The sequence below is a fragment of the Cervus elaphus genome, chromosome 1 (assembly GCF_910594005.1).
Source record: "Cervus elaphus chromosome 1, mCerEla1.1, whole genome shotgun sequence".
Lineage (NCBI taxonomy): Eukaryota > Metazoa > Chordata > Mammalia > Artiodactyla > Cervidae > Cervus > Cervus elaphus.
This window is the reverse complement of record NC_057815.1, coordinates 78,850,882-78,972,777: the sequence shown is the minus strand read 5'-3', so window position 1 is coordinate 78,972,777 and position 121,896 is coordinate 78,850,882. Positions and strand designations below refer to the sequence as shown.

Sequence of the window (121,896 nt, the reverse complement as noted above, 5' to 3'; positions counted from 1 at the left end):
TGCTAAAGACTTGCCAAGCGGAGATAAAGCCATTATTCTCTTATTTGGCCATATAACTGCTTATCTGGTGATAAGTCTAAGGTGGGAAGCCCTATACCTTTAGAGGGATTCTCCAGCCACTTAAGGTAACCCTGAGTAGTAACTGCTTTGGATGGAGACCACTGGCTTGAAAAAATATAGACAAATACAGTCATAAAAATCCTCCGACAGGATCCACCTTCCCTACTTATGCCTGTCTGTTGGCTACTGTCTGTGCTCCTTCATGTCTATTGGCTTCTCCTTTTATGACAGAAGGTCGGAAGGCACTTCCGTATTGTTTTTGGACAACACCATCAGGGTCTAGGACATGGAACATCACAAAGGGTCGGTCATGCACATGTAACGTGACTTTTCACCATCTTTCAGGGGAAAGAATAGGCAGCCATCAACACATAAAAGCAGCTGAAGCTCCTCCTCTCACAATTTTGGTTGTAGGACAGGCTAGAATGCCTTTGGAACCTCAGAAATAAAACAATACTGTCTCCCCTGGTCCTCTATGAGATTCGGGTGAGTGAGCCTGAGTGGGGGCTTTGTGGCTCTGAGATGAAGACTTGCAAGGAGGACCTCCTCACCTCTTCCTGATGAGCTGTTGGGACCCAGACTTTGCTGGTTAGGAAACTGAAAGATCACAGCACAAAGGGTTAAGGTGGAAGAAGTACAGGTGTTTATTATGAACCAGTATAAACCCTTTTATGCCTCTGACCAGGTAGGTAACCAAAAAAAAAAAAAAAAAACAAAAACATTGATCAAAGGACCTCCAAGGTTTTTTCATATTTCAAAAACACAGATAAATAGCTTACTATAGATAAATAGCTTCACTGTTTGGGTATTTCCCAGAAGCATTTGAAAATTTTCCAAGGAGTCTGTAGAAGGGGATGTGTAACCAGTACACCCCCATCCCCAACCCCACTAGAAAGAAATGCCCAGGGATTGGGCTGCTGAAAGGGCAGTATGGACCCATTCAAATTTCCTCCCAGGGGCCAATCCCTCTTAGCCCTGCAGGATGTCCTTAGCAGGTGGCTGTTCCCTGGCAAGTGGGGTGAAGGGGAAGGTTGAGGATCAGGAAGATGGACGTGTGGCTTTTGTTAGAAGCTGCCCATCACACACCTCAGGGAGGTGAGACGCTTCTCGGTGGGGACTAGAACAGTCCAATTCTTGCCGATTACTAACTGGGCCCCTATTTCAGAAAGCAATGCTGTTTTTATCAACTGGATCTGACTTTAAAAAATAAAACACAAAAAACTCCCAAAAAAGGAATAGAAAATTTTATGCTAAAAAAAAAGATCCCCAATGAAACAATCAGTAGCACACTGCATCTGTGAAGTGTCCCAGCTCCCTGTAATGGTTGTGTCTCCAATGGTGGTTTATTTCCAAGGTCATGAAGTAGGTGTTACACCCCAATCTTCATATCCACATTCTGCAGGTTCCGTGTCTCGTCTGCCGTCATGAACTGGTCTGGGGTCTCTGACGACCCCTTGTTCACCAAATGCACCATCTCCTGAGACTTGCTAGCTTCTCCATTGAGTCCGCTGGGCTTTCTTTCCTCCATGGTTCCATTCCCGTTGTTGATCACCAGCTTTTTCTTCTGCCCACATCTAAGAATTGAAAAAAAATTGTAAGAGAAATGGGTACAATGATTCTGTCATCACTGTCACAGTTAATGCCACCATCACTATGGTTTATGATAATCTGAGTATATTTCATCCTACTGACTTTTAACAATTGGCACTTTTCAAGGCGAAGTCCTTGAACCAGTAGCCAAAGCATCACTTGTAAACTTGTTAGAAATGCAAATTCTCAGGCCCACCTCAGACATCCTGAATCAGAAAACTTGAGGGGCGGAGACCAAGGTCTGGGATTTATCAAACCCTCACGGGCTACCTGAAGTGAGTCTGAGAATCAGTGGTCACAGCTATGGGAAGTCAGGGCTCATTGTATCCCCCATCACAGCTAAAGAAATCTTGCGCTTGGAAAATTCCATCACTTGTCCCAGGTTATTCAACGAGTACTAAGAGAATTGGGATTCAAACCCCGGTGTGTCTGACTCCCAAGTTCTAACTCTCCTTCCAGCATATCATGTAAGGGAAATGTTTGCCTCTGTTAAACTCTGGCTGTTTCTGCAGGCTTAGATAAACCATCAACGGGATGACTGTAAATCATTCTGATTTGTGTATTCAAGAAAGTCCCATTACTTCCTCTCCCAGTCATCACTATGTTGGCGTTGTCAGGGTTATTATTGCAAATACCAAGAAGAATGAGGCAGCGCTTTTCTAGAAGTATAGTGTTAAGGTTAGTTACTCAATCGTGTCCGACTCTGTACGACTCCATGAACTCTAACCCGACAGGCTCCTCTGTCCATGGGATTCTCCAGGCAAGAATGCTGGAGTGGGTTGCCATTCCCTTCTCCAGGGGATCTTCCCAACCCAGGGATCAAACTCAGCACTGCAGTCAGATTCTTTACTATCTGAGCCACCAGGGAAGATATAAGGCCACACTGATTTTTCCCTTATCCTTGGTTAATTGCCATGTAACCTTAGATATGGGAAGTTTAACTACATAAGGCAAGTCGTTCACTATTTAAGATTTCTCAATAACATTACTCAAATGCAGGTCCTCTATAGAAGAACATGACCTTGATCCTGTTGCTGGATCAGGACATTGCCTTACCCCCACCCCAGCCTGAAGCAACGCTTCCTCTTTCCTGTAACATGATCACTGCCACACATCAAGAAGTCAGATGCTGCTTAAACAGAAGCAAAAGTGCAAACCAAGAAGTCAGATGTTGCTTAAACAAAAGCAAAGGTGCAAATCCTCACAACTACAAGTGGAGTGGGAGTGAGGGGAAATGTGCATTTATTGGACACTTCGTGAATGTCAGGCACTTTTACATGTAATTTCATGTAATCTTTACAATAATCTCACAAAGCAGTTGTTATTCCCATTATACAGCAATGGAAACAGGCTCAGGGAGGTTTAGTAACTAGCTTGAGGTCACACAGCCAGTAAGAGGGACAGAGTCAATATTCAAATGTAGGCTTTTATGACCAAAGTCCAGGGTCTGCTGCCCTTGCTTTATTCATGCTGCTAACCATCTGGAGATCTGGAACAAGTACGAAGTTGGAAGTGTTCACTTTGCCGCTGGATATTTGCAGTTGTAGAGACAAAGCTTCTATTATTCATGATCATGGGCCATTCCCTCTGGAACTGCCAAGGCCATAAACTTTAATCAGTTGTTTGGGGAAGTAGAAATTATACCTCCTGAATAGGAGGTTGATCCTGTATCCTCTGACATGACTCTTGATGAGGGTAGGAGGAAGGACACTTGACCTCTGCTGGTCCGTAGGGCTGGGCATATGGACGCAATCCAGAGACAAGAGCAGGTGCTTGGAAGGCCTGGCTTGAGGGCCTTACCACTGTGTGACCTCGGGCAACTCACTTAACTTCTCTGAGCCTCAGCTTTCTTATCTGTAACACCAGGCTGTTAAGAGTACCAGTGTCACAGGACTGTGGAAATCCCTTGAAACAGAGGTTGGCACTGGATACATGAGTTTACCGTCATTTTATCTGTTGCTCTTCTGAACAATGTAGATTAAGGAAATCGAGGCTAAGTGCTTGGATAAGCACTTAGAACAGTATCTGAAACACAGTGAACGTTCAAGAAGCACTTGCTGTACTTGTTAGTATAACCAGAGCCATGAACAATGTTTGGTCTGTTTCTTCTGGCTACCTCCACTCCCCTTGTTATATTTACGATGAAGATGTTGTAAAAGGCCAAAGGTGGGTGCTGCTTGTGTTTTTTTCAAATTACCAAGGGTTATCTCACTTGTCTTTGCTTTTGCAGTTTTTTGTTTAAATGTAATTTTGCTGTAGTACAGTTGATTTACAACATTTTGTTCATTTCTGCTGTATAGCAAAGTGATTCAGTTTTACATGTTCATACATACTAAGTCACTTCAGTCCTGTCTGACTCTTCAACCCCATGGACTGTAGCTCCTCGGTCTATGGGATTTTCCAGGCAAGAATACTGGAGTGGGTTGCCACGCCCTCCTCCAGGAGATCGTCCCAACCCAGAGAATGAACTTGCATCTCTTACGTCTACCTGCATTGGCAGGTGGATTCTTTACCACTAGCCCCACCTGGAAAACCCTCAGTTATACTCATACACCACCCTTACAGCAGAAAGTGAAGAAGAACTAAAGAGCCTCTTGATGAAAGTGAAAAAGGAGAGTGAAAAAGTTGGCTTAAAGCTTAACATTCAAAAAAAAAAAAAAAAAGCTTAACATTCAGAAAACAAAGATCATGGCATCCGATCTATCGCTTCATGGTAAATAGATGCAGAACAGTGGCAGACTTTATTTTTTTGGGCTCCAAAATTACTGCAGATGGTGACTGCAGCCAAGAAATTAAAAGATGCTTACTCCTTGGAAGAAAAGTTATGACCAACCTTGTGAAGTTGCTCAGTCAGTCGTGCCCAACTTTTTGTGACCCCGAGGACTGTAGGCTATCATGCTCCTCCATCCATGGGGTTTTCCAGGCAAGAGTACTGGAGTGGGTTGCCATTTCCTTCTCCAGAGGATCTTCCCAACCCAGGGAAGATGACCAACCTAGACAGCACATTAAAAAGCAGAGACATTACTTTGCCAACAAAGGTCCATCTAGTTAAGGCTATGGTTTTTCCAGTAGTTACGTATGGATGTGAGCGTTGGACTGTAATCAAAGCTGAGGGCCGAAGAATTGATGCTTTTGAACTGTGGTGTTGGAGAAGACTCTTGAGAGTCCCTTGGGCTGCAAGGAGATCCAACCAGTCCATCCTAAAGCAGATCAGTCCTGGGTGTTCATTGGAAGGACTGATGCTGAAGCTGAAACTCCAATACTTTGGCTACCTGATGCAAAGAACTGACTCATTTGAAAAGACCCTGATGCTGGGAAAGATTGAAGGCGGGAGAAGGGGATGACAGAGGTTGAGATGGTTGGATGGCATCACCAACTCAATGGACATGAGTTTGAATAAACCCTGGGAGTTGGTCATGAACAGGGAGGCCTGGGGTGCTACAGTCCGTGGCGTTGCAGCGTCGGACACGACTGAATGACTGAACTGAACTGAACAGATATACACACATACATATATTCCTTTTCATGTTCTTTTCCATTATGGTTTATCACAGGATATTAAATATAGTTGCCTATGCTATAGAGTAGGATCTTGTTGTTTATCCATTTTATATATAATACGGGGTTGGCAAAAAAGTTTGTTTTTTCCCCGTAACATCTTGCAGAAAAACCTGAATGACCTTTTTGGTCAACCCAATAGTTTGCATCAGATGGTCTTTGGAGAAAAGGTATCTTATTAAAGTAATTTCCATTCATCCACCAGACGGGTAGATGAAACAGTGCAGGAAAGTGATTTATAATCATAAAATAAATGTTTGTGCAAGGGGGCGAGGTGGGGATTAACATTATTACCCTAAATGAAGCTGATTTTGAAAGTGGGTAACATTAGACCTGCAGGGCGGAGGAATGTTGTGCTTGGGTTTGGTCCTGCCCCCGTTTCCCTCTGGATTTATGTGTCTCTGTTTTCTGTCTGAGTTTTTTCAGGAGGGCAGGTTGATGCTCATAAATAACTCAGCCCAATATTTGGTGCTCCGGGCAATTCATAAGTACTTTTAAAAACCAAGCTCTAATTTTTTTATTTCTTATTAGTTACAGGAATTTAAAAAGAAACATTAGAGCTGAAGGGACTTCAGAGGTGATCCAGCCTATCTCTTTTCTGAGTCCAAGAAGTCAAGCATATCACCCAAAGCTACCCCGCTAGTTATAACAGGAACTACCATAGTATTTACAACTTAGACTTTCTGACTCTAAAGGTCAGAGATCTTTACTGAACCACATCTTGCCTGTATCTCCTTTCCCCTTCAACCTCAGGCATCAGCTGAGGACGCAAGTAACCTCACGATGAGGAAGCTGCCAGGCTGAAGCCTGGCCAGGAGTGGGTGGGCAGGCTGTGTGGGGTTTAGAAGCCAGGGAACATATTCTTTAGGGCTTGGAGGAGTTTATCTTAAAAGTTAAGCAGTAAGGTAACTTAACAGCTGGCCTTGGGACTTCCCTGGTAGTCCACTGGTTAGGACTCTGAGCTTCCAAAGCAGGGGTTGCAGGTTCAATCCTTGGTTGGGGAACTAAGATCCTATATGTTGTTGTTTAGTCGCTCAGTTGTGTCCAACTCTTTGCGACCCTGTGGACTGTAGCCCCCCAGGCTCCTCTGTTCATGGGATTTCCCAAGCAATAATACTGGAGTCAGTTGCCATTTCCAACTCCAGGGGATCTTCCCAACCCAGGAATCAAGCCTGTGTTTTCAGCTTGGCAGGCAGATTCTTTACCACTGAGCCAACTGGGAAGCAAGATCCCACATGCCGTGGCCAAAAAATAAAAATAAATAAATAATTTTATATGTAAACATCTGTATTAAGTTCATACTGGTGTTGTCAGTTCTAATCCATTACCACAGGGATCATTCTGGCCTCCTCCCCTTCCTTAAAAACAACATCAATAGCAAAAAAAAAAAAAAAAGACCAGAAAACAAGACTGGTCTTGTGTCTCATCTATCTGAGAGTCCTGAAAGACATTTAGAGATCTATTTTGCAGTATGTTGGAGCTTTGCCATTCCATCCAGTAGACACCAGCCATAGGATATAAACTAATTAAAATGAAATAAAATCAAAAATATACTTCTTAAGTTGAACTAGCCACATTATGAGTGCTCAGCAGCCACAACTGGTTAATGGTTGCATATGACCACAAACGTGGAACACTTCTGTCAGCACAGAAAGTTCTCCCGGACAGCTCTGTTGAAGAGGGCAGAAGGAGTTTGGGTGAGCTGAGATTAGAGTGAACGAGGCTGCAGCTTAAAAGAAGGAAGACATTTCTAAGTCATGGAGATTAACGGAGGGGACACCCCAGGCAGAGGGTGCATGACTGCCCTCTGGGGTGGAGAGGCAGGATGATTATTCCCATGACAGTGCAAGCGGGCAAAGGCCTCTTCTGCACAATCGATGCAGAAACATTCCTTAATCATTGCTCTTCTGTGCAGGTTTCTCTCTCCTCTTCACACAAACCCGATAAATTCTTTAAGAGAAAGGCATCTAACTTCTTCTCTTCAGTCTCATCCAATATCTACCAATCCAACTGACTCCTAAAAGAGCTGTTGGCTCTTGCAGAGAGTGAATAAAGTTCTGATTTCCACTGGAAAGGTGCAATTCAAGGACTCTGGTTATAAAGAGAACAGCAGGAAAGGTAATGATGTGGGCTATGACAGGGATGGGGAAGGCGAGAGAAATTACAGGACCCCTAAATCGGCATCTTTAAGATGATGGAACTCACAGATCACTTCATGGAAGCCCATGTTTAATTCTCCAACCTCAACTTCAGTAGTTAATGATTTTCCACTTCTATCTTTTAATTGTAATTCACGTAACAAGGCCTGGCCCAGAGTATGTTGGCAATAAACAATAGCTGACTCAAAGTGAACAGGCCAATACTGCCACAAAACCTCAAGATTCTTGCAGAGAAGGCATGGTACCCTTTTTGTTCATCTCTTCCTCCTCTGTAGTGCTGACAGTCACAGCTGCCCCTCAAAAGACATTTGCTGAATAAGTGAATACCTGGAATAGGCCTCTTAAAACAAACTTTCTTTGATGAAAATAGGATTCTGTATCCCTCTAGAATGCCACGCTCCAAGTAGAAAGGCCTCTGCCTTTTGAGAGGATTAGAAATGGGCTGGTGGCTTTAGAATCATAGTGTACATCCCAGGGCCTCTGCAGCCGTTAATCAGTCTTTAGCTCTGTGGCAAATCTGTTTTCGATTATCAAATCAGGACATGGTTATTCAGAGCATCCGAGCAGCTACTTTCCCGGTGAGACGCTCACTCTACGGGATCCTGTGTGTCCCTGTTTGCCAGTTGCCAGGGTGACCAGCGGTATTGGGAGGAAGGGGTGGGAAACAAGGGGGCCTGCTTATGCTGCTGACATGATGGGAAGTGAAACTACTCGGGGGACAGCTGAGATGCTTCTCCGAGTTCTCCCCCACGTTGAGAGCATCTGAGGCCAATGTTTCTATGGTGACATGCACAGAGCTTATGGGCTGTATATGTGAGCAGAAGTGGTACATTTTAGGGCCTGGAATAAAAGGACTGATTTCCAACAATAGGAAATTCATATTTAATTGAGCAAAAGTCATCTACGAAAAAAACACAGAGGCCGAAGGAAAGTATAAAGGCTCTTTGTAAGGGCTCCCTAAGTCATATTATTTAAATTCAACTAAAAAAAATGTCTTTCCATTTAGTCATGGGAGATTTTTAGGAGGTCTTTCAGATTTCTTTTCCTGGTTTTTGTTCCTTATGAAATTGGCTAAATTTTTTTGTTTGTTTTACAGATAGCAGCACGTCTATTTGACTTTAAAAGCACTTTTATTAACTTGTATGAATGTAAAATGACGTTATTTGATTTCCTCCAAAAAGGAAAGATACTGCATGAGCCATACATGGCAATGGAATTAGCTGTTCCTTGGCTTTCCAAAAGACAACAAGAAAGATTCTAGAATTTTTCCCAGGTCTTTTCCCAAATGTAGGGGCATTTTCTGACCTGTTTGATGATCTAATGATACAATAAGTGTGGCCCCACTTGGAAATAAGATTATTTTGATTTATAAGAAGAAACCTCAAGGGACATTTACAAAAAGTTTGATGTTCCTCTGCATTTTCTTGGAAAAAAATTGTGCATCTTTAGAGTATCTTAAAATTTAGAGCTATATTTCTGGAGTACTCCTGTGAAAGTTCATTTCCTCTGATGCTAGAATTACTGTTTTCCTCTGCTTCATATTAAAGGTAGCATTATTTCTAGAGGCTGGTCACAGCTGAATCAGGTATATGCAGATATATCATTACAAAACAATAGGCCTTGGTTGAGGGAGGGAGAGAAAAGATGTCTGATGATATGTAAACAACCCACATGCCAGTTCTAGAGAGGTGACTGTCTTTTTTCAGACTTTCCATGGAAAATTCTTCATTGTCTCCTATACCTTGGTCTCAGGGAACTCTTCCTAGGCCATAACCTGAATCCTTTTGATGACAGCTTTCAGAAAGCAGAAAATAGTGTCATTACAAAAAAATAAAATAAAATCACAAACCCAATGCCTGCTTTAGGTAAGGGTTCTAGGTTTCTAAGGACCTCAGACAGGCTAAAGGGCCAGTCCTTGAATCTCTATACAGTATTATTGTGCACTGAGAAGACATTTGATAAATATTTGTTCAGTGAATCAAAGTGAAAGTGTTAGTCACTGAGTCCTGTCTGACTCTTTGTGACCAGATGGATTGTAACCCACCAGACTCCTCTATCCACGGGATTTTCCCAGCAAGAATACTGGACTGAGTTGCCATGCCCTCCTCCAGGGGATCTTCCTGACCCAGGGATTGAACCTGGGTCTCTGGCATTACAGGCAGACTCTTCACCATCTCAGCCACCAGGGAAGCTCAATGAATCAATGAATGAGTATACTATTTCATGTCTTCCTGGTGAGATATTGCACAACTTTCATCACATACCCCAAAACTAAGACCCACCAAAGACACATTTAAAAGTAGATGTCCAAAGAATCACAGTCTCCCTTCTCTAAAGAATATCCAGGGCAGAGCTTCTTAAACTGTACTGTACACGAGAGTCCCTGGGGTCTTATCAAAACACAGACTCTGATACGGGGGGGTGGGGTAGGGCTTGAGATGTAGCATTTCTGACAAGCTTTCAGGGTGCAGAGACTGCTGGTTGCAGGGGCTACACTCTGAGTAGCAAGGACATATTGCCTATGGCTTTTTTTTTTTAATTGAAGTATAGTTGACTCACAATATTCTATTAGTCTCACATATACAACATAGTAATTCAACATTTCCACAGATTACACTCCATATAAAGTTAATACAAAATATTGGCTATATTCCTTGTGTTGTGCAACATATCCTTGTAGCTTGTATTTTATACTTAGTAGTTTTACAGCCTAAGTTTAAATGATGCCCTTTCAAAGTTAAGGCCCTGAGGAGCTTCGCCTTACCTTCTCCTACTGTTGACAGCGATGCAAACTGCGAGAATCAAAGCCAAGGCCAGGAGAGATGCCAAGATGATCAGCCATTCTGGTGGGAAGCCAAAGACACGCATGAGCTTGGGGAATGCACTTTATAAATTGACCTGGTCCAAACAGGAGCTACAGTCAGCTCTACACATGAGGCCAACCAAAGGTCTAGCCAACAGCCAGCTAATAGTGGAAGAACCATTTTGCTATAGGTCTTTGTCTAACAGGCCTGTTTATCAACCTTATGACCAGTCAAGATTTCCAAGTTCCCCCAGGAGAAACACATTTCCAAAAAGCATAGAATGAACTGTAAAACCTGTAGATGCCTTTGGTGTGATATCATTAAATAAATAAAAAGAATGTTCCTTACAAGTATCATTCCTTTTCTATATGAGAGCATTTGCATTACATTTTATTAAGGAACAAAAATGGAGATCATATACTAGTGGGTGGCAGAAATGACATCCCTGTGGAGAGGTCAGGGCGGTCATTTGGCAAAATTTGTCAAAATCCTTCAAACTGTGCAGCCTCTGATCCATTTGTTATACTTCTAGGAATATAGGGCCTCAGACTTGGCTATAAAGATATTTCTTACTGTGCTATTTATAATAGTAGAAGTTGGAAACCATCTACTATCCAACAATAAGGGATTGGTTAAATGAATTAGGGTCCATCATTGTATTGGGTACTAAGATACAGGGCAAGAGTATGTAATGACATTGGAAAGCTGTGACCAGCCAGTCGGGAATGAGTTTACTAAACAATGTGTCAAATTACATGTTTGTATAGAAATCAGACAGAAAAATAACAGAAAGGATACACATGAAAATGGTTACCATGGTATTCTGGATGGTGAGGTAGATAACAAAGGAATTATATTTTTATCCTTTTGTTCAGCAGTATTTTTTAAAATGCCTCCAATAATTAGTGTATCACTTGTAAAGCAATAAAATGTTACACACACGTTTTTAAAACCAAGCTGTAGCATTAAAATATAACTTGACAATCTGAATAAATTCAATAGCAAAGTAGATTGTATATCAATGCAATGAACTGAAGCTGAAGGAACCAGATAGATGGGAAGTCATTCACTGGCTATTCTTCTTTGAGAATCTTCATTTTCCTCTGATATCCTGCTCGGTATTGCCTCAGCCTGACCCTTCCCTGGTTAGATGAGTTTGGGGAGGGAGGTTGAGTCAGAAGATGTGGAGGCTGACAGGAAGGTATCATTTCTGTTCTTTCCCCATGGGTCTAGCCCTAAGATGCTCCACACTCACTCTCACTAGAGCTGGGAAAAATCCTGCTGCCTGATTATAGCAACTGCATCCCATCCACCGACTCCACATGCTCTGCTCAGGTAAGCCGAGGCAAGGGGACATGGGCCACACCACGCTCTTCCCTAGGGAAACCTTCCTTCACTGTAGTCCCACTTTACAAATGTCCAGTTTGGAGCCTAAGTCAAAGAAAGAATTTGCCTCAAATGCCTTAAATCTTGATGCTCAAGGGAGCCAGGTGGTCCAGCCCTCTCACCATATTCTGAAACTTTCTTCTCTCTAAATCAGTAAAGATTGTCCCTAGAGAAAAAGAAGTTTGGGGACAAGAAGAAAATTTTCACTCCACCCAACACACATGACTCTTGTATTTCCCCATCGTCTGCAACATGAGGAGAAAGTTACACATCCACCCTCAAACCCGGAAATATAGAGGGAACTGGCCTGAAGTTCCTATCCCCTGGGATAAGAAGATCACTCACTTGGGGAGGGAGCTTTAGTAACTAACAAGGCACTTCTTTGGGACAGACCAGGGACAGGTCCAAACATAAGCTCAACCAATCTATGGGGCCAAAGAAGAAGGAAACGTTTCATTCTTTCTCCAGAGGCTGTGGTACTGTCATTCACCCTTTAGCTCACAAAGAGGAGCCTCACAGAGGGTAGACATGTAGGAGAATGTGCTTTCCAACTGGTCTCTTCTTCCCTCTGTGACATTCAGAGAGACCTGCTTTTAGCCTTTTTTTCCTTCACAGCTCAAAACTCACCTGGAATTTGAGGTTTCCGCACAGGACCTGAGGTTGTGTTTGCCCCATGTTCTTCACTCCCACTTGAGTGTCCTAAGGAGAAAAAACAACATCTCTCAACAAAGTCTGGAACGTGTAACCAGGAGTTTCTCATAGAGCAACACAGAAGGCCAAACTCTACATGCTACATCACTGCAAAGCTATAGATCCAAGCCACAGACATCCATTATGTGTTGTATGAAAGACACATCTCTCCAGAAAAGCTCAGTTTGATGAAAGGTAAGGTTTAGAAATGTCATTTTTCATCAAGAGTATGAGAATTCTCAGCAGTAGTACTATGCGGTGTTCAGGATAGCCCTGGATTCAAGTCCTACCCCTGTCTCTCACCAGTAATATCTGCTGGGACAAGTCATCCCTCGCCAGGTCTGCTTTCTCACTCATAAGATGGGGGTAATAATAGAATCTGCTTCATCATCATTTTACAGAGGTTTAAAGACGTGAACAAGAATGGTAATTGTGTGCAGTTAACTGTAATAGTGAAGAACCTTTGTTTCTATTACCAGCTAATCATTAAAGAAATCCTATCTATAAGCTTAAATTATGCATAGTGGCCCATCTCTGGGAACCTTGCCTTCCAGGGAATGAGCATTAAGTTAAAATATCTTGGTCTAGTTCATAGGAAGCATCCTGACAAGCCTCACCTGTGAATGACTGTAAGAAGGAAGAAATTAACAAGCCTGATGGAAACCAGGAAAAGTTTAATTTCACTTCTGTTCCTGTTAGTATAAAAGAAGCCTGAATTCTAACTCAAGCAAGATGGTTCTTTGGGACACCAGTCCACCATCTTTTCTGCTGGCTTTCAGAATAAAGTCACTAATCCTTGCTCCAACAACTCATCTCTTGATTTACTGGCCTGTTGTAGAGCAAGCAGTACAATCTTGCACTCGGTAACATTACAATTCTCTATTTTTAACTTAAGACCTTGCTACCCTAGACCAGCAACATCACTGTGGGAGCTTGCTGGTAATACACAGCCTCAGGTTTCATCCCAAACCTCAGAATCTTCATTTTAACAAGATCCCCAGGGGATTCAAATGCTTTGGGTAGTTTAAAGCAAATCTAAAAATTATGTCCAACATCTTCAATAGTCATAAACATTAAGAAAAAAAAAGGATTCAAGGTAGGGTGGGGTGGGCAATGTCCCTTTCTCTTTGTGAAAAATCACCCTAAGGAGAGCGCCTGCTAATATGTCTATATTCCTAAAACACACACTTCTGAGAAGACAACATTCTCTGCTGCTACAAAACCAAATAAGGAGACAAAGAATCCAAACTGGAAAGAAGCAGGAAGAATCACAAGAGAAAGAATTCAGAAGTCAGAACGGGAGATTCATCACAATGAGGGAGGAATCATGTTTTAAATGAAACTTCGAAGGCATTTTGTGAAGAGACTCACCCAAATGAAAGCTTTGAGGGGTGCGTGTGTGTGTGTGTGTGTGTGTGTGCACGTGTGCGTGTGTGTGTGTTGTGCTTCCTCCACTGTTTCAAAACAAAATGTGAAAAATTCCCCCTTAAATGAACTCTTTTCCCCTACCCAATGGGAATCCACTGCAGAATCCTGCAGTGGGTTCCCAGGGAAGAAAAAAACCCAGGAAGTCTGTTTGGCTAATCAATGAATGAAGATGTTGTCATTGTCCATCAGTTGCTCAATGGTGTACGACTCTTTGTGACCCCATGAAGATGGGCAGAACTTAAATAGCCTTTTCTCAGAGTCAAATTTCTGACTCTGCATGGTGAACTCTGAAATTTTGATGGCTGTGGTTATTTTGAGTAGAATGGCTCCTATTTATGCAATTCAATGTACTAGTTAAACTCAAAACGGAGCAAAACAAATTCTACTGGACATCTGGCTGTTTCAGCAGGCCATTTTGACAGTGTCTTCTATCAATCAGAAGGAATCCAAGGGGCTTCCTCTAGCTGCCTCCCAGAGGCCTTGGTCATTATTGGCAGGTGTTAGCCTGAACAGGTCATGGGATACTAGCTGTCTAAACTAGAGATCTTTGCCTGGAAAACCACCTAAGAGGTACAGCCACTCTCGTTGGTCTGTCTCTGACTCATAGAAGCCTTTGATATTTGAACGGGAGGCCATCAATGGGTCATCATCTCTTTATTTTGATTTTCATAAAAAGTGCTCCCGGCAAGGAAAGATCTGGGTGTGTGCACAACCAGATGAAACCTTCCATTTGAACAATACACACCTGTTCAGGAAGCAAACATAAGAGACTAGCCCCCGCCCACCTGATTCTCACTTCAAGAAAGAGCTGGAGAAGACGAATGAGACCCAGCAGGCCTGGTCTTGCACCCTAGAGCTCTGGGAATCCAGCCGGGGTAGGGCTGGTTGGGGAAGTAAGTTCTGCAAAGAAGGATGCTTGACAATGCATTTGGGGGGTGAGATCCAATCTGAGACACATGGACAGCTGGCTCGCACTGTGAGGAAAAAGTCTGAACAGTGCTTCTCAAACTTTAAAGTACATACAAACTGCATAGTGGGGGCAGGGCAGGGGAGGCCTGGATAAAATGCAGTTCTTGATTCAGTGGTCTGGGGAGTCTGCATTTCCAGCCAGCTCTTAGGTGATATCCCTGCCACTGGTCCAGGGACCATGCTTGGAGTGGCTGAAATCACTTGATTTTAAAGAGCACCTCCACCCCAAAATGAAATGAAAAACTAAAGAGCATCTCCTTACAGTAACAGCTCCATATAATTTTCAAAACACTTTCATATTTTTAATGCAGCATGCTCTTCACAAGAGCTCTAGGAGGTAAGAGAGGCCTGTGTCTTGATCTCCTTTTTCACTAATAAATTGAAACTGGAAAAGGTTAAATGTTCTACCCAAGGCCGCCAGAGAGCCTGGGACTTCTGTCTTTATTTTAGAAGCATTTCTACTGGGCTCCTACATCCCTGTGCTCTGTTTACAGGGTAAGTTACTACTGAAGCCACCATGTAAATATCCATTTCCATATTTGCTTTAAGTGTGTGAACCTTCAAGCTTGGAGGCAACCCAACTCCCAGCTGGGAAGGAAGGGAAGGACAATAGTTCATATGGGCTACCTGGCTGGCATGGGGTCACCTGGGCTGGCAATAATCAGGGAGACCACAGTGAGACAGCCCTGGCAGAACCTTTCAGGAGCCCCAGCATTAGTGATCACAAGTCAACCTGCCTCATGGCAGACTTTTGCTGGCTGGAGTGATATTTCTAGAGGCATGATCGTTACAGTAATTATGGCAATAATGACGGTCATTACAGGGAATCTCTCCAGATCATGCTTCTGAGAGGCAACACAAGATCCCTGGGCTTGAAACCTGGCTCCACCATTCAACTCTACCAAGTCAACTCAGCCATGGTGCTTAGCCTCTCTGGGTCTTAGTTTCCTCATTTGTAATACTGAGATAATACAATTACTGACATAATTAAATGAGAACATAAAAGATGAAATATAGGGAATCACCAATAACTGACTGTTGATATACAGAAATGGCAGTTTCAGACAGTCCAACCTAACACGTGTAAAGTATTCAGAACGATGCCACCAGCACACAGTAAATTCTCAGTAAAGGCTAGTTATTATGCCATGTGTGGTGAGCAGGGGAATTATGCTAAAGACTTTACAGGTATACATCATTTAGTCTTTAAAACATGCACATGTGTGTGCATGCTCAGTCACTTCTGACTCTTTGTGACCCCATGGACTGTATCCATGGGATTTTCTTGGCAAAAATACTGGAGTGGATTGCCATTTTCTCCTCCAGGGGATCTTCCTGACACATGGATTGAACCTTAGTATCCTGTGTCTCCTGCATTGCAGGCAGATTTTTTTTACCCACTGAACCACTGGGAATGCCCCTTTAAAACAATGCCCTGTGACAATTTATTATCATCCCAATTTTTTTTGGTTAGGAAATCAAACCTCAGATCCTTTAAACAAGGTCCCTTGTTGGCATGTGAAGGAGCTGGAATCAAACCCAGGCCATTCTTTCTTTAAAATCTATGTTCTTAATCACTCTGGTAAAATGCAGTGTTAAACTGAGCGACTGCTTGAATTCTTCCTGACTTTTTCAGATGGAAGAATTTTCTCAAAAGCAGTCATCCTCAAAGTGGAGTCTGTGTCTGAGCAGAATCAGCATCACCAGAGAAATTACTAGAAATACAAATGCTCAGGCTTCATTCCACTCCTACTGAAGCAGAAACATTTGAGGATGGGGCCCAGCACTGTAGTTTAATAAGTTCACCCCGTGATTGTGACACATGCAAACAATGTATGAGAACAACTTTCGGGGACACATGACTCATACATCATTAATAATTAGCAGGTTCCATGATGGTAACAGTAAGTGACTAAAAGCAGCTCAAACTCACCAGCTGATTCAGATGCGTGAGTTGTATAGGACCTTCCACTGGGGTCGCGGGATGAGCCGTAGTCTCCTGTAAGGAGCAACAGAGAAAGGTTCAAAACCATGTGTTCACTTCCATTACCATCTGGGCTTCCTCACCTGTGCATTTTCATACAGCCCCTCGCAAAGTCTTTTGAAGGTAACCAAAAATAATGACAAAGGAGGTCTGAATGGGTCCATGATATGAATTATTGTTCATTGCTTCATCCACTGATGAGTGGGTTAGAGCTTCAAGCAAAATTTTAAAAACCGGGACAGCACAGATCAGTAAGGATGACCATAAGAAGTGTGGCTTCAGGAGAAACCCCCAAATTGTAACTCTACCAAAAATACTATGATGTCTTGGCAAGTCTGAGGTTGGGATTTGATACTGTGTCTTTGACATAATGATTATGTGCTTTGAATTATGATAGATGTGATCATTGGGAATGCATGTACTCTGTGGCTTAGGGCATGGGACATTTAAAGAGATTTCTCTCCACCTGATCCCTCTGGGTCAATGTATGGCAAAAACCACTATAATATTGTAAAGTAATTAGCCTCCAACTAATAAAAATAAATGGAAAAAAAAAGAGATTTCTCTGAGGTAGGAAATTGAGAAATGTTTTGTCTGTTCATTAAGTATCTTGGGGTTGAATCAGTAAGGATTCAAAGAGAAAAGTCAATTCAATTTAGAGAAAATTAAGTCTGAAAATAAGTGAAAAAGAAATGGGAAGTTAACTAATATGTGGCTAAGGTATACCTGGTTATTAGAATATATTTCAAATCATATTTTCCAAAAACTTAAATCTGTATTTTCAACACCAAGAGTTAATATAACCCCATCTTTTCAAACATCCATCACCAGAAGGCTTTACATCGAAACAAGTTCATGAATTGCTAAAATTTGGATCCACAGGTCAAATCTCAGGTTCAGCATATGGAAACTCTGGTTCCTCCCCCTCCTCCCCACACACTTCCTAAAGTTATAATGGAATCTTGAAGCAAAACAAAACAGGTTCATAAAATGGCTATGGTCACCCATTATGAAAGATTCCTCTAAGGAATACACAGTAACCTGATCTTCACTATGTCCTTATTTAGAGAAAGTGGAGATAGGCGACCTGTAATCGCTTACACAATTGTATGGAGGAGATAGATCGCTTTGTTCCTTGGCTGATGGTTAGAAAAGCTGAAAACAGCATCTGCTGAAATGCTGAGACCAAAGCACTCAACATCACCACCACCATCACCACCCAAGACCACAACCACTACAACTGATGTTTTCATTCTTAACATTGAGCAAAAAGGCAGAGAAAAAAATATATGGGAAGAAGTTAGCCTTAACTGAGTGTTCTGGAAGAAAATCAAGGATGATAGATCATTTAATCCATGGAGAACTATGGAAAATCCATCTGTACCACTGCAGAATGCAGAAGGGATCAGGGTATGTAATTTATCGATTTTGTAGAAAGCATTTTATTTACTAACAAACAGGCTATGTAATCCTTTGAGGCCACTGTGACTATTAAAACTGCCATTTAAATTCACTCGGTTGCATAAAGGGCCTTATTTTGCCAAAAGAAACCAGGCAGTGCTCTAAAATTCATTTCTCCAGAAGAATACTGACACGGCTACTTGGAATTTTTAATAACTGAGGGCAGAACCATGCCGAATAAAGAACCAGCAGGTGTAAAGGGGCTTTGTTGTGCCAAAACTGTTGAGGTCAGGATTTTTTAAAACTGTTTCCCTTGAAGCCCTGAGATGGGCAGCCCAAGCATGTGGGCTCTAGGATAGAGGCCAAGCACATGGCATTCTGTCCCAGTCACAGCATCACACCTGTCATCTGTTTTAAATACTGAGTTCTCATGAGACTTACTCTTCATCTGAGGGGGCATGGGGTAGGAAAAGACATGTGCTACTACATATATATATATGTTTAAAATAATGGATCTTTAATACTCCTTAATGGTTGAATAGTAAGAACACTTAAATATCTGGCACCAGGAAGAGAGAGTTCAATTTTAGTTTCTTAGCCAGGGTAAGTATTTTGCAGTTCCCTTTTCTTCAATATTAGTTTCTTAATGCAAACAGAGAAACAAAAGTAGAAGTGGGAAGGATGGCTAGGTTCATGTGTAACTTAATTGAATAAGTCATCTTCAATCAACTCTTTGCTCTCACAAGAGAAAGGGTCAGTTCAGTTTGGTTCAGTTCAGTCGCTCAGTCGTGTCTGACTCTTTGCGACCCCATGAACTGCAGCACGCCAGGCCTCCCTGTCTGAGAAAGAGTAGCTAGTCATAATGTAGATTAAATCATAAAGGTTTAAGTGTATACCATAATTAGAAGAGGTATCCATAAGCCCTTCACCAAAAATAAAATTCACCAGTCTATCACCAATAAAAGAATAATTTCAGAGCAAAGACATTAGTATAGGGAAATTATTCACAAGTTGGGTAAAACCTTACATAAGCAACATATATTAGCTGAATCAAATGAAACTGATACTTGACTACTTTTACTTACAAAAATGTCGATTTCATATGGTTCAACTAAATATATCACAAGGTCAGGAATAAGACAAAGAAAGAAATTCTACCATAACAACCAAGTCACAAAAAATAAATGGAAATTACACAGGTAAATCAAAGTATTATTCATTTAAAGTAAATCTACTGCATTAGAATGATGACCTGTGATGAAAGCCATTCCCATGACACGAATCAATCTAATTACAGTCTACACAGAGAAGACGTTCTTTACTATATGAAAGTATGTGTTGTTTCTTCCTATAGAGAAAGCAAACCAGATATCAAATGCCCAAATTACCTGGTAAAGTAAGATCAGCCTTAGAGGTGGAATCTCCAACAATAGTAACTTCAGTAACTCCAGGGGACCCAGTCCTAGTAGGGGTCACTGGGGTGAGGGTTGTATATTCATTTGTGTCTGGAAAATGAGTGTAACCTTCCACTGAAGTAGTTGCATCTTCAGGAAGATTTCCACCTCTTCTGCCATCGTTCCTATCTGTGTGGAGGTGGAATCAACGGTAAACCCACATTTGTAAGACCACCACCCAAAACATGCTTGTCTTCAGCATGTGTAATTGCTGCAAAAACTTTCCACTTGTTATTTGTGAGCATGGGGCAAAAGATGGTGCAGTTTGTCACCCTATTGAACAGAATCAATATTTTGCAGTCAATACCATCTGGACATCATTCAGTGGAAGAGAGTGGCGATCCTAATATCTAGAAGAGACATTCATTGCAATATCTGCCTGGGTTATTCAAATACGGTTTATGCCTCTAGAATTGTTACCTTGAAACTCAGGGACTACATAATCTTGAGTTCTTAGTCAATTGAACCCACCACTGATGAAGAGGAAAAAACGTGTTACTGAATTGAAAGGTAAAATTAGGCTGTGCAGTTGGAATAGCAAACACAAAGTTTCAAAGATGTGAGGTTTTGATTATTCCTTCCTTTCCTTGCACTGCTTCTTGCTCACCTGCACCATGGATTTGTGGTCCAGAGGATAAATGGAAAAAAAATATTATTGCAAGGAAAATAGAGAGTGCTATAATTCAGATTTTTCCACCCAATCACACACCAGCAATTTGCTACTCTTAAACAAACTCATTAACTCTAGGATTTAAGAAACCCAAACTTGAAGATTAAGAAAAGAAAGTTTGCATTTAATATACAATGGCTTCTAAGAGATCTACAAAGCAGAAAAGACAGAGAACCGTCACCAGCCACACCTTCTGATCAGGAGTAACAGCATGACAACAGCCAACTGATGCACCTCCACCAAAGACATTGTAAAAGCACCCATGCCTTATTGATCTTTTTTCAATAGCTGAAGCCACGTGGGCTTTCCAGTCCTTACTGATAGATGTTGGAGTAGCAGTCGTTGAGTGGTCTTTGTCTTCTTCTAAGCCGCCATGTGATGGAGAGAGGTTGTGAGTATCACTCTGTTCTGTTTCAATGAGGGATGAGCCCAGTATTAATTTGGGGCCATGAGACAAATCCTCTGTTATCTGCTGACAGGGAGGATCTGATACAGTCAGGTGGGTAGGTACATAAGAATACCAAGGTGTTTGCATGCCATTCTCCTCTGATTGAAAGAAATGCACAACAGAATTCTGCTTTGCCCCTTAGCTGGCTTTGTTTTTCTGTATAATAATCAAGGTGAAGTGCCAAGATGAAATCTAAGCCAACACTTTGTCCACCCTGGATCATCCTGGCCCAATTATAGCATTGCTTCCTGTCATTCAGGAAAAACCAGAAAACAGAGACAAAGAGAAAGGAATGCTTGAGTCCCCGTGCTCCTATCACCCACCAAGAGCAACCTTACTGTGTGTCAAAGAAGTGTGACTGTAGGGAAAATATACACCAGCAGAGCAGGCAGTATACCTGTAACCACAAAAGATGAAGAAGTTCATCTAGAATAACCTGCTCAAGTAACTCAGATCAAAATTACACAAGGAAACACTTAAGTCACTATTGTACTCCATGATGAGCTTTTTGATCTCATTTGTGGATGAGGATTCTCATCAATGCACTGGAAGGTCAGGAAACGCTTGTCTGGGCAAATACAGGGCCCTCACTGATACATATCAATTTCTGGTTGAACCACTGCCCATGTCTGAAACGGTTTTCATTGTTTTGAGTTAATTTATTTTGTGTTCTTCTAAGAAAGGAACTGACCTCTGAGTTACAGGAGCAAGCACACCATAAAGCGTACCACTAAACCATGTCCAGTAAATATAACCAGGAGAAAGACAGTCAACAAATCCCAAACCCAACAACAGAACAAAAGTCAACAGGGACATAAAGTAGGACTATAAGACCCTTCATTGGCAGGGACCACTTTTAGGCTTATCTGCATCTCCTTTGATGCCTGGCAGCTGGGTTATTTACATTCTTGACAATGAACACGTGCTTGCTGATTTTTCCTTTTGCCCGAGAGGGCTCACGTGAAAAGACTCTGCTCAGTATGTCTAGCAAGCAGTGCAATGAGGCCCTCGTAATTCTGGATTTCTGTCAAGAAATTATGAATGACTTTATGTTGATCTCTGGGCTAGCCCTGCACCTATGGTGGATGTTAAGGCAACTAGAAGTTTAGCATTGTTTCTGCCAGATGTTTAGTGATAGGAAGAGATATGAGCAAATGTTCTTCTTTTGTTCCCAAGGCCCTACCACCAATGTCAATTGTCAAAAAATTGTCTTGATCCACCTCTACGGGCTAATGTGATTCCCCTACTCTTTGTGATTATCTAGCCCCAAAACATCTTTTTACAACCACTGAAAAATGCTACCCCTCTTCTGCCTTGATTGAAAGATGGGACTCAAAAGGAACTGGTCAGTTAAAACAGAGAGATACCACTACCCTAGCTGTGGTCTTCAATTTCACTAACATAACTATGCAGAGCAGGAAAATCAAGTGGAATGGAGTCCCACATCCTTTTCCTTTTTAACATAAAGTTATTGACCTTGGAAAGCACCACAAGTGAAGGTATAATCAGATTTAAAGAACCACCCAGAAAATAAAGACAAGGAGGACAGATTTTATATTCTGAGTTGAGCTGAACCACACAGCACTGGATGAGCTACACCACCACCAAGCCCTGCATCAGGGCCAAGGAGAGCAAGAGCTGAAGCAAGAATACAGGTCAAGAGGCTGAGTGTCTTTATCCTTACGAGTTGTCATTGAGAGAAGTCCTGTCCTGTCCAAGTGTCCCACCGAACTTGTGTTTGGATCTGCAGAAGGCTGATGCGTTGTACTAGGGCTGGTGTCTGTATCTGAAGGAATTAAATCAGTGTTATTGCTTGATTTTCCACCTGCTATCTGAAGGTAATTTCTGGTCTAGAGATAGATAATTCTTATATTCAAACCTGCATGAGAGGAAAGAAAGCACATACTGATTCATGTTTCCAGAATTGAAATAAAGGATCATTTCTCCAAAAGGGCCTCCCAAGAAGTAACTGGCTTTCATTTAAAGGCTGAGTTGTATGAAAGCTACAATCTTTGTTGTTTTTTGCTGAGTCTGGAAGGATGCTAATGAGTAGATGATGGGCCTCCTAAGCCTTGCAGAGAGACAGATATAACCCACGTGTGACCTGTCCTGTTCCACACAAACGATCCATGCATGTGTGCATGCTCAGTTGCTTCAGCCTTGTGCAGCCCCATGGACTGTAGCCCACCAGGCTCCTCTGTCCATGGAATTCTCCAGGCAGGAATACTGGAGTGGGTTGCCATGCCCTCCTCCAGGGGATCTTCCCGACTCAGGGATCAAACCCGCCTCTCTTGTGTCTACTGAATTGGCAGGTGCATTGTTTACTGCTGAGACATGGGGTAAGCCAGTGATCTGACATGTGGGTAAAAGACAAAGTGCACTGGTTCAGGCACCATTTTGTCACATTCTCTTGACTTGGCAAAAAAAAAAAAAATGTTGCTACAGTCCTCTTCCGCTTCATGAACTGAAAGCACAAATAAAATCATCATCCCATACTATCTAGATGGAGTTCATGGGGATTTCTAGAGCAAAGAATAAGAAGCATTGGATATCAACGAATCCTTCTTCCCATACACACATGTAGGAGATGTCCTTGGAATATAACGTGTATAATGTTGAACTACACAAAAATTTCACTGAAATATTTATAGAAGCTGTTTCCAATAACTATCACAAATCAATTCTACTGAAATAACAAGTCCTGAGTGAAATAGAGGCCACACAAGCCATAAACACCATCACTATTGCTGATTCTTGGAGTCAAAGTCCACCCACACTACTGCCTCTGGAGAGATTTAAGCTGTTCCAAATGACTCCAGAGGGGAACACTGGAATATTAGGGACCCACATCTACACTGTAGCCTTTCCATTGCACGTCAGGGTCTTTACAGAACAAAATGTGGCTGACTCTATTGTTTTAAAATGATAGTAGTAGTAAAAAAAATAATAATAAAAAATAAAATAATAGTAGGAGTAGTAATCGATAAAAAAGAGGAGAGTCTGGCTAATCCAAATCAAAACCCCAAATGGATATTCTCCCAGAAAAAGTCCAGCCTGCTGATGGTTCTAGACACTCTTGTTCATCTTTCCTTTCATAAGTAGAATCCTTTAAGAGGTGTGACACCATTCTATGGTTGAAGCCAATTGTAATGGTCTTGACATCATCAATCTGATGAAAACCCTTTCTGTCCATCAATATGAAGACAGTATTGATTCTGAAGCTCTTTTACTGGCTTGGTTTTCCACAATGGGTACCATCAGAGCCTCCAGCCACCTCGAGCCATGTGCATAAAATGCGTGCTTGGGTCTACAAGCAGCACTTCAGCCACACAACATAATGGCCCCAATCTCACCATTCACACTCATCTTACTTTGTGATATATGGATCCACTCACTCTGCCAAATTCATTCCTTGGCTTTGTTTCCTTTAAATCTCTCCTTATATGTGTTTCTTTCCTTAAAAAAAAAAAAAAAAAAATTCCCCTACTTCCTTTCTCTGACTAACCAGATTTTTTTTTTTTCCATTTTTCAAAAACCAGATCCAACCTATCTTTTTCTGAGGTTCTCCTAGGGATCCTCAGAATTTCTTTTGTGTTTATTGTTAGCAATGTTCATTTGACATCTGTTACTTACTCTCTCATACTACTAGATCTATTTTGAAGCTGTTTTCCTAGCTAACTTTTAAGTTCCTTAAGAGTATGCATGTGATTGCTAAGTTGCTTCAGTCATATCTGATTCTTTGCGACCCTGTGGGTTGTAGCCTACCAGACTCTTCTGTCCATGGGATTCTCCAGGCAAGAATACAAAGTGGGTTGCCATTTCCTCCTCCAGAGGATCTTTCTGACACAGGGATCAAACTCGCGTCTCTTACATCTCTTGCATTGGCAAGTGGGTTCTTAACCACTAGCGCCACCTCGGAAGCTCTACCTTAAGAGTATGGACCATGAATTACCTGCAGATGGTGTGTCTCCATAATGCACTGAACATAGAGTACAATTACATTAGCAGATATTTAATATAGTTATACTTTAAGGGATATATGATCACTAATATCTGGGTACAACATAGTTAGGATGTTCTGGAGAAATGAGACCACAGAAACTATTGGATTCATTTTGGAGCTAACTTTGCTTAACTCAACACTGAGAGACACTATATGGCATTCTGAGAACTCACTTTAGTAAGTCTTGTGCAGTGCATACCCTTGGGAGTTTGGACCCAAAAGAGATATTTGAAACTATGACTGAAAATCCATATCACCATATTTGTTCTCTTGGTTGATCTCCCTTTGTGGAATGTTACATGTCTGTGATCAAGACATCTTGTTAAATTCTTAAAAATTAATAAAATTGCATAATTCTATTCACGGATTTAATACGGAACATGGATTCTTCCCCTTAGTAAACACTGGGAAAACCAGGGCACCACTTGCTATCAATTCTTACAGATTCCCTCAGGAAAGTTGTCATCTGGTTGTGCTAAAGGAAACATTTCTTTTAAATTTAAAATTGTATCAAATACAATAATAATCTTCCACTGTTGCAGACCTCCAGCTAGCCTTTACTCACTCTCTCTTGTTTAATTCTGTTTTTGAATTGCATATCGGCAAATTGCTGTTTACTCACTAAGTCGCATCCGACTCACCACGACCCCCATGGACTGTAGCCCACCAGGTTCCTCTGCCCAAGGGATTTTCCAGGCAAGAGTACTGGAGTGGGTTGCCATTTCCTTCTCCATTAGGTAAATAGGAATGCTAATTAAGAAAACAATGATTCCATCTTGTATAAAAGCTGTCCATGCTTTAAATTCACAAACGTTTTTGGAGGGCCAAGGGTGGTGCAAATCCTAAGTCACTGAATAGTGTATTTTATTTCTAAATTTCCAGGAGTAATTCACACAATTTTCTGGAGTCTTTTAGTTACTTGTTTGGAATTTTTGACCTCTAACATTTCTCTACCAAAGACAAGTTTTATTGTGGGACTCTACTGGAAATAGTCACTGGATCTATCACTTCATTCTTTTCAAAACCGTGCACTTGGAAGTAAATGGAAAAGAAATCTTGAGACTGCTCCTCTTCAGAGAAAACGACTTCCATTCCCATCATTTTAGGACTAATCCTTCTTTACTCTCCTGCCAAATTCTCCACTCTTGCCCAGGACTTCAGATTCAGATGTATATGCATATCAGTCTTACTAAGAAAACTAATTTTGGAAGAAACAAAGTTCTTCAGGAAAGCAGACTGGTCTAAAGCCAAAGGAATACTTCTAGGAAAATAGCCATTTGGTGGCTTTCTAAAACATAATATATAAAAGAGCTCAGAGATTATTACCCATCCTTCCTTGTGTTTGATGACCTCGCCCCATTGGATGCGAGACTGGGTCGAAGAAGTAAGTCCAGGAACTGTCCTCTTGGCTCTGCGTCGTCACTCTTTGATGTGGATGGCTGACATGCGTTGAGGCTGTTGTGACTATGCAGTTTAAGCAATTATCAAAGTGTTAGTTGACATCTGGCCAGGGATACACTGATTTTTTTTTTTAAAGACTATATTCTGTACTCAAGACAATGAAACCGTCTTCTGGGTCTAGAGGGCTGGGAAGTTGCGTAAATGCAGAATGTTTTAGCAGGTACAGTTTCATTCATGCTCATTTTCCCTAGCAATCAGCATGTGAAGTAGAGGATGCAAAGGCATTAATTAATAACTTCTCTAGTGGGTAGATGATAAGTTATAGATAAAGTAAAGATGGAGGAGAAATAGTTCTTCACCTACACCATGTTGCCACCATCCCTGGAAGGAGGAAGTGCAGGAGTCCAAACACATGAGATCATTCCTAGACAACCACATCCCGGTGAAATGCACGTGAGGCCAGTAGTGATGTAGAGAAGGAGTCAGGTAACAGCTTCCCCACCCCGCAGAGAGACAGGAAAGTCAATGCCATTCATCTCAAAAGCATGAATGGACTCCATGAGAAGCATTACCACCAACAATGAGATTTATGGCACAAGTGACGTAAGAATGCAGCACATGCTTTGGTTCATTCTGAGCCAATGAAGACGCAGAGGTAGAAAAAGATGACAATAGTGGCCCGTTGGCAACAACCACACCATATAGCCAGTCACTGAATCCACCACTCTGCCAGCTATGAATTCAGAAGCTGCCACACACCAGAAGAAAGAAAATCATGCGTTATATCCTATATTGCAAATGAAAACACAGGAATATTTCTCACTGCTATCAAGTGAGGATATGGAATTCACATTCTTTTATAAGATAGGATGCATTTCAAGGCTTCTGTCACACATGCGTAGGAGCTGGCAGAGTGAAGTTATCAGGCAACGCTTAGAAATGACAAGAGATAACAAGATTTGACTCCAATCTCCCCAATTCCACAGTTCAAGTATAGAGGTGGTTTTTTTCTTTTTAATTTAAGAAGAAACAATTGTATATTCAAGGAGAAATCTCCAAATAAACATGACAAAGAGCCAAATGACACCAGACAGGTGTTTGTCTCAAAATGTCTGGCTCCATTTCTTCAACTACTGAGGTTTTTCTGACCAAAAGCCTTCTAACAAGTCCAGTATTCTATAGAACTGTGTTATAAAGCCTGGACCCACATCATAGAGAAGATTCCCTTACAAAAGAAAAGGTAGTATTTTACACGATCAGAGTCTCTTCTACAGTCTCCCCAGGGGATGCCCACATTAGATCCGAAAGTGACACATGCAAGGACATATTCTCTGTGTCTCTTTCTGTGCCTGTATCCATTTCTGTTCAGGGGATTTATTATGAGCACTTAAGGGTTGGCTCCATGTTGACTGCATGGTCATTAATCAAGGGACTGTAACATCTTGTGACAATTCTTTCCAATTCTTCTTGTTTACTGTCCTCAATGCCTGGAATTTAACACCCAAGTCTGCCTGTGAAACCGTGCATTACCAGTTGTCCCTGCTGTTGAGTGAGAGTCTTCTTTTGGCATTTGGGGATATTCCCCAGGCCTTCCATTCTCAAACCACTGCTCTTTCTGGGTAGCTGTTTCTTCTGTTGTACTAGGAGTGGGTGCCTGGGCTGTGAGAAGAATGTCAATGGTGAGCTGTGATTGTTCAATTACCTTCCTTACCGACACATAGCTTTCTACCTTAAACACATATACAGGTGGGACAGGAGGCAGAAAGGGACAGCAAGAAAGAGAGAGACCACTGGTAACTCTGAAAGGGATATTAGAAATCAGATGGCCTTTAGTCTTTAGTCTAAATCCTTTATTCTATCACGTGAGAAAACTGGGGCCCAAAGTTGTGATTTGCTCAAAATCCCATAGCCAGATCGGCACAAAGTTATAACTAGATCACAGTCTATGAATTCCTAGTACCAATCTTATTTTACTAGGGTTTATGGCCTCACATACTCTGTCTGAAAGAACTGTTCATTCAAAAAATTAACCTCTTGTCTTCAGTGATTTGAGGGGGAGGAGTATATTATATAATCATCTATGATGAGATCAACCTAGTAGGAAGCCTTCTCAAATAGTGGTCACATGACTCAACATCTCACACACTGGAAATGTACCAGCAGTGCATTTGCCCAGCATGAAAGATGCTGGGAATGGTTGAGATGCTATTCCACTGACATACTACGAGGTTACGTCTATGGAGCATCTAAAATTGCCAAAATCATGTTTTAACAAATTTAATTCAGTGGAAGAAAACTCTTCTAGCCAATGTTTGATATTATCTAAAACCTTTCTAACCAGTGTTGGGCATTATAAGAGTGTGTAACAGGCTTAAAATTTCAAGCACTCAATGTTGTAACTGTCTAGTTTTAAAAAGGACAAAATGAATGAAATAAAATTGTATCAGGGTGCCTTTGGGAAGAATCAGAAAGTCATTGACATTTTCATCCACTGTGACCAACACTGAAGTTCTGTTCATCAAGAAAATCAGAGTTAAATACTGTACATCAACTATACCTCAATAAGAAAAAGAAAAAGAGACTGTATAAACTTGCCAAGCTGAAGTACAGTTTGCAACTTGTAAAACTAGTTTATTTCATTATTTTAGAAAATAACATGTGTGACTTGACAACACCAAAGACATTAAAAAAAAAAAAAAAAACTTACTGCCCTCATTTTACCCTTGCATTGGCCAAAACATTCCTGAAGTTAACTGGTTATCCAGAGGGAGGGGAAAAAAATAAAAATCTTAAGTTTTACCTCCCCCTGATTAAATCACTACCTCCTGACAAAAAATGAAGTTAGAAACAACACTGGATGTAATTACCAAAAAAACAAAACAAAAAAAGAAAATTTAACCCAAATATAAACTGCTTAAAGTCAAAAAGAAAAAGAAAAAAATGCACACACTATTCTATACTCTTTTTCCACTATCTTTATAAACACAATGATCCTTTAAATAGCCAGTAACCCTCTGTTGTCTTCAATATATGGGTTAGCAGACTATAGGATTTCCATTGCAAATACAAAAAAAAAAAAATTGACTCTCTTCTAGAAGCTGCAGATGTTTTTTTTGATAAAGCCTAGAAATTGCCAGCCAGAATCACTTGATGTTTTGCAAGGCCCCATAAAAGAATCGCTGAAGCAGCTGCCACTTTCTGTTAGGTTTTGTTAATGTCCTGTTTTTCAGCTACCTTCCAGTAATCATGCCCCTCCCCCACTACTTTTTGACAATAGGCTCATTAATTCCCAGCCTCTTATATAGTTTTCTGCTTTTTAGGTACAAACTGTCTTAATAATTTCTAAAATAAACTATTAGGACCCAAAGGGACTGGTACAGAATCCCGTTCTGAAGAAATTTCTGTTTCTTATTTCTGTTTTATGTCTCTTAGTTCTGTTTCTTATTTCTGTTTTATGTCTCTCATTTCTGTTTCTTATTTCATTAGACTCTTTGTTAACTCAGCCCATAATCCTCATGCGTATATCAAATCTACTGTGGTCAATACTGAGATGCAGGCCTGTTGGGCGTATTCAGTACAATGCTCTGTGCCGTGTTTAGTAGCTTCCAATTCTTGGCGACCCCATGGACTGCAGCCCGCCAGGCTCCTCTGTCCATGGGGATTCTCCAGGCAAGAATATTGGAGTACTGGAGTGGGTTGCCATTTCCTTCTTCAGGGAATCTTTCCAACTCAGGAATCGAACCCAGGTCTCCCACATTGTAGGTAGATTCTTTATTGTCTGAGCTACTGGGGAAGGTAACAATGCTCAGGATGTAGTGATCTATTCAGTCCTAGCTGATGCGTGAAAGTTTCTTTTGTTGTCTGAAGACATTTTCAAACCATGGATTCCCAAACTCCTTTGGCTTTTAGTGATTGTTTCTTATATTTTTTGCTTTTGGAGTGTTCAGGGCTATAGGAACCATGGTTGAACCATAATTTCTATAATGCTACGAGCTGTTATCCTAAATTAAAGCTTCTTTTATACCAAATATCATAGACATCTCTGAGAGAGAGACAAAAAAAGAAGAGAATACACTTACTTCTTTTTTTGTCCTATTCTCACAGGCCCATAGAAAGACTTGAAATTGCTTTAGGAAACCTGAGATGTTTGCACATAAGTAAAAATAACAGCATCAAAGCCTTCCCCCCCAAATTACCCTGAGCTTAAAAACAGAAAAAGAACAGTCAAGGAATTCAAATATAGTCCATCTAAGTGACTGTCTTTCCTCCTAAGAGTACAAGGGAGGTATTTCTACAATGGGGTGAGAAACAGAATGTGAAAAAGAAGCTGGATTTACCAAAGATCTTTACAGAAAACAGAGTTCCAAAGATCCTTGCATTTGTCACATTTTCTTTCCGCATGCCACGACTAAGCACCAAAAGAATACACTCTCCTTCAGACATTTCCGTAAAAACACACAAACTACCCAGATGGAACCTCTGGGAATCTTTAACACAAAAAACCGTATCTTAGATATTTTTAAACATTTTGGCCTTTTGGGCAACTTGACAAATTAGTATCTTTAATTCCAATTTCTAAGAAACCATGTGCAGATTTGGCAGCTTTTTATGTTCTGGGAATAAAAGAAATTACTGTGTGGAGACAGAAGACGTAGCCAATGTCTTTTCCCTACCCTCTGGAGTGACTTCGCTACTCAACTAAACCAGAATTGCTGACTGCCATCCTTCTTACTTGTGCTTGTGGAATGCGGGGTCTCCTCTTCATCATGATACCCTTGGTGACTGAGAGAAGAGTGTGGTTCCTGGGTCCAGCTTTCTCCATAAGCACTGGTGCTACTTCTGTCCACATCTGTCATGATGATGGTTACATACATTGTGACTTTTTATCAACCGGTTTTTGATGGTTCTGTTTTTTCTTTTCATTAAAGTACATGTCATCTAATGGTTCAATGCCTAAGTAGTACCTCTGAGCATCAACTCTTAATACTTTTGCGTGACTTCACTAATCTCTCCCAAGAGAAAACCAATGTGCATAGAATTTCTTCATGATTACCTGTTATGCCACTATGACCACTTTGTCATAGGGCAGCACCACAAGCCATTTTAACATGTTCAATTTTATAATGAAGCAACGTAAAATATCTTATGCCCAGATGATATAATTGACAAACAACTCAAGCTGAATGGAGTATCCTCATGAAAGTTCACTAAGAGTTTGTGGTGAGATATTAACTAAATTTTCCCACTGTGTCCTGATGATTGACATTTGCAGCACCAAAGACTTTGAGGGGAAAAAGAAATCTTTAAGTTATGTGTAACCCATTACCAGTCATCCTTGTGGTTGTCTGAAGTGATGCTTCTGGATTCGAATGGTCTGGGTTCCTTTGGATCCAATTCTGGTTCTGTTGTGGGTGGGTAAAAACCCATGGTGTGGTTGAAACTGTGACAATGATGATTCAAGTAATTAGAAGAACGTTATTTCTTGAGCCTTCACCATTTGCTTTGTACATTTCCCCTTCCGTAGTCTATAGAGTCCTTCATCTATACCAGGCTGTATAGATGGTTGAGTAGAAATGAAGGGACAGCAGAGAATGACTTCAGCTTGACTCAGCCATACTGTGAAGTATCTCAGTGTCCTTCGCATTCTGTTAGAGAACACGTGGAGGTCAGAACATGAGATCTTCTGGAGAAAGCAGCCAAAGAAGCTGCAGCAGGAGGAAGGACAGCTTTGAAAACACCAGCCCTCCACCGAGGAGAACCAAAAACGTCAATGCTTTGCGCATCCATGCCGTCTGTAACAACCCTCTGCACTTGAAAGGAATCTCTAACACTGACAGGTGTGCTTACATGTAGATGCTTGAAGGTTATGCCACGATGACCACTTTACTTCGTTAGTAGCATTATGGGGAAAGAAACACCCTGAGCAGCCAGAGCTTTCCTACTGATGATTCAAAGGAAGAATATCTACATAGAACAGCCACGTGATGAGCTATGTATTTCTGAATATTTATCAAACACCTCAGAAATTCTCATCAAATACAGAGCATTTCATGAGCAAGCCATTCATAGCCAATGAAAAGAAAACCAAGATGCGTACATTCAGTAGGAAAAACCATAGGTAACCAACCACCATTGCAAGAGCTCCCCTAAAATTAAAAGAAGCAGACATCCACCACCGCCCTGATATTGTTACCCCCAAACATGACAGGGCTGGAAGAAGAGATGCACATGACCGAAGAATTATGACAAAATCAGAATCAACGTCTTTTGGAAAGGTTATTTGCAAATCCATCCTAACTCTTTCGAACTTTATTTTGATACCCAAATAATACAAAACTCTTTTCAGAATGATAATACTATTGGATTCTATTTCACAAGTTAATAAAATCAGGTAAACTCATTAACTATACCTCATTTAGTATGAAAAACTGGCAGTTACCATACCCCAATAGAAGGAAGTGGGCATCCTGCTCAAATAAGTGCATGGGTGCCAAGAAGAAAAGTGAGCTGAAATGGAAAAATATGCCGCAGAGATGAAACGATATGAAGGGACGTTTCCCCCTGGAGCCTGAGCATACAATTTATTTTCAGGTCGATCTGTTTGGCTTGCCATTCAAGAGGGTTTAGTTTCTCAAGTATCAAGACCACATCTTTCTCGATGCCCAATCTAGAAAATATGGTTATATCCTGAACCCAACAGACAGTATAATAGTAAAGCTCCAGTGTTTTGAGGGTATTTGGTTTTCTTTCTGAAGTTACTAAAGAGAGCTCCCTTGTTAGTTTCTAAGCTCTGCAGGGGTGTCCAGCTAAGGAATACAGCTTCGACATAAAGCATATAGTTCACCTCAAGTATCTGTTGTACTGATGTCATATACTCAAATGCCTTCAGGTCTAAGCTATGCTTTTGGACCCCTTCCTCCTGGGATGCTATACTTTTGGGGATGAAGCTCTCAGGTTCAAATAGGACAGACTGGACTTTGGTGACCTGAGAGAGCTCATTTAGCACCCCAAAGGCACATCTTCCCTTAGAAAAAAAAGGCAGAGCTGTGATGGAGTCAGTTTCAGGAATCTCATCTCATTCAGCAGTATCTTAGCTCATGAACAGGTAAGTATAGGAAACTCAGTTATCTGGCAGAGTATTAGACCAATTTTTGATTTTTTAAAGGAACTTTCAGCTCAATTTCCATCTCTATTCTCAAAAAAGTTTTATAACTGTCACAAACTTGGATACTATGATGCAATGGCTTCACTATTTGTCTTTAATAATTGGCACTGTTATGTTATAGCTCAGCTTTAACACATAAATACACAAAACAGAAGGATTTACATGAAGAATTAAGAATTTTATAAAAGATTTTCCCCATGTCTCCTCCAAGGATATTTTGGCTTTCGTTTAAAAAAAATCAGTTTCTTCCTTCATAATCTCATCAAGGCATAATTAACTAATCTGTGATCACAGGCTTATGCTCATTTCTCACATTAACTATTTCCCAAGAAAGATACTATTGGGCATCACTCAGATTAAGCGATAAGCCTGGCACAGATGGTTTTATAGGAACTGATTATTCTTACTGGTGCTGGAGATAAAATCTTCATCATCATCAATGCCTGATCCAGAATAACTGGGGTGTCTGTCTCTTTCATCTTCATTTTCTTCAGTTGGCTCCCAGCCTGCTGAGATGATACTTGAATCCGTACCTGTTGTGGTGACTTGCGTTAGTAGCTGAGCTGAATGCCAAGTGACCCATTTCACAAAGGGAGAAAAACAGGCACAGAATGTATATTGAATTCCCAAGATTATAAGAAAGAAGTGAGAGATTTGACTTCTATACTCCAAATTGTTATATTCTGGTCTCAAGCTAATGTATAGATCTAAAGACAACTGGGTATGATCTTTACAACGGAATACTCTTTTCAAGGAAGTTAAAAGAATAAATATAGACATAATCTCACCAAAGAAGTAAAACAGAAAAAGGCCAATAAACTCCCCCATGTTTTCAGATGCATTTATTATTAAGCATACACCATGGAAGCTAGGCTGTTAAGAATACAATAAAAGTTTCACACGTGCCTATTTGTTTTGTTAAGCCACCTTCAGTAATACTTTGGAATCTAAACCCAAGTCAATCATTTCTAAAAATCCCTCAGTTGTATTCACAATTTGCTATTCATCCAGCTATTAGGTTTGATCTTCTCTAGCATTTGATTACTGTAACTCTGAACGCAAATGAAAGCTACACATTATTTTAGCTTACAACCAGAAAACTGATGAGAAGCCCTCACTCCGCAACCAAAAGTAGCCCCCGCTTGCTGCAACTAGAGGAAGCCTGTGTGAAACAAGGAAGGCTCAGTGCAGCTAAATAGATAAATACATAAATAAAAATAAAAAGGTGATAATCGGAACTATCCACCAATGAGCTTTTACAGAAAGTATTCTATCCCTCACCATCAGAAAGATCATTTTTCAGAGAAATTGTGTATAAGATTAGACGATTAGAAATGTTGACTGAACAAGACATTGATCCTTTCCACATATGACGCTGATGCTGGCAAAGACTGGGGGCAGAAGGAGAGGAGGGCGTCAGAGGATGAGATGGCTGGATGGCAGCACCAGTGCGATGGACATGAACTGGGGCAAGCTCTGGGAGATGGTGAGGGACAGGGGGACCTGGTGTGCTGCCGTCCATTGGCTCGAAAAGAGTCAGACACGACTGGGCAACTGAACAACAACCACATGTAACAGTCCATGATTCTGAAATCCAGCTCTTCAGAGTTCCAGTCCTTCACCTTCTACCCTCTATCTTGGTCAACCAATATCATCCTCTAAGAATTCAGGGTGTGATACGTCTGCCCACAGTCTCAGAGACATGGCCCCAACAATATCAGACACATGGCGGAAGGACAGCTGAGGCGAAAGCCTGAAAGAGATGCCATTCCACTTTTCTCCAGTCAGAGTCCAAATTCCCAAATGGTGTTGCCTGTGGTTGCTTGTACATCAATGCCAGATTTTGCAAAGCAGAACTGAACATTTTGAGACAAAATTCTGCAGTCCATCTCTCCCCCACCCTTCCAACATTATCTAATCACTATTATATGCAATCATAACATAATATCAGTACTATTTTCCTTATAGGAATATTTGTCAAAATAAAAAATACAGTTTATTTTGTCTTATAAGCTAAGCAAATATAAAGGATCTTTTTTTATAACTCTTCTGAATTAAAAAAGTTCTAATTATTTTGAAATATGGTCATATCCTCCACCAATGAAAGTTAGTAAATAAAGATATGCTAACAATATCCCATTGTTACAGACTTGGAATCTTTTCCCACAAAAACTCTTATGTCAAAACACTTTATAGCTACTTGGAATGAATAGTCAAACATCCAGGGAGCTTGTCAGAAGCCTAGATTTTGACATCAAGCACAGGTTACTTCCTACATTTTACAGTTAAGGTAGCACATGCCCAAACAATTGTCCAGGGCTTACACTTTCCATCTGTAAATCAGTATTTTCCTCTGTTATTATTATTGGCTGTGTTAATTAGATCAGCGGAAACTAGGAGTATGCGTTTTCTAATAGACTTCTTTAAGAGGACGTGTTCTGAATGAATCTCTTAATTAAAGATCTGAAGGAAAAATAATTCTGATTCTAGGTGCATATTGCCAGAAGGAAAACAAGCAAAATGTTGAGTAAAATCTAGTCATGTCCCCAGATTCACTGGCCTCTCTATTAAGTGAAATGGTGCCAGATTCTGTTCTCCCTAAGGATGGTGACACAGCATCAATAGGAAATTTTGACATGATAATGGGGTCCTTTCCCTTAATACTGAAAGGCTTGGCATTCAAGACAACAGAGAAGCAAGAGACGTAACAGTTTACCTGTCAGTGCTGTTGTCTGATCCTGAGTCTTAGGCTGTGAATTACCAAACCAAGACCACATCCAATTACATTGCTCCTGAGCTGCTGCATGGCGGTGTGAGTACAAAGTTGAAGAAACCGGATCAATTATGAAAACATCACTTATTCGGGGTCTTTCCAGAAAAACTTTACTCCCAGTCCTATCTATATAAAATGTATGCATATATTATAGAATGAAGATTAGAGAAGATTGAGGCCTGATTTTATCTTTCCAGGATCCCCAAATCTCTTAGAATCTTAGGACAACATCAGGAATGCAAATTCAGTATGCTTATCCATACAGTGTTACTCATTTTTCAAACTAAGCCCCCTGAATACAGGCTCAGAACAAAATCAAGTAGCAACTTAATAACCCGTGATGGAAAAGAGATTTTATACCTACTTGATTAGGTGACCCAGCCATGAACTAGAAGCCTTCTATGTAGCATTTCATAAAGTTGCTTTCATTCATTTATTTTTGGAGTATCTTTAGAGGTGCTTGCTTGTATCTTTTGGATCTTTCTGTCATTTTACCTGAGGAAACTTGTAGTGACATCTAGCATTTCCAAGTTCCGCCCACATTCATTAATCTCAAGTTTTATACTTGAGCAGGAACTTTGCAAAAGGTGTGTATTCCAAGTGTTGAAATCAGATAAAGATTTCTCAAGAATACATCTATCACTTTCTTGTCACTTTTAATTCTCATACAGAATGTGTTTTCAGAAAGGAAACAAAAACTTCCCAAGTTAGAGAAATTCTGGATTCTATTCAAATTAGAGGAAGGATAATTGCCATTTTGCAATTTTGAAATCTCCCACTTGATTCTCAAGTTGGACTTGAGTCCAGACTGTTGCCCTGAAGAATGGCAAAAATCATCAGGATAAACCTCTAAGCCAGTTGAGATTTTTAAAAACCATTTTGAGTCATATGCCTCTTTGAAAATCTAATATGTTACGGCTGCTCTCCTCAAAAAAGGGAGACTATACATACATGTTTCCAAAGTTTTGCATAATATTTTCTGGTGGCTCTTGAATACCTTACGGCTTATCATTGAGCCTACTGGAAGCCCATGAACTCTAGGTTAAAAGCTTTAACTCTATACACATTCAATGTCAACTCCTTACACAATATGTTCTGTGCTACAAAGGACACATATGCATAAAAGGGACTAGACAGATAGGAGCCAATTTCATGCCAGATGCCCCAGCTAAACCTGGGCATCCTCCTGGAAAACCTGCAGATAACCCATTCTTACCTCAGAAACTTTATTAAAGATATAGAACTCTGGCCACCCTCTCCCTCTAGTACATCCAGTAGAAACCAACAGGAAGTAAACATACAAGAGCAGGACAGAAATAGGCATTATTTCTGTCTTCCGAAAAGGAGGTGTATGAGAGTTGGAGAAACTGTAAACAGCTCTCGCCTAGCCAGCAGAGTTTTCAATCTTACCCACACAAGTAGACCATGCTAGACCAAAAATAAATATATTATTATACATATAATAAATACACATGTATATGTAATTATACCCAGAAGACAAGGAGATAAGAGTGCTCCAAGGCAAGAGTCTGCTTCTTGAATTAGTTTAAGTTTCTGGATTCCAAACAATTTCAGATCACCAATAGCAAAAAGGCTGACGACATACCTCCAGGAAGGCGCTTCCAAAAACAACATTTATAATAAAAGGCTTGCTGGAAGTCAAACACTTCCCAGATGGTCGTTCTCACTGGCTCTCCCTATTGCCACCCACCAAGGACCCTTAAGGATGGAATCAACCACACAAGCCAAAGATGGACTTCTCGGTGCTCAGCCAGCCCTCCTCTTGACCTCTGCCCTCCTGCATCCATTAGGGAGGTTTTGTTATCACTCCCTCTTGCTAAGTCCCAACTCTTGGTCCAATAGCTATGAGGCTTTGGGTTTCTCCTCACTCAGCTTGGAAAATATGGTCTGTTCAGGAACTTATCAGTGCTAATGTTCTCAAGTCTGCCACTTGAACTGGCCATGTTCAAGTTTCCACCTGCTGGTTTTCTTTGACACCTTTCTTCGTGTGAGCTGATTTACGCCACTGCCAATATGCCATTGCGATATTGGATCCTACAACACTCTCGTGACTCTCAGGCTGGCTCTGGCCTTGCTCCGCTAGACATGTAAGTGTCCTCCTACACTACTGAAACTTAGCTAAGTGTTCTGGAGAGAGAAAAGCACAATTCTTTTCTCAACCTAAATGCTAAACTATGTTTTAGTTAAGTAAACAATACTTAACCAAATCATTCCCTTGATTTCTGTATAGGATACAGGCTCCATGAAGGTAGGTCCACCTCTGAGTCCCCAGTAACAAGAGCAATGTCTGGCTCAGAGAAGACCTCAAATACTGGTTGAATGAAAGACGAGGTTACTAATCCTTACTTTTCCTCAATATTACCTTCTAATGGTGTTTACCACTGGGTCCCAAGCATTAGAATAGCTTGATACATAGTAGGTCTTCAAAAATACGCTTGCTGACTAAGGCAGGAAAGCTATGGTCCTTAAAGGATGTGCCATGAATGTTTATAAAATGTCCTCATTGCCTTTCCTGAAGCACATGTGAAATACTATTTTCTATAGGCTGTTGGCAGCTTACATGTTAGTTTCGTCTGGTTCCCACAAGATACATTTTGTCTTGATTTTCTTCTTTGGAGGGAAATGGTACTTTAAGACTGCCTTGATCTGCTTCCTGCTGAGACCACTAATTGTTGCTTTTGCTAAAACTGCATTCCCTGAACACCTTCTAAGTGGTTACTTTAGAAAAGGCAGGGAACTGGGGAAGGAGCAAGTAACTAGCAGCCCCAGCTGCTTGGTTTGCAGAAGCTTCTCTCCAGAAGGGTTGTTCAAACCTGGAGGGATAGGGTGGGGATGGACGTAGGAGGCGGATTCAGGATGGAGGGGACATGTGTTATACTTACGGCCGATTCATGTTGATGTATGACAAAAGACATCACAATACTGTAAGGTAATTATCCTCCAATTAAAACAAATAAATTTTTTAAAAAGGATTGTTCATAGGATTACAGACAATACTGCAACGCAGTCTCCAGAGATCCAAAAACCTAGGAAATCATGGGAAATTTGAAAATATCTGCCGTTTGAAATGCTTCAAAGAATCTGTTGAGAATGACTGGATCCCAGCTTTATCTGTGCCCCTCCCTCGGCAAGCTGCTAACAGAAATTTAAAACACCATCAAGAAAGTGACCTTACATTAAATCACGGTGCTCTGACAAACCGCCCTGGCTTCTGAAGAATAGAAAAGGGCCCCGTCTTGAGCACTGGCAAACCAGGACATTTCTGCCACACTCTCTGAAGACCAGAATTCCACCGCCCAAGAGGCACACCCAGGAGAAGAGAAGATCCACACCATACTAGGAAAACTGCTCAAGAGGCAGAAGGCCTGTTTGAGTTTGAATAATCCACAGAAGGAACGCAGCCAATCTGGAAACCTGTTTTAAAACAAACCGTAGGGGGAAAAGCAAAGAAGGAAGCAGAGAAGACCAGAGGAAGGTGTAAACACTTTCCAATGAAAGTGGAATGCCGGGGCCAAACCCCAAAGAAACTGAATGCAGAGCTTACATAGCAGCACTCCAGCAGTTTCCAACGAAGTGAGTTACCCACATAGCCAAGCAAGTATGAAGAGCCTTCCCCAACCGGCTGGGATATAAAACTCATAAGTAGATTTAACTTGATCAGATAACTCCTTCAGATACACTCCCTTAGGCCAAAAACAAAGGAATTGTCTAGTAAATCATGAGTGAAGAGTATGACTAATTATTACCCAATTAACAATATGAATATAAATCAAGTTAAAACCTAAACGTATAAAATGAACCTGAAAAAAAAGTAGCAGATGAAATGGTATGCATATTTTATGATCCCGACTTTATGGAAACAATTTTATCCATAAATGGGTAAGAACAAGAAGGGAATGTGCCAAAATGAAACTAGCTTGTGTTATCAGGTCTCAACTGTCACCATTTCTCTGGGACAAGAGAACAAGGGGCATTCTTCTGAAAAATTTCCAGTACGGTACTTCTTAGAGATGGAAAAAAAAACAATTTTTTTTTTTTTGTAAGCAGTAGCAGTCAATGATATAGCACAGTGATAACTGCAGGAGGCCACTTCCCCAAATCAGGTCACCACCTTCCAGAGACAGACGCCATCAACACAAGTTCATGTCCCTCAGATAGACCAGAGACATCCCTGTGAACGAATCGCTATTGGAAAGCACAGTGACTCATTTTCCTTACTGGTATCCGATGTATTCTCCGGCTTGCTGGAGACCCAGGGGCTGTCTTGGTCTGGGGGCGGGTACATGGTCGGGAGGTGCGTGTGGAAGATGCTGTAGTCTCCTGAAGTGCTTCTCTCACTGGGGGAGCCACTGCTCATCTCATCATCTGGAGGGCTGCTGGGGCTTACGACGCTGGGGTTGATGTCTTCGGGGTTAGTTCTGTATTCGCCTTTCTTGGTGTAACGGGTGCCATCACGGTTTACAATAGCTGGAAGACAGAGGAGCCACTTTCAGAACCTGACAGCTGATATATTCTGACTATAGGAAAGACAGTGGCTTATCTTATAAGATAGTGACTTAAAGCTATTTTTCTTTTTTTTATTAAGCAAAACAGCAGCTAACTACATCTCTAGTGGGGAAGACAGAGTGACTGATGCACTAAGACAGTGAATCCTCCCTGCCCACTCACATACCCTAGACGTGGGAAGGTGGGGGACAGGGTGTATTTGGATGTCCCCAGGTTTGAATCCCAGCTTTGTGTGGCTCTAGACAAGGTAGGCAACCCTCTGAGCTTCAGTTTCACCATCTGTAAAATGGGAATGAGACTACCTTCTGTTATGAGCGCTATATGATACATTGTATGGAAAGTACTTAGCCTAGTATTCAAAATAGAGCTGGTGCTCAATAAACAATAATTCTCCTGCCTGATCCCTACCTTTCCTTCTCAAATACATGTAATATTTGTTGCTATTAATTCCATCTATTTTGAGAAAGGATTTGAAATAGGAGACAAAGAGGCAATCAGTCTCATCAGGGAATACAAGACATAACTCCTTTATTAGTACTTCAGTTTATCGAGCTTCACAGATACTGTGTTTTCCACATGGAAGTTTTGTGGAAACTCTTCGTTGTCAGATAATGGTGAGCATTTTTTAGCAATAAAATATTAATTAAGGCATGTACGTTTGTTTAAAAAAAAACAAAACAATGCTATTGCATACTTGGACTATAGTATATTATAAATATAACTTCTATATGTGCTCGGAAACTCCCCCAAATTTATCAAAATGTTAACTTCATTGCAGTGGTCTGGAACCATACCTCTGCGGTATGCAAATCCATGAAGAATTAGATTTTCTTTCTAAGCGGAAAATGTTTCCAGTTTCAATGAACCCCTAGTCCTGGCTAACAAAGCAGCATGCTGAAATATTGACAGAGGCTCTGCCATCTGTGAAATTCAACTTGAAATGAGGACACAGGAGTGAATATAAAGATCAAAATCTTTGGTTTAAATAAGAAAATGACTAGAATGACATGAGGAGAAAGAGCAAGGGCTTCATTCATAGTTCTCTTCTAAATGTGTTGTCTTCAAGTGTGAGTCACTCACTGCACAAGTGTGCATTTCGCTGAAATGATTTTCTACTATGTGGCATGGGCAGGACTAAAGATTCCTTCTGTTTGTCTATCTATCTTGTCCAAGTGGAACTATTAATCAACTGTAAATTTTAAAAAATTCAAAGTCTCAATCACCCTAATAATCCTACAGACAGAGATCTGATAAAGAAATAGGACCACACTTGAACAGGTCTGGACGTGGGGAGAGAGATCTGTTGGGACCAAGGAAATGGGGCATTTATTGAGCATCTACTATGGGCCAGGCATGGATCACATTATCTTTTTTAAGTTTCATGACAAATCTTATATGTTGATTCATTACTCAAATGAGAAAACTGAGGCTCAGATCAACCAGATTGTAAAGAACTTGCATTTCAAACCAGGCCTGTCACAGACAGAGCACTTCACAGTTGCCGGCCCCCTCTTCTATCTGTCAGGTACAGGCCGGGGGCAATTTTCTGTCCGTGGGAGCTGGAACTGTGTGGTCCAGGAATGATTTTTGTTCCCCTGCCACCATGATTACTCCTGTCACCTTGCACATTGAGGGGTCTGGCTTTTAGGAGGTAGAAATCCAACTTCCTCATCACTGTCATACTTCTCAAAACATGAGGCTCAGAGGCAATGGGATCAAGGTTAACAAGTTGACCTATTTGAAAGCTCTGGCTGAAATACTGTGTTTTCTGCAGTGTCAGCTTCTCAGGATAATCAGGAAGATTTTAGATCAACATAGTGTAAATAATGTTGAAACACATATCAGGAAGTTTGCACCCTTATTATCATTTTTAAATACTCCAATTGAATCAAACAGAAAATGTGGAAGGACAGAATGTCCCTACATCTAACACTTATTAATCCCTGCCTCTGAGAAAGGGAACATGGCTCAGACTCGAAGTCTTCAACAGCTAGAATTTAAGAACATTATTTAATTTTTCTTACATTTATATTTATTTCTAAGGTTACCTTTTACTTATGACCAGAGGTGTTGGCTTTCCATTTGGAGTTATATTAATGCTTTTTAAGTAGAAAATAATGGGTCAAATAAATGAAAAATATCAAGTAAATGACAGTGCTGTGTCCACAGAGATGCCAAAAAATGTGAAAAAAGTTCTCAGGTGACTGAGGAACAATGAATGGACTGGGGTAAATCATATAGCAATAAAGGAACAGTAAATTATAGCCCTGTCTTTAGCCTTAGGGAAATGAGTGCTACTCCATTCAAATATGAAACATAAGAAATGCACCTGATCTTTTCCCCAAGAATGGGAAAACTCAGTCAAGGTTAGAAGAGATACTTACTTATGGTAATGGGTCCTTCAAAGGCATTGGGCAGGTCCGTGACTGATGTACAGTCTTCTCCAGGTGGAGCTATGAAGTGGAAAAGAAAAAAAGACATGAGAACTCTAAAAAACAGAAGCAGAATTGATGTCCATTTCTCTTTGTTAGGATGACTTTTCCTACAACTTAACCCAGATCATTTTCTTAAACTTGGCCAAGTCACCTAGGAACTTCTCTGACCTCAGTGATACATTTTTCACTTTTATTTTACTTCATACATCTTTGGAAGCTTCCCATGCCAACAAATCCATTCATTAACAAACGTATATGTTCTATACCAAGCATTATAGAAGGCTGGTTGATAACAATGGTAGTAAGATAGACACGGTCTTTCTTTATTGAGGCATACATTAGAAGCTATTTTTAAAATTTGTTATTATAAAATTAACACAGGAAACACTGCAAAAAATGTTAAAGAAAGAATGAACTATAATGCACAAATCAATCGCTTCTCGGCCTTTTGGCTAAGATCAAGTGTAGTATAATGCAGAAATCACATGTAACCCCAATGATCTGCAGAAACAATGGGAACACATGGCTGACAAATGCAATCAAATACTTATCAACATGAACAGCATCAGACTCTAAAGACTGTAATAATCCACGTAGAACTTACTTGGTAGGAATGTTTTTTAAAAAACCAATCTTTTGTCTTTTTATTAAGGTATTAGTTAATGCTTTTAACTAATCCCCTAAGTGCCTACTCTGAATAAAACACTTCTCACTGTACAGCTTCTGAGGTTGTCCACCTCTGGTACAGGTGCCCAGAATATTTTCTGAGGCTTCTGTTTTGGCTTATATCACCACAGACACTTCTGACTTCCTTTTCTTCTTCCTTCCATTTATCTTCTACTTCCTCCCTTCTTTGGGAATAACGATTTCTGACTGTACGTTGGGCCTGCCTGATCACCCACAGATGTTATGAGAGCAAATTAACGCCCTTTGAAAAGCAAACTCTGAAAGTTTCCCCCTGCCAGCCATCCCTTGAGTACTCTAGGAAGCCTGTAGAATGCTTTAACCAATGGTTCCATTCCTGCCCAAATGCTCTATTCCGTAACTGGACCTTGGTTAAGTTCTAAAAACGCAGAGCTTTAGGCTAGCTTTGCTGTTCCAGGAAGGCTGGATTCAGTTGTGTATTCCAGTTTTTATACTCGTGTGTGTGTGTGTGTGTGTGTGTGTGTGTGTGCATGCGCGTGCACGCGCGCTTTAACTGATGAAATGGAAAACTGACTTCTTAGGTTAGCTTCTTCTAGAATTGCTTCTTGGCAAAGAGGACAGAACAAAGAAATGGGTGGATGGTTGGTAGATGGATAGATGGATGGATGAATAAATGGATGGATGGATGGATGGGTGAATGGATGGATGGAAGGAAGGATGGATGGACAGAGGGAGGCAGGCAGGCAAACTGCTATTACAAGGAAGCCTACTAACACAAGTATTTTAAATGTCCTGCCATAAATCACTGGGTATTTTTTAACTTGGACAAATACACAAGTCTAACAAAGCAGGGTTTGCTTGCTCCCCAGTTCCTAGGAGCATCTTTTCCCACATACAAAGGGCAAGATGCCCTTTACTTGGCTATCCTTTGCCATCATAATGGAAACACCTGGCAGCTTTATACACTCAACCAGAGAATAGCAGGTTTTAAAAATAACCATTCTTGCAAGGGCTGATTAAAAGATTTCAGAAGAGAGATTCTTCAAAGAGAAAGTCAACTCCTTGGTAAGGTCATTCCTTACAATCCAATCCAAGCTAGCCCCTCACCGCCCCCCCAACACCCATCACCACTGCATAGTTGTTCTCTCTCATGTCTTCTTCTGGCTCATCACTAGCTGAAATTGTCTTGTTCATTTTACTTGCTGGCTATTCACAGCACATCTTCCATCCCCGACCCCCCTGCCACCCAGCCATCTCCACAGAAATACAGAAACTCCACAAGACGAGCAGTAACTTTATCTTTCTTGGCCGGAACATTTATGTGTGATGGGGCTAGAGAGTTACTCAAATATTTGTTGAATGAATGGAAAAAAAAAAAACAATATAATTTTCTTACGGTCCATTTTTCCAGCAAACATATCTAAGATATTAACCCCCCCACAAATGGTCTGCAAATACAAACAAGTCAGGAAACATTCTTATCAACCCTGAATGACAATGCCCAAGAATTAATGAAAGGAAGTTTCAGGCCTATCAGTTCTTTTATTCATTTTAAACATTTACTCAGCACATATGACAGATCACAGTATAAACAAAGAGCAAAAGATAAACATTTCTGTCTGTTTTTGAGGAATCTGCAGGTCATGGGAGACAATAATAGTATTTCTTTAGATTTCTACTGTTTTCAAAGAATTCCCAGTGATTCTCTCATTTGAAAATCAGGAAAAACAGCCAACCTGGGAGATCCTGCAAACTATCTATAGGATCTATTCTAGGGACACCACCAGAAACTGACCTGACCCATGAGACCTTTCTGACTTAACTGTTACGTTGCACAGACCCAGAAGCAGGCCTTGAATTATGACTTCTTAATATCAAGGATGGAATAACCTCCCCCAAATTCAAAGACAATTGCAGGTAACAGTAGTGCACTGGAAATTTCCAGGAATAAAGTTGCAAGAGAATGAAGCATGATGTCAAAACCAATAAGGCACTTTTGCAAATGATTAGTGCATTTGTTGGAATGGAGTCCCTTCATGCTCCAATTCACCCTAACTTTCATAAAGAATATCAAATCTGGCAGGCATACTACGACGGATGCTGACCCAAATGTGCAATACACTCATGTTCCCATGTCAGATACAGGGCCTCACTGGACAGCCTTTCATTCTGTTTAATGAGCATCACACTGCTGAGAGAATCAAGCCTGTGGAGTTTCCCTGAACTGAAGGATTTGTTAGAAAGACTCTGAGGTGAGCCTCCTGATACATAGCGTCTCATAAACCTTGCCTCCACTACACCAAAATAGCCAAGAGAAATGTTAATTATTCAGTCTAGCCAATCACTCAGGACAGATGGACAGACAGCTTCCTCAGTGCCCAGTACATACTTGTTGAATAAATGAGTGAATGAATAAGCAAATGAATGTAGAATCTTCCCCTAAATTTCTCCTTCTCAAAGAGAAACAGGCATTTTACTGAAAGCAAACATCAAAAATGAACTAATTCCGGTCAGTTTTCTGTATTAACACAGAAGTCACCTGTGCTGGGCCTGACCACTGAGAAAGGAGGCAATAAACACCGTGAAGCCTTTCCAGGGTCTGCCGTATTTTCATTGGTCAACCACAGGCCATGTTTTACAAAAAATACTGCTGACATTTTAAGCTTATAGAAGGTATCTTTTAAGGTGGAGCTGGCTTTGGTCCCTGAGGCCAGTTTGCAAGGAGGATCACATCCCTGGGCCCTGACCACCTGCTGGGCAGTCTCAGGCTAAGATGGATTCAAGGATCTTTCCAATGTGATCCCTGGCACAGAGCAGAAGGTTATCAAGATCTGTCACCCACTTAACACCCCCATCATCATCCAACTCTAATCTAGGACATTTAGAATGTATTTCTCCTTAGATAAACATTCTTCCCTAGCTCCTTTATTTTTCATCTCAGGACTTCGACAAGATTAACTCTGGAGACAAGAAAGATAGCCTCTGATTCCTTGTCACTCTACTCTCCCCAGCACAACACTGAATGTGTATCATTGATCACTAAATACTCTTTTTTAAAACATATTGAAAATTGATAAAAAGCACTCTAACATATTGAGTAAATTTGGATACGAGAAAATGAAACCCATCACTTTGAACTTTACTGCTTTACTGCAGCTACTTGGGCAGGCAATACTCCCCAGGACTTCTCAAACTTTTTCAATGGAACTAACCTCCCCAGAGCAGAGGAAGGTTCATCAGTACTGTTCACTCCCTTCTCTGAATATAAGCCCAACCGTATGGGCAAAAAGAAAGGCAGGGAGAAAACTCTCAGTGGTATCTGGCCTGTGTGTGCCTCCTAAGTCGCTTTAGTCGCGTCCCACTCTTTGTGACCCTGTAGACTGCAGCCTGCCAGGCTCCTCTGTCCACGGGATTCTCCAGGCAAGAACACTGGAGTGGGTTGCCGTGTCCTCCTCCAGGGGATCTTCCCCACCCAGGGATTGAACCTGCATCTCTTATGTCTCCTTGCCGTTGTCAGCACATGCCCCGATGCTCCCACGGACCCGGCTGTGCGCTGCTGTCCACCACGCCGTGGCTTCCTTCCCTTGCTTCCATCAGGGCTCTACACACCCACCTCTTCACGGGCACGTTCTCTGATTATCTTCTCAGAAGAAAAGCACCCCTAGCATTCTGCAGTCACTTGCTCTGCTTTCTTTTTTACAACACTTGTCACTCTCTGACTGCACGTAAGTGATTTCGTATGTATTTGCTTACTGTGGGCCTCTCCAACCTAGTAGGGAAGCACCCTGGAGACAGGACTCTCTCTTACTACTGATGAAATACGCAGCAAGCATCTGTTATGTGAACGGAGGCTGCATGAATCCCCACTGAAGCCGAGACGGTCAGCCATGCTGCCGAAGGCTGGCCGGCCAAAAGTCACCTAGGACTTAAAGCCAAACCCGCCTGGGACCAACCTGAGGCATTGAAGCAGTACGTGTCATATTGGGAGGTGTTGGACGTGAGGATGTACACCCCCGTGTTGTTCGCAGCACAGATGGAATTGGGGTGGATCCGTGGAATCACCACATGCCCGTCTATGAACCCGTACCTGCAAAAGAAAACCAGAGGTCATCCACCTGCAACAATGTAGTTAGGGACTTCATAAAATCCCATCCAACTACGTTTCACGCAGTGCAATACTTCCTTCAGCTCACCCCTAGGCATGTCAGAGTTTTTAACAACTGAGTTACACAAAAGCCAAAAACAACAGCCGAGGGACAGTGAAAGGGACCAATAAGGCTGATGGAGACAAAGTGATTTTCTTGGAGCTCTATAAAATTTTTTAAAACCATCGATCCATTGCCAATGAAATCTGTGATCAGCAATCAGTTTGAACGAGCAGAGGGAAGCCAAAACCATGGATAAAATGATCCCTTTATCATGTGAGATCCACTCTGGCCCGCCATTACCATCCTATTTGCCAGAAAATACAGAAAACGACTGGCTCCCATCAGATGGGAACTAATGTCACATTGCAATGTCACATTCATCTCAGTCCATAAATCGCAAACCTGCCTTATATCCCATACCCGCCTCTTCTTTCCTGGTCTCACCTTTTTCTGCAATTCCCTCATTCCAGACTTCACTGCTCTAAACACGTGAAAGTCGCTCAGTCGTGTCTGATTCTTTGCGACCCCATGGACTGTAGCCCACCAGGCTCCTCTGTCCATGGAATTCTCTAAGTAAGAATACTGGAGTGGGTTGCCATTTTCTTCTCCAGGGGATTTTCCTAACCCAGGGATTGAACCTGGGTCTCCTGCATTGCAGGCAGATTCTTTACCAACTGAGCCACCTTATTTTTTTTTTTTTAATGATTTTTGATGTTTATTGAAAATCTCCATATATGAAAAGACATCAACTCTTTGTCACAATGTGTATTTTTAATTGCAGTGAAGTTTTAGAAAACAGGGGATAGACCAACTCTCTTGAGAGGGACACCAAAATAAGATTTTTAAATAACAAACCTTATTAATTAATATATGCCAGATACAATGCCTCTTGTCCCATGAACATTTCAGGCATGATTCCACTGCTAGTGGAAGTAAATTGACAGTCATTAAAATGCGAGTACTAATGATTAATGGGCTTCCCTCTTAGCTCAGTTGGTAAAGAATCCACCTGCAATGTAGGAGACCCTGGTTCAGTTCCTGGGTTGGGAAGATCCACTGGAGAAGGGATAGGCTATCCACTCCAGTATTCTTGGGCTTCCCCGGTGGCTCAGCTGGTCAAGAATTCACTTGCAATGCGGGAGATCTGGGTTCGATCCCTGGGTTGGGAAGATCCCCTGAGGAGGGAAAGGCTACCCACTCCAGTATTCTGGCCTGGAGAATTGCAAAGAGTCAGACATGACTGAGCAACTTTTACCACTAATGATTAAGTAGATAGCAATGCCTCATTAGCTCAGGAATTTTCCAGAAGCAACAGTCAGAGAAGTGCTTAAACTCCTCCATCCCATCATGGTGTTTCTGGGAGCGTGCTGGAGAAACACGTGTATCATTTTCAGATGCAACATACAGTACCCAGCCTCTGACTAGCATCCTGGTGGTTGAATACTTACCACACGATTTCTCTCAAATCTAAAATGCTTCAAAAAATGAGGTGTGGGCTGAGAAAATACCATTTGCAAGGGAAAAGGTGGTGGCAAGGGAAAAGCAGAGCACTAAATCCAACAGGTTTTTGAAAATGCAATGCTGGCTAAAATGCACAATCCAAATCCCTTCTATCTTTCTCGCCAGGGGTGACAGTATGTACTGCACTGCCCTGCAAGACCCACAGAAACGGCTGTGAGTCTGAAATTTCTAAGCACCTTGAACTCATTATGTCTAAATTGCAAAAGCTGACATGACTAATTCCTCATCTGCATGGCCAGACTGGTTTCTCCAAAGACTCCTGAGCTTGGTGGGGGGAGGGGCACAATTAAACATTAATGCGTTTCCCTGTATCTGAGGATCCCAACTAATCAGGGTGGGGCAGACTTTAGAGAGTAGCTGCTAAGGTTTTCCCATCATCTCTGAGACTCTCCCATCTGTCCTATGGCAGGTATCTGATTCACAGCTACCTGAGTGAAATTATGGAAATATATTTTGCAACATTTAGAACCAGCTATGGGTGAAATGATAGATTTCTTTGGCACAGTTTTTCTTTCCCTTTTTTAAATAATAAAACTCCTGGTGAACCCACACCCCATTTTATTCCCATCACATTCTGCTAGCCCGTATAACACTGACATTCTAGAATTTACAATACCCTCTGTAAATTATTCCTAAGTGTTTACTACATTGTGTTGACTGTAGGTTTTACATGTCACCCTGTCCATAAGTTAGGGATATTAAAATTTTTATGTTTGTATACTACATAAGTTGACTTAGCACACATGCACACATACTACATGAGTAGGTTGTTGTTCCCAGGAAGAAAAGAAATACTCTGCAAATCCATCCATGCAGCAGACTTTCATCTTTCTTTTGCTCTCGGTTCTTCGGGAGGGCTGGGTCATTAAATCTTGCCCTGGGCTCAGAAGCTGGCCTGGAGTCTAGACTCCTACCCATGCAAGTGATGTGGCCCAGGACAGGCTGTAGAACTAAGCCTCGGTTGCTTACTCTGCAAAGTGGAGTCATACAACCAACCCCTGGTGCAGTTTGAGGATTAAGACAGAGATACGCATAGATGAGCTGGGGTCTGTGCTGTGCTCACTGAGTCATGTTTGATTCTTTGCGACCCCGTGGACTGCAGCCTGCAGGCTCCTCTGTCCACAGGATTCTCCAGGCAAGAACACTGGAGTGGGTTGCCATTTCTTCCTCTAGAGGATCTTCCCAACCCAGGGATCAAACTCAAGTCTCCTGCATTATCAGGTGTAGTCTTTACCACTGAACCACCTGGGAAGCCCTTTGTCCAGCATCTAAGGGCTGGATAATTGGCCAATGGGCACAGTAAGAACTTCCCTTGTTCTCAGCATATAAGAACATTTCCGTATTTCATGTTTTCCTTGCCTGCATTTCACAATCAAAATTCAGCTTACGAAATCCACTTTCTTAGGCCACTGGCCTAGTCAGGGCCATATTTAAATAATTAGCCTTAGGGATAGAATAAATGGACCTGCTAATTAACTTTCCTGCATTGTGCCTTCACCTCAAGTTCAGAAGCTACCCGAGCTATCTGCTCCTTTTATATTCTCCCAGACCCTGCTGGAACACACGCAGATGTCTGCACACATCTGCTCTTCACTTCAGAGCAAAGCTGCTCAATAGAACTTTCTGTGAAACAGAAACATTCTAGAATCTCAGTTATCTGATAAAAGTAGCTGCCAGGCATTTGTGGCTAATTAGGCACTTGAAACATCATTAGTGCCACCAAGAGCCAAGGTTTTTATTTTATTTAATTTTAATTAGATGTCAATAGCCAAGCGTGGCTAGGGGTCACCGTATTAGAAAAACTGAAAAGATGCTTCATTTTCCTAAGTCTCAGTTCCCACCCAGACTACAGGTGCCTTACCCAAGGACAGGGGATAGATGCACTTAACTTACATTGAATGGTTTCCAAAAAGAGTTCTGCAGCTAGACTTTTTAAAAAGCAGCCTGTGTTTGTATGTGAGCGTGTTAATGAGAAAAGAGAACCATGTTACCTAATGTCACATTGCAAAAGTGCAGAGGGGCAGCTGCAGGACGGGGCGGAAACTTCGGACCGCAGTTGTCCAGATTCCCTAGGGTTCTTCTCATGAAAACAAACCAAACCCAAACACCTCACCACGGTGGTCACCACTGCTCGCTCTTAATGTGCACCACTTACCACAGGGCTGTAAAAAAAATTCAGAAAATAAGGGCCATGCCTGCTGTGAGGGCTGCCCAAGTGGCTCAGCGGTAAAGAGTCCACCTGCCAATGCAGGAGATGCAAGAGATGCAGGTTCAATCCCTGTGTGGGAAAAATCCCCTGGGGTAGGAAATGGCTACCCACTCTAGTGTTCTTGCCTGGAAAATTCCATGGACAGAGGAGCCTGGCAGCCTACAGTCCATGGGGTCGCAAAGAGTCAGACACGACTAAGCAGCTGAGTGTGTACACACGAGCGAGCCTGCTGTGAACATCCTGGACAGAAGGACCCGAGGACGGCTCCCTGAGCGCTGTGAGATCCGGTAGGAGGCGCTCAGGAGGCCTCCCTCAGCCCCTCTCACCGCTTTGCAATCCCTTGTAATAATATACATCTTAATAATTCTCGTGCCCTTTTCTCTCAAATCAGAGCAACACAGAAGAGAAACAAAATCAAACGAGAGAGTTTGAAAAGCCTGCTTCAGCCAAGTCTGCAGGGTCAAGCTCCACCAGGCACGTATTTATCTTAAACACTGTTACTTGGTTTTTCGATTTCTTGTGGTTCTGACAATGATACTGCTGGCTTCTTCAAAGCGCGCTGTCGACAGGAGCTTCAGGCAACCTGAAGATACCAACCTAAGACCTTGAAAGCCTCCCCTGGGAAACCCTGCTGTGATTCACAAAGGTGTCTTTGGCTGGCCTTAAATTTTAGTAGTCATACTGGTTCCAGATTGACTTGCCCAAATTCATGGGTGGGGCCGACTCTTCAAGCAACTTAGCTGTCAGAGAGGACGCTTCCGGGCCTAAGTCCCGCCCCCTGGACCCAGGCAGCTAGCCTTCCGCAGTGGGCTTGGGGTGTAGGCAGGTGCCGGTCCCTTACCTGCAGGTCTCAAACCCTATGCTCCGGGCCACCTCCATCTGGGCCATGGTGGGAAGCGTGCTATTGAAGGCCTTGCAGAGGTCGGCAGCCTCAGTCTTGGAGATGCTGTAGCGACCATTCTTCTCCACGTGGAATACGCCTGCATATCGGCAGGTTATATTCAGATCTGTGGGATGAAAAGGAAAGGTTAGATTATTCTGCATCCATAATTTGGAAAGGGTGAGAAGTTTGTTTTAGAGCAGCCTCATTGCAAAGCCAAATAATCTTCCCTACTGGCCAGAGCCTTCCACCTTCACTGCAGCATGTCAAAGCGTCACTGCCTCATGCTTAAATCTGAGATAAGAGGCAGGAAAGTAGCATCACTTGTACATTCTGTCCAGGTGGCGCTGGTGATAAAGAACCTACCTGCCAACGCAGGAGACATAAGAGACCTGAGTTTGATCACTAGGTTGGGAAGATCTCCTGGAGGAGGAAACAGCAACCCACTCCAGTATTCTTGCCTGGAGAATTCCATGGACAGAGAAGCCTGGCTGGCTACAGTCCATGGGACCACAGAGAGACACAACTGAGCGACTGAGCACATCATTGAGAAAACTGAGGCTCAGAAAAGTGAGCTGCCCAAGGAAGTGAGGGTTGCTGTCCAGAGCCTGTAGCTGCCTTCCTGAATCCCAGCTGTTCTGTTTTAGCAATATATTCCCGAGCTGATAGCCAGGGTGGGAATGTCTGTGACTGCCGTGTCCCTGGGTACCCAGCTTCTTTGGGGTTCTGTGTGGCATCATCTTTCAAGAACCCTGAGAGGTGACTTATAGGTGAATTATATACATATTATTCATAGGTGAAGAAACTGGAGCTGAGAAAAATGAAATGACTTCCCGAAGTCACCCAGCAATTAAGTGGCAGAGCTGGAATTCCATCTCAGGTCTGTTTAACACCAAAACCCACGCTCTGATCCACTTATTCCCGTGTGCCCAGGAATTCTTTCATATCATTAGAGCAAGTCTTCACTCTGGAGGGATACACCTAAACAACTGTGACCTAATGACAAAGATAGGGTCAGTGTTAATGGAACTGTAAGGACAACAACTGCTCTCTCCTTTCTGAGCAGGAAGTAGCTTCCAACCACGAGAAAACAGTGTCTGACAAAGTGCAAACCGAGATGATAAGAGAACTGTGAAACCTCTCCACAATCTTTCTCGATTCTGAACACGGTAAAAGAAGAAATGGCGCTTTGAAAAGACATAAGGCAGTATCAAGTGATTTTCTTTTCTTTGTTTCACCAGCACACAGTTGCTTTTAAAGAAGTGTCAGAACTAGGTGAAACGGAGCAAATGTGTTCGGGGGATTTCCTTTCTGGTCTAATGGTGTCCTTCGGAAGCCACTCACACAACGCTTGGCTGATGAGGCTAGAAGAGCACAGAGGAGGGAAACGGACAAGGTGCTTTTGAAATACTGTTTGTTTTTACTGACATTTTCAGCTTTGGCTTCGGTTGACCAATCTTTGCCAAGAGAAACTGTTGCGCTGAGTGACTGTCCTTCCGGAGGCACTCTCAGTCTTGCTTACAAAAGAGAAACAAAGCCTCCCAATCAGCTTCTTGGAGGTGAGACTGTTAGGAGAGATCTCAGCGGATGCCAGGAGAGGCAGTGCGTGGCCGTCAGCACGCGGCCGGGTGGCTGCTGTCACTCCCAGGTTTAATATAAAGTCTGGGACATGGACAGTGGCTTGGAGCTAAATGGCAGTTTCTGTGTTATTAACATGAATTTGAGTTTGCCACCTGGCATGTAGAATATGCAAATGCGAAAGGAACCATTCAGATTGAGACTTGTGAATAAAATCTCTTGAGTTCCACGAGGAGTAACCAACATCCCTTGACAGACAACACACACATGCATGTGTGAAGGTGTCTCTCCATGTGCATGAGACTAGTGAGTGTGTGTCGTGTGTGCTTGTGGTCAGCCAAGACAGGAAAGCACGGATAAAATCTAGCTTCAGCCTTCCTAGAAATGCAAAAATTAAACGGGGCGTGCAGTAGATCTCAGAAAAGGGGCTGCTGGGTGAATGAAGAAATTCTATACAATGTGAGGATTCCACAGCTTATATTCATCTTAGTCTCACACATAAAAATGGTCCCATCCTAGCCCTGATGGTATTCAGCCATCTGGCAATTCCGAAGACGGTTCCAACACCTTCAATTCAGGTCAAGAGTATTCACAGTTCCTCCCCTCTGGGTCCCTCGTGCCTTAAAAAGGACCAAGCCTTTCAGGGTTGTGTATCCGTTAAGTCTTCATACTGTATGAAAATTTTCCAACACTTTCTTAACACTTACACAAGCGGAAATTACTACCCCCAAAGGGTATTAGTAATACTAACAGCAATAATAGCTGTTAACACATATTGTGCACTTATGATGTATAGGCCAGACACTCTTCTATGCATTTGACAAGTATTAACTCATTTTATCCATAAAACCCCGCTATATGGTAGGTAACATTATTGTCCCCACTTTCCAGACACAGAAACTGAGGCACAGAGAGGGGAAGAAATGTGCCCAAGTTCACAGAACTCGTAACGATGGAGCCAGGATTCAAACCCAGCCAGTCTGGGCATCAAGAGACCACAGGCTTAACCACCAGGCCACTACTCCTAAACCCAATTTACAGAACATTTTATGCACTCTCAACCTCCCCCATTTAGAGCCCGAAATATCCCCGAGATTTAAGTTAGAGCAAGGCTGAGGCATGAGTAGCCATGGACCACCAATCACAGGACAGCCACCCATGTCCATGGCAATGGCCACACTGCCAACACCTGTAGAAAGGCAGGACTCCCCAGACATCTGGGCATCGCTCTGGATAAACAGAGATCTCTGTGATCCAGGAGCTGCCATGACTCAAGGGCCTAATAGTAAATGGCCAAATGAATCTCTCCAACAAGCCTGTCCAGCTGGACATGAATCAAGAATGCTTTCCACTGGGCCCTCTGGTCTCCAATAAATCATGAAATAAAGGAGTGATCCCATGTTCCTCCCTCTGAGAGATCTGATGGGCAACAGTAATGGTTGGAGGCCACTTTCAGATTCGGGGTGGTGTCTTTCTGGAGGGAGAGTGTTTGTTATGATGGGGTTGCCAGGAGGACAGAGGAGTCACCCAGAGATCTCACTGCCCATGTGGGAAGAGCTCTACCAGTGGCCTGTTGGGAAGACCACAAAAAACGTGCTCACCAAGAGACCTGTGTAATCCACTCTCTGGCACCAACTCACAATGAAGCCTTGTAGTTCAACTTAGAGGAGATATACCCAAGGTATACCCTGGCTTCAAGTCCTGACATTGCTACTAGCTCTGGGTTACACAGATAGATAGTTCCTTAATCTCTCTGACACTCTGCCTTCTCCTTGATGGGATGACAACGCCATCAGGTTTTGTGGGACTGTGAAATGAGACAAAGCATGTCAAACACTCCATGTGATGTTTGGCACTTAATTAGAGCCAATGGGTGTTTTATACTCATTAGGTGCGTGATCTACTTCAGCTAAATTAATTCTCACAAAAATGCTATGGAATAGGCACTACCGCCAAGCCCATTTTAGAGAGAAAGAAACTGAGGCACAAACAGATTAAATAGTGTGTCCAAAGTCACCCAAGTGGGCAGTCAGGGTTCCACCTCCTGTGCTATGCCGCCAATTCCATGGGGTTCTAGGTAAATTTGTTTTACTAAACCAAAGCTGACCCATAACACCATGAATCTTGCCTATATTTTTCACTAAGACTCACGTCAAGAAAAATAGATCTTTTTAGTAAAATCACCCTAGCACATTTCAAAATCTTGCCGAGGGCCTGAGATGAGTAGCTTCTTGGTTTACTCCAGTCGCTTCACAAGTGGGAGAAAATCACAGCCTCTTCTGAGAGTACCACCCTGTGTAATCTTTACCCAACGCGCCATTGTCTGAGGGTCCCCAGAGTTTAGAAGGTGAGTAGCGCTGGGGAGGGGATGTCATACAGCTGACCAGTAGGGCTGAGGGACAAAAGTTTTCATGAGCGGGTCTTCAGGGGTCTATAAACCTGTGAAATTACTTATATGCAAGATTCTGTGTGTATGTACGTATCTATGTATCTGTAGGCATGTGCAGGCAAGTGTGTACACGTGCGTAGGTGTTTTGCTGGGGACGGCATCCCTGGGTTTGTATTAGCTTCTCAAAGATGTCCATGACAGAAACAGGTAATGAATTATAAGAAATTATTGTCTTTAAAGTCAAAGTGTTAGTCACTCAGTCATGTCCGACTCTTTGCGACTCCATGGACTATAGCCCACCAAGCTTCTCTTTCCATGGGATTCTCCAGGCAAGAATACTGGAGTGGGTTGCCATGCCCTCTTCCAGGGGATCTTCCTTTAAGGTTTCTTCGTTAATTAGAAATTCCAGGATTCTAGAATTTTGGAACTTCTCTGTGGGCTTCCTGAGAGCAGTGACTGCGTCTCTCCCCAGGACCTTGTACAGTACCACAGAGGTAGGCGCACATGGAACAAATGAATGAAGCAAGGAAATGCTCCCCACTCCCCCCAGGACAAACAGACTGTGTGAGATACAAACAAGACAAGTCGTGTCTAAAAGAATCAGCAGCTGGCCTTTTTGAGAATTCCCCAGTAGATACTTCAAACGTCTTGAAGCATTTGCTTCTGAAAACTTTTGCCATTTTCCCTGAAAGCAAATGTGGCAGAGACCAACTTTCAGCTCTGTAACCAGTATTGTCTGTCTGGACTTCACAGTCGTCCTCTCCAAGGTGAGCACAGCCTTTTTGCATCCTATCATAGGCCCCCTTCTGAGGCCGGATCTCCTGAGACAGAACACACACAGGGTACCCCACATGCAGACCCCAGGAGGCCATCTGCAGTCATGCTGTGCCCAGAGACAGTTCTCTGAGCCAGGCTTCTCCAGATGGCCCCAAATGAATTAGTGTGTTTTCCAACAGGCGCCACCTAGATGGGCCTGGCCCCTTCCATCATCTCCTCAGAAAGGGTGAGGCAGCATTAAGGCAGAATGAGATTTTTTTTTTCTGATTTGGTCTCACCAGAGTAGGCTGTGTGTCTGGGGAAGTTGGTCTTCTTGAAGACCGGGAGAAGGCCAGTTCCTGCAACTGAGTAACTCGTGTATTTTCCACGGCCATGATAATAACTGCAAACATTCATCCAGCACCTAATTGAACCCATATGAGGTTTTTAATATTTTACACCTAAAAATTCATTTAATGCTCACAGTAGTGGTGGCTATGTGGCAGGCACTTTTATTATCCCCATTTGACACAGAAGGTAACTGAGTCTTTGAGAAGATAGGAATGACCTGAGCCAGGGGCCAGCAGACCAGATTTCCGACTGGGCAGTCTGGCTGATCACAGTGCAGTGTTAGGTGGCACCTCATACGTGGGACAGATGCTAAGCTACAGGAAATCCTCTTCTTCTCCACGTGGTTTGTAAGGTGCAGAGAGGTGAGAATTTAAAAAGGGCTCTGCAGAGAGAAATTTGAGCTTATTAAATATTAACAAGCTTAAGTATTATTTTAAGATCACAGGTCTCTTGATTCTGGACCAAAGGCTTAAAAAGGTAGGGCCCTTCTCCTAAGAGTTTGGGAAGATGTCTGTGGGAAAATCTGCACTAATGGAACTTACACCCTTCTCCCCGAGGCAAAGATGCCAAGGAGGTCCCTGTGTTTGCTGACTTTCCCCAACAGAAGGCTGGCTTCCTCTTTCTCATCCTACCTGTCCTCTTCCCGTCATCCCCTTGAAGATCAAAGACTCCAACCCCAGCTGCAGCTTCAGGCCTCCTCTGCCCTTTACAGTCTGAAGACTCTGGCAGAGATCAGGCAGGGCAGAATGAAGACAGGTTGACCTAGGACTGGGATACCAGACCACAGTCTGTCCCTGTGACATTTTGAGATATCTGATGACCAGCCTACAAATTTCAACAGACCAGGCCATCCCAGCTGGGGCATGACACTCCATCCACTCCATCAAACTCCTGGAGTCAATCACATGCAAGCCAAAAGCACTTGTGGGTTCTCCACATTTTTCACCTTTATACTGTTTATCACAAGTTAGCCAGGATCCTTTTTCTGTCTTCTGATTTGCTGAGCTCATGTCTGGAAAAGGTTATGCAACTCACAAATCTAATGGAACTGATTCTGATCAGAATTAAGGAGAGAAAAGGTCAATTTTTTTTTTAAAAGCACTATTGCTAATTGGATCACCTGTGTTTAAAGCCAGGCGGGATAACAGGGAGCAGCTAACCAAATTCTCATGAGACACAAAACATGAGGAAAGAAAAACCCACAATGACTAAGCATGCCCCCCAGCCATTGTGAGAGAAGCAGGACCTCCAGGGTCCATAATTGCTAGATTCCTGACCCCTGTCCAGTGCTCTGATTACTGAACTTGCTTTTATAAGAGGCCTGAGCAAGCCGTTCCAATAAAGGCCACAGTCCACAGTGTTAATGGGACACGAAGAAACCATTCTGTTCTTCATTGCGATTGTTTAATGCCTTCAAAGCCCAGAAGTTTCCATCTAGGAGTCTTCCTGGCAATTACAGCTCCTGCTGCCACCCAGGTCTGCCAGTCCAGAAGGCTGGCAGCGTTCCTGCTGCCCCACATCTCTCACCCCCATCCCCTGATGCCCATGTGATGGGCGCCTGATGAAAGGGTCTATTGTTCAGCACCCCCTTCTGATCCAGGCCAAAATCACGCTCAGTGGCCGAATCGCCTTTGGCTGCCCCAGGCAGACCATGAGTCTTGAGTGACTCAGTCTCTCCCGGAATTGCCCTGGAGGCGGGTGAGGGTTTAATGAGCAGAGAAAATACTCATACACCATCATCCCCAGAGAATTTCCTCCAGAATGTGTTCTGGGTGGCTTTCAACTGAGCTATTCATCTCCTGGCACTCAGAAGGGAAATGCACCCCAATTTTTTGGCGCCCGACTCTATCCCCTGGCCTCTCAGCCTTCTGTCCAAGGAGCCTGTCATGGCAGCCAACACTGAACCCACAAGGACCTATCACATCTGCTCTGTCAGAGGCGAGTCCAAGGGCTCTCAGCCACTACCCTGACCCTTCAGTCTAGGCCTCCAAAGGACCAACCCCATGAAGCTCTTAGCTTGTTTGTACAGAGTCTAAAGAAAGAGCCCCCACCCCTGCCTCCTGGTGGAAGGATGGGAACTGGGGGAGAGGAGAGGGTGGGAAGGTCTGCTTAGGCCCCCACTCCTGATCCTGGATCCAACAGTCTTTCTAGCCAAAGAAAGTGTGTCCCAGAACTGTCACCTCAGTACCCAGTTCTGTGAGGCTAAGTGGTTTTTGATGAGTGAGTCTCCGGGAAGACAGCTGAGGGAGAGAAACCACAGCGTGTACCCCTACATGTTGCCATGGTGACCAGAAAATGCTCTGGGCCTAAGCCCTTTGTTTTCTTCTGTTTTCTTCTTTTTTGGATCATATCTGTTTAACAGACTGACTAACACAAACCCAGGATGTGGTTAAAAACAAATGAAAAAGTATCTCAGGAGCCCACATGGGGTTTTTTTTTCCTGTTGCAAGTAGAAAAAAAAAAAGAGAGGTCCTACTTTGTTTCATAACTATATATACTTGGGGGGGGGGTGGCTAGTTACAGTTATATCACCTATCTAGTTCAGGTACAGCTCTGGCTCAGGTCTGGAACCGGATCTTTGAGGAACTGGCTGGTTTTATTTTGAGGGGAGTACTTCACGAGGGGCTTCCCTAGTAGCTCAGCTGGTGAAGAATCCGCCTACAATGCAGGAAACCCCGGCTGGATTCCTGGGTCGGGAAGATCCCCTGGAGAAGGGCTAGGCTCCCCACTCCAGCATTCTTGGGCTTCTCTGACGGCTCACACAGTGAAGAATCGCCTGCAGTACGGGGGACCTGGGTTCAATCCCTTGGGTTGGGAAGACCCCCTGGAGGAGGGCGTGTCAACCCGTGCCAGTATTCTTGCCTGGAGGACGCCATGGACAGATGTGCCTGGCGGGGTTCAGTCCATGGGGTTACAAAGAGTCAGACACGACTGAGCGACTAAACACAGCATAGCACACTTGATGAGAGCTGAGGTGGGCTGAGACTGTCACTCACAGAGAACAGCTGTTTTTCGGGAGGGTTAGTGAGTCACTGACACGCAGATGACCTGTAGGGCCCCATCTGGGAGAAGGGCGAAGGGGTTCTAGCCTAAATCCTGTTCATCGTGAGCTGCGTGGCCTTGAATAAATCACTCTCCATCTCTGGTTCATGCCTAAACTTCCTGCCTCCCAGGATGAATGGAGGAGTTAGGAAATGCTTGAGCTAGCAGAATAAAGCAGGGAGGCGCCAGATGCACACCTGGGGTGGTATGAACATCTCAGAACACTTTTCAAAAATCTTAATATTAAGACGCATACAGGCTCCAACCCCAGCAGAACAGGTGGATCAAAGCACAGGTGTCAGTAATATCACTCTGGTGGGGTCTTTCCAGCTCCAATTATGAAGCATTTCCACATCCAAAAGCAGTCTTGTGAGGCCCATCAGGTAGGTACTATGGCCCCATTTCACAGATGAAGAAACTAAGGAGCAAGAGATTCAGAGACTCCTAAGTCTTACAGAATTTGAATAAAACCCAGACCTCAACTCAGATTTTCGAGGTATTCTGATTTTCCCCATTATCTGTGGTTCTGACCTTTCCATCTTGGGTGTCAGCCAGCAAAGGCGAAGACAGCATTCAGACAGAAGGGTGATGGTTTTCATACTTTACCTTCCCTTCTCCTCCCAATGATGTCTTAGGCAGAACCACAATATTTAAGAATGGAGGGAAGCAGAGGTGCTTCCGTGGGAGCTGGAGTGAGGATGAAGAGGTCAAGACCCTAGATCCAACAGTGGCTCATTCTTGCCCAGCCCCTACCCCACCCCACCAAGGGTCCTGATACCCTCCACAACGCTTTAGGAAGCTGCATGGAACACTCAGGAAACCACTGCACTAGGGGCCCATAATAGCGATGATAACCACTGCTGGGCAAGACATCCTCTGTGCCAGGGGCTCCAAAGCACCCTAAGAGGGTGAGTCACCCCCAAGACAGCTGTGAAAGCAGAGGGTCACAGCGCTAAGTCATTAGTACAAGGCTCTGCAGCTCGAAGGCTGCAGCCCAAATGAAATGCATTGTATAAAATGCTTTATAAATGATCCAAGCTTAGTAATTTTAAAAAAAATGCTCTCATCAGTCTCAAGAATAAAAATATCTTGCAATGTAAAGCTCTCCTTAAAGGTTGGTCCTGGTTCACCCTGTGGAGAGAAGATAGCTAAGTCTGCCTTTCCAAATCTAATCTACAGTGATGGGAGCTGATCAGCAATGGACTCGAGAGGATTGACAGATCCAGAAACTGAGGTGAAGCTGCTGTCCTCCAAGGTAGAGCCATCCAGGGTGAGCGGAACAGAAGGCCAGCACCAGTTCCCGCAGAGCCCAGCAGGACTGCCCAGGCTGGGGTATCTCCAACTTGGATTTGAATTCCTTGACCCTATCTCTTCCAGCATCCTTTCAAGGGATGAAGAAAAGATTCTGGAATCTATGGAGCTGCTTTTTGGTGTCGGACATTAATCTAGGTGTGGTAACAGTGTCCTACCATGGGAACCCCAGAACGGCTTTGAGAGGTCAAATCATCAACTCCATTTTGCAGATGAAACAAGTGAGGTTCAGAGCACAACTGACTCAACATTCGACTGTGAAACTGGCATGGTCACAAGCCAAACGCTGGAATTACACCTGGCCTCTGACATGAGTTACTTTAGATGTTTACCAAAGCCACGCCCCTCTGCTTGGGGCACAGAAACTCTCACACTAGGGGCTGGAAATGCAAGGACCCTGTTGGGTGTGGTTGGGACAGGTCCTACTGCTAGACCTCTGGCTGGGCTCCTCTGTGACATTACCACTAATGGAGTACCTACTGTGTGCTAAGTGCTTCACACTGATTGTCTCATTTAATTCCCACAACAAGTGTATAATATAAGGACTATTACCTATATCAGACCTTATTACAGATAAGAAAACTACAGTTTTGAGAGGTTAAAAAACTTGTTCTTTTCCTATTCATTTATTTATATAATTAAACGTAAGTTGCCTCTATAAGTTAATTATGTCAAATTAAACATTTAATTAATTGACATTTTAATATTTAATTGTTGACATTTTACCCGTTTTTCTTATTTCTGAATTTTGGTACTTGGAATACAGACTCTTATGATGTCCAAAAAGAAGAAAATAATTTGTCCAAGTTTGCACTATTAAGGGGTCAGGCAGCCTGGCACCTTTACGTGGACTGAGATAGAACAAGAACCAGGCCTTTAGGTTGCCCCTTTCCTCTTCAAATACAACAGCAGTGAACTGATGCAGCTACAAAAGCATGTATTGATAACAACAAGTATTAAAGTGACCAAGGAGAATTCTAGATTTCCACTGATTTTGAATTAGGAGGGCTTGGAAATCATCAGGTCGTGTTTTTGTGACTCAGTCATTCTCTCTTCTCATAGATTATGTTTCTCTCTCTCAGATGCTAAAGTGAAGAGCGGTGTGTGTGCACCCATGTGAATCAGTCTCCTTTGCAGTTCAAGAACCTGACCATTATTCATTCTCCAGACGCTTTTGGAATATTACTCAGCCATAAAAAGGAACAAAATTGAGTCTTTTGTAGAGATGTGGATGGACCTAGACTCTGTCACACAGAGCGAAGTAAGTCAGAAAGATAAAAACAAATATCATACATTAATACATAATGTGGAATCTAAAAAAATGGTCCAAATGAACTTATCTGCAGGGCAGGAATAGAGACACAGGCATAGAGAACGGACATGTGGACACAGAGGAGAAGGGGAGGGTAGGATGGATTGAGAGATTAGAATTGACGTATATACACTGCAATGTGTAAAGTAGATAGCTATTGAGAAGCTGCCATATAACACAAGGAGCTCAGCTCTGTGCTCTGTGATGACCTAGATGGTTGGGATTGGGAGGCAGGGGGGATGGAGGGAGGTCCAAGAGGGAGGGAATATATGTATACATGTAACTGATTCATTTAGTTATACAATAGAAACTAACACAACATTGTAAAGAAATTACACTCCAATAAAAAAAAAAAAGATTTATACAAACATTTCAAAACAGAAATCCTACAAAGGGAGACGCTGGATCATGGGGATATTTTTAAAAATCTGGGCCAGAAGATTTCTAGGATCAGTACGGTTCCAATTGCCCTGTGAGCTAAGAGCTTGTAATTCATACCTCTTCCTGAGCTTTCAATCTCTGAAATCTCATCTGTAACCACAGATGCCAGATGCAAATGCCAGGCTCCAGAGAGCTCATTCCTGACAAGCTTTTAAATCCGACTCAAGCCACAGAGTTTGGACCAAAATCTTTACCATTTCATGTGTAGCCGGTGTGGGCCAAACATAACTTCCCGCTCTTAAGGAACATGGCTCACACAAAAAAGCCAGGAGGCTTGGAAACAGAGAAGGTTACAAATGACCCTTCTGCCAAGCTGTCAAAGAAAATAATTAGATCTGGATTTTCCTTCAAATAAATGGTCGTTGGACACGGAAAGAGACCCCACTAGGTGAAGGCCTAAACGCCTTTCACCACGGACATTTGAGGGGCATTCTAGAAGCACTAGGATGAGCATGACAAGAACTCTTCTTACGAAATCTGTGCCTCTCAGGTCACTGTTGGTCTCCCTAGGGCACGGTGCAAGGCATACATTCAAAGCGCCTTCTAGAAGATACGATCCTGGGAGCTGAGGATACACAAAGTCCCTGCCCTGAAACAGCTTATGCTCTAGTGTGGGGAAACAAGACAGTCACGCAGGGAAATGCTTAGAATATAAATAAGGCAATGGGGTAGTGACAGCACTACACAAAAATAAAAGATAAACAGGCTGCCTCTTCCGGCAGTCTGTGTGGTCTGAGGCTCTCTTTTCTGAAGCTGTTGGGTATATTTTCCTTATTTATTGTGGGCCTCTTGGTGAGATCAGATACCTGACGAAAGAAAACACCTATACACAGAGAGAGATTAAATCATGTTTGGAACTCATCTTTGCCTTCCAGGGTCCATGACAAGATATCCCTAGAATGCAGACTTAGGATAAACACAGGAAACTTGGCAGGCAAAGGCCAAGGAAGCTGAATGAGCCAGCTTCAGTGTCCACTTGAGCCATAAGCTGGGTACAGAGTTGATGGAAGTGGGCTACAGACACCCATTCTGGGTCTTTGTCTGAACTTGAAGGAGGCAAATCAGTGTGACAGAGCAGCCCATCAGACTGCAACTGTGATAAGTCCACACACCAGCCCTGAAGACTTACAAGAATCTCCCTGCATCTTCAGCCTCTCGGAGTTTACAGTTACTAAGGTGATGGAGAAATCACTCCCATGGTACTGTAAGATGCTACAGCAACCAAGCTCATAAGTCTTTCACATTAGAGAGACTTAGGTCCAAAGCCCAGCTTGGGGTCCTATAGAATATTAGGCACACCATGATTTCTTAACCTTTCAGCCTCATTTCTTCCTTAGTAAAGAAAAGATGGTAACTCCCTCATGGGGTGCTTTTAAGTGTAAATGAAGACATGCACTTGAAACAGGTAGCAAAGTACCTGACTCTTAGTCAAGTGACTGGGATTTGATTAATATTAGACAATCACCTTATAGATTAGAGTGTATTTAAGGCTAATTCTGCTCTGACAATTCTTGATAAACTGGCCAGCCATTCACTGTATCACTGATAACAGCCACTCAAGACCCCAGTTAGGAGCCAGGAGCCTAATTATTCAGATACACAAGCCCCCACTCTATACAATATGTACAATTGACAGATAGGAAGGAAAGAAAGAAGGAAGAGGGAAAGACAGAAAAGAAGGAAGGAAGAAATCATCAGATAGATGAATGGATAGATGGATAGACAGACACTATTTATAGAACACTATTCTTGGAAGAAGTCTGCCTCAAGTGATAGTAACCCATAGAATCAAAATGGGTTCCACTGGGACCATTCCTTGTTCATCTTTATATCCGTGATGTCTGATTCACAGTATGGTGCCCAATAGATGTTTCTTTGGTTTGTGGAAATGCATTAGAGTCCAGTGACCTGGGATCTGGAGTTTGACTTCTTACTAATAAGCCATCAGTTCTCATCAGTAAGGCTTCAGTTTCTTTATCAGACCCAGGAAGAAGTTGGCTTTGGTAGTCTCTAGGTCCCTTGGCCAACCTAAGGCTCTGCCTTTAGAAGGACAAGTCTATGTTTCTTTCAAACTTGTTCTCTAAACCCAAGTGGCTCCCTCTTGCCTGCAGGGTTGTGGTATTTCCCTCCGGAATCAAGGCAGCGGTGGTGTGATGGCTGCGTCAAGCAGGCTGGAGCGGCCAACAAAAAGAAATAATAGACAAAACAAGAGTGTTACCAGCATCCTGCTCTCCGATTACACCAACTAAACGCCTTCCAGCCCACAGAGACTAGAACCTGCCCCATCGAAGTCGGAGGGAGAGAATGGTTTCAATTAAGAGAAGCACAGCAGGATCGCGGATTCCCTTAGAGAGACTACTCCTAAATTATTACAAACAGCCCCAGTGCTCCCTGTAGCAAATTTCAGCATCGCGTGCCAACTCAGACCATTCTTTAGCTGTGAGACAATCCTCCAGTGTGGTGCTTTCGAGCAGATCCCACCTGCACCCCTGGAAGTCGAGACGCCCACTCTCAATTGACTCCCTGATCTCTGGTGGTCTCGAAGGTCCCCCTGCCAGGGCAGAGAGCAAAGAGGGAGGTTCCCGCCACCTGCTTTCCCAAGGATGACTCTCAGTAGTACTAAATCGTTTCAAGACCGTTCATTTTCAAGGAGCCAGAAAAACCCAGATTCTCAGGAAAAGGAGACGCCTTGAAGCTTTAAGACCTCCAGTTCTGGAGATTGGGAGGATAGGATGGGCCCCATAAGACTGAGTGGGAACGCTGGTGTGGTATTAGAGGGAGTGGATTGAATTCCAGCCCCACCACATGACAGCAGAGCCTTCTTGGGCAAGTTACTTCATCTTTATGAGTCTCAGTTTCTCAGCCTATAAAATGGCTCTGAGGAAATGCAGTCATTCATTTACTGAACGGATATTTGCTGCACACCTCAAAGAGAGGTTTATGTGAGTTAGATAATAAACTCACGGGAAAGCATCAGCGTTGAGTTTGGTTCATAACAAGTGTTCAGTAAATGTTAATTTTTTTCCTTCTCCCACAGGAAGATTAAAAAAAAAAACAAAACACCCTGGATGACCAGTACCAGTTCTCCCATATACCAAGGGGACCCCTGGGTTCTGATTTATAATGTATTTACACTATGAACAATTGTTTGTGTTTTGATAGTCTTGTTTCAGCACAAACAGCAGTCTGCAACCACACTCTTAAGAAACTAAAAGCAAAATGAGAAGCTGACACAAAGGCGAACACTCCTATTAAAAGATGCAGAAGTTTTAGTCACTTCTGAGGTGCGGCTAGGAGGGGCCGGATCTTCCTTTCTTTATAGAGGCGAACAGAACTAAGCAGTTAAAGGTAATTAAAGGTATTTGGGGGAGATAAGAGGATTGAACATCCCAATATGACTGAGGGGTGGGCACTTCATGTATTCAAAAGCTGGTCCCCCAGCCCCAATCCCTCCACAACCAGGAAATTCCAAGCCTGGGCTTCTGGGGGAAGCAGTGGAGCCTGAGGAACTTCAAAATTTCCAGAATGAGATGGAAGCTACTGCATTAAATTGCCCCTAAGGGTCTTTCTACACTCTGAGACCAGGAAATAGCACTGAAAAGGAGTGCTTCTCCCCAAGAGGGAGGGAAATACCATCTCCTCCTCCAGCCTCATGCCAACTGTCAGCACCAAAGGCAGGAAGAGGCAGATCCTGCTGAGACAAGCAGCCTTGGAGACTGCCTGTCAGCAAGCAAGTAAAGACAGGCCTGGAGCGCGTCGGCCGACTCGTTTTCACCAGCTTCTGCAGCAGCCAAGCTTCCCGGAACATCCCCGGCTGCCGTGTATGCCTGGCAACAGTTGGTCCAGCAAGCAGGTGGGTGTCAGCACTTTGGTGTCCCCTCCCCACCAAATTAAATGCGATCTTATTGGCTAATATTTTGCCCAGAAATGGAATGAGCATCTTCCAAAGGCAGCTGGAAGCATTTCTCAAGCACAGCTGGAACAAAGTTTGGGCTGAATGAGGACAGGAGAGGTCCAGGGTCTAATACTGCTCCCTGTCAGTTATTCCACACTTGATCTGGTAATACTTACACAACCCTGCACCTAGGTATTATTACTCTGCCTTAAAGATAAGAAACCTGAGGTTCAGAGTGTTGTCAATTGCCACATAATTGATGAGGGGCAGGACTCGAACCCAGGCTTCTGGGTGGCTCAGTGGTCAAGATTCCGCCTGCAATGCAGGAGCCACAGGAGATGCAGGTTCGATCCCTGGGTTGGGAAGATCCCTTGGAAGAGGGCATGGCAACCCACTCCAGTATTCTCACCTGGAGAATCCCATGGACAGAGGAGTCTAGTGGGCTACAGTCCAAAGGGTTGCAAAGAGTCAGACACGACTAAAGCCACTCGGCATGCATGCAGGACTCAAACCCAGATTTAACTCCAGGACCCACAGTGCTTTCTAAGAGCCTGGGATACCAGACTCAGACCCCACTCATGAACCCCTGAACTCAGTGCTTAGCCCAGAGGCTGAACTGACAGTCAGTCCTCCTAACTACAAGGATGATGAGTAAACATTCTCTAATGTAGCCTTTAGAAGAAGACAGAGAACCTGACTTTGAGAAACTATTTCTTGATGGCCTATTTGAAAAGATGCCTGTTTCTAAATGTCTTCCAGAGGGTCTGGGAAGCTCATCTGGAGAAGAAACCGGATGAGTTTCCCAAAGATTTTAACAATGCAAACAATACAGAATACAGAAGTAGCTGTTGACTTTAGCCTTCCTGGCAATACAAATAACAGGAAGCTCAAACAGATAATAGGGTACCTTTCCTCTACCCTGAGAAACAGTTCTTAAGGAAGGCTGGAGATTATCTGATGATGTTTTTCTGTAAGGAAACTGAGCTGCCCCAAACAAGTTTCAAAAGAGAGCCATGGGGAGCCCCACCCTCTGTCCCCAGTAAGAAGAATCTAGAATATCTAAGGCTTGCCTCCCCAAACCTTGCTCCATCTCTTCTCCCCCTCAGCAGAACATGTTTCCCCCTTGTCTTTCACAACCATCCTGAACACTGCACATATTCAGCCTCTGTTTGGAGCCTTTGCAGGAAACCATGGAAGAGACTATATCTAAGTGATGATAGCCAAGAGGAATGGAAATTGGGGTGGTGCCCAGTCACAAAGGAAGGAGAAAAGATGTGGCCTCTTTGCTGACCCTCATTTGCTTTCTAAGCAAATTTGTCTCTTACTCCAATAAATAAATAGACAGATGATACATACATGGATGGATAGGTACATAGACCAACAGATAGATATAGATGATAGATATATATGATAGATACATGGATGGATGAACAGACAGATACATAATAGACACATGGATACATATATACATAAAATTGTTTTTTTAACTGAATTTGGTCATCACAGACTGAATCCAACAGGGTAAGCCACAATCTCACAAATCCAACCAAATAGTAAAGTGGATACAGGCCTTCAGAAAAGAGAAGACCAATTCCAAGTCTATTCATTCAACAAGGTTTTATCCAGTGCCCCCATGGGCACTGTGCTAGGCACTGATACCAGGGCACTGAAAAAGGTCAGAAAGGTCATTGCCCCAAAGCAGACGATGGTCCAGGGAAGAAGACAAACACTCAACAAGGCAACAACACGGCACAACAAATGCTGTAACAGAAGTGAAACGTGCTGGACGCTTGGTTTAAAGGGAAGCCTTTCGTCCCCAAGGCCTCTGCTGTCCCCAAGAGATGCCTCCCCGAGGCACTGTCGTTTCAGCTGAGAACTGAAGGACAGACAGGGAACTAGCGGCCAGGCTCAGCAGGCCTCGCAGTCAGGAAATTCACCCTCAGAATAAAGTGTAAATCATTTCAGTTTGATAGAATCCATTTCCTCTCGCTCTTTCATCATTAGATTTTGAGAAGCAAGGCCCCCTTCCTGAGTCAGAAACCATCACATTCTTGAGGTCCACATTAAACATCCCCTGGGTTTCTCTCCCCTGGATTCAGTCCTCATAAATCCTTTAATGATACTTAAGTGATAAAAAGGAATGGAAAACAAATTTAAAAATTCTGAGTTTCCCTCCAAGCTGTTAGATTCATGAGCACACTGCATGGAGGCAGGACACTGGCCCAGAAAACCCACCTGTCTATCTTTGGAGTAATCAAAATGTTAAGATGTTAGACCTTTGAGCTTTGGACTCAGAAACTATTAATATTTGGAAGGAGTTTTTCTTCTTATGAAAGAGCAATTATCCATACAAAATTCAGTAGTTAATTTAGATTCCCTGAAGCAAGTCTGATCCATGGGGAGTCAACACAGTGTGGTTGCAGGAACACCAACTCTGACAGTGGAGAACTTAGGATTCAAATCCTGAATCTGCATCAATTCTGTGATCCTGGGAAAATCATTAAACGTCTCTCCTCTACAGGAGTGTAATAATGCTAAGTGGGAAGTTGATGTCAGTGCTGGATTAGATAATGGAGCTGAACACACTTCACACACATTAAAACACTCCAGGAGTGTAGTTTTTGAAAAGGGAAGCCTGCTTTCTCCCTTGGGGGTCATCATCTCATAATTTACAGGAAGAGATGCTCTTCCAAGGTCGCAGTAATTCTTTTTAAATGCATCACTACAGACTCATGGTCTTCAGCAAAGTGCAGCTCCAGCAGCGCTGAGATGAGCTGGAATGATGAGTTTCTAATAATAAAGTTCTCAAGTGTGCAAAAGATGGGCTATTTCTTGTAAATTATAACAGATTTAAGGTTATTCCCTGATATGCTTTTATTGGAGAGAGAAAAAGATAAAGTTATAGCTATCGTGATTGAGTATAAACCCAGACCATCCAAGCCTCCAACTGCAGTGTGTCCCCCATGTGAACTCTTTGTCAGTGAGGTGTGTCTTCGAGAGAAGCGTGAGGGTGTGACTTAGAAAACACAAGAACTTGCCTTTTTTCTTTTGCCTACATAGAATTGTAGATCAAACTCTACCAGCTGTGTCGACTCCCTTAGTGCCTTATTGATTATAAGAGACATTGCTACCAATGCAATAAAATTCTTCTAATTGAAAGTGCTTCAGGGAAGACGAGGCCACCAACTCCTAACTCGTTTGGGTGGATCATGACTGGTCTAAGTTGAGCACTGTGGTCAGAGTTCTCCTTGCCAGTGATCCGGTTAGTGTGGGTCTCCTGGGGAATAGCACCCCATTCTTTCAATGAGAAGTAAAGTGAAGTCGCTCAGTCAAGTCTGACTCTTTGCAACTCCATGGAATGTAGCCCACCAGGCTCCTCCATCCATGGGATTTTCTAGGCAAGAGTACTGGAGTGGGCTGCCATTTCCTTCTCCAAGGGAAGTCAATTACGGACTTCTGGAAAAGCCATCCTTCCACTTTTTTAGAAGAGATATTTATGAATAAGTATCCCTTCTTCTGGTGGTAGACACTGCTTTTTGTTTTGTTTTTCCGTAGGATGCCTGGAACTGTGAGAGTCAATTTGGGACCATGAAGGAGGCTAAACTATAGGAAGACACTATGAGGGGCAGAGTGGAAAGCTGGAAGAAAACTGGATCTTTGATAACATCATTGAGCTTCTGGAATCATCCTGTTTCCATACTTCTTGCTGTGCTAGATAACAATTTATGAGGGTTGATAATCTGTTACTTACAGTGATAGCAGCTGACATGCACTGATGTGGGTATACCAAGAAATATGACAGATAGCAATTCCATGGGACTCACACATCATGGTTTGATGCATAGATGGGCTGTAGCTTTTGTTCAACCATGATAGCTATAACTCCATCCTTATCTCTCCAACCCAAGAAAGCACATCTGAACAAAAGGAAAAGGATGCCATCATCATCACTGGGAGGGGGAATAATCTGAATTTGTTCTTGTTTAGAAGACACAGTTGTTTCTAACTGATCATCTGGATGGCTGGTGCCTATACTCTGCTAATTGATAAATACTATTAGCATTGTGCATGTGTGTGTATGCACACGTCTGACTCTTTGTGACCCCATGGACTGTAGCCCTCCAGACTCCGCTGTCCATGGAATTTTCCAGGCAAGAATACTGGAATGGGTTGCAATTTCCTACTCCAGGGGATCTTCCTGACCTACGGATCAAACCTGTGTCTCCTGCATTGTCAAGCGGATTCTTTACCACTGTGCCATCTGGGAAGCCCAGCCTGTGCTTTTACCTGAAAGCATTCTAAGTGATGCTTTGTGGCGGGGGGCGGGGGGGGGGGGTTGTTTTTGTTTTTTCCTTACCACATCTATCTCACCTTCCTGATAGAGTCCACTCTGGTCATCTCCAAGTATTTACCTCCAACAAAGAGATTTTTAAAAAGTGAGGCTTTTGTAGTCAAATAGTTGGACATCTGAATTCTAGGGCTCTTGCCTGCTCCTCCTGCCTGGACCCAGTCAATGCACCTGCATAGCTGCTGGAAGTCATCCTACAAACCACCCCCTAGGGACACATCAATCAGACCCTGGCCTCAAACTCTTGCCACCAAAGTGTTCAAAACAAGACCAAGAAACTTCCAATAAAATGGACCAAATTTGACCCTAACCCAAGGCTTAATGCTCAAGATACCTACATAAATTATGAATTTTTCTCCCATGGAAAAATGATACTTTTTGTTTCCCAGAGTTTGGGTTCCTTCATTTCCCCAACATATACTTCTAAAAGTCTGAGTCAACTTGGAGGTTCTCATGGTTCTCTTCCCAGCACTGTCTATTGCAGGGCAGGTAGGACAAACCTATTGCTTTCAGAATTTTGAGGAATAAAACCTTCTTTTTTGGCCCTCTTGTTCAGAGGACCCTGTGTGAGGCAGCCAGAACAGGAGCTGCTGTGGCTACAGTTGTGATGAGGAGCTCTGACCCCACTTACCAAACTGTCCCCTGGACTTGAAAGCTGGTGGGAATGAGGAGTCCAACAGGTAGCCCCAACCCCGCCCCCTCCCCCGACATGGAGCTGCAGAAATCCTGCAAACACACTCATGCTATTCATTGAGAAGTCTTCTCTGATGCTCCAAATCAGGCACAGTCTCCCTGTTACATGCTCTCACAAGCTCCTGTACTTCTCCTTCTGAGCTCTGACCACAAGTGTAATTAAACAAGGGTGTAATGAGTTGTTTACGGCGTCTTCCCAGCTAGAGCGTAAGTCCCATCACAGCAGCAACTGTGTGTCTCTTGTTTAAGGTTGTATTCCTAGTGCCTGGCAGAGTGCCTGGCATATATTGGTATTCAGTCAATGCATGTTGAGTAAACAAATGCACCATTTGAAAACCACTGACTGCTCAGAGAGGATAGGTAAGAGCTAGGCCAGGTGATGCTGGGCCTTTTGGTTTCCAAAGGTTCATTGAGTCATAAAGGATCAAAACAAACACCAAGTATGCATGCACAAGGAACTACACAGGAAACCAGATCCGAGAACAGTGACGGCCCCAGCAGAGTATAAACATCTGCACCATTTCCCACTGTGTCACACATGCACACACAAAGCCTAAAACCCAGGACTATTTTCTCTTCCTCTTTGTCCCTTCACATCTCCTGGCCCTGGTCAGCCATGTGTCCTCCTGTCTAGTGCCCTTTCCTATCATCAAGGGATGAAATGGAAAGGGGACTGGATGGAGCGTCAGAAACCAGAGTTTTGACTCTAACCAGTTGTGTGACCTTGGGCAAGTCATGTGCAGTCTTCAAGATGGCCTTCCCATAGTCATCCAAAAGAAAGAGGTGGACTCTGTAATCTTCAGCACCTTTCCCCATGCTGCCACGCCATCATCATTGGCTCTGTGTCACCAGATCCTGAAAACTTCTCACTCAGGGCCCTTTCTCCTCTTCTCCCTCTTTGGATCCATAATTCAGTGCTGCTATAGGATGCAGCTCAGCCTTGCACCTTCTAAGCCCTGGCAAAGCATCTGAAAACCCTCCCTCATTTGCCTCCAGCACTTTGATTGAGTCACTGCATAGGGGTATTGTGACAGAACTTGGCAGGGCACCGCAATCCCCTGCAGGCTGGCTGTGTCTGCCCACCTCCGGAAACAGCAGGATCAAGAACTTGAGCACGTACCAAGGGCCCTAGATAAGCGCTACCCTGGAGAGGAGGGCAGCACATAGGAGACGGGTGAGCATTCCGAAGACTACAATTTCAATGACTGGGGTCAACCAGCAACAGGAGACAGAGATAAAGGTGAAAGTGACTTCAGGTAATAATAGAACCTTGTAGTTTCAACATCACATGTTTCTGCCTACCAGCACAAAACACTTTTCTACCAGCAGGTAGAGGTGGAGAGGCAGAGGGATTATTACCACCATGCCATTTCACATAGTATACTGAAACATTAGACAGATAAAGCCAGCAGCCCAGGGTCACACAATTAGGCTTTGACACGCTGGGAATTAGAGCAGTGTCCTAATCTCACCCAGGGGCTATTTCCAGTAGACTCCTGATGGAGCCTTTGTTTATCCTTTGGTTCTACCTTATCTTACCTGCCCAGGCAGTGAGCTTGCTTTTTTCCCTTGGGTATGAACAGGGGGAAACTGGAGCGGCTCAGAGTGGGCTGACCAGTCTGAGTTCAGAACCCAGCCTTCTTGACTTGGATGCTCCAGTGGGGCCAGCCTGTGGAATGTTACTACTGTTTGTTATCTAGGAGGCAAGGGAGAGCCCCCCTGTAGCAGCTGAGAATGCAGAGGCTCCAGGGCTGATAAAAGCTGTAATTAACATGCACATACAACCCTTTCATCTTCAAAGGCTTTAACTAACATGAGTTAGCTATCATCCCCATGGCTGAGGAATCATTTTCGTCTTCTCAGTTTACAGATGAAGAAGTTGACGCGAGAAGCTACCCTTGGCCATGAGGTCTGGCCCTTGTTCAAACAGAGGAGATTCCTGGCTCCAAGCACCTTACTTCACTAGAGTTGATAGGAAAACAGAATGTGAATGAATCAGAAGAGAGGGCTCAGGGGACCAAACTGCTCTGGGAAAGAGGCTGCATTTATGCCATTCTGGAAGGACACTGAGTCTATGGTATGGCTATTTAACCAGATTAAGTGGGCTAAACTCTCAGCGTTACACACACTATCAGAAAGTTACACTAGAAAAGCCTGCCGCTCTATTGCGGTGATGTCTGTGTGATACAGGAGGTCAAATCCTCCATACTGTGCCCATAACAGACATCATTAATTGACCTCAGCACTCTCTGTGGGCTTCCCAGGTGGCACTAGTGGTAAAGAACCCACCTGTCAATGCAGGAGACATAAGAGACATGGGTTCGATCTCTGTGCCGCGAAGGTAAAGAGTCTGCCTACAATGCAGGAGACCCAGGTTCGATCCCTGGGTCGGGAAGATCCCCTGGAGAAGGAAATGGCAACTCACTCCAGGATTCTTGCTGAGGAAATCTCATGGACGGAGGAGCCTGGCGGGCTACAGTCCATGGGGTCGCAAGAGTCGGGCACGACTTAGCGACTAAACCACCACCACCAATATTCTTGCCTGGAAAATTCCATGGAGAGAGAAGCCTGGAGGACTGCAGTCCATAGAGTTGCAAAGAGAGTCGGACATGACTGAAGCAACTTAGCACGCATGCATGCAATCTTTGCAGCTGAGCCAAGGTCTGGCTTCTTAGCACAGCCTCTCAGGCAGCCTCGAGTAATCATCAATGGGAAACAATACAGGAGCTGAAATCTGTTTGCTATTGCTGCCCTGCCGTAGAGCCTGTTTGCGATTCTCTTAAACTGCCAAAAGTTGCCAAAGTTTTTATCTCAACCAATGTTGGAACTGACCTTTTTCTGAACTCTGTCTAGCACTCTCTAAAGAGGGTGTCATGAGAACTTCTAAGTCTCTGGAATGGAATCTCATATATGGTGCCACTTGATCACTTGAAGTCTGTCCAACCTCATCCTTCACTGTTCTTCAACATGGTGTCTCTTAATTAAAGTGCACGGAGCCCCTTACTGACCCCAATCAAGTCATACTTATTTGCCCAACTTTAAAATTTCAGTTCATTCTTAATGCTTCCTTAAGTTGCTCTCCTTTCTCTGTTCATCTTCTTGAAGTGAAGTGAAATCGCTCAGTCGTGTCCGACTCTTTGCAACCCCGTGGACTGTAGGCCACCAGGCTCCTCCGTCCATGGGATTTCCCAGGCAAGAATACTGGAGTGGGTTGCCATGTCCTTCTCCAGGGGATCTTCCCAACCCAGGGATCGAATCCAGGTCTCCCGCATTGCAGGCAGATGCTTTAACCTCTGAGCCTCACGCTCAATTCATCCTCAAATTTTACTGCTTCCATGAAACCATCCTACACAATTGCCACACACAGAAATGTCTGCTCTTTTATATACTTTCTTCACTTGTTTAGTTCTTCTTTCACCAAACAGTAAATTCTCTGAGGACAGACACTAGACCTACTTCCTAACTTCTTTCCACAAAGCCAATCACATAATCGTTTTTAGTGCATTTACTCAGTCGGTGGGTTTATCTCCATTTTACACCCAGAGAAACAGAGGCAACTAATAAAGGAAAAACCTTGCCCACAGTCATCCTGTAACTAAGATGGAAAAATGCTGAGCCTCCGCTGGCCACATGTGGTTCTCACTTCTCCTTGAAGGCAGTGTCTGGGGGATTGACTGGATATACAGATGACTGGACCATACCCAGCAATTACCGAGAGCAATGCTAATGACAGAACTGAATCCATTCAGAAGTATTTCAACTTCTGGTCAGTGGATTCTAGATGGATATGAAACAGGGCACACCCAGGATGCACTGTGATCTGACAAGGGTTTTCAGTGACCGACAGAAGATCAGAATCCCAACAGAGCATTTAGTCTCTGACTTACCACCTTGAAGTGACGGCTTAGTTGCTCAGTCATGTCTGACTCTTTGAGACCCCACAGACAAACCTGCCAGGCTCCATGGAATTCTCCATGCAAGAATACTGGAGCGGGCTGCCATTTCCTTCTCTAGGGGATCTTCCCGACCCAGGGATTGAACCCAGGTCTCCTGCATTGCAGGCTGATTCTTTACCATATGAGACACCAGGAAAACCCAACTTATCACCTGGACAAACTCCTAAGTAATGTAGTCTTTCTAATTTCCTTTCCCACTTCCTGCCCTCACTGAGCAGGAAGTTTCTCTGGTTCCACAGAAAAGAAATAAATATCTTAGTAGGAGTCTGGAAGTTTCTCCATGGAAGCAGCAACTCACCATCTCAAAAGACTACTTATGCCACCTTAGTTATATACATATTTCTTTGTTTTGTTTTCAGATTCCCATGGCCATCCTAGTTCTTTTCCCTAGGATGCTACAGCTCATCCTCTAAGCACTGCTTTGGCTGAATACTGTGGTTCATTTTGCACCAACATGTTACAGGGATCCCTTAAGGAAAGCTGAGAAATCCAATGTGTTCATGGAGCTTTGAGAGTGAAGGACACAATCTTTTCTGTTCTTCAGGGGTTGACTTCTCTAGCCTCTTGAAGCAATGTTTGTTCAAAGAATATTGCACCTGGAAGTGAAGTGAAAGTTGCTCAGTCTTGTCCGATTCTTTGAGACCCCATGGACCATACAGTCCATGGAATTCTCCAGGCCAGAACGCCAGAGTAGGTAGTCATTCCCTTCTCCAGGGAATCTTCCCAACCCAGGGATTGAACCCAGGTCTCCTGCATTGCAGGTGGGTTCTTTACCAGCTGAGCCACAAGGGAAGCCCTATTGTATCTGGATCCTGTGGCTAATCCCAAGACTGGCTTTGGGCAGTTTTAGCTGTGGGACTGACACCTGTTGCTAACTTCTCTGGCTTAGACTTCATCTGCTTACCCACAAGTGGTCAGAAGGATCTGGCGGAGTCCTCTGAGCAGAGCACCTTGGCCCAGGAGTCCATCCGGCCAATTGGCATTTAGAGTATAACTCGGTCCATAGGCTTGTTTCTGGTGTGGGTTAATCATTCACTTCTGATATTTAATACAAACCAGGCATCACTTTTGTGTGTTGGGGGGCAGTCGGAGGGGGGAGGGACTGCACCATAGTTTGTTATTCCTTGCATTAACTTTTATGAGGCTTGGGTGTTCATGGGCCTGCAGAATGGTGGGTTTACAGAATGTGAGGCTGGGAAAGGACTGCACAAACCAACTAAAATCCTGCTGTCTCATCTGACACACGGAAAATTGGAGGCAAACTGGAGTAAAATGACTGGCTCTGCATCACAGTGTGAGTCAGCTACAGAGAGGCGCTAAAGAATTATAGTCATCTCTATACTTGAGGCGCCTTCTGTGTGCTAGACCCGAGCTCCAGACACTAGGTGCTGAGCGTTGTTCTAGACAATGTGTGCGACCACTGGGGCTCATGCTGCTCTAATGGGCCCAGGAGGAGGATCAACTTGTTTCACAGCCCTTCTTCCTTCCACACAGCCCTCCTCCAAAGCCAACCTTCTCATTCCCATCCCACCACATGGAACAGCTGGTTCGGTACAGAAGGTCTTTAAACCATTGAAAGAGAGAACTCCTCCCTTGTTTCCTTTTAACATAGTGACCAAAAAGCCCACCTCTTTTCTCTGAGTGTCACTGGAACACGATTTTGAGGCTTAGGTTCTGTGTACATGAGGTCAGATTTGGCAGTGCTGGGGCCGAGAGGCAGACAGACCTCTAGGAAATTAAGATCCTTGGTCACCATACTGGACAAAACCCAGTGAGCTCTAAACTTCTCCTGCCTTGCCTGATATGTCAAACTCAAAGAAAGACACACTCAAATTAGAAAGAATGCAGAGTAAAGTGATGTCAAAGAGATGTGAGTATAGGAAGCACGAGGAAAAAAAACAATAGGTTTCTATAGATCAGAAAGATTTAAAAAGATGAAAAAACATTAGCCAGAACCTATGAACATCACAAAAGGTAAATGATAAAGATGGCTTTGCTAGCCAAATCTAGAACTTTCATTCATTCAGCCCAACATTTATTGAACATCTACTATAATTGAGAAACTGACAGATAGGAACCTCAAGGATACAAAATTGTACATGATGTACATAAAACATAAGCTTTTCCCTAAGGAGCTTATAGACTCACCTGTGAAAGAGAACAGAGACCATAAGATAGCTCTGCAGCATCCTTTGAATTTGTTAGATAGAAATACGCTTGTGGGGTTTTCACGAATTATCAGGGAGAAACAACTAGTAGACAAAAGGGCAAAGCAAAAGTCACTTGAGGAAGTCTAGAGCAAAGGTCTCCAACCCCTGGGCCATGGACCAGTTTCAGTCTGCAGCCTGTTAGGAACTGGGCTGCACAGGAGGTGAGCAGTGGGTGAAACTAAAACCATCTCCCCACCCTATCCATGGAAAAATTGCTGCCCATGAGACTGGCTCCTGGTGACAAAAAGGTTGGGGACTGCTGGTCTAGAGGGATGAATCTGACCCCTAAGGCTGACCTTGGGAAGATAACTAGTTCCATCACAGAGAATCCACTACAAAGATGAAGTTCTGGGCAGGAGATTTCTATGGCAGTATTACTTGTCTCTCCAAACTCTGCTTTATGTCTATGTGACCAGCTTTCTTGTGGGTACCTATACCCTTGTCCTCCCCTAGTAGGAAAGTGTGGCCCTGAAACTCACTGGTGGCTGAGGGGCTGACATCAGCTGGTCTGCTATAGACTGTAAGATGATGCTCAGCTCTGTTGGAATCTGATTCATGAACTGGACACATGCAACAATGGGAACATTTGTAACTGGCATACAGTATTTACACCATTTGACACTTTTGGAGCCAGGGGCCTGGCTAGAAATGATCTTCCAAGCCAGAGGCAAGAGACCAGGTCTGAGGTGCATGGAATTGTTCCTTTCTCCCTGGCATCTCAGGTTGCACAATGGTGAACACCTGTGAAGAGGCCTTATCATCCCCACTCTAATATCTTGATGGGTTCTCTCTCAGAGAGCAAGTAGAAGATGCTGCCTGGATCCACTACTGATGAGTGGTTTCTTCTAGAAGGCACTGCAGACCTACTCAAGTGCAGAAAGATGTACTGAAATTGAAACAGATGGGGCTCTGTGATGAGTCGCTGCTCCCAGGACAAACGCCCAGCTGCCTACCTGCAGGCTGAGTCGGAAGTCTCCAGGGGCCTTTGCTTCCTCCCTTCGGGGAGGGCACCCAGAAGAAATGCTCCCTGCCCTCTCCCATGCAAAGGTCACCTCCTGAGCCAAAGAGCAGCCAAGCCACAGGTTTGCACTGGAGCCGGGAAGACAGGCAGAAATAAATATCTAGTTTTGGCCCAATTTCATGTGCTCAGGGTGAGCATAGCCTGCTGCCTGACACTCTTCACTCTCAGAGTCTATCCTTCCGTCCCCAATTCTAGCTGGTAGAGAGAAGGTCCTGGCATTAAGGACCCTTAAGCTTAGGGCAAACACTTTTACTGCTGTTCGATTGGCTCCTTTCCCAACTTTATCCTGTCATGAGCCAAGGTCCTGGATGATGGAGCCACCAGTCAGCAACCTTCATCCACCATCCAGGGGACAAGTACTGAAGTGATACTGAATAAATGACTAAATTCACCACCCCCTTGAATCCTACTCCTTCCTTAACTCCCCCCACTCCGCATCCCGTATGGAAGTGAGCAGAACTTCTATCATTGGAATGAATGAGCCGCACAGAGTAGGAATGGGAAGACGTTTCCATGACAACTTCCTTCTCCTTCATATTTGCAGCTCCAGCCCCCTCCTCTGACATCACGCACAAAAAGGGAGAGCAAATCCAGCTCTGTGGATGTTATGATCCTGCCCGGCAGTGTACTAGCAGGTATGAAGACAACCAGCAAGCATACTAACAGGTATCATCGTTTGGGTTTCTGGGCACCCTGACGTCTTGATATACTAAGGAAGGCAGAGCAATGCAGTCAGTAAGGACATGAACCCTGTAGCTAGACCACCTGGACTTGAAACCCGACTCTACTACTTACCAGCTCTGTGGCCTTGGGCAAGTTACTCAAATTCTCTATGCTTCTGTTTTCTCATATGTAAAAGAGAAATAGGAGCATGCCTTCCTAAGGTTAGTGCATGGATTAAACATGTTAGTAGAGGGAACAGGATGATGTCAGCATGTGGTCAGGACTCTGTGTTTGCTATTATTACTAACAGTAGTGACAGTATCTCCAATATATACAACTGACTGCAAAGAAATAAACACAAAAGGTATAAGAGCTCTAACCCTCCAGAAAGGTTGAGAGTTAGAAGGATGAACTTTCAGGCACACAGCTCAAGGAGACTCACCATGACACCATGGCAAAGTCTCAAAATCACTGGTCTCTGTGAATTCTCTCTCTCCCTAGAATTTTGCAATTAACGTTCACTGTCAAAAGCTGAAGACTCGGGAAAGGCTTTGGGGACCTGGGTTTTGCAAATTACCTCCTTGGTGACTCAGCCCCTCCCCACCCACCTGGGACATATCTGCCCACACTTGCTCTTAGGAGAGACTCTTGCCTCAAGAGGACACACCCAGGCAGCCAATGCACCCCCAAACTCAGGGAGATCTGGGTTTGTGAGGTTCTGGACCCCCCTGACACTCACCCCTCATCCTGCCCCCAAGTTTCACAGGGTGGATGAGCCCTGAGTAGGCAGGACCTGCCCCATTTGTGGTCAGCTTCACTCATGGCAAGCTCCACGGAGACAAAGCACCGCTGGCCTCCATATCAGATGTCAGGCTTTGCTAAAGACCTTTAGTAGCTGCAGGAGACCCACAGAGAAGGCAAGGATCTTCTGGGAAGTACTTCCACTTCTCTGCCAGCTGCTAACACCTTCCAGAAATTGGAGGGGGGGGCGCATTGGAGGGGTTGGAAGGGAGAGTGTGGATCTCTCACCCAAGAGCTCCAATGTCAGATTAGCATCTCCAAAATAAGCCAGAGTTCCAAGCGGGCCACTGCCCAGGAGTGTTTTATTTTGAGGTTTCAATGTGGGACTGGGTGTCATCAACCAGCCTAGCTCCCACTCCCTTCTTGGCCAAGAAGTGAGTCATCCTGTCCTTAGACAGACGTCCCCAGTCACGGCAAGCAGCCACCAAAGCCACAAACAGATGGGTGATCTCCCTACTCGGGCAGACCAAAAACGAGTCCTGTGGTGGGCAGCTGTCCAGCCAAGCACTCATCTCAGCCTTGTCCTGAAGGCAGTCCTCAGCACCGTTATCATATACAGATAAAGGCCTCTGCCTCCACGGCAGACTGTGCAGCATGTTTTCGTATACCTGGATGTAGTAATTTCTATATTCTAAATATTCATTTCAGTTCAACAGTAACAGATAACAAATATGGGCCAGGACTGGGTTCTGAGACTACAAAAATGAATGTGATTCCATCCCTGATGTCAGGGGGCCCCCCCACAACACTGCAGAAGAGAGATAAGAAAAGATCTATCTGGTCTGGGGTTTTCTGCCAATGAGAAGTGTGAAAGTCATGAGCACCTCTTGGCCTCAGAAGATAAATATGCTTATTGATCTTAATTTCCCTGTGCATTTTTTAGGCTAATTAACTGGGGGCCTATGAGGACCAGATATCTCCTTGTCAGAGACGAGGCTGGCCACCATTGAGTGACGCCAGGGATTCTCAGCTGGGGGTGACTTTATCACCACCCCCATTTGGCCATGTCTGGAGGCAGTTAGAACTGGACAGGGAACAACAGACTGGTTCCAAATAGGAAAAGGAATACATCAAGGCTGTATATTGTCACCCTGCTTATTTAACTTATATGCAGAGCACATCATGAGAAATGCTGGGCTGGAAGAAGCACAAACTGGAATCAAGATTGCTGGGAGAAATATCAATCACCTAGATACGCAGATGACACCACCCTTATGGCAGAGAGTAAAGAGGAACTAAAAAGCCTCTTGATGAAAGTGAAAGAGGAGAGTGAAAAAGTTAGCTTAAAGCTTAACACTCAGAAAACTAAGATCATGGCATCTGGTCCCATCACCTCATGGGAAATAGATGGGGAGACAGTGGAAACAGTGTCAGACTTTATTTTTTTGGGCTCGAAAATCACTGCAGATGGTGACTGCAGCCATGAAATTAAAAGATGCTTACTCCTTGGAAGGAAAGTTATGACCAATTTAGATAGCATATTAAAAAGCAGAGACATTACTTTGCCAACAAAGGTCCGTCTGGTCAAGGCTATGGTTTTTCCAGTGGTCATGTATGGATGTGAGAGTTGGACTGTGAAGAAAGCTGAGTGCCAAAAAATTGATGCTTTTGAACTGTGCTATTGGAGAAGACGCTTGAGAGTCCCTTGGACTGCAAGGAGATCCAACCAGTCCATCCTAAAGGAGATCAGTCCTGGGTGTTCACTGGAAGGACTGATGCTGAAGCTCAAACTCCAATACTTTGGCCACCTCATGCAAAGAGCTGACTCATTAGAAAAGACCCTGATGCTGGGAGGGATTGAGGGCAGGAGGAGAAGGGGACGACAGAGGATGAGGTGGTTGGATTGCATCACCGACTCGATGGGGATGAGTTTGAGTAAGCTCCAGGAGTCTGTGATGGACAGGGAAGCCTGGCGTGCTGCGATTCATGGGGTCGCAAAGAGTCGGACACGACTGAGCGACTGAACTGAGCTGAACTGAACTGACTGGAGGCGATATAGGCTGTCACACCTGGCCAGGAGGCAGGGGGAGGGGGGGAGGGAGGTGATGGTGGCAGGCGTGCACTATCAGAATCTAAAGTGTGAATAAACCAGAGATGCACCGTCAGCTGTTATCCAGGAAACCCTCCACTCGACCACAAGCTACTTGAGAGCAGGGACTATGCCCTGTTGACCATGAGCTCCCAAGACCTAATCGCTTGGTGCACCAAATAGGCAGCAAGTGCGTGAGCTTTTGCTGATATGTTGTCTGGTTAATGAACTTGCTCGAGAGTCGGTAAACGAACTGCTCAGTCGTGTCTGACTCTTTGCGACCCCGTGGACTGTAGCCTACCAGGCTCCTCCATCCACGGGATTCTCCAGACAAGAATACTGGAGTGGGTTACCATTTCCTTCTCCAGGGGATCTTCCCAACCCAGGGATCTAACCCGGGTCTCCCGCATTAGAGGCAGATGCTCTAACCTCTGAGCCACCAGGGAAGCCCAAATGAACCGCAGGGAAACAGAAATACACACAGCCCGAGCTCATTCCCCCTTTTTCAGATGCTCAAATCTTCTCTTGTGCACATGGACCCCTCCTCTTCCCCATCACTTGAGACCCCCAGCCCTCCTGGCTGTGCCTCAGCTCGGGAAGGCTGTCCATCCTGTGGTCCTAGTTGGCCAGGCTGTCACTCCTTGGTACGGTGTTCCACATGGAGAACCTTAAGGTTCTTGGATAGAGTCCCGCATCTCTCACATTTAATTCCCCTGTGATACCCAGTACGGTGTGGGACCCACAGACGACACTTTATACAAGCTTAATGACCAACCAGCAATACCACATCATGGGTAGACACATGCATTCAGATACTTACATGCCTATGGGCACACCCACCATGTATATGTCCACACCTAGCCAGCAAAAACCCAGTATGTCATTTTTCTTGGGGCTTCACATATTGGGATGATCAAGAAAGAGACAGCAGAGGGGCACAAATGTTCCTCTCCAAAGTATAAATTTTCTGAACCAGACAGTAATTTAATTGGATAGTAATTTAATTAGGCTGATTCATGAGCTGTAGAGATGTGATTTTCACTTATGCAAAAATTCATGCCAGTTTCTGACTTCTAATCACACAAAGTCATGCAACTTATTTGTAGAAAAAAAATCTGTATTAAGTCAAAATATACACTGGACTTCAACTGGTAGAATATATGCATGTTTGAAATCCTGACCCTCCTGGAAAATCCAGAGTTCCCAACCGCTGTGTCCATGCCAAGCCAGATCCCACAACCACACACTTAAGAAAACACCCCTTCTTTACTCTGGCAGATTGGGCTGGCTTCCCAAATCCTTGCTGGGCCGCTTCAAGGGAGCACACTTTTTAAGAAAAATATCAACGTGCTAAGGGATTAAGAGTGGCGTTCCAATTTAAGGTTGGAGGCATCAGCCTCCCCTGGCGAGTCTAGAGAACACTGGTGTGTTTCCCACTGAAGCATAGACACAGAGGAAATTGAGTCATCAGCACTGGCTCTGCAACTCCTCAGACGTTCTCTCTGAAGCAGAAAAGATCCCCTTTGAGAACTCCACTTGGTGGCGGGATTTGCCACCTGCTTCAGTTCATTCTTTCACAAGACCCACTTCCCTTTCAGTCTCTGGGTGGAGTCAACTAAATAGATGCGGGGAAACACAGGGGTAAGCCTGTAACTCAGCCCCCATCCCAGCCAGGATGGGTGGCCGGGGGGAGGCTCGGTCCCTCCCACAACCTCCTCTTCATCAGGGACTCCCCACCTGGAACCGTCTGACAGTCAAGGCCAAACTGAAATCTCACTTGAGTGGCCACGTGTCACCTAGCACCCCACACTGACTTTCCGTTCAAGATCCTTGCCTTTTCTAGAGAACCTTTTCAGCCCATCACCGGGGGCCTTGACACTCCCCCTCACTGGGGCACACACAACCTGCTAAAGGCTGAGGGTTTTCACTGAGCATGTAACAAGGGAGCTTCCTGGGTCATTGCACCTAGAATGCTTGCAGGGTCAGAGCCTCTGCAAGACCCCCGGCCCTTTTTTTTTTCCATTTCCAGGCAGAAAGCCTTGCCCTGACTTGTCTCTTAGACAAGGAACAGCCTCTCCCTTTTTTCCAAGCCTGCAAATGAGCACATGTCTAGAAGGGCAGCTGGACTCTGATAAGGGAATTGACTTATTTTAGTAACAAATAGCTAGGTTGGCATCTCTCGACAGCTGCGGCCAGGACTGGAAAAGAGACAGGCCAGGGCAGAGCAGGGGAGCTAAGAGCTCTCAGCCTGCTGGGGAAGAGGAAAGCCACTCATCACAGGCTTCACGTTTGCTGGCCTCACACAATTTCCAGAGTCCTTCAGAGGCAAATAATGAATCAAAGGAACACAGGCACTGGACTCTAACACAGAGGATGTGAGACATCAGAGGACCCCAACTCCATCACTCATACTAGCTGTGTGTCTTCAGGCAAGTTATTCCATCTCCCTGAGCCTCTCAACTTCTTTATCTAGAAAATGGAATGAAAAGATTGCTAAACATACACAGGACTGTTTTGAAGCTTATATAGGATAACCTGTTCAAAGCCCATGGCTGAATGCCTCCTATGAAGCTGTGTGCGTGTGAGCTCAGTTGTGTCTGACTCTTTGTGACCCCATGAACTGTGAAGCCGTCCAGGCTCCTCTGTCCATGGGGTTTTCCAGGCAAGCATACTGGAGTGGGTTGTCATTTCCTCTTCCAGGGGATCTTTCTGAGCCAGGGATCGAACCCACATCTCCTACATCTCCTGCCTTGCAGGCGGATTCTTTACCACTGAGCCACCAGGGTCAGTGCTTGGTAAATGGTATTTCCTACATTTTTAGGACCCTACTTCGTAGAGGAACCAAGTGTCAGGCTTTTAAAGCCGGGATGCTGCCAAGTGAGAGGGATCCACCAACACTCCAGGAGACACTGGACAGTACAGAGCGTTTACCCCAAAGCAGCCACTTTGCTTGATAAGAAGAAATTTATCATCTTTATTCTTACATTAAACCCAAACTGGATATATTGTGGAGGAAAATATAAAATTGTATGGAGCGTTTAAGACAGTAATTTAAGGTGTGAAACAAACGTTGCTACCTCTGTAGACCACACATTCCCCACCCACTCTAAGTAGTGGAGGTGGGGCTCAGTCCTGGAGGATCAAGGTATTTCAGAGACCTGAGGTTTGGAAAGCGTCCTGTGCTAACACTCAGCCTGAGAGAGGGGAAGTCACCTTTCTCTCTCTGGGGATCTGTTTCCTCCTCGGGGGGGAAAAAAAAAGGGTTTTTCTAAATGATCCTTGGAGTCCCCATCTCGGAGTCTACAATAGTGAGTCAAGAAATATTTCTTGAATGAGTGGAAAGGGATCTGTCATAAACTAAGAATTTCACACTGCCCAGCAGCCTCTCCAAATTGCGTGGGCCAATTTGGAAAAAGAAGGGAAACTTTTTCCACTGGCAGCAAGACTCAAACACACCTACTTGGCACTATGCCTTTGCAGGAAGGAAGATGTCCATTGTGTATTTGGGGAACGACTGAATTAATTGATGCTAACCAACCTCAGTGGGAATGGAGGTTTGCTTTGTTGCTGCTTCCCCTGGGAAAACACAGTCAAAAGTCTAACTCCCAGAAAGAGGGGTCTCTAGTGCTCAGAGGGATCAGAAGGGTGCCAGCCACCCCCAAAACCCCAGAGTTCTCAGATGCACCCCTCTTTCTAAATACCAGGGGCACAATTCTTTAGCAAGGACCCCCTCACCCACAGAGGAAAGGAGGCAGACAGGTACGGAGGGCTCCCTTCACTGCCCTTTACCCAGGGCCACTTTCTTCCTTCCATGTGTGAAAGCTAGCTCAAGGTATCTGTTCTCCAACTTAAGAGAGTTTGGGTCCAATGCTGCGTAACTGTATTTGGCCATGTCTCTACTTCTTGCTTTTCAGTATGAAGATCAGACCCTTTCTTCCTCCCCAAAGCCTTGCCACTTGCCAAAATGTCCACACTGTCCTCTGGAGCCCACCGCCTTCGCTGGTGGGGCACCAGGAGAGTCTCCCCGCCTCCTCTTTGTCCTTCCTCTCTCTGCCTGCCCAGCCCGAGCCCACTGTTAAGTCACATCTCCTTTCCAAGTCTCAGTTCCTTCCAAACAGCTTTACAAGCACATGAAAGCCTGGGCCCAGGCAGTTATTGCTACTGGCATTTTTTTGCGCTTCCTCCAAATGACGCTGCCCAAAGGGACCACGGAAACCCGGAGCACAAGCAAGGCTGCCCATCTGGGGGGAAGCGGGGACTTAAAGGGTCAGGACAGTGCCAAATATCGGGGGATGGGGCCCTTTAGAAGCATCTGGGCTACAGGATGGAAGGGGTCAGGAGTCAGAATCCTCAGAAGCAAAGCAGAAGATGCCCTGGGGAGGTAACATATAAATAGACTTCCCTATAGGCCAGGGAGACACCAGCCTGGCTCAAGTTCTTCCCTGAGGCCAGGCTCACAGCTCTCCTGGAAATCTTCCCCTACTCTCTCCCATCCCAAGTCTTGCTGCCTTTCAAGAGTTCCTTGGCGCTCCAGTTCCCTTTGAAAGCCTCCTCTAAAGCCTCTGGTCCACCATCTCCTTCTGTAAAACCTCTCTGAGTTTGTCCATGTCATACATACAGCTTAACCAGTGCTAACTAAGCAACAGGCAAAGAAGCTTGGTTCACAGGACTAGCAGTCTTCTGACTGTGTGAACACAGGCAAGTCACTTAACCCTCTCTGAGCTTCAGTTTGCTGCCCTCCTGTAAAACAGGGCTAACGACAGGACACTTCTCAGAGGGCCATTGTTGCGGGTGAAACGAGATAACACATGTAAAGAATTTAGCACAGTGCCTGGTCCAGCCCAAATGTATAATAAATGGGGGCTGGTGCTGTCATTCTGATTACTGTTAATCATTGTTATTAATTACTATTTTTCAGATTCAGGAATCTAAATCCTAGACCCTCACTTATCCTCAGTCTAAAGTATCCCGGTAGGACTGTGTCTCTTACTTTCCTGGTACCCCCAGAGCTGGGTTTAATAAACACTTGCTGAGTAGAATTAACCATAGGTTGAGCTGTCTTAATGACCCAGCTGGCACTTCTTAAAAGAAAAATTAATTTTGCTAGCGATAAGCAAATCAGCCATGTAATTATCTGTACATATAAAGACAAAGAAAAGGAATGCTTGGAGTTCAGCCCTGCCAGAATACCTCACACACAGCCACCCCCTCGACAGCCCTTGAGAGGTACAGACCCTGTGGAGCTGGGATACCGGCTCCCGGATCCCTGATGCCACCCAGGAGCCTGCTCCCCTGTCCTGCTCCGAGGCTGCCAGGCACCAATTGGGAGGCACATGACAGTCTGGATTTCCCCTAACTGATTGGCAGCCTGCGGGAGCTTGCCAGGATGGAGCAGCTGGCCGAGTCACTGCCTCTCCTACTCACACTCCCTGCCCCAGGCTGGCACCTCGTGGCGACCCAGAACCTTGACGCAGAGAAGGTTCAAGTTCCCACAAGCGTTAAGATTGTTAGTGACTTGAGCCAACTGTAAGAGCTTTGGAACCTAGGTGAAATGGGGGAGCCACAGGAACTCAGGATCCCTTTCTGGGAAGCTCGCTGCCACCAAATCTCACACATGGCAACAGTGCCCATCTCTGTGGCCACCTCGCCAACACCCCTGTCCCTACCCCGGCCCCTGTCCCTGCCCTGCGCAGCCTGGCTTCAAGCGCCCTTGGGCACAGGAGCCTGTTAATCCAGACACAGGCTGCGCGCACCCAGGAGCACAGTTCCTCTCTGCCTTGAGCTCCAGCGGCTCCAACCACCCCACCCCAAACCGCGCGCCAGCAGCCTGCTGCCCAGCAAACTTTTCTGCGCTCTTTCTCCTTGCCGGTCCACAAAACGGTGCTTCCCACCGACAGGCTCTCCAAGAGCTTAGCGCAAATCCTCGCCCGGTCGTCCTTCGCCAAATCCCAGCCGCTCGCCGCCCACCTGACCCCGACCCCCCTAGGGCCAACGGAGCCCGCGCGGCTGCCTGCCGGCTGGGTCCGGACCACTCCCTCCCGTCCGGGCGGGCACTCACCGATCTGTGCCAGGCTCAGCTGCACGAGGCAGAGTCCCCACGCTGCGCGCCACCAAAACGTGTCCATGGCGTCGGAGCGACCGACAGAGCGAGCGGAGTGGAGCCGGAGGGGCCGGGCGCTGGGCGGGGGCCGGCGGAGCACGGGGCAAGCAGGGCGCCCGAACCTGTCGGAGGCTGGGGTCCGGCTGGCAATGAGGGCGCCTCGGAAGTTGGGTGCAGTTTTTATTCGAGGGTTGAGAGAGTGACCTAAGAGGGAGGGAGCGAGGGAGGACACACCCAAGCGAGGGGGCTGTGACTAAGCAGCCGGCAGAAGTTTAAAGACGTACCAGCTCTCCTTAGCCCTGGCCCCTCCGCCCCCGCCCTGTTGTCTCCCGAGATAATAAAGCGGGGTGCCTGGGCGCGCACCCCGGAGAGTCGAGGGGTCCCCGTGCACCCAGGACTCACCGACTTTCCTCGCCTGGCGGCTGGGAGCGCAGCCTCTGGACGCAGGAGGGAATGACTGAGTCCTGAAACCTCGCCCCTTTGGGTTCAGCCTCTGGCCTCTCCCCTCCGCGAAAGTTTCTCCTTTGACTCAGGCTGGGGAACTCTTTGTGGGTTTCACAGGCAGCTGGATATTCTGGGAGAGGGGCTGGGACAGTGGAAATGTGGTTTTTCCCTGCCCATGGTTGGGAGCTTGCGATTCTTCCAGGGGAGGGAGGAAGAGCTCATCGACCTTCCCTTGAAAGAGAAGGGAGTTCATTAACACGCTTCAGGTGGACTTTTGATTCTTACCAGGACTCCTCGGAGAAAGCCAATGGTAGCCAGCCATGGGGCTGGTATTTGGCTCTACTGACCTGTGCATCATTTTCCGGTCCCAGGCTGGCACCTGGCTCCATCCATCCATTCCTCCTTGGCTTACTCACTCTCACTCATCCTCCCAAACACCCACAGATTCCTCTATCTACCCATTTTATCTTACATCTCTCCAGGGCTCACACATTTATCTACCCTCCTGTCCATCCAGTATGCACTCACATGCACCCAGCCTCCTGTCCAGCCATTTATCCAACTACCTATCCTTTTGTCTACCCATTCACCAACCACATTTTCTTCCAACCACCCTCCCATACAACTTGTCATCCATCTATTCTCAATCTTCTCACATCTCTCTGTAAATCCACATCCACCTATATACTATTCTCCCCTCTATCTGTCCATAACCCACATATCTGTTCATACATGTACTTACACATCATCTATTCATCCATCCATCCATCATCTACATATCCATTCATCATTTTATCCCTCCTCTCACCCACCCACACATCGATCCCTTCTTTCTTGCTCCCATTTATATTCCTATCAATGTGAATGTTAATCCACTTTCCCCCGTCTATTCTACTTAGCAAATCTCAGAAAAGGGAGGAGATTGTCATATTCCTCAGTGGAAGCATTTTGAGCTTGAAAAATCATACTTTGCATCATAATTCCATATCTATCTGTAACATTGTGATGCAGTATTTGAAAAGCAAATGCAGCATTTATTGCTAACTTGGAGTACTGAAAGTAAACTTGAATGGAATTCTTGCTTGGTGAGACACACAGAATATGATGGAGGTTACCAGAAACTGTGACAAGACCCTGAAAGAGCCTTGCCAGCATTTTTAAGGCAAAGTAATCACTTTTTTATTTTGGAGAGCAATTGGAACATTTGATCAGATAAAAAGGTTGAAGAAGGACAGTAAGATATGAGGCTAGGGGGTAAGCAGGGGCCAGTTTGTAAATTATACTAGGAAGTTTGAGCTTGGTCCCTAAGAAACAGGAAGTCAATGAAAGTTTACTTTGCTGTTGCTGTTGTTGTACTAAAATACAACTAATAGAAAATTTAACATTTTAGCCATTAGGTAGCGTTTCATGCAATCACCAAATTGTGCAGCCATCCCCACTGCTTTAGTTCAGCCTGCCATAACAAAGTACTATAGACTGGGTGGCTTAAACAACCGATTTATTTCTCACAGTTCTGGAGGCTGAGAAGTCCACAATCAGGGTGCCAGTATGGTTCGGTTCTGGTGAGAACACCCTTCTGGTTTGCAGAGAGTCATCTTCTCTGTCCTGTCCTATCCTCACAAGAGGGCGAGAAGGGGATGGAGGGGGAGAGAGAGGACAAGCTCTCTTGTGTGCCTCTGCTTATAAAGGCACTAATCCCACTCACGGGAGCTCTACTCACATGACCTAAAGTACCTCTCAAAAGCCCCACCTCCTAATGCCCTCATGCTGGGAATTAAGATTTCAACATATGAACTTGCAAGGGAGACAAACATTTAGAACAAATGCTATGTGGTTCAGCGTGAGTTTTGAGCTGGGAAGAGCCTGCTTGACTAGGGGCTGCTCCTCTTGCATTTTCAGGGAGAGTATTTGGGGCTGAAGGATCACCGGACTTACTGTTCTCCAGCTGCTCAGAAGCTGACATTCCACGTCTCTAGGGGTGGCCCGTCTGAAACAAAGAGCCCCACTTGACCAACAGGTACGCCGATAAACGCCACAGTAGTAGCTGAGTTGGCCGAGCCATCTGTGACCAAGAGGACACGTTCCTTCAGCAACTGGGGGCAAACTGGCTTCCAGGCAAATCTTCAGGCTCTAACCACGTGAGAAACCAGCCCTGGTGAGTTTCACAAAAAGAACACTGGACAAGGAATGACCTTGGCTGTCTTGTATCACCTCCAGGGTTTTCAGGTTTTTTTGTTTTGTTTTGTTTTGGAGGAGAGGGGAAAAGTGGAATGGGTATTTGTAGTCACTAGAAACACTGGCAACAATGTTTGTCTTTCTGCTCCATGGGACTAGGTATTTCCTTGGAGACTCCTCAGAAACATACACAGGGGTCAAAGCAGAGGCTTAGGTATGGGCTATGCCTCCCCCACAGGAGAAGGAAATGGCAACCCACTCCAGTCTTCTTGCCTGGAGAATCCTGAGGACAGAGGAGCCTGGAGGGCTGCTGTCCAAAGGGTCGCACAGAGTCGGACACGACTTAGCATGCATGCATGCATTGGAGAAGGAAATGGCAACCCACTCTAGTATTCTTGCCTGGAGAATCCCGGGGACAGAGGAGCCTGGAAGGCTGCTGTCCATAGGGTTGCACAGAGTTGGACACAACTTAGCATGCATGCATTGGAGAAGGAAATGGCAACCCACTCCAGTATTCTTGCCTGGAGAATCCCAGGGACAGAGGAGCCTGGTGGGATGCCGTCTATGGGGTCGCACAGAGTCGGACACGACTGAAGTGACTTAGCAGCAGCAGCAGCATGCCTCCCCTACTAGAGTCCCCATCCCAGCCACAGAGCTCCCTCTGGCATCAATGTGATACACTAGACTGCTGAGTGAGATTTCATCTTGACAAAGATTTTTACTTCAGGCAAATATTAAAAACCACTAGACTGGTTCATCTTGAACCCTGGTCCCCTCTGCACTTGTGCAGTAAACAATCAGCAAAGGAAGAAACGGGTTGAAAGTGTTTTGCAAACTGTAGAGGGGCATGCAAATTCTCAGGCATCATAATTAGGATTCTTCTCCCAGGAGAGGTCTTTTGCCAGCCTGCTTCCCGATAATTCAGTGCAGGACTGAGGTTGTTTGCCCCCATGTCACAAATGACTCATTTCAAACTGACCTGGTGACTTGGTGAGTCAGGGCCACCCCTTGGGAATTCCTGGATCACCTCTCAGAGCGAACCTCCCCCCCTTTTCACCCCCGATGCCCCTCCCCTGCTCTGCCCACACTACTGGCCTCACCAGGACTTTCCCGCTCTTCTCTGAGCCTCCGTAAAGCTTAAATCCTCAAAATTGCTGTTTTTAGGTGGTCAATGTTTATTGCAGGGGATACTTTTCTAAGCCGAACAATGAGATGTGGGAAAGTGAAAAAGAGAGCTTGAATTGACCTGTGTTGATGTGAGATTACACTATTTGGGAAGAATCCAGGATGCAATCAGCAGCCTTGGATGAGGAAACCCCAGTCTGAGGCCTGGCTCTCCTGCTTATCTGTCGGTGACTTTATTCGGGTCTCTTAACCTCTGGGAGTTTTGGTTATCCCGTCCACAAATAACACAAATTCTCATCCCGTCGACGTTAATAAGAATGTTATCACAGTTATGAGTAGTAGGTGACATAAGGCATCAGGAGTCTTTCCTGGGATCCCTGCCTCATGGTGGGAAACTATGACTCACCAGCCTCTAAGCTATCTCGGGAGAGGACCATGTCTGCCTTGGGCCCCAGCACTAACTCAGTTCCGGATGCCTGGTAATTGCTGTCTCTACTGTTGGTACTGCGCTCAGTAAGTAAACACGACATCAACGCGAAAATACCATCGTTCTTTTTCCTCCCAACACACTTTGTAGGGTGACTTCAGGAATCGCATGATCCAATAGGTAGAAGCATTTAAACAACCTGACACTTTTGAGACGTAGGCAGGCAGCAGTGTCACTCCGGGTGACCACTTTGAGCGGACTGAGGACAGCCAGAGCATAGTTCCCTCTGGCAGACTAGACTTTGTTTATGTTTCTTCCTAAAATATTGGGGCCTGCTGGCTATTATTACTGACTATTAATAAATCGTGGTGTTCTTGAGCAAAGAAAAGTCAGATCTAAACCAAATGTTTAGCAGGCCTGTGTGGAGTAAGGCTGCGAGATGGAAACCGAATCATGGGATTTGAGGATTATGAACATAGCAGGCCACTGGGCTCTTTTAAAGGGATAACATCCAGTTCTTTTCTCCCAGAGATGGAGCAATTTGGCAAAGTAAAGAAAAAGTGCCACTCTGGTTCAGCTTTCACTCACAAAATAAATCCATTCTTAGATCACCCTCCCAGTGTGAATTCCACACATTCCCATGAGCAGCAAAGAAAAAGCTCTTGTGCAATAATTACTAGTGAAGTCCAAGTATACTGGTCACTTGGGATGCAGTCTTCAAGATAAATAGATGAAGTTGCATGACTAATTGGTCTTGAGTTAACCAAGTGTGACTATGGAGCTAAGCCTTTAGGATTACTAAGGCTTTCAAAGTATGGCAACGGAAGTAGCCAGTGCATCTTGAAAACGAAGGGGACAGGGTGCCTCTGGAGTCTGGGTAGGTCCATGTCAGTTGCAAAATGAGGTTTACACAGGCTTTGGAAGTTAACATGGTATGCCATTGGACAAAATCCCTCAGCTGGATAGAAACTAATTTAGAAATGTGAATTGTCAAAGATGAGATTTGAATGAATGGTATGTGACCTCATGTAGTAGCCTAATTAGGAGGAAGACAAGTGAGAGTGTATATTGTATGCACAATTATTTAAAAGAAATATAATTATATTCCTTTTAAGTATGGAGTAACTAAAATTCTTATCTATTCATCTTCTTTCCACATCATGCAGATTATTAGTTAAACACCTCTGGAAAGTCTTTAATGGGTCTTCATTAATGGACATTTAAGCATGATGTATGTTGGTCATACCCATAATCGAAATGTCATGGTGGCTGATATCCTTGGGGTAGTCTGAAAATTGTTCTTTTCATCCATTTGCTATGTGACCATGTGACTATTAGGTGCAGAGCAAAATTCAAACATTTTTGGTTCTATCATAGTTAATCACCACCACCCATCACCACCGTTTTCGCTGCCACTCCCACTATTATGTGACCACCGCCGCATCACCATCATCACTACCACACCCATACCGCCGTCATCAATGCCTCTGCCCCCACAACCTCATCGCCATAAACCTCGTAGCGAACCACCAGTGCTGAGTATATCCTAAACTGTATGCCATTTAGTTATCCTGACAACCCTATGAAAAGTTCGTTCCTATTTTACAGAGAAGGAAGCCGAGGTTCGGGAATGTTAGGTGACTAATCCAAGGTCCAATCTTCATTTTACTTAAAAGAAGTCTCTTGTCATTAAGAGATACAGAGATAGAGAAATTTTGTCTCATTCTGATTCTTGATCTATTAATAGCAAAAACACCAAGACTAAACTAGTGGAGTCTTAATTAGTTTTCCACTAAATTTTATTCCAGCCAGTTTCTTTTAGGAAGGAAGGTGTCCTTCAGAAGCTTCTGGGAGAGTTGAGGAGGTAGAAAGGAGTTTCAGTTCAGTTCAGTTCAGTCGCTCAGTCGTGTCCGACTCTTTGCGACCCCATGAACCGCAGCACGGCAGCCTCCCTGTCCATCACCAGCCCTCAGGGTTTACCCAAACTCATGTCCATTGAGTTGGAGAGGAGTTTACTAAAGTAAAATATAGAGAGTATTGATTCTCACAGCTCACTGAAAAATTAAGCTCTTAGAATGAGGCAATTTTATTAATTTTAAACTTTATTGAAGTACAGGTGATTTACAATATTGTGGTTAATTACTGCTGTATAGCAAAATGACTCAGTTATTCATATACACATTTTTCATTTTCCTTTGCATTATAATATATCACAGGATAATGAATATAGTTCCTTGTGGCATACAGTAGAACCTTATTGTTTAAGAATGAGGCAACTTTACATAAACTAAAGTTTTGCTTACTTACTAGAAAATTCTAGATTTGCATAGGATTTCCAGATGTACAAGCTAGGTTTCAAAGGGGCAGAGGAACCAGAGATCAAACTGTCACCATTCACTGGTTCATGAAGAAAGCAAGGGAATTCCAGAAAAACCATCTACCGCCTATAATGGAGGAGACACAGGAGACTCGGGTTCGATCCCTGGGTCAGGAAGTTACACTGGAGGAAGGCATGGCAACCCACTGTAGTATTCTTGCTAGGAAAATCCCATGGACAGGGGAGCCTGGTGGGCTACAGTCTGTGGGGTTGCAAAGGGTCGGGCACAACTGAATCAACTGAGCACCCATGCACTGCTTCATTGATTGCACTAAAGCCTTTGACTGTGTGGATCACAACAAACTGTGGGAAACTCTTAAAGAGATAAGATACCAGACCATCTTATCTCTCTCTTGAGAAACCAGTAAGTGGGTCAAGAAGCACCATTTAGAACCAGACATGGAACAAGGGACTGGTTCAAAACTGGGAAAGGAGTACAATAAGGCTGTACATTGTCACCCTGCCTATTTAGCTTATATGCAGAGTACATCATGCAAAATGCCAGGCTGGATGAAGCACAAGCTGGAACCAAGATTGCCAGCAGAAATGTCAACAACCTCAGTTATGCAGGAAGTGAAGAGGAACTAAAGAGCTTCTTGATGAGGGTGAAAGAGGAGAGTAAAAAAGCTGGCTTAAAACTCAACATTCAAAAAACTAAGATCATGGCAACTGGCCCCATCACTTAATGGCAAATAGAATGGGAAAAAGTGAAAACAGTGACAGATTTTATTTTCTTGGGCTTCAAAATCATGGTGGACAGTGACTGCTGCCATGAAATTAAAATTTCCTTCCATGTTCCTTGGAAGGAAAGCTATGATAAAGCTAGACAGCATATTAAAAAGTAGAGATATCACTTTGCCAGCAAAGGTCCGTATAGTCAAAGTTGTGGTTTATCCAGTGGTCATGTATGGATGTGAGAGTTGAACCGTAAAGAAGACTGAATACTGAAGAATTGATGCTTTTGAATTGTGGAGCTGGAGCAGACTCTTGAGAATCCCTTGGACTGCAAGATTAAACCAGTCAATCCTAAAGGAAATCAGTCCTGAATATTCATTGGAAGGACTGTTGCTGAAACTGAAGCTCCAATACTTTGGCCATCTGAATCAAAGAGCTGACTCATTGGAAAAGACCTTGAGGCTGGGAAAGATTGAAGTCAAAAGGAGAAGGGGTGGCAGAGGATGAGATGGTTAGATAGCATCACCAACTCAATGGACATGAATTTGAGCAAAGTCTGGGAGATGGTGGAGGAGAGAAAAGACTGTGTGCTGCAGTTCATGGGGTCACAATGAGTCAGATACAACTTAGCAACTGAACAACAACAAATGCCTTCATTCATTAGAATATCGTTATGAGATAGCTGTATGTCTTTCCTAGAAATAAACACCATTCTCTGTTTATAGTACCTGGAGGTTTATTCAGTGATCATACTCCTCATAAGACACTTTTTGGTTTGCTGGCCCAACTCACAAGTTATAATTCTTTCTCTCAATGTTATATCTAGACCCTTAAAGGCAGCCTCCCATGGCAGCCATAATCTTACTATGTGACCCCTACCTGCCATGCCCATGACTGACTGGACCAGGTGCCAGACACCTGATGCAAGGTGGGCCGGTCATAGTCTCTCTTCTAGAAACTTGGGATTGGAGTAGGGCTGAACCTGCAAACACAGACTTGGAAGCTGTGGGGTAGCCACGTACCTCCATGTGGATGGAGAAACAAAAGAAAGGAGAAGCAGGCAAAAGCTGAGAGAAAGGCAGAAAAACTTCAGTTCTGACCCTTTTTTTCCTTGTTCTAGTCCATTCTTGACATCTGACTGCATTCTTACCCATGACTTGTGTGATGTGTCCTGATATCCTTTCAGAAATCCCCTTTGTTCTGTTTGTGTTAGTGCTAGCTGGTTTCTGTTGCAACCAAGAAGATTTGATGAATATAGGAGGGTGGCTGTCTGTTTTACGAAAGACTAAACAGGGGTTTTTGATCAAACTGGTCAATCCTGAAGGAAATCAACCCTGAATGTTCATTGGGAGGACTGATGCTAAAGTTCAAGCTCCAATACTTTGGCCACCTGAAGGGAAGAACTGACTCATTGGAAAAGACCTTGATGCTGGGAAAGACTGAGGACAAGAGAAGAAGGGGGACAACAGAGGATGAGATGTTTGGATGGCATCACCATCTCAGTGGGCATGAGTTTGAGCAAATTCTGGGAGATAGTGAAGGACAAGGAAACCTGGCATGCTGCAGTCCCTGGGGTTGCAAAGTGTTGGACACAACTTAGCAACTGAACAACAACAATAACAAAACAGGGGCTTAAATGGCTGAGATGTGCCTCCTATTGGGCCTTCAATTCAGGACTTATGACTCTAAATCTCAGGGTCTCTGTTTCTAAGTTCCATGCCCTTTTCATAATCTGGCCTCACCTACAACTCCCCCAACTCCCATCATCCAATTATCCTGAAAGAGTGCAATTCTTCTCACTGTTAGAGACTCTAGACATCTCTGATGAGTTGCCCATAGTTGCACAGAACTCCAAATGAGTGGCAGGTCTTCTGAGTCCTGTTTTCCCAGACCTTCTCCAAAAAGCCCCTCTCTGCCTGAACATGCCTCACAGTCTATTTCAAAGGCAAAACATTTCAGCTGGCAGATGGTAACAGCTGTTTCTCTTCAAAACACCCAAAGGGTAAAACTTCTGGGCTACAATGCACAGGAGTGAGGCTCCAGCCAAGTCTCTAGCCACGCTCCTACAGAAAAGAGAATAGGGGCTTCCCTGGTGGCTCAGTGGTAAAGAATCCATCTGCCAATGCAGGAGATGTGGGTTTGATCCCTGGGTCAGGAAGATCCCCTGGAGAATGGCAATCCACTCCACTTTTCTTGCCTGGAAAACCCCACAACTGAGGAGCCTGGCGGGTTACAGTCCATGGGGTTGCAAAAAGAGTCAGACAAGACTTAGCTACTAAACAACAACAAGAAGTAGCTTGGAATCATGAGGTCAGGCCCAAACCCATCTTACTGCCTGCTGCTGCTGCTCTGCCGCAGTAGACTGCTGCTTTGGAAGGCATTGCATGGGCGAGAAAGAGACGCGAACTAAATTTCATTGGGAGAGGATGTAGTGAGGGAGGGGCTAGAAGGGAGAAAAGAGCAGGAATCTTAAGTGTGTGTATGTGAGGTGGAAGGGGGGAAAAAGGCACAAATATGAATCCACCAGGATATGGAGGGAAATACAACACTTCTAACTCTCAATCAATCAGAAATTTAAGAGATTTCTACTGGAGACATTAGATAGACTAAACATGGAGGAAAAACTCAAAATGAACCAGACCTAGTCTCTCCCATCAAAAAGATTATAGTCCACATTGGGGTTGGTGGATTAACTGCCTTCCTTACTTTCAGAAATGTTTACTAAGTACTTCCATGTACCAGGAACTACTCAGGACTAGAAATACAAGAGGATTTTCTTATCATTGAGGAGGTGAGTGGAGAATGCAAGGTAAGTTCAATAGGGTGAATAGGAAGTTCTCCCTGAAGAGGTGACATATGAGGCAAACTTGCAAAAATATGAGAAAAAAGATTTCCAAAAAGGGGGCACAGAAAATATAAAGTTTTGAAAATATATATATATATATAAAGGTTTGCGATAAGAATATTCTCAGTGTGTTTGAGGAACAGAAAAACCAGTGTGGCTAGAGTGGAATGAATGAGAAATAAGTGGTTAGGAAATGAGATTCTAGAGGAGGGTAAATTCTAACTTGTATGTGACCTGGCAGGCTACGGTAAAAAAAATTTGGATTTTATGCTGATTGTAGTAGGATGATTTTTGGTGGATTTCCCTTCATTTTTTCTGCTCTAATTAACTAGTAGTGATGACTTAAATCACCATGATGAGAAAAAATCTGAGGTCTTACAAATCAATGGGTAAGAGTTCAGTGATGTATTAATAGTATTTATCAAGTCTCTAGGATGGGGCAAAGGTAATGCTAATAATAAGTATTTGTCATCTCTGATGAGGATGGAATACTAAGTTGTATTAGTCAGGACAGTGTGGGTTATGCTGCAGTAACAGCATCACCAAAATGTCATTGGCTTAAATTTTTAAGAAATTTCTCACAAAGTTAGTACAAAACATAATTTTGAAATCCTTGAAATAGAGTAAGCAAAGTTGTCTAGACAACCTACAGACTAGAGAAAATATTTGCCAAAGGATGTGATTGACAAAGGATTAATTTCTAAAATACACAAACAGCTCATACAACTCAACTACAACAATAAAAAACCCAAACAACTCAATCAAAAAATGGCAGAAGACCTAAATAAACACTTCTCCAAAGACGACATACAGATAATCAATAGGCACATGAAAATATGCTCGGCCTCAATAATTATTAGGGAAATACAAATCAAAACTACAATGAGGTACCATCTCACACTTTCAGAATGGTCATCGATTTCTGGAGAGGGTGGAGAAAAGGGAACCCTCTTACACTGTTGGTAGAAATGTAAATTTGTGCAGTCATTATGATAAACAGCATGGAAGCTCATCAAAAAGTAAAAATAGAATCACCATATGCCCAATTATGGGAACATGTCATGCAAAGATGGGCACAATAAAGGACAGAAATGGTATAGACCTAACAGAAGCAGAAGATATTAAGAAGAGGTGGCAAAAATACACAGAAGAACTATACAAAAAAAAAATCTTAGAGACCCAGATATACACAATGGTGTGATCACTCACCTAGAGCCAGACATCCTGGAATGTGAAGTCAAATGGGTCTTTGGAAGAATCACTATGAACAAAGCTAGTGGAGGTGATGGAATTCCAGCTGAGCTACTTCAAATCCTAAAAGATGATGCTGTGAAAGTGCTGCACTCAATATGAAAGCAAATTTGGAAAACTCAGCAGTGGCCACAGGACTGGGAAATGTCAGTTTTCATTCCAATCCCAAAGAAAGGCAATGCCAGAGAATGTTCAAACTGCCGCACAATTGCACTAATTTCACACACTAGCAAAGTAATGCTCAAAATTCTCCAAGCTAGGCTTCAACAGTATGTAAACCAAGAACTTCCTGATGTTCAAGCTGGATTTAGAAAAGGCAGAGAAACCAGAGATCAAATTGTCAACAACCGTTTGATCATAGAAAAAGCAAGAAAATTCCAGAAAAACATCTACATCTGCTTAATTGACTATGCTAAAACCTTTGACTGTGTGGATCACAACAAATTGGAAAATTCTTGAAGATATGGGAATACTAGACCACTTTACCTGCCTCCTGAGATATCTGTATGCAGGTCAAGAAGCAACAGTTAGAACCAGACGTGGAACAACGGACTGGTTCCAAATTGGGAAAGCAGTATGTTGAGGCTGTATATTGTCACCCTGCTTATTTAACTTATATGCATAGTACATCATGAGAAACGCTGGGCTGGATGAAGCACAAGCTGGAATCAAGATTGCTGGGAGAAATATCAATAACTTCAGATATGCTGATGACACTACCCTTGTGGCAGAAAGTGAAGAACTAAAGAGCCTCTTGATGAAAGTGAAAGAGGAGAGTCAAAAAGCTGGCTTAAAACTCAACCTTCAGAAAACTAAGATCATAGCATCTGGTCCCATCACTTCATGGCATATAGATGGGGAAACAATGGAAACAGTGAGAGACTTTATTTTGGGGGCCTCCCAAATCACTGCAGATGGTGACTGCAGCCATGAAATTAAAAGACACTTGCTCCTTGGAAGAAAAGCTATGACCAAGCTAGACATCATATTAAAAGGCAGAGACGTTACTTTGCCGACAAAGGTCTGTCTAGTCAAAGCTATGGTTTTTCCAGTGGTCATGTATGGATGTGAAAGTGCGACCATAAAGAAGGCTGAGTGCTAAAGAATTGATGCTTTTGAACTGCGGTGTTGGAGAAGACTCTTGAAAGTCCCTTGGGCTGCAAGGAGTCCAACCAGTTTGACATCCAATCAGTCCATCCTAAAGGAAATCAGTTCTGAATATTCATTGGAAGGACTTATGCTAAAGCTGAATCTCCAATACTTTGGCCACCTGATGTGAAGAACTAACTCATTGGAAAAGACCCTGATACTGGGAAAGATTGACAGCAGGAGGAGAAGGGGATGACAGAGGACGAGATGATTGGATGGCATCACCAGCTCGATGGACCTGTGTTTCAGCAAGCACCAGGAGTTGGTGATGGACAGGGAAGCCTGGCATGCTACAGTCCATGGGGTTGCAAAGAGTCAACTGATATGATCTAAAGTTCCTAGTCTCACTTTTGGGCATATATTTGGAGAAAACTATAATTCAAACAGATACATGCACCCCAATGTTCATAGCAGTATTATTTGCAATATCCAGGACATGGAAGCAACCTAAAAGCGCATCTGAAGATGAATGGATAAAGATGGATAAAGAATTCTGAAAGACAATTTAAAATTGTCTCCACCACATGTTTGTATATGCATTATAAAATATGTACACACATAATGGAGTACTATTCAGTCATAAAAAAGAATGAAATTATGTCATTTGCAGCAACATGAATGGACCTAGAGATTATCATACTAAGCGAACTAGGTCAGAAAGGGAAATACAAATACCATATGATAATCACTTATATGTAGAATTTAAAATATGACACAAATGAGCTTACTTACAAAACAGAAACAGACCCACAGAAAACAAATTGATGGTTACCACAGGGGAGGAGGGGTGAAGAAGGGATATGTTAGGAGTTTGGGATCAGCAGATACAAACCACTACATATAAAATAGGTAATGTGTTTATACATTATATATATATATATATGTAACTGAATCACTTTGCTGTACCCCAGAAACTAACATAATATTGTAAATCAACTATACTTCAATAAAAAAGTAAGTACAGTGTGCAAATATTAATATTTACCAAATAAATAAGGCCTTGTTTTCAACACATTTGTTACACACCCCAAAAGAGTACAATTTCTCTCTGTGTACATCTTTGTATTAAAAGAGGACTTGTTGTGAAGTAATTAGCCTCCAACTAATAAAAAAATTAAAAAAAATTAAAAAAAAAAAAAATAAATAAAAGAGGACTAGAAGTATATGGGGTGAGATTATTGGTGGCCTTTTTCCAAATAAGGCAATGAGAGTTTAATGGAAGGATGCATAGGGGACAAAAGGAAGATGGAAATCTTTTAAAAAAAACTTTTAATTATGAAGAATTTCAATTATAAAAATAGATAAACAGGTAGTGAGAAAAGTATGATGAATACCGATCACCCAGCTGCAGCAATTGTCAGCTCATGGTTCATTTTATCTGTCTGCACTTCCTACTTCCTTCCTCACCACTGGCATATTTTGAAGCAAATCCCAGACATCATGTCTTTTTATCTGTAAATATTTCAATAAGTGACTCTAAAAAATAAAAGCTCTTTAAAATAACATAACCACAATACTATTATTACATTATGGGTTATTTAAAATTGTCTCCACTGCATGTTTGTATATGCATTATAAAATATATACATTACTTTGGAATCAAACAACAGTCATACTTTAAAAACATATTTCTGTGATGACCTAAGTGTTTGTCACAGTGTTAGTTGCTCAGTCATGTCGGACTCTGAGACCCCATGGACTGTAGCCCATGGGTTGCTGTCCATGAAATTCTCCAGGCAAGAATACTGGAGTGGGTTGCCATTTCCTTCTCCAGGGGATCTTCCTAACCCAGGGATAGAACCCAGGTCTCAAACCCAGGTCTCGAGCATTGCAGGCAGATTCTTTACCATCTGAGCCACCAGGGAAGTCCCATAAATGGGAAGGAAATCCAAAAAAGAGAGGATAAATGTATACCTAGAGCTGATTCACTTTGCTGTCCAGTAGACACTGACACAGCATTGTAAAGCAATCATATGCCAATAAAAGTTAATTTACAAATGTGTTAAGATGCATGAAACATAACTGGTGTCTTCAAAGATGCACACGCACAAACACACACATATACACACAAACGTACACTGAGTGGCTTCCCCTCACCTAGGAGATGCCTGGTCCTGAGGGCAGTCTCTACCACACGCTGGGTGGGTCTGTACTGCCTGCAGTAGAATACCTGCCCATCCCCATCCCAGTCTGTGGGATGGGGCTCTGGGGGGATCTGGCTCAGGCTTATAACTGCTGAGTGGTCCAGACATGTGGCCTCTGGAAAGGGATGCAGGTGAGGGTGTCAAACCTGAGAAGCAAGAGGCAGGACCACCAGGTGACATCCTTGGAGAAGGTCCAGGCAGCCCCTCTGGTGCCAGCCAGCTGATGCCCCAGCATCTACCACCTGAACTTTACAGCCTTATTGGTCACTCTTGTGACCTGGGTCAATGAATTGAGAAGATCATTCTTCCCAGCCAATTTGGCCTGGTGGATGTGGACGAGGGCATGAGAACTCTGAATACTCAAGAAAAACCAGAGGGAAAATCCAGAAAGAGACTGTACCTAAGACGTGGTTGGCTTTTGTTCCAATTGTACCGAATCTGACTTCTCAGTAGCAATCAGTTCCCCTTTCCCGGGCCAGATGGGGCCATGCCCGTCAGTGATGGCTGGCACCAGCAAGACCTGGCTTGCCCTTATTCAGGGTGGAAAACTTTCTTTATTCTGGCTTAGCCTTGTGGAGGAGGGGGATCCCCAGGACAGGGGATCATGTATCTCCACTGACAAATCAACCAACAGCTGCATTTCCATCACCTCATCTCATGGAGATACTCCCCAGGACTCTGATCCCCTCCACGTTGTATTCACGGAGCCCCTGTGCTGGCACAGGTGGGTGACGCCTCTGGGATACCCAGGGAGGGTGAGCATTCTTTCAATTTCTCAGGTACATTTCATATTTCTCACTCTTTCTATGTCTTTTAAGCTCTGTTTTCCTCTGACTTGTCTCCCTTTCACTTTCCCCCTGCCCTCCCCACATCCTCACTGTTCATCCTCTCCCCTGTTTCCCTTCATTCCTACCTCTTGACTGGCTCCCCCTCCTACCAACCACATTTATGTCTTTTCTTAAAACTTCACCCTTGCTCCCACCACTTTGGTCTGCCCATCTGCCAGCGCCTCAGCTGGGTTTTGTCCCTTTCTGTTTCCCCACCCACAGAGTGTCAGCCCCTCGCTGCCTGATTTAGATCTTTCATGTGTTTCCATTCTCATCACACGCAATCTGGAAACTCACCTTCAGAGCAGAGCGTGGCTCTGGGGTGCAGCCCTCAGGACATCCTTGTTTTACACCTCTCTTCCCTTAGGAGGCAGGGATGGGCTTCTCTGGTCCTTTGCTGGGGAGAAAGAATGGCAGGGTGTTAGCTCATAGGATAAACATGGAGCGCACAGAAAATGTTACTCCGTCCCCATCTCCACAGGAAGAGAGATGGAGGACCAAGAAAGCTCCATTTATGTTATGGGGTAGTCACTGGGACAAGGGAGACCTCAGAATGTCTCACTGAATTCTGTGTTGTAGGAATGACATTGCCACTTAAAGGTAAAGAATCTGAGGATCAGGGAGGTTAAGTAACTTGCCTGTAGTCACACAGCAGTGGAGCCAGTGATAGAACCTGGTCTCAGGTCAAAGCCCTTGTTCATACAATAAGGGCCTCTGTGGACTGAGTAAACTGGCTAACCGGACTCCCTTTTTCTGTTTCAACATTCAAGAAAGTCTCTTACCATCCAACACCTCATCATTTGTTTCTCTTCTTCCTGCCCTTTACTCATCTGCATCTCATTTCCTCTAGAAAAGTTTATGGTTGTGAACGTCTTCACCTCCTCTCCCGTCTTGGCCCATGCCTTTCTCCACCCACGTTTCAGTGATATCACCAGCACGTTGGGCAAGTCCGCAAAACCTCCCCACCGGTGGAGCTTCGAGGTTCTAGTTGTCTGGAGCCAGGGCCAAAGTTGCCCTTCCCTGTGGGATGCTTACAGAGAAATTGTGCTCAGGATTTCAGCATCTGACTTAAGTTCAAAGGACACTTGGGAGCAGGCTAATACATACAGGTTGGCTGGGGGCTCATGAAGAGCCACATCAAGCTTTCCCCGGAATTCCCAGGGACCCTTCTCCCCATCAGCGAAATCGCTGATGGACGAGCCCACCTACCGTGCCCCATGCAGCTCTGTTCTGCGCTCACTGCCAAGGCAGTGCCTCTGCAACGTTGAAGATAATTTTGGAAAAGGAAAAAAGATTCACCTAAATCCCACTTGGTATTAAAAGTTATTTTTGTTTTGGATACATCTTTTCAGTTTTTGATTACATGTGCTCAGATTTTATTTTTCCTATACTGTTTGTCATCATGGTGTACATACTGATTTTCTGCTTTGTTCCCTTAGCGCTGTATTCTTTAGTGTTTTTTTTTTTTTTAGACCTTTTATTGGGGTATATCCAGTTAACAGTGTTGTGATTAGATTCAAGTGAACTGTGAAGGGACTCAGCCATACACTTACGTGTATCCGTTCTTCCCCAACACCCGCCTCCCATCCAGGCTACCACATAACATAGAGCAGAGTTCCTGGTGCTCATTTTTTAATACAAGTTCCAGAATTACTGTTTCCTAGCATTCCATTGATTAGATGCAGCATAATTTATTAAACTCATGCCCTGCTGATGTACATGTAAGTTGCTTCCTCTGGTTGCAAATTATATAAAACATTCTAATGGAGATTTTATGCCTGTTGCTTTTTGCGTCCATCAAATTATTTCCTCAGAAAATTTATCAGGAATGGGAATTAGTACTTGCTAGCCGTGTGACCTTGGGCAAACTACTTAATGTCTCTAAGCCTCAATTTTCTTAAATGTAAAACAAAGCTAATATAATGCTTAATCCATAGGATTGTGGTGAAGACTGGATAAAATGAAGTAACATATATTCCATACATCTTAGCTAGTACTGGGCTTCCCACGTGGCTCAGATAGTAAAGAATCTGCCTGCAATGCAGGAGACCCTGGTTTGATTCCTGGGTTGCAAAGATTCCCTGGAGAAGGGCATGGCAACCCACTCCAGCATTCTTGCCTGGAGAATTCCATGGTCAGAGGGGCCTGATGGGCTACAGTCCATGGGGTCGCAAAGAGCTGGACACGATTAAGCGACTAACACCAGCTAGTACTGGTGTTACTGCTGCTGTAACTGCTTTTGACACTTTTTTTTCCTGTACTTTTAGACTCAGCTGACCCAGTATCATGTGGTTGAAACCCAGAATATTGTCTTAGAGGAAAACGCAGCCTGGTTTGCAGTCATCCGACAGGTCAAATCATTTTAGAACTTCTTACTTCACACGTACCTCTCAATCCCGCTACCTACTCCTTACCCACATCTCCTGTCTGTTCTGAATCTGAGACTTTAGTCAAATCTCAGTCCTTACTTGGTTTCTTTCAAGGCCTTTGTAGGCTTCCCAGGTGGCGCTAATGGCATCTGCCCGCCAATGCAAGAGACATAAGAGAAGCAGGTTAGATCCCGGGGTTGGGAAGATCCCCCTGGAGGAGGGCATGGCAACCCACTCCAGTGTTCTTGCCTGGAGAAGCCCCATGGACAGAGGAGCCTGGTGGGCTATGCTCTATAGGGTCTCAAAGATTTGGACACTACTGAAGCAACCTAGCTGCAGCAGCAAAGGCCTTTGTGGGCCCTTGACCCTCTTAATTTTGGAAACCATACTGCAGATCACATCAGGCATCACCTGTCCCTCCATATCCGGCAGGAAATATAAAATAGGAGCAGTCGATATGATGTGAAGTTTTGTATTAAATTAAATACTTAATAATTTTGATTTTGTGGTTTGGATTAAGGTTTAGTGGTCCAGTGAATAATGCCTTTCACTCACAGACTTAGAGAATGAACTTATGGTTGACAAGAGGGAAGAATGGGGGGAAGGGATAGTTAGGGAGTTTGGGGTGGACATGTATACTCTGCTACATTTAAAATGGATAACCAACAAGGTCCTACTGTATAGCGCATGGAACTCTGCTCAATGTGATGTGGCAGCCTGGATGGGAGGGGACTTTGGGGAAGAATAAACACATGTACTTCTATGACTGAGTCCCTTTGCTGTCCACCTGAAACTATCGCAACATTGCTAGTTGGCCATACTCCAATATGAAATAAAGCGTTTAAAAGCCAAAAAAAAAAAGATCATCTTCCTTCCTGAGTTCAGAACCAAAGAAAAAATACATTCAGTAGACAGATAGAGATCAAGTCAACAGCTTTATTACTAGGAAAAGCTGAAGAAACGAAAATGTTCTAAATATGCAGCCAGAGCTTTCTAATACTGCTGCCTGAAAGGAACTTGCAACATCCCTCCAAAAAACCTTCAGGCTTCCCCCAGTTGCCACAGGGTGGATGAAAGCCCAGAATGGCCCCTCACCGCAGGGTCTGAAAGAAGAAAAGAGGGAGGAGCTGAGTGGAGAATATTCAGGTTTTCTCCGAACTCACTGGCAAAAGAGAGAGAGGGTAAAGGATGGTCAGAGAGGCCAGGAGTATTTTTAGCTGACATTTCTCCACGTGAAACTATTGAACAACTTGTAGCAAGACAGGTGGCCCTAGAGATTAGTTGACTAGGCAGCAGCCATGTCAGTTTTGCTTTGGTTTGGTGGTTATGATTTTAAAGAACTGATTCCCTTCTACTTTTCTGTTCTCATCTCTGAACCTCAATTTCCTCATCTGCCCTCTGCACCCACAAGGCTGCAAGGCTGCTGTGATGAGCCAGTGAGATATCGTGTAAACTACAAAGCGCTGTGTATATCTTGCATCTGATGAGCGTGACGATCACAGATGTGAGCTTTTCCTACCACCACTGAGGGACAACTCATCACAGACTTGAGCAGTTGTTTGCAAAGTTAGGGTAGTCCTTATAAGTCTGGAAAGTGGAAACATCTCACCATTGGAATGAAAGTTCCTCTTTGGTCTCCAAATAGAATGAAAAAAGATGGAAATAAAAGTTAAAGCAAATGAAACCAATGGACATATGAAAGGATGCTCAGTGTCACTAATCATTAGGGAAATGCAAACCAAAATAACAGTGAGATGTTACCTTAAACCCACTAAGATGGTTACCATAACAAGTGTTGGCAAGGATGTGGAGACATTGCAATCCTTATACACTGTTGATGGGAAGGAAAAATAAGGCAGCCATTATGGGAAATGGTGTGGTGGTTCCTCAAAGAATTTAAAATAGAATTACCGTATGAACTAGAGATTCTACTCCTGGTTGTATAAACAGAAGAACTGAAAGCAAGATCTTGAAGAAATATCTGTACACCCACGTTCATAGCCACATCATTTACAATAGCTGAAAAGTGGAAGCAGTCCAGAAGTCCACTTGATGAAAGGATACGCAAAATGAGGTGTGTACATACAGTGAAAAGTTTTTTCAGTCTTAAGAAGAAAGGAAGGCTGTCATACGCTACGATATGAATGAATTCTGAAGATATTATGCTGAGTGAAATAACCCAGTCACAAAAAGACAAATACTGTGTGATTCTGCTTATGTGAGGTAACTAGTCAAAGTGATAGAAACAGAGTAGAATAGTGGTTGCCAGGGGCTGGAGGGAGGGGAGAGTGGGCAGTCGTTGTTTAGTAGGTAAAGAGTTTAAGTTTTGCAAGATGGAAAAAGTTCTGGAGACTGGTTATTCAACAATGTAAAGGCACTTCTTGCCTGGGAAATCCCATGGACACAAGAGCCTGACGGGCTACAGTCCATGGGGTCACAAGAGTCAGACATGACTTAGCAACTAACAACAACAAAAGCACTAAATGCCATTGAGCTGAACATTTATAAATCATTAAGATGATAAGATTTATGTTAAACATTTTTTCCAAAATCACTGCAGATGGTGACTGCAGCCATGAAATTAAAAGATGCTTACTCCTTGGAAGGAAAATCATGACCAACCTAGACAGCATATTGAAAAGCAGAGACATTACTTTGTCAACAAAGGTCCATCTAGTCAAAGCTATGGCTTTTCCAGTGGTCATGTATGGATGTGAGAGTTGGACTATAAAGAAAGCTGAGTGCAGAAGAATTGATGCTTTTGAACTGTGGTGTTGGAGAAGACTCTTGAGAGTCCCTTGGACTGCAAGGAGATCCACCCAGTTCATCCTAAAGGATCAGTCTTGGGTGTTCATTGGAAGGACTGATGCTAAAGCTGAAACTGCAATACTTTGGCCACCTGATGTGAAGAGCTGACTCATTTGAAAATACCCTGATGCTGGGAAAGATTGAGGGCAGAGGATGAGATGGTTCGATAGCATCACCGACTCAATGGACATGGGTTTGGGTGGGCTCCAGGAGTTGGTGATGGACAGGGAGGCCTGGCATGCTGCGGTTCATGGGGTTGCAAAGAGTTGGACATGCCTGAGCAACTGAACTGACTGACTGACTGACCATGATAAAATTTTTTAAATTAAAGTTTGCAGTGCTGGATAGTACAGAGTGACATAGGCACTCACCCTCACCACATGAACAGTTGATGGGACTTCAAAAGCACTTACTTTTTGTGGATGGTGTTTTGATAGCATCTATCAGCATGAATGGCAGAAGAGGGAGGAGAGTCAGGGGAACATTATTAGAGAGGTGGTCTTTGGGACCTAAAAGAAGGGCCGTTATATAATAGAACCAGGTGGGACCCCAAGAACGGTAGTAGAGTCAGTGTCCAGAGACTGTCCACTCTCTGCCTAGTGGGTGATTTTTGCAGACCATTAGGAAACGGAGTTAACCATCACTTCTCAGTTGGGTGACCCATTCCCTTGTAAAGTCCTCTACTTGCTGTCCTCCTGGCCATCAGGTAAAGGTTTTCTTACTTGCTGATCATTTTGATAGAAGTGTCATCTACCTATGCCTGAGATTTTATTAAGCCCATCCCTATCGGCTTCACTTGTAGCTCAGTTGGTTAAGACTCTGCCTACAATGCAAGAGACCCGGATTCAGTCCCTGGGGTGGGAAGATCCCCTGGAGAAGGAAATGGCAACACACCCCAGTATTCTCGCCCAAGAAATCCAATGGACAGAGGAGCCTGGCTGGCTACAGTTCATGGGGTCGCAAGAGTCGGACATGAGTTAGTGACTAAACCACCAACCATCCATTTCAGGCATGGCTGGTTAACCAGCAAATAATCTCAACATTTTAGTGGCTTAACACAATAAAACAATATTTTTCTTATACAAGTTTTAATGCAGATGTTCTTGGTGGGATAGCATTCCTGGACAGTTCTCCTCCAAGTGGTGACTCAGAGATCCAGGTTTCTTGTATCTGGTGGTTTTGCTATGCCTTAAGGCAGTAGTCCCCAACCTTTTATGGCCCCAGGGACTGGTTTCATGGGAGACAGTTTTTTCACAGACCAGGAGGGTTGGGGCGCAGGGGCTGGTTTCAGGATGATTCTTGTAAGAAGCATGCAACCTAGATCTCTTGCGTATGCAACTCACAGTAGGGTTTGCATGCCTATGAGACTCCAGTGCTTCCGCTGATCTGGCAGGAGGAGCTCAGGCAGTAAAGCAAGCTAAGGGGAGTGGCTGTAAATACAGACAAAGCTTTGGTCTCTTGCCTGCTTGCCGCTCACCTCTGGCTGTGCGGTCCAGTTCCTAACAGGTCTGTGGCCCAGGGGTTGTGGAACCCTGCCTCAAGGCCCCTGCAGGGTCTTCCACTGGAGCCTCTGCATTCAGCCAGACAGCAAGATATGAGAGAGGGCAAGGAAATTGCATGGGTCATTTTAGGGGCCAGGCTTGGAAGTAGCAAACATCATTGCCACTTTCCACCAAGAGGCAGGAGGTTCAGCCCCAGAAGTAGTCTGGCCAGGGCTCCGTGACTGTTTCTCAGTTCTTTTCTTTTCTCCTCTGCCCTGTGTTCACACGGCCCTCAAGATGGCCATCCTCACGGCGACAAGAAGGCGGCCAGCTGAATCCAGGGAATAGGTTGTTCATGTTGAAAAGGAGAGAAAGAAAAAAAAGAAAAAGAAAAGGAGAGAAGGAAAAGACGTTTCTCTTTTCCAAGAAAACCTGAGCAACTCTCTCCTCACATCTCACTGATATGAAGTGGCTTAGGACTGCCCAATCCTGAAACAGTCAATGACAGAGGAACTACTATGAATGGGTATAAAGCCATTGCATAATCAACACTCAAGGTAGACAGTCAACAACAGTGACTCCTGGCAGGTTTGGACCAGACTGTGGAAAATCTTCAGTCTCAGCCTCAGGAATCTTTATGTAAAATAAAAGACATGGGGAATCATTGACTGTTCTTCCAGCAAGGGAGTGGTCAGATCTAAGTTCAGGGCCTAATTATTTGGGTGTGTTGATTGGAAATAACCAAGCAGAGGGGAGTGGATGAGGAAGAACCATGTACTCATTGCCACCATGGGCTTCTTCTCCCTGCATCAAAAGTGGCTTCCAGGAAAGCAGTATCTCTACTCATTCACAGCAGATGGAAATGACTGATGAGGTCTGAAGCCTGTGGGAGTGGAAAGGAGAGCTTTGGTGGAATAAACATTCCATAAAGAACCAGCAGGATGACAGTAAACAGGGAAAGAAAACTTTTCAATGATTCTGCAGTTGTAAATTTGGATGATTTTAATGTGTAGGGCCATGAACAGAAATATGGTCATCCAGGAGAGTCAGTGAGGGGATTTTGAGTCTGTGAATCACGTGGATGATTTATATAAAATCATCCATTATAAAACAAAATAATGTTAATATAGAAACAAAATAAATATAAAATATAAACAAAAACAAAAAATATAAAAACAAAACAATGTTAAACATTGTTTAACACAATAAAAACAAAAATATGTTAATAATATAACAAAATAATGTTAGTATTTTATATAAATATAAAAACTAAATACAAAATATATAAACAAAATATAAATATATAACAAAATAATGTTAGTATTTTATATAAATATAAAAACTAAATACAAAATATATAAACAAAATATAAATATAAAACAAAATAATGTTAATAATAAAGCAAGAATAATTAATAATAAAATTCGCACATATTGAGCAAGTTAATATGTGTCAATATTTCCTAATGTACTTCGTTAATATTTGCTAAGATGCCTACTGTTGTTCTGATACATATGTATGCATTCATTTATTCCTTACAACAATCCTATTTTTATCCCCATTCAGTAGAGGAAGAACCTGAGGACCACAGTGGTGAAAATACACACCTGAAGGTCATGTAACTAGATAGTAGATAAGGCAGGATCAAACCCAGGCCATCTGACTCCAGACACTCTTCTTCCAGTCATTACCAGAGGAAATATTTAAGCATCTACTATGTGATGGTAGATGAGAATAGAGAAGACCCATGGACAGAGGAGTCTGGCAGGCTGCGGTCCATGGGGTCGCAGAGTCGGACACGCCTGAGCAACACAGCACACTTGTGATGGGACTCTACCTACAGTCTCTCTAATCCTTGAGAGTCAACCTATAAATTGGATTTCATAGACGTGGACGCTGAGGCAAAGAAAGGGTAAGAGACTTGCCCAGAGCAACACAGCTAGTAAGTGGCAGAGGTGGGATTCAAACTGCAGCTGGCATAGCTCTGAAACATGGGTTCTTCCCGTGATGCCATGATAAAGAGAAATATATCCTGGGACTGGGTTTCCCTGGTAGCTCAGATGGTAAAGAATCTGCCTGCTATGTGGGACACCCGGATTCAATCCCTCAGTCGAGAAGATCCTCCAGAGAAGGAGATGGCTATCAAATCCAGCATTTTTGCCTGGAGAATCCAAGCACAGAAGAGCCTGGCAGGCTATAATCCATGGGGTTGCAAAGAGTCGGACACGACTATCGCAACTTAACACAGAGCACACAGCACATATCCTAGGACCACCCCTATCTTAGCAATGACATTTTAAACTTGTACATTGGGGACCAAATATCACACATCTAGGGTACACCCTTGTGAGTACCGGACCTGGTACGTGGATGTCCAGGACCAATAGCATTGTGAAGTCTCTGGAAATCTCTGCATAGAAAGAAAATCCTGAAGCTATGCTGGGAGGATCCTTACCAATGGAGGCATGAGGTTCAAGGAAGTTGAAGGGTGGAGTTAGACAGTCCTGAGTCCCATTGCAGCCTTGGGCAAATTGCTTCATCTCTGAGCTTTAATGTCCTCATCTGTAAAATGGGGATAATAATAGCAGAACCTCACTCTGGACAACTATCTAATGAGGACTTCCAATTATAAGAGGAAGCAAGTAAACATTTGGCTCCCAGCTGTAGAAGCAAACACTCATTACATAGTAGCAATGTTGACATGATTGTTTTTATTGCTATTATTTCTACAAGAGAAAGTGGAAGGCAAACAGCCGGTGCCTCCAGGAGAAGGATTCTGCAGCTTTTCTTTTACAATATTCCTGCCCCTTTGAAACCTCCTTGCAGCAGCTGCCTTGGCCTCCAAGTTTCACAGGCAGGATCTCCACAAACCTAACTGACCAAAGCCAGCTGCTGCTCCAGGAAGAAAGGAAGAGGGGAGGAGGAGGGTGGGAAAGAGGAGGTGGGAGGGCCTGCCTATCCGAGAACCCTTCCCTAGGCCCTTCCCAGACCCCACCAGCTCTGCAGCGCGGCCCCAGCACTGGCTCGGGCCACACTTCCTGCCTGGTCACGTGGTTTGTATTTCAAAATGTAACCAGCAGCTGTTGGCAGCTGGCTCCAGCTATGAATACCATGACCAAGAAATGAGGGAGCTGTGAGGTCAGTGCTGGCCCCGGAGCAGCTGCTTCCCTCTCCACATGGGTGGGGAGTGAGCAGATGGAGGGAACCACCGCACAGGGCGCTGGCTACCCTTGGTTGTGGGGGGGGGGGGGAACTCTCAGATCTTCCAGATGGAGACCCCCCAGTTCAGCCGGTCAGGGCTCAGACTCTGGCTTACTCACCAAGAAGCAGCAGCTTCCCCTCAGCAGCCACTGGTCCCAGAGAGTTCTGGAATCTGGTGAGTCTCAGGTGCTTAGTCATGGAACATTAGCGCTGGTAAAGCCCTTAATCCAACCGTCCCGTTTTATAGGCAAAGAAACTGAGGCCCAGAGGGGTGAACTGATTAGTCTAAGATGGCCCTGTGAGTCAGCGCAGGGCTGGGGCAGGAACTCTTGCTGAAAACAGCGAGCCTGGGGCTTTTCCATTACTCAAAACCACAGAGCCTGCCCTGGCACCCTCACCTAAAAAAGGGCCGGATCCTGGGATCCAGCTGGGACCTGTGACCCCAACCCAAGTGCCCCACACCTTTGAAAAAAAGGGCTTGCTGAACACAGATGGTGGGCAAACGTACTGGCAAAGAAAAATGTATTTTGACAGGGAAATGCGCTCACCTTCCAGTGTAAAATGAAGAAGAATCGACTTCCCCAAGCAGAATTCCTCCTACAGTCTCATTTGGATGAGCAGCGCCTGCACACACATGTGGATGCACAGAAAAAAGGCTGGAAGGAAAAGTGAAACAGACTTACTTCTGGGAGGCAGGGTTGTGAGTGTTTTTCATTTGTCTCTTGTCTTATCCATATTTTTCTATTTTCTTACTGCGAGAGTATTTATTTCTATTACAACAATATTAAAAGGATACACAATAAACAGCCCAGGGCCCAGGTCCCCAGTCATCCACACTCGGTCAGGCTTGGCTTGTGGAAGATTCCAGAACAGGCTGCACCTATTGCACAAGGTGGGGCCGTTTTCTTCTGTGGGGAAGACAAAGCAAGCTCAGGCCTGAGGGCAGCAGGCTTGGTGTGGCTCCACTGCAGCTGGAGCAGCAGCTCCGGCTCAGGGCACCCCTGGGGTTCTCCGGTGCACCAGGGAGCAAGGGCTGGCTCCAGACCCCGGCCTCTCAGCTGGCTCCACAGCGCACGTGCCCAAGGCCTCATGCGTGGAAAATGATCTGGCCTTTGTCTGGCTCTTCCCCACTCTCCAGAGCCAGACAAAGGCCAGATGGCCTCTGGGAAACTCTCCCAGTCTCAGCCACACCTTCCAGGAAACCTCATGGCAGTTTCGTCTTGCAGACACGCACCTCTCACTCACATTCTGTTGCCACTTGCCAATACAACGCTGATGTCCTGAAGACCAAGCCACCTTTCTGGGTTAGTCTGTGAGAGCTACCTGCCCGGGAGCCCTCCCAACCTCCCTCTTGCTGAGCACAGCCCAGGAAGGGGTGGGTCTCGTCACCAGTGCCACGGAGCTCAGAGACCATTTTTAGACAGAACACTGTCCCCATGCCACATGCCGAATCAGGACTATGGTGCTCGCCCAGGGCCCTGGCTGGGGCCCCCTGTCTCCTTGTTGTTGCTGTTCAGTCCCTAAGTCATGTCCGATTCTTTGAGACCCCACGGACTGCAGGCTTCCCCGTCCTTCGCTCTCTCCCAGAGTTTGCTCAGATTCATGTGCATTGAGTCAGTGATGCCATCCAACCATCTCATCCTCTGTCGCCCCCTTCTCCTCCTGCCCTCAGTCTTTCCCAGCATCAGAGTCTTTTCCAATGAGTCACATCTTCGCATCAGGTGGTCAATGTATTGGAGTTTCAGCTTCAGCATCAGTCCTTAGGTATCAGCTAATTGGTGCTTCCTCAAAGAGCCCAAGTACCAGGGCAAATGCCCTCATACACTGAAGGGGCATCTCCACGAGGACAGCTTCTCTTGTCCCATAAAGGGTGGGTTTTTGCACGTCTCCACACAGTGGTGACAAGCGCAGAGGGGACCCAAACAACCAAGTCTGAGAGCATGGGCTCAGCCTGTTTCCTGGGCCTGTTAGGAAGTTCCCAGGGTCTCAGCTTTCTCTCCTGTAAAATGCCTCTCAGCAGTGCTGACAGGACTCACTCACTCGCAGCCTCTCTACCCCTGGGGTCAGCACACTGCCCTCAGGTACCCAGCACAGCACTTGTTTTTGTGTGGCCCTAAGCCAAGAATGGTTTCTACGTCTTCAAATGGCTGGAAAAAATAAAAAGAAGAGTTCTATTTCATAATAGATGAAAATTATATGAAATTCAAATTGCAGTGTTCATAAATAAAGCTTTATGGGAACACAGCCATGCACTTTTATTTGCGTCTTTCCTGTGGTTGCTTTTGAGCTCTGACGACAGAGGTTGAGTTAGTTACAACAGAGAACAGATGGCCCACAAGGACTGTTTGCTATCTGACCCTGACTCTAAAAAGAAAAAGGTTTGCCAGTCCCTGACCTGAACAGTGTGGTACACAGAAGAATGTGAACAAGTATTCCTCTCTCTTCCCATCATCTTTTTAATACTCCCCCCCGGGTACCTCTGGTCCTGTCCCAAAGACTAGGAACATTGCTGTTTTGGCAGGATGATGGAGGGGGGACCCTCCTCACTGTGGATCATCAGGCTTGAAGTTGGAAGATCAAGTTACAGAGACTGGATCTTCATTCTGCCACCAACTGGCTATGTGACCTGGGGAAAGTCACTTCACCTCTCTGAGCCTCAGTTTCCCTCACCTGTAAAATGGGATAATGATAACTGCTGTTGCTTACCTTACTGCTTGCCGTGTGTCAGAGGCTGCTGAGTGGTGCCAATCACTTAGGTCACTTATTTAATTCTGACAGTTCTATGAATAGGTACGATTGTCACCCCATTTGCAGACAAAGAGAGCTGAGGCAATGGGAGGGTAGGTGAGCGACCCAGGTACTGCAGCCAATCAGAAGTGAGACCCAGAGACTGTGTGTGGGAGCCAAACAGCTGCATCACTTGGGTGCTCCAATAACTCTTATAAGCCTCCAGGCTTCACACCCATCCTGGGAGATGCAGCTGAGATAAAGAACCTGTATGCTTTTCTCAACAAGTTCTAAGATGACATAAATGTTTATCTTGAAAGAAAACGAAGGGAAAAACATTTCCAACTCTCTCGCCAATGGTGGCACGTCAGAGACTGTGGGAGCCCCTTGGATGCAAGGAGATGTTCACGCCTGCCTGGGTGGTTCTAGCTCCTACCTCCACTGTAACCGGCTCTGCTCCCCAGGTCAGAGCACTGAGCTATTGAGACCTGTTCCCAGCCCATCCTTGATTGATAAACAGGAGTCACCTTTCTCCTTGGGTGATGGGGACACTGCAGCACCTTTCTCACCCTGACTTGGGTCTCCACCCAGCCAGGCGCCCTGCCCGGATTTGGCAGGATCTCGGAGGAGGCACAGCCCCGGTTTCTCAGCCGTGAGTGCTGCGCAGGACGCGCCTTTTCTGTGGAAGTCTCCCCAGCTCTCCTTCCCACCCAGCCCCAAGCCTTCCCTCCGACCTCTCACTCCCGCATTAGCACTGGGGCAGGGAGGAGAAGCAAGGGCTGGGCAGGCTGTGTCTTGCCTTTTTGTCTAATTGATCCACATGAAGGCTCTGGCTTGGCTGGGAGGGTGGGGAGCTGGCTCTAAAAATGCAGCACGTGTGCTAAAAGGTTAATCACTTGAGCTCCACAGTTGAAATTCCTCCAGCACTTGCTGGCTGTGGGACCTTGAGCAACTTACTCAGCCTTTCTGTGCCTCTGTTTTCTGAGGAGCAAAGGGGAGCTTCAATGACCTGCAAAGAGCTTGTGACAGTGCCTGGCATATATGAAGTGCTCAACAAACATGGGCTATGGTTATTTCTTTCTCTCTCAGCAACTTCTTCAGGATAAGGTACTTCAAGGATGCAACAAAGGTTTTTTCCCACATGCTTTCAGAATGGCCTGTACCATGATGCATCCTTGATTCATCCAGTATATGTAGAGGACTTACAGGTGCCAGGCACTGTTTGGATCTAGAGACTGAAGGGGCTTCCCTCGTGGCTCAGATGGTAAAGAATCCGCCTGCGATGCAGAAGACCCGGGTTCAAGCCCTAGGTCAGGAAGATCCCCTGGAGAAGGGGATGGCAACCCACTCCAGTATTCTTGCCTGGAGAATCCCATGGACAGAGGAACCTGGCAGGCTGCAATCCATGGGGTGGCAAAGAGTCGGACATGACTGAGCGAGGATGAGGAAGACATGCATGGGTAGTACATTGTGGCGGGGGTTGATGCTTTGAGACCCATGGGCCCTGGAGAGGGATCCTCTAAGGCCAGTGAACCTGAGACAGGGGAGGAGGCAGGGGGCAGAGAAGACCTGTCGGAGGAGACAAACTTGAACTGAGTCCAGAGTCCTAAGAAGGCCTCGCAGAAGCCAGGTGAGCATTGCAGACCAGGGAACAGTGTTGAGAGGCACAGCTCAGCACGCCCCATCCACACAGCTATCTCCGGGAACCTCTGTGGAGTCCCAGCTTACACCCTGATCTTAAGGACCAGGCATGCTCCAGGCAGAAGTGTGAAAGTTCCTCTTAGTGACTAACAGTAAGGCCATGGCTGCCAGGCGTGGACAGGACAGGGGAGACACCCAGAGCCATGGCTGGGAGAGAAGGGAGGAAAAGGGAAAGTGCCAGGGGACCACCAGGGCTGTTCCATCCCAAGGCTGCTCTGAGCGGCTCCCCCCTAAACCCTGCTCACGGCCTTGGAGTCTCAGCAGGAATTGAGAGCAAAAAGGGACTGAAGAGAAGAAGGCCAACTTTCTTAGGCCCTGTGTGAAGGGAAGAGAACCAGCTGGGTTGATGGGGAGAAGAGGGAGAGCTCGTCCAGGGAGGGGCCATCCTAGCAGGCTGAGGCCGGGAAAGCCATCCTGGAGCCTCTGACCGTGGGCCGTCTCAACCCTATCAACCCCCCTGGTGGACACCATGCCTGACTGCGACCGCAGTGCATCTGTCCTCCTTTTCCAAACCTCTGGCTCACCTGAACCAGGCTTTCAGCTCAGCCCTGCTCAACACGGGCATTCATGGGCATCCACACCTGACCTGGACAGGAGAGAAGCAGACGTCTGCTCTGCGCCTTGGGCCAGTGTCTGCCCCTAACCTGCAGTGTGGCCCTGGACAAGTGCCCACCCTCTCTGCTTTCTGTTTCCTTATCTTTATGATGAAACACACTTGCTTTCCCCCCAGGTTTGCTGGGAGGAATTAGTATGATGTGAAAAAACACTCAAATGCTTTACGTGGGAATGGTTGGGTTTTTGAGGTCTTCTTTGAAGGTGAGTGTTGGGGAGGGGAATCCGGTTCCCTGTTGCATCCAACGCAGAGCACGTCAGGCCTGCTGGCAGGTGGTTCTGCCCCAAGTGGGGAGGATTGGGGGTCTCCTTACCTGCTCCAGCCTTGTGGTCACCTGAAACTGCCAGAGTGGTGAGAGCTCCAAAAACAAACACAAACCCATGAAGGCGCCTGCTTCCTGCACCTACCCCAGCCCCAGGACGAGTTGCTGGAATCACCTCCCCTGTAGCTACGTTGGCTTCTTCCTGATGAACACAAGTCCACTTCAGCTGAGGAGGCAGAGTTTCGAGCCAAAAGCTACATTTCTCATGACTCTAGCATCTAGAGTAGCTATGGAACACGGCTTTGGCCAAAAAGATAAGAAGGTGCTGGACGGAGACTCTGGAAACCTCCCAACAGGTTCCTCTGGCATTTTGATCTTCCTCTACGTACTGCCTGAAATGGGGAACCACTGCCGAGAACTTTAAAAGCCATTTTGCAATTACAAGGACACAATCCATATGCTGAGGATGACTGAGCAAAAGCCCTGATGGCATCTTTGAGCTGTCATGTAACCCTGGACCACCTGCTTCTGGAAATATTAAGTTCTTAGTTGTTAAAGCCACTGTTTTCCCCCTCCCTGGGGAGAGGTTAAGGTGAGGAGATGGAGTCGGTTATTTGCAGTCAAGCACAGTTATAAACAATACGTGCTTTCCTCCAAAGACCAGGTCATTACTACCTTGAGCATCCTCTAGGATCCCACAAAAGACTTATCACACTGCACAGTAAGAGTCAGTTATTCATACACAGTCCCTATCAGATGCAAGCTCAGAGAAGGCAGAGTGCACGTTCTGTGCTGATCACAGCTGCATCCCCAGGGTATGACAGTTTCTGGCAAACATTAGCTTCTCCATGTGCCTTTCTCAAATCAATGAATAGAACACTTTAAAATCGAATTCCAGGAGATGTAGCTAACTTGCCTTAGACCCAAGAACCATCATCTCTGGCCAAATTTGAAACCTCTGTTGGTGCATCTTTGAAAAAGTCAGGTTTTAGAATGGTTTGCCTAAAATACCCCAAGCTTTGTAAATAACTCTCTCAGCTCCCAAAGAACCACTGCCTTTTCCTAACCACCCACAGCTCATCATGGCTGCCCTTAACTTGCCTCTACATGACCCAGCAGGCAGGTCACACAAACTCTCCAGCACATTCTGATGCCAAGTGCTTATCATAACTGAGAAAGGGCACATCCCACAACATATGGAGAGTTTTCTTTAATATACACAAATGTATGTAGGGAAACATTCACAGGCATAGTTGTCTGGTCATCTTCCTATCCTAAACATCTCAGATATATTTAGACTTGTAAAATTACTTTCTTCAAGACCTCTGGAAGGTTCTAACAGTCTCCTCCTCCTCTTTCCTTTATTGTGACTTTCTCCTCAAAACCTGCTATTTTCACCATGTCCTCAAAACATTCATGCTTTTTCTGTATTCAAGTTATCCAACTAGGGGATCCAACTATATAACTTCTTTATTTGCCTTTTTTTTTTTTTGGAAAAGCATGGGAAGTCCATATATAACTAATGGGAATGCAAAGTTCATGTGTTTCCTACAAACTTGCAATTCATTTGTTCAAGATATTTGATGACAGCCCCTTGAAGAAAATCACAATGACACCACTGGACTGTCTGCTAAAGCCCTCTGAGGTTCTTCTTTCTGGGTTCACACCCTCCCATGAAGTTTGAAGAGGGCCACACAACCTGAGATCCTTACTCTTCTTCCTCATCCACCTGCTGTATGGGGTGGACTCTAAGGACCTAGAGGAGGATGGAGCCGCAAGATGGAAGGAGCTGGGTCTCTTGAGTGGTTGCATGAATCAGAAACCTGCAGATCTTGCACTAGGCTGTTGCAAGACTAAGAAATAGATGTTATGGTACCAGTGCTTTGGAAGTGTATCTGCTATAGCATCCAGCATTATTTCAGGTTATCTATAGCCTTTTTTAGTCTCTTTATTCTAAAATGCTATCCCAGTTTGATTTGCATTAGTTATTTACAATCCATGACTATACTGAATGTGGGCCTTTAGATCAATGGTTCCCAAACTTGTCTGCTCAAAAGAAGTAACTGAGAAGCTTTAAAAATCTTCCAGGGC

The 121,896-nt window shown here is 44.2% G+C and overlaps 1 protein-coding gene and 1 pseudogene across 8 annotated transcripts; one reads left to right on the top strand and one right to left on the bottom strand.

Moving 5' to 3' along the window:
* Positions 1 to 680: 680 nt before the first annotated feature.
* CD44 (CD44 molecule (Indian blood group)) lies at positions 681 to 89,728 on the bottom strand. Of its 8 annotated transcripts, XM_043909190.1 has the most exons (18): positions 89,607 to 89,728; positions 89,163 to 89,408; positions 52,270 to 52,435; positions 47,504 to 47,637; positions 42,855 to 42,923; positions 40,183 to 40,431; positions 33,578 to 33,703; positions 31,332 to 31,445; positions 30,738 to 30,854; positions 27,536 to 27,664; positions 25,931 to 26,068; positions 22,286 to 22,387; positions 20,472 to 20,561; positions 19,418 to 19,612; positions 16,578 to 16,643; positions 12,185 to 12,256; positions 10,132 to 10,210; positions 681 to 1,634 (listed from the first exon to the last, which is right to left on the bottom strand). In XM_043909190.1, the coding sequence occupies exons 2-18, from the start codon at positions 89,227 to 89,229 to the stop codon at positions 1,430 to 1,432; spliced, it is 2,118 nt and encodes a 705-aa protein (XP_043765125.1). In that variant the 5' UTR covers positions 89,230 to 89,408; positions 89,607 to 89,728; the 3' UTR covers positions 681 to 1,429. The 8 variants fall into 8 exon arrangements, with proteins under 8 accessions (XP_043765125.1, XP_043765134.1, XP_043765151.1 ...); XM_043909199.1 differs by lacking the exon at positions 20,472 to 20,561 and having other exon boundaries at positions 89,163 to 89,609; XM_043909216.1 differs by lacking the exon at positions 27,536 to 27,664 and having other exon boundaries at positions 89,163 to 89,608.
* On the top strand, positions 43,338 to 43,402 carry LOC122703831 (annotated as a pseudogene).
* Positions 89,729 to 121,896: the final 32,168 nt, after the last annotated feature.

Bases quoted from the DNA above. Each gene is read 5' to 3' on its own strand.
- CD44 (XM_043909190.1), bottom strand. From the start codon at position 89,229: ATGGACACGTTTTGGTGGCGCGCAGCGTGGGGACTCTGCCTCGTGCAG. The intron at 27,665-30,737 runs GTAAGAAGGATG...TTCTTCTCACAG, and splicing joins CCCGCATTCCACAAGCACAA to CCCAGGCACCCACTCCTAGT. The intron at 20,562-22,285 runs GTAAGGATAAAG...TCATTGAAACAG, and splicing joins ACTTCTCTCAATGACAACTC to AACAGAGTGATACTCACAAC.